The 144179-nt window shown below is 41.2% G+C and overlaps 1 protein-coding gene across 7 annotated transcripts; it reads right to left on the bottom strand.

Moving 5' to 3' along the window:
- Nucleotides 1–25094: 25094 nt before the first annotated feature.
- Nucleotides 25095–134510, bottom strand: col11a1a (collagen, type XI, alpha 1a). 7 transcript variants are annotated; one of them, XM_049565708.1, is made up of 69 exons: nt 134372–134510; nt 133598–133721; nt 132167–132242; nt 112547–112711; nt 111156–111369; nt 108299–108461; nt 97599–97724; nt 95481–95570; nt 94137–94232; nt 91490–91759; nt 90100–90165; nt 89788–89829; nt 89599–89661; nt 87742–87816; nt 87506–87589; nt 86250–86306; nt 84932–84985; nt 84761–84814; nt 83741–83794; nt 83521–83574; nt 82738–82791; nt 82231–82275; nt 81957–82010; nt 81826–81870; nt 80682–80735; nt 79701–79745; nt 78536–78589; nt 76279–76323; nt 75418–75471; nt 75243–75287; nt 73676–73729; nt 73455–73562; nt 73313–73366; nt 70730–70783; nt 69610–69654; nt 69430–69483; nt 68413–68457; nt 65630–65683; nt 64503–64556; nt 59401–59454; nt 58902–59009; nt 56312–56401; nt 54999–55052; nt 52238–52345; nt 51988–52095; nt 51436–51489; nt 51205–51258; nt 50766–50873; nt 46418–46471; nt 46284–46337; nt 46039–46092; nt 45438–45491; nt 43029–43136; nt 42571–42624; nt 42352–42405; nt 41288–41341; nt 38623–38676; nt 36766–36873; nt 36398–36451; nt 35958–36011; nt 35027–35134; nt 32452–32505; nt 32321–32356; nt 32177–32230; nt 31806–32052; nt 31049–31161; nt 30522–30590; nt 26918–27151; nt 25095–26439 (listed from the first exon to the last, which is right to left on the bottom strand). In XM_049565708.1, exons 3-69 carry the CDS (start codon nt 132207–132209, stop codon nt 26293–26295), a joined length of 5343 nt encoding a protein of 1780 aa, XP_049421665.1. In that variant the 5' UTR covers nt 132210–132242; nt 133598–133721; nt 134372–134510; the 3' UTR covers nt 25095–26292. The 7 variants fall into 7 exon arrangements, with proteins under 7 accessions (XP_049421665.1, XP_049421667.1, XP_049421666.1 ...); XM_049565710.1 differs by having other exon boundaries at nt 112547–112708; XM_049565709.1 differs by lacking the exon at nt 134372–134510 and adding an exon at nt 134046–134080.
- Nucleotides 134511–144179: the final 9669 nt, after the last annotated feature.

The following is a 144179-nucleotide window of genomic DNA, read 5'->3' as shown; positions in this document are numbered from 1 at the left end:
GAATAAATGAACACCCATGTTACACTCTTTACTTCTTTCAGGCATCTAAGCACTGCAGGTTTCAGGGTGAAACAAGTACAAGGGACATTGGTGACGAACACTAAAATCAGTATAACACTTTAAGAAATATTGGTCCGAAAAACACTGACTACTGATGATGACTTTCTAGCCCAGTCTCACTCCAAAGTTGTCGAAATCCAGCGCTTGAGCAGTGAGTTGCAGCATCAGAGACCAACAAAAAAAGGCATCCTTTAACGTCAGCATGATACGTGTCCGGATGCCGTTATAGTTTCACGCCGTCCAGCGGCATCAGGAGGAAACGTGGTGGGACAAGGACGAAAGTTAAGGTGGTGAATGTTCAAGTGGGGCGAACAGGAGTGGTGGTGGATGGGTCCAACAAACACGACTTTCACCCGAGAGACCGATGTTTGTGTCTCGTAAAATTCTAAAGCCAAACCCTGTTCTTTTTTCCTAAACCTAACAACGAGTTTTTATTGCCTAAACCCAACCATGTGTTTGTTGTTGAGGGAAAAGACGTCAATTTGCGGTGTTGTATCGACTTGTGCTTTTATTCTGAAAGAGACTGTATGTAATCGTTAAATTTCCTGTGCAAACTGAGGCGTATCTTGAAAGAAGACAATGCGTGTAATAGGCAGAACTTGACACGATGTCCCAGAACGTCAACAACCAACACACCCAGGGTACCTTGGACGTCGTATGTGGACATGGAAAGTCCATGACCAAACACGTTAATATGTGACGAAGTTGGAGTGAGAACGTGTTGGATTTTCACACTGACTGGCTCAACAGTGGTGCTGAATAAGTCACAATAGACTGAGTGATCACAGCAAATGTAAGATACTTGTCTTTTATCAATCGTCACCCTTTTCTGACGTGTCCTCTCCCATCTCTTCATGATACTATTTTGCTCCTCTGTTTTGACATGAAAAACTTTATGCTGCAGAGGTGTGTGAAGAAAAATAATCTTACTACCTTCCTGCATGACTGAGAAGACTTGGGGAAATGTCAGCCTGTCCATGCTGAACAACGGCTGAATCATAGTGCTCCTGCATTATTAGGTTCAGCAAAAGTTCATGTTTTGGAAATTACAAACATTTTTGTATTGAAGCTTCCTCTAGCCTTCATTGATACTCACTGGTGACTCTGAATAACTGACTCACAGGCAGCAGTTAATGGTCCAATATTAGCCTCATATATCAGTCTAACACTAATGGACTGTATATTAGGCATCCAATTCTTACCTCCTGTGCCAACCTAAAGGCAGTGAGGAGTGTTTCTGCTTCATACCCCCAAAAATCCTCATTTACTTGTTTGTACTATCACCAGCAGCACTCCTGCTCTCCCAACAAACACTTTTTAATCAAACGCTGGATGCAACAAGTTGAGGCCTATTCTGTGGGGATTGCTGAAAGTCCTTCTGGGAGACCAGAGGAAATCATTAAGTGAAGGAGAAGTAGGCCGAGATAGAATGAGACAACAACAGCAGAGTAAATTACAACATTTCATCTCCCAAAATGGCTCCTGGCACATATTGATTATCACATGCTGATCAAATTTCAAACACTAAGGTTATTCAAGGCTAGATGTTTCCGTTAAGACTCAAGCTATTTTTCAGGGCTGATACTGATATTTATGAGTTTATTAAAAGCACCTTAATCTTCATATGGAGACTGTGGAGAGTATGGTCAACAAGGTGAACAGGAAACTGTTAACATCGACTTTTTAATTAAATCCCTCATTTCTGTTGATTACTCCAATGATGATTTGATGAATATTTGCTCCGATTCTGTTGTAATTTTGTTCAACAACAAAAAAAAATGTAATGAATTTTAAGTTTTGTGAGACAGCACTGTTTGAGACTTTAATTTACACAGCAGCAACTTTCTTACTTGTTACTTGTTATTCTGAATCGGTACACAATAAGTACCCATCTACCTGTTCTCAGTTTTCATATTCTTGTCAAGGAGGAGAAGCCTCTAAGACAGCAGAAAATAATATTTATGTTATTACCCCACAGACAGTTACATTTTAGTGGGATCAAAATTAAAAAAAAGACACCATCACAACTGGCAAATCAACTGTTAAACAATATTTCTCCCACTGTGTGGAAGCCAGTCCTGGATGTTGCTAGATCAGAGTGTTGGCTAAAGTTAGCGGTTTGTCTTACATTCCCATCTGTATTATAACACTGGGCCTGACAAGCTCTACACTGCCAGCCTGGCGCTGCAGTAAAAGAACATAACTGATACTTATTTTCTGCATTGATCATCATCTGGTGATGTGCTGACTATTTGCGTGAACATAAAGCCTTAAGGCCTTTGCACACTGATTGTCACATGTCTAACAATAAATACGACTCCCCACCTTTAAAATTTCCAGAACAGGTTTGACTTCCTGTGTTTTTCGCATCCATCAAGAGTCTTTAGAGATGTTTGGCCAAGAATCAGTGAGGAAAATGTGGCAGTGGGACACAGCCAGGACAAAACAGAAGGAACAGGGCCCACAGAATCATTTAATGACTCAGACAGCTCACTTTCAACAGGTCAGAGAGTAATTTTCACATGGATGATGATGATGAAGAGGAGGAGGATGTGGAGACAGAGAGGGAGGACAGCTCCGCCCCTTCATGCAGCTGCAGTGCCAAATGAAAGATGGTGAGGGAGTCATGACAGCCAGATAGGTAACTCCAGTGGAGAGAGCTAAAGGAGGAAATGCGTCTCTTCATTTTGTCACGTATTGCAAATTTTCACAACTAAGTGTGTGTAACAATTTCTTCCGGATGACTCATGAAAAAATGCGTCTGAAAAAAACAGACTCAGTGTGCAGAGGCTTTTAGTCTGAGTCTAATGGCACAATCATGTAGCAGCTATGTAGCCATCAAATGCATATGCTGTGTTTTCAACCAACTCGTGAGGCTAACTCTAACTTATTTAGCTATCTAGCTGTAGCTGATAAAACCTGCTAGAGTCAGTTGTCGTTTCAGCTGACAAAATCAACAGTTGTTGGCAAGAAACGTGAAGCCTGAGAAATTAACCATTACTTTATTACTCACTGTAAAAAGTGACGTGTTACACTATTTGTTACAATCTTTTTGCCTCACTCCGCAGCATCACCTGACATGCATTGTCACAAAAGTGCCAGTTAGTATAACGTTAAACCATGTATGTCCACATATCGGCACAAAACAATATTCTAATTCTAAGTAGGAATTCTGTTAGATGATGACAGACTTAAAACAAAACATGTTTCAATGTCACATGAACTGCATTTAACACGCCAAACAAACTTAATTAAGCCCCAAAGACTGGTAGGAGGCCCCAAGGCAGACCCAGAACACACTGGATGGATTACATATCTCATCTGGCCTGGGAAAGCCTTGGGGTCCCGCAGGAGGAGCTGGAAAGCGTTGCTAGGGAGAGGGACATCTGGGGTGCTTTGCTTGGCCTGCTGGCCCCGCACACCGGCCCAAGACAAGTGGATGAAAATGGATGAATGGATGGATTGCCCCCAACACTGGAAAATAATTGCTCATTGTTTCGGAAAAGAAAAAAAAAAAGAATTTGACCTAACCTGATCTCACCTCTTTACATCATATTATGTGGTGGTGGCATGTGATATGTGAAAATTATATGCTGGAGGAGTCGCAGCTTTAAACACGTGATTAAGGTTTGTAAAATGGTTGCAGTTTTGTTCACCAAAACTACTTAGTTAGGTTTTGTAAGAGATGATGGTTTTGCTAAAAATAGTTATAGCGCCCTGTAACATCATTTCAGTCAGGAGGGACTTGCTCTGAAAGAGAAGAATGTTTATTTACCTGTGCACAGAGGTGTGTGAAATGTAAAAAGTCTTTGTCGATTAGATCCCATCATGATGTCATCTATTCCAGGAGGGTGGTTAAGATGTAATAGATTAGGGAATCCCCCTGTGGAGTCTAGATGCTACTGGTGGTGATGAGATGAGATGAAGAGGGAGCTGAGGATCTGGATGTGAAGAGGAGTGGGTGACTGGAGGTGAATGGAGTGGAGGAGGGTGCAAGGATTCTGCCTAAATGACAGCTGACAGGAGCAGAGAGGAGAACAGATTCAAAGTTTGGCAGCAGCAGCATGAATGACTGAAGGAGATCGTTCCAAAGTCTGAACCAGGAGAGGGAACACCCATAGTTAGTTGTCGAGCTAGTTTAGCTAGCATGTTAGTAACGCTACAAGAGGGGCTACAGCTGAAATCGCCATGATTCTTTTCTGCACGATACAGTTTATAGGACTAGACTTAAGACTTTCCTCTTTGATAAAGCTTATAGTTAGGGCTGGCTCAGGCTTGCCCTGTACCAGCCCCTAGTTAGGCTGACTTAGGCCTAGTCTGCCGGAGGACCCCCCTATAATACACCGGGCACCTTCTCTCCTTCTCTCTCGTATTCTATTACTGCATCTTGCTAACTCGGCCATTCTGGATGTCACTAACTCGGCTTCTTCTCCGGAGCCTTTGTGCTCCACTGTCTCTCAGATTAACTCATATCGCAGCGGTGCCTGGACAGCATGACGTGTGTGGTTGTGCTGCTGCCGTGGTCCTGCCAGATGCCTCCTGCTGCTGCTGCCATCATTAGTCATTAGTCATACTTCTACTGTTATTATACACATATGACTATTGTCACACATGTATACTGCCAGATATTAATACATACTTTGAACATATTGTACCACAGTAGCCAGAACTATAACTATATTATTACTTTCAATAATGTTGTTGTAAGCTACTGTCATTACCTGCATCTCTTTCTCTCTCTCTCTCTCTCTCTCTCTGTCTCATTGTGTCATGCAGATTACTGTTAATTTGTTATGCTGATCTGTTCTGTACGACATCTATTGCACGTCTGTCCGTCCTGGAAGAGGGATCCCTCCTCAGTTGCTCTTCCTGAGGTTTCTACCGTCTTTTTTTCCCTGTTAAAGGGGTTTTTTGGGGAGTTTTTCCTTATCCACTGCGAGGGTCATAAGGACAGAGGGATGTCGTATGCTGTAAAGCCCTGTGAGGCAAATTGTGATTTGTGATATTGGGCTTTATAAATAAAATTGATTGATTGATAGTTGGGAGGGGACAGAGAGAGACTTATGAATGGATATTGCATAAGGAAAGTCGTCCTGATTGAACTTACACTGAGCTTCATTAGTATGTCAGGCAACATGACATGAGTGCATCAAGTTTAAATAAGTCAACGCTGACCTGGGGTGTCACACAAAACACAAACTGCGGTCTCCTGGTTCAAAGTCCCGTGTCTGTTGACCGATCCTACATCTTGTCTTCCTTCCTATGCATACTTTCTTGCTCTTTATACTACCTATGGTGTCACAGCATTAACCACTGCCCACTGTGTAACGTCGTTGAAAGGATCCTAACAGACTTTCCACTGGCGTTATTTCCAAGGTGCCGGCATGTAATTTTAACACATTCGTGCCACCACCATGTAATGTGGTGTTAAGAGGTCGTGGTCATTTCACATATTTCTGTAAAACCAGGCTGGATGAACCGGATTATGCACTATGTGAGAATGGAAAGCTTGACAGGCATAGCAACAGTAACTAACGGCAGCGGGGATTAGCAAATGGTCAATTGCATGTCTAATGCTGCAGAGGGAACACTGAATGGAATTCACGGGGAATGTTTTGTTTGAGTAGTCAGGGTCTGGTGGCCCGTCCCTTCCCCTCCCTGATCTCATGCCCTTCATCACAGCTTAATACGGCACTGACTCATCATCTTCCCTGTGTTTATCCTTTGTCCTCTCCCTTTCAGCCCGCCCTGGCTTGCATACAATGCAAACTTGGTTCTGGAGGATGGAGCGTGCAGTACCTGTCATCTCTTCATTATCTCAAGGCTTCGAGCACACACATTCTTTCTGTGTCTGTGTGTCCGTGTGATTAAGGTGAGGGTCACTTCATTCTCTCCAAAGCCCCGAGGAGAGAAATGCTGTAACTCCTCCTTCAACCGAGCCACACAGATGCAAAATGACCCCTGAAACATGCCGTTAAAATGTCAGCGCGGCTGGCTCACGGTCAAATGGTCAATAATAGTCAATTTACCTCTCTACAGCTGAAGCTTTCAGTTTACCGCTGTCCCTGAGTGTTTTAATTTCCAGTCTCAATGGGAAATTGCCTCCCTGGTTTTTCAAATTTAAATGCAGAAAAATGCCCTGCTCCTGTCGACAGTCTTCATTTGCTAGGATTTATTGTCAATAAATACAGTTACAGTCAGAGTTAGGGGGCTCAGCCTCTCGTTGCAGCTGTCTTTAATCAACATGGGCTAAAGTGGCTGTTATATGAAATTCACGGTGTGTGAATACGCATGATGTCTTCACTTTTGAAATTTATATAAAATGTGAGGAGATTCTTTTAACAGCTGAGGGCAGGAACAGAAACCTTTCCTTATTGCAGAATGTTAATGTTCTCTAAAGTCTTTTTTTTTTTCTTGTCACAGAAACACGAGCACTGTTTCTCTGGATAAATGACTTGTTATGTTAGGGAGTGAGGCTGAATGAGGATAATAGCTTAGATTACATCATGTCCATTTGATCAGGCATTGTGAGCATTTCAGATGAGAAAAACAACCTCTTAGTCTCAAAGGAACAGTTACTGTGATGGTGTCACCAACTAACACAGCACAGTAACTTATAACAGCAGACGTCTCAACCACCAGCACACTGTAGATTATTAGGCAGAGGTGTGGACTCAAGTCACATGACTTGGACTCGAGTCAGACTCAAGTCACAAATCTGATGACTTTAGAGTCTACTTGAAAAAATCAAAAGACTCACAACTCAGTTTGGACTTTAACAGCAATGATTCGTGACTTTACTTGGACTTTTGATTTGAAAATCCCCGTCCCCCAAAGTGTACAAGTTGTTTTTTGGGTGTTTTTTTTTTAAAGTGTGCCATGAATCAGTTAATGTCCCTTCATTTCTTGAATCAACTAACATTAACACTATTTGTCCATGTCAAGTCCACACTTAATTCCCCAGACTCACTTTATTTGAACCAATCTCACAGCATCCAGTCGAGTTGCAGGAGAGAACCATGAGGGACTGACATTACATTACTGAGCACCAGTTGAAAAAAATGTTCAGAATATAATTTCATTTACATACAAAAACTATGTGGTTGCACAATGTGCAATGTGCTGGTCGAAAATTACACACAAGAGACACAACAACTTCCAACGAACTTGTTTTAACTTCTAAGTGCAAATATTAAAAAGCATCCTAATTTTTTTCTAAATTTGATATATATTTATAATGTTGTTAAAACTGCATTACATGTGATGAAGAGCACATTATGACTTGTTTAGGACTTGGGACCTGACTTAGGACTTGTCAGTCTTGACTTGCAGCTTGACTCAGGAATTCCTTGTCTTTATTTGGGACTTAACTTAGGACTTGTCAGTTTTGATTTGCGACTTGACTCAAGACTTGCTCGTCTTTACATGAGACTTAACTTGAGACTTGTCAGTCTTGAGTTGGGTCTTGATTCGAGACTTGAATTTCTTGACTTGAGATTTGATTTGGGGCTTGACTTGAGGTTTGCAGTTTAACTCAGGACCCCCTTGGCTTTACTTGGGACTTAACTTGGGACTTGTAAGTTTTGACATGCAACATGACTCAGCACTTGCTTGTCTGAACTTGTGACTTAACTGGAGATTTGTCAGTTTTGACTTAGGTCTTGACTTGGGACTTGACTCAGGACTTGCTCCTCTCAAGCTGGAACTGAACTTGAGTCTTGGGACTTGACTTGGGGCTTATCAGTCTTGATTTGCAACTTGACCCAGAATTCTGCTTGCCTTGACTTCAGTTCTGACTTGGGACTTGACTTTGGGCTTTTCGGTCTTGACTTGTGACTTGACCCAGGGCTTGCTTGTCTTAACCTGGGAATTCACTTGGGACTTGTTAGTCTTGACTTGTGACTTGACTTAAGACTTGCTTTTCTTGACTTGAAACTTGTCAGTCTTGACTTGTGACTTGACCCAGAATTTTTCTTATCTTGACTTGACTTGGGACAGGACTATGGGCTTGTCGGTCTTGACTTGCGACTTGATTCAGGACATGCTTGTCTTAACTTGGGACATAACTTAGAGCTTGTCAGTCTTGACTTGCGTCCTGACTCAGGATTTGTTTATCTTGATTTGGGACTTGACTTCAGACTTCTTAGTCTTGACTTGCGACTTGATTCAGGACTTGCTTGTCTTAACTTGAATTGGGGCTTGACTCAGTGCTGACTTATCTTGATTTAGGACTTGTCTTGGGATGTGAGTGCCACGACTTGAGAGTTACTTGTGATTTGGTGACTCGGTACCCTCTGTGCTATCAGCTCCCACATACATTGAGGCCCAGTGTACAGTGAGGTATTGTGGGACACAGACCACATTGTGCTGCATGGTGAGCTGTTTCAGCTAACGGGATTAGACCACTGATGTGTGACATCATCATTTTCAGCTCAAATAAGGGATTGAGCTCACATAAGCATTCCAGCGCCTGGTCAAATAAAGGTGCACAACAATCACCTCTAACTACGTCTGATGCCAGAACTGACTGTTCCGTGTACATTTATGAATCTAATATGGATCCATAAACGAGAGTCAGATAAATGGGAGCTGGTTGTGAAGCTGCAGAGTAAAGCTGCGATATAATAAGGCAGTACTATGTTATTATTTCAGAATTTGATGCTAAGGTCACCTGTTCTGCAGATAACACATTTTCAATGAATAAAAAAAAGAAAAAACTAGTAATGGGAACCAGATATGCTAATCATTTTCGACAGTGGTGAAAAATAAAGAGGGTCTGGACATAATGTGAGTGCTCCAAAATGACGACAGCACTTTGCCGGCATATAGTTTATTTCCAAATGAAAATGCCAATCTCCCAGGTAGAATATTTTCCCTCTCTGAGTGTGACAGGACTTCAAATGGCCGTGATGTGAATAAGGCTGTAGAGGAGATGTGGGCTAAATATCAAATTCATCAGAGGCAGGTCGATATGTGTGACCTTGTATAGAACATTCTTTCTTACTTGTCTCGGAGGGAACAAATTTCTCATGGCTGTGACAACAGAGGAGCATCATTTAGGAGGAAACAGTAGATGGGATATCTTCTCTTAGATTTCCTTTATTCTTGCAGCTATTCAGTGGTGTTCAGATCTTGAGTAAAAGCTCCAATACTACACTGTGTAATTTCAAAGAACAGTCATACATTGAAACATTACTCAAGTAGTAGTCTGACTCACAGCATGTGGACTGGGCGTACAGGCAGAAACACATTAGAAAGTTGTTTCAGCAGCAGCACAGTTGCCAGAAGGAAATGTTGGCATTGTACATTTCTGCAAATCAGGGATTTGTTACAGGGCATTTGAATGTTTGACACATATTATATCAACATTTCTAAGGGTGCTTTCACATCTGCCCTGCTTGGTTCGGTTCAATCAAACTCAAGTTTGTTTGCCCCCTAAGTGTGGTTCATTTGGGAAGGTGTGAACGCAGCAATCACACTCAGGTGTGCACCAAAACAACCGGATTGAGACCTTCTTGAAGAGGTGGTCTCAGTCAGTCTCAGTTCTGACCAATCAAGAGCAGCTTTCTCACACAAGGCATTTGATCTGGTCCGCTTGTAAATGCTGCCGTGAGAACATGAACCAACTCTTGGCAATTATACAACTTTGGAACAAAATTCGTCCCCGATTCAGACCAAAGCAAGACAACTCTAGGTCTGAAAGCACCCTGAAGTGATGTTATGATTACATGTGTATGAGCTAACTTTTGAGAGGAGGACATGATGGTGGATAGTATGAGATCTAGGCAAAAAAGCTACCAAGCTAAAGACCACTCTTCAAGATAACAACAAAACCGGTTGTGTTTTTAGGGAGACATTGTTGCATGTCTAGCTATGATTTTGGTTTGTTAGCAAGACACTGAGGTCCAATCCGGCCCTCTAGATGACTTTGCACAACTAATATTGATGCACTAAATGCTGAGAGGTTTCAGGAGCAGTTTACACAGTGAGTAGATACTTCGTGTATAATGCTGCCTTAGAGGCTTTTTCAAAGTGACCAGAACACAGCTGTCTGAAATAACAATAAGTAACTTTCTATGGTGACATTTGGTCACCTCCCCACGTGCAAATGTCCCACCAAAGTTCCCTCCTGAAAGTATTTTGCAAGAGCATCCTGGGCTCAGCGCCACCCAAAACATTTGTGATTGGTTTGAAGAAACACACACAACTCAGAGCATTTTTCCCCTTTGTGAGGAATTATGATGGGTTGAGTCAGACGTTTCTCCAGAGCTGGCACAGCGCTACAACAAAGTCTGGAAATAGGTCTGGCCTTGACAGTAGAAGTAGTACTCAAGTAGTAAAACTTAATCTTATCAGCAAAATGTAGTTAAAGTCCTTATGTCAGCTAAGAAATGCTTGCTGATGTTGCGGAAGGGTAAAGATATCCCTAATGTGAATATGTGGCTTGATGATAATGTCAGTACTCTTCAGGTAAAGAGGATCAGATATATTAGAAATAAGCAGGTAAATTTATTTAATGCCATCTGGCAACCTTTATTCAACATGTGGAGAAGATAACAGTGTGATGCTATTTGCAGATTCTTGTTTCCAATTTAATGTAGGATCCTTTGATTTTGTTTTTGGCATCTATGATTTGTGGGTTGGGTGCTTTATCTCTTTCTTTATTTTTTCTATTGTGTTTCTTTTAGAAATTTTAAAAGAGAATGGTGTCTATACCAGTTCTGTAAATGCAGAGGTAGTTCAGTCCAGTGGAGATTGGAAACCTAACACATTCTCACTTCAACCTCGTCATTAGGGATGCTGCGATCCAACTTTTTCACTTTCAATCCGATACCAATACCACAGCTCTAGTACCGTTCTGATACCGATCCGATACCAGCGCATATTTCTATCTCTCTGTTCTGACCAATAGGTTCACTTTTTTTTAGTACTTATTTTGTAATGTGGAATAACAGAAAAGGCTTGATCAAGTGCTATTACTCAAAATGAGAATAACATACTGCCCAAGATGAACAGTCCACAACAGTAGGTTATTATGACAAAACTTGAGCCATTTATTAGATATTTAAATTTTTACATGTTTATACGTTTAAGACACGTTTTGCATTCAGCCATTCCGTCTTTTTCGCTTTTCAGAAGAAAGTACTGCCACACTGCTGACATTTTTTTCAACTATTCACACTGTTTTTCACCCAGTTGTTGTTATCACGTGACCTCCCCCTCCCACTCTCCTCTCTTCTCTTTTTCGTGTGTTACAATGAAGTGCTGGATGGAAAAGCTGGAGCAGATTTGTGGAATGGAGTGCTAGTATCGCACTTTTCCCCTGCAGTGCGATCCGATCCAATCCACGTTTTTTGGCTGGATCGCAGCATATTTTTGATCCGCGATCCAGATCGCAGCATCCCTACTCGTCACATATCAACGTTTGGTCATAGACTCTCCACGTCCAGATACGACGTGCAAGGTACCCTGGGTGTGTTGATTGTTGACACTCTGGGACACTGTGTCAAGTTCCACCTGTTACATGGATTGTCTTCTTTCAAGATACACTTCTGTTTTCATAGGAAATTTGCCATTTACATACAGTCTCCTTCAAAATAAACATACTACATCAGTACAAAAACACAAATTGACTTTTTTTTCCTTCAACACATGTGGTTGGATTCAGGATAAAAGAACAGGGTTTGGCTTTATAATCTTAAGGGACACAAACACCGCTCTCCCAGGTGAAAGTCCATGTTTGTTGGACCCATCCTCCACCTCTCCTGCCTGCCCCACTCGGACTTTCGCCCCTTTACTTTCAGTTTTGTCCTGCTGTGTTTCCCCCTTACAACGCAGGCTGCCCTTTAACTCTATCGGCAACCGGCCATGTTTCATGCCTACGTTAAAGGACAGTTTTTTTCATTGGTGTCTAATTTCCCAAGTCACTGCCCAAGTGCCGCATTTCGACAAAATCACCCTAGAATTTATTATATGCATCTCATCATATGTTTTTTAGGGTTTATTTGAAAAGTATCTGAAAGGTAGTGACTAACTTCAAATGCTGAATAACATCTAAGTTTCCAAAATGTATATTTAAGTACATACCGTGAGTTACTTTCCACCACTGCAGATGATTCATGTTCATGTCTATTTTATTTTTGGTCAGATCAAGTTCATAGAGCAAAACTAAAGTCCCAGAAAATCATCAAAAGAAAATACGACTTAATTTGGCTTCCGCCCACTATCCACTACTGTTATTCAAATATGAACATACTAACTTTTCCACCTTGGTGCAGCATAAAAACATTTTAAATTCAAGCGTTATACCACTCAGGTTTTTTTATGTGCAAACTCAAAGAATGCTCATGAAAACAGGCGAATGAAAACACACTTTCTGTGCATTATATCAGTGCAACACACCACACTCAACTACCAAAGAGCACTTAACTATAGGCACTCAGGGACTTTTAAAAACAAGAATACTTCAGTGACAGTGGAAGTGGCACTCTATGAGAAGAGTAGTAGTAGTAGTAGTGTAGTTGTCAGAAGGTTTTAAAACAGTGACATGAAAATGTGATTAAGTATAAAGCAGGAGAGATTGAATGAGTACTTTCAAGTGAAGCTGGAAAATGGGGATGTGAAATCTAAGACTGTGCTGTTACCAAACCAACCAGAACTGGGTTCCACTGCTCATAAAGTATTTACTGTTTAAACCCTGGCTTATCTTGCCTAACACTGTGAAATAAAAACTGAGGGAGCCACAAAAGAAGAAAAGGAATACTGGATTAATGCATGCTTACACACATTATAAACACATACAGTGGTAATTGCCTATTCAGCTAACACCAGCATTTTCAAGGAATTAATAATTCACAGAATCAATTATGCAGCTACTCACACAGAGACAGGCAAGGTCTGCTTCAAAATCCATCACAACTCTAACTCAATATTTTGTCTTTTATAATACACCCACACCAGGCAGGTGCCAGTTTAACTGAAGCAGTATTATTAAATTATTATCAGGAGAATGGTTTAAGGTGTTGTTTTAGTATGATGCAGCTCTCCTCCATGTAGCCTGATCTGTTTGTCTTAATGCTATTAATTAAATATGAACACAGAGATCTATTCCCGCCTTGTGTTGCCTCATTCCCCTTTTCCTTCATTTTCCTGAGATCCCCTCTTCCTTTTCGTGTAAAGAAATGGCTTCTGAAAAGTCTACCTGTTAAATGTTTTAACAAGTGCTGCCAAGATCTATTGTACGGTGTCTTCCCCACCCTGTGAGATTTGCCTCCCTTGTCCTTGGCTGGTAAACACAATCTTCACGCTTGTCCCTTACCTGCTATTTAAGAGCTCACCGGCTCACTACCTCCCAGGAGATGCACTAGAATTTATTGGTAGGGAGGTCAGAGAGCCTGTTGTCCTGTTCAGGATTCATTGCCATGCACGGATACAATACCTCGTGCTCAGGATGGGAGAGTGCAGAACGGGGCTCATCTGAACTTATTCAAATGAGAGCATGTCTTTGAAGCATTTCATGGGGTGAGCTTTGTTATGGGTCCCCGTGGATCTGCTGTTGACAGTCTCTCAGGTTTTCTAACGAAGGGAGCCTTGGCATGCGCCTTAGGGCTTGTTCACAATCACTTGCTGTGCCTCTCTGATCACTGCCTCCACTTCTTTATCTGCCCTTTTAAATATGGCCTTGAAGTCCACTTGAGGATTTGGAAAGGCAAACACAGAACAAGAACGTATACACTAGGTACCAGTTCAGCGTTACCACAGGGGTGTCATTTTGTCCACTGAATCATTAATAGCAGTCCGAGGTTTTTCTGCAAAGATGTTCTGAGAGTGACTGATGCCTGGAGTCCACTCTGCCTGCAACAATGGATTCAGAAAACTCCTACATGCCTCTCCTCTGACAGTCCCCATCTATCACATGATTAATACTGCAGGGGCTGGAATATTCATATTACTACTTGATGATCTACTGCAGGAAGAGATGATACTAATGACTAACAATCGGGAAACCATTATTGTATAAGGATAATGATGAGTATACTTGTGGCTTTCTTATAGAAATTTGGGGAAATATGCGAACAAACATTAACTTTCACTCAAGGGAGCAGTAGTCGCGTCCCGTAAGATTCTAAATCCAAACCCGGTTCTTTCTTCCTAAACCTATCCACGTGTTTTTGTTGCCTAAACCCAACCATGTGTGTTTGTTAAAGGAAATAAAGTAGTGTGTTCATTTCCTGTGAAAATGGAAGTGTATTTTGAAAGAAGACAATATAACAGGCAGAACTTGACAGTGTCCCAGAACATCACCTTGCACGTCGTATGTGGATGTGGAGAGTCCATGACCAATACATCAATATGTGACGAGGGGTATGTGGGCCGGCAACGTGTGATGCACAGGCTAAATAGCACTGTGGATCGGCGGTGCACTGGCTGTGGATCAATGAACAGACACATAATGGATTAACGTCTTAAACAAGCCAGCACCATTTTATTTCTGACACTAGCAAAAAGATTTTCATCCAACTCACTCTCAGCATCACTGTAGAAAAACACTTCATATAAACACTGACCCACAACTGCGAGTCAGATGCACTAATACTGACAAAAAAGCAAACTATGTGCAAAATAAAATAGAAACAATTGCAAAACCAGTGTAAATGAACGGTTAATAATTAGCAATATAAACCAAATTTGTCAAAGTACTGAAACATACATTTATGAAAACCAAAATATCAAATTTACAATAAAACAAAATTTATGGACATGACATCATGACCCTTGTGCTAACATTACCTGTTCAACTCTGCTGTGCACAATAAACTCTAAACATGACAGTGTCACAACAATATAAACAATAAATATAAAGTGACTCTAAACAAGAGCTAAGTCACCTAAGTGATAATACAATTTTAGCAACATGAAAACACATATACTTATCTCCAATCATTGCTATGAGGCCTACAGGATTACATCTACAACTGTGCTTTACCACTGGAAGCAGGCGAACTAGCATGATGGGTTGTTTATAAGTCTGAGCAGATACACGCAATTAACCACACAGCATAATATTTTATATACGTCACAGTCATCCTACAACACAGAAAAACAGTTTCTTATTTATTCCCCTTTGAGTGAGCATAAACTAGAGAGTTTAGAAGGAGTTTTCACTGTACCTGTGGATCAATGAAGACACACAAGAAGGATTAACGTCATAATATGACCGGCGCCATTTTGTTTCTTGTTCGCGCTAAGTAGAGCCTGGAGAGAAAGTACGGATCAACAGGAACGCGCGAGCGCCATCTACTGATCTGGTGGTGTAAATCCACGATGCGTTCAAGTCAACTCTGTGAGTGTAGTTCTTAACAGCGTTCTCTCAGACCTCCTGTAAGCTGAAACCATTTCTCTCAGTGGAAACAAAGCTTTTATTTACTTTAATTTCACAGATAAGAAACAATAAATTGTGAGGACAATAAAGCCTCCACAAAAATAGCATTTTAAGTCTTGTGTGTGATTTATCCTGGCTTCATATGAGCAGAGGAAATCTCCGCTTGTCGCTAGGCTAATCTATACAATGTCAAATGCCATAGACTTGTGCTAGTAACGTTAGCATGTTATATTTGTTTGGAAAACGTGTTTAGTACAAGACAGTTGTTTTGTCAGTGAACCTTGTGAGTTTGTAATGGAGCCAAATTTTCTAACATTACCTTTGTTAAATGTTGCTGTTGTCCCTGGCTTCATATGAGTAGAAAGAAGTCTGCTAGCTGCTAGGCTAATTTATATAATGTAAAATGCCATAGGCTTGTGCTAAAAACTTTAGCACGTTGCATTTGTGGGGAAAATGTGTCCAGATAAAGATGAGTGTTTGTCTGTGAATGCTGCGAGTTAAAGTGAAGCTGATTTGGGTACTTGTGTTTGAAACTTTCCCTAATAAGCCATGTTTAATGTGTGTATTTTGAATCAACTAAACTTTACAGCACTTGACAGAAACCTCCATCACCCACTTGTGTTTTCGAGGTGTAACTGCGTGGACTGCACGTGACTCCCACATGTGTCAAGTTTGTTTAAAAAAAAAACAAAAAAAAACAAACAAAAAAAACACTTCATTTTTATAATGCAGTGAATTTCTGGCCTTTATTTTGAAGTGCAGTTTCCTGTTGTAGAGTGAGTGACTAAATGACAGCTATTTAGACAGCAAACTAGCTCAACAACATGGCCAAACACAAGTATGACTCTGAATATTTAACTGTGTGGACCTTGAACCAATGACAAAGGAGAAATCCGGACCAGTTAGGAACCACTGGGTTTAAGTATACATGCTCCCCCACCTCAGACACAATTTCTTTCTGGACTGTATGCGCCAAAATTTCCAATATTTCATTTTCAATGGGGCTGAATACCAAGTCTCTTCGCTGAAGACACTTAGATGCCTTGAGCAAATCATATCTCTACTCGACATCCACTCCATCATTAGCCGCACTAACCTCCATCTCAATGGCTATACAGCCGCAGTGGAAGGCCTTCACATCCAAGGAATTTTATGGATCTAAAAAGGAGCTCCAAAACTCTCCTAGGAATTTGCCAGCCTGTTCTCAGCCTGTCTGTACTATCAAATAGCTCCTGCTACCCCAAATCTCGTTGACGTTGTAGGTCAAATCAGAGGTAATTAATTAAATTCACACATATTTTTTTCCCATATATTTTGTGACAGGCACGTTATGCAACCAACTAGAATTTAATTATTTTATTACAACCCATTAAATAGACTATATTCAACTATCTTTGGAGTTGCTTGTTTTAGAAATGATGGATGACTACTTTTTTTAATTAAACTTTTTTTTTGACATAAATTGATATAAAGTTAAACTGTATTTAGCGCTTCACCTCCTTGTGGATAAAGGTTTATTTGTGTTTAGCTGAGGCTTCATAGTGTTTTAAGTTAAAGAATTTCCTCCCGTATAAAACAAAAACTTCAGGTGGCTGATTTACCAAGAGGGAAATTGTTTTAGCACAATTGCATATCCACTTAAATCCTAGAAAATCCGAACTACCTTAGTGTTTGACGGGCTTTGATCCACCGTTTTGCTGATGATGCCCCTGGAATGTGATGAGGCTGTTAGCCTGACTATAACAGTGATTTTGACATCTGCCTCATATTTCTGTTTTCTCTTTTCTGAGAAAGGTGTATAAATAATCTGCTTCTCAGATGCCTGATTAGAGCCTTGATCCTACCGTACATGAATCTGGACTGAGGGCCTCTACAGAGCCGAAACAGCAGAAAACTTGTACAGTCCCAGAGCAGATATGTGGCACTGACATATACAAATGTAATTGTCAATTGTTATGAAAGTAATTTCAGCGCCCTGGCTCCCTACGCTAGTTGATCAGTGCCTTTGTCTCCTCTATAGAGAATACATTAACATCAGGCTGCTGGGGTTGCTAATTAACTGAATCACAAAAATAGCTTAGAGCATCTTGCATCCTATACACACAGTTCGCTGAGAATGGATGTGATGGTAACAGAGGGGTTGGAGTCAAGAAGGAAGATCATTCCCTGGTGCTTCCCAGCCAGTCAGTGTATCGAGCAGATTTCCCAGGGTCCTGTCTGAAGGGCTGCGCAGAGCTGAGAGCCAGGATCGTGCTTTAAAATGATTGCCACTCAATCCCTATCTGTGCTGACCGAGCACTCTGCCTGCATGTTTAATGTACGGCTTTGGGTTGGTGAGTCTTATAGGAATAGTAAAAATGAAGTGCACATGTGGCGATAACCCATCTGTCATGTAGAGAGATGCTACAAATGTGAAGAGGGATCAAGTATATATGAATGAGGTGGATAAATTATTGTTCATAATACTAGGTTTTAGTGTTTTGAGGATGCTGAAAGGGGGTTGGTGGAGTTTGAGGCAACATTAGAGCTCTTAGAGGAGTTAAAGTCGTCCTATGTTGAAGAAAGACATTAAAAGACACTGTTTTATATCAAAAATCCACCTCTTTTTTGTAAGTTCAGTGTAACTCTGGCCAGCATCACCACAATTCAACACTGGCCCTGATTACCACCAGAGAAAGTTGTTTGCATTAAAGCTTGAAAGCCTCCACTCAGCTGTTTCACCTTGTTTGAACCAGAGGAGCTACTGCTGCAGTCGGCCGATCAGAGCTCGCTGTTGTGACTGTTCTGACTCTGACAACTCGCAGTCTTCCAAATATATTCAATTAAAGCCCTTTTAACTAAATTGCATTTATTTGGGGAACGTCATAAAGAACATTATTCTTGTTCTACTTGAAAACAAAATTATGATAATTGAGTAATACAAAACGTTTAATTAATTTTTCAATATACTTTCCTGGTGTGCCTCAGTAAGCCATCAGCGCCCGACATAAAAGCGCTGCGGGCTGTGTGTATTTGCTGCTGACATTTAGGCTTTTTTATAAGCCCCTCTTAATCGCTAATTGCAAATGGCCAAAATTACCTCTTGAAAAGGTGACATTAGGATTCTGAAACGGTAATGACATGATAGAAAAATACAGTTTAGGTCATTCTGTGGTCTGTAGGATATGGTAGAACTCAGACAGTAAACTCAGCACTGCCTTTATAACAAGCCACAGTGGCTACACATATCAATATTCAAAGACAATGTCAAAAGCTGTTTTCCAAGTTCAGTCTCTCGACTAATTTATTCAGCCAAGTTTAATTTAGTAACGACATTAATCAATTAGAAAAATAAATGCAAATAAAACAAAACTTTTCATTCCAGGCTTTTTGAGGCCCCCCTTCCCAATGGGGCCCTCGGTAATCAGTCCTACTTTCCTCCCACTATGATGCCCCTGACAAATATTTCACCTGTTAAAAAAAAGACCTCGAAAGCTGAGGAAAGCCTCTCGCTGCAGAATGTGAATTATTAACCTGTTTTTACCACCAAACGCACCCTCACATGCTCGACAGAGAAAACTAAGCTGCATAGGCAGAGTTCAAGGACCCACACCTGCAAATATTTTAAAGAACTGACATCTGAGTGAATATGTTTATGTTTTGATCTTAAGTATGTGAAGAAGAAATATATTCTTTGTTTTTCTCAGTAGTATCTTTTTAGCATGCCAGCAGCATGACTATCAGGAAGTTGATCCAGTCCACCACTTTGGCCCAGACTAGAATATCTCAACAACTATTAGATTGACTGTCGTGAAATGTCCCTTAATTGTAATAACTTTGGTGATTTAAACTTTTCATTGTCAGGACAGAATTTTTATTTTTCCAATACTTGACCAAATACCTGCAAAACTAATGACACTCCCATCAGCCTCACAGCTGTAGTTTGTGTGTAGCGCTGATAAGCAAATTCCAACTGACATGGTTCACATGGTAAACATTATACCTGATAAGCATCATCATGTTAGCATCGTCATTGTGAGCATATTAGCATGTTGGCATTAGCATATAGCACCACCTATAAATACAGTCCCAAAGAGCTGCTAGCATGGCTTTAGACTTGTGTTTCAATGTATCTAACACAAGAAATTGTAACTTTTTGTAATGCTTTTATCAATTATATCTTGTCACTGTATTTACTGTATGAGGTGCTCTCGGCCCAGTAATGCTAGGCCACAATAATAATATATATTAGGGAGGAGGCAACCCTCTCAATATTCAAATATGTTCAAATTGTCCCCTCCATGGATGACCTGTGTAAGTCGACACTTACCACAGGCCAGCTACTTTGTATGTAACCAACATCTGTGTGTTTTCATTTATTTTGCAACCAGTAAAATAAGTCCGCTTTTGTGACATATGTGTGATGCAGATAAGTTAGCAGCTTAATCTGCATGTTGTGTCACCTTCTAGTGTCATATGAGCACCTGGAGATTTGCAGTGAAGTGTTCAGGTTTCTTTCCTTCCCTTTGTCCTTTTCTGGCTACCCTTCATTATTTAATCCAAATGTTAATTGTGGAAAGATGTTCTTCTTCTTTTGTTGTCACCACAACCCCCTAATGTAGGCTAATTAAAGGTTAATGTGATTAACGGTTCAGAACACCTGTAAATCGGAGTGATACATGCAGAGTTTAAAGTCCCAGTGCTGTTATACTGAATATTAGCACTCATGGAATGCTTCTTCTCCAATCAGATTGCTTGGTCAGAACTATTCATTCATTCATTTTCTGTAACCATGAAAGCCTGATTTATGGTCCTGCGTTAAATCAACGACGTACCTACGTCGTAGGGTATGTGGCTACGCAGGAGGCACCTCCCAAAAAATGTAACTACACGTCGAGGCGACACAGACCCTGCGCAGACCAAGAGGGCTGTGATTGGTTTGCTTGGTAGCAACGCATTTCTGGTTCCGTATTTCCAGATTGCGCCATCCCCGCCATCTTTAAACATCTTCTGTTGCGATGTAGATGTTGCAGTATTAACATACTTTCTTCAACATCCAACAACTCCAATCCCAGCAAGATTTTCTCTCTCTCAGTCACCATTGTTCACTGTGACTGGAAAAGCCGGAAGCTAAACAAAGAATCAACTAGAGACGACGATAACCATTCAGGAAAGTAACGCAGCCCCCTACCTCTCTGGTGGTGAATTGCACCGCAACGAAATGGAGTGATGGAGAAGGGTTCATGACGGCGTCACGGCAATGACGTAGGTACATTGTAGGTACGCCGCAGGACCATAAATCAGGCTTTATCCTGTTAGGGGTTAGAGGGGGGCTGGAGCCTATCCCACCTGACACTGGGCGAGAGGCAGAGTTCACCCTGGACAGGTCACCAGACTATCACAGGGCTGACACATAGAGACAGACAACCAGTGACACTCACATTCACACCTAAGGACAATTTAGAGTCACCAATCAACCTGCATGTCTTTGGACTGTGGGAGGAAGCTGGAGTACCTGGAGGAAACCCACGCTGACACAGGGAGAACATGCAGACTCCACAGAGAAGGGCTCCCCCACCCCGGGGTTCGAACTAGGAACCCTCTTGCGCCACCATGCCGCCCTAGTCGGAACTAACTGTTGTTTATTATCATATTAAATGCAGTAATGTGAGTGTTACATAGGCCATATCATTGTCAACATCAATAGCAGTCCAGGTCATGAACTCATAATATAGTATCTTATAAAAATGTCATAGTGTAATATGTCATAAAAATGTCATAAAAAAGTCATAGTGCGTGCATTTCTCCTGTGCAGTCCTCAATCATATGCTGGCTCCTAAAAATGGCACTCAGTCATCCAAACTTTGACAGCCCCCGATGTAAGATTTTTGGTTCATGTGCTCTATAATGGTGGGTTTAAATGTTAAGTTTCTAAAAATTTCGCCTGGAGAGAATATCCCATACACCCTGGAGGTATCGATTGAATATGGTCACCAAAATGTGAAATCGATGATGCCTTAATGTACGTAAAGCTGTATAAATCTGAGCCTAAGTCACTAAAGCTAGTTTTTATCCCGATGTCAGACACATTTTGACCTGTGTGACATGTGAAATCAACTTTGACCTGAGACACTTTCTGTTAAAAGGCCGCACACCATGTCTCTGTGTCTCGAGGTGATTGTTCCTCCAGTGGGTCCAAATGGAGGATTGCTGCTCTCTTGTCTCAGATGAGTATTTCAGCTGCACTTAAAGCCCAGTGTGACTGCCAGAACCCTGTGTGCTCCCCAAGGTGCTGCGTAATCCTCTCACATCCTCTGATCCAGAGGATAGTGCAATTTGGACAGCAGCAAATGTTTTTTCTCTCATCTATGTTGGGGCAACTGGGAGTGTTGCTGAACACTAAATGGTCCCTGGGAGTGATGGGCCTGTAATTATGTACATACTGAACACACAACTAAAACAGTCAGTGGTTACAGTCAGTATAACAGAGCTCGATTTAGGTCAGTGCATAAATGGAGTATAAACAAAGCTGTAGTCTTAAGTTTTGACTAAACTTTGTCAAACTTGTCACTGTGATCTGGATGGTGGCCATTAAAGGACATAAAACTACATCTTGGCACTCTGTCTGTTCACTCATGTTGGCTTCTTCTTCTTCTATTTATTCTAAACAGTCCAGAATAGTATAAAGAAAGCATCACTTCCTGCGAGCTGTCACTTATTTATATGATAATGTAGGAGATTATTACTATGATCTTCCACAACAACTCAAAGAAGTTTGATTGCTTCATTTAAATAAATTGTACGTCCTGAATATGTAAAAAGACCCATTAAGGATGCAAGAACGCTCCTGAGACAAACACAGTATTTGTTTTAAAGGACTCAAAAGCAAGTTGAAAGTAACATGAGTGTGGAGCTGAATTCTCTTCTGAAGCCACGGGGAGGATTTCTTGATTGTTTTTCTTGTGTGTGCGGTTCCACATGAGTATTCTCTTTGGTCGCTTCTCTACAAAGACCCCCACTCCAAAGAAAGAAAGATAAAAGAAAATACAAAGTCCATTTCTTCTGCCGCTCAGCGCAGACTTGTCAGTTGTTATTATGTGGATTTCTTTTGCACTCTTGGAGGAGAAAATAAAAGGTTTTGCGGTGGTCAATCCTTTGAAGTGACACAGGCCATTGCTAACATTTGTTTCAAGGAGGCTCGGCAGGACTGAATACTAATTAGGCCTCTTTTTTTCTTCTTTATAATTTCAAGGAGAGAATAGGAGTTGCAGGGTTGCTGTGATCTGGCTTTAACAATCTGTTGTAATAGAATCATAGCCTAATTAGAAATACTCTCGACACTCAGGATGAATTCAATATAATTCTTAAGATACAGAGGCTGAGATGAAAACCTGAAGCAGGCGTTTGACGTTGCAGCAAATTGACTTATTCACTTTCTTGCTGGGAGTTGGATGAAAGATTGATACCACCCTCATGTCTTCACACTAAAGCAGGTTAGCTATGATTAGCATTGAGCCTGGTAGGTGACAAAATCCGCCAACCAGCAACTCTTAAGCTCACTACTTTACACTTAACGTCTCGGTTGTTTCACCGGTGAGTTGACAGAGGTTAGCACAGGACTATTTCTTGGCTGGGAGCAGTTGCCAGGCAACCAGTGGACACGCCAGGAAGTTAGCGGTACCGACCACGGCGCCACTGCTACTTACACAGTCATGAAGCAGGGCATCAAGTGCTGGAGGCCACACCAAAACAGCTAATGATCATCAGTTATCATCATCATTCATTCATTTATTTTCCATAACTGCTTAGGGGTCACGCGGGGGGGCTGGAGTCTATCCCAGCTGTCATTGGGCAAGAGGCGGGGTACGCCCTGGACAGGTCGCCAGATTATCACAGTAATGATAATGATAATATGTAATGATATGGTCATGATGAAGCACATCTACAACAGACACCATTACACCATTACAGGCAATATGATATAAATGACTGCTTGAGAAAAGAAAATGAAACGTGTCAGCGTCAAGTTAAGTTAAAAAAGATTATCAGTTCATTTTCTCTGTCATCTGCTCATGCCTTGGAGCTCTCTATCTCTCTCGTCATAGACCGATAATCCGCAAATAGAGAATGTGAAGTTGACATTTTGGCGTGACTCTGTTACCTGTGCCTCCCTTATTGTTCAAGCAAGCATTTGGACTAACACAATAAACAACAGAGATCCCTTGACTACCTCAGAAAGTAGAGCAGGAAGATCAGCGGTTCGATCCCCGGCTCCACCAGTGCATGTCGAGTATCCTTGAGCAAGATACAGAACCCCAAATTGCTCCCAATGGCTGTTCCATCAGTGTGCGAGTGTGATAAAAACTGAGTAGCAGGTGGCACCTTGCATGGTAGCCTTGAATGTGTGTGTGAATGTGACTCGTGTAGAAAGCTAGAAAGGCGCTATGCAAGTACAGGTCCGTTTTACCATTCACCAAGGGTGGATGACAGACCCAAATGCACCACATCCACTCACATACCCTGACTTGTAAACCATCTCTTATTTGACTGTGCGTGTACACTTTGGTAACAGTGATAACGGAGCGCATACCTCATAAGATAGCGCCCGACCATTTGGTCTGATAACATTTTGAAAGTCTGCAAGAGCTGCAGGATTACATCACTTTATCCTGACTCAAATTAGGGGCAGGCTAAACCAGAAGTTGGCCACTCGGGAGAAGTCTCAGTGTGCTTGTTCTGCGGGGCCAGTGATGCGGAACATGCGGCTAATTGTATACCCAGGATGTCAAACATTTTTGGCTTCATGCACAACTGAGCAACTTTCTTAGGAATTAATGGCGCCTTGTCTCTAAAGGTGCATCCAGTTCTCTTTATACATCCATAGAATGAACTCTATCATAATTCCGCACTAAGGAAATCAGGCCTAAAATGAAGTGTGGAGGCTATACGAGGCTAGTTTCATGTAGAGACAGGGATTTAGAAAGCAGGTCTAAGATAAGCAGCCCGTGACAGTCTACATCCTGTGAGCCAGACACGCAGTTTTTCTTTGCAGAATTAAACACAACACTTGAAAATGATAAAGAATACCTGACATAGCTTTGTAACCCAAAGTCAAATTCAGCTTTATATAAAAGGTTTTTGTCACAAAAAATAACTTGCATCCGGCACACATATGCAAAGATGTGCTAAAATCCCTCCCCTCTCTGTTGGAGCCTTTACATCCTTTGTGTATGATAAGCCTCGATGCTTTCCTGTATGACAAACACGTATCCAGTCAAGGTAAATGGCTTTGTATGTGTGTGAGTGTGTGTGCTTCTTAAAGTCAAGTACTGATTACATTTAGATACATAGTGAAATATGGCGTAAGTCCATTGCTAATTCTTCTCAGAAGGACGAGGAAATATAGGAACATGTTTATAAGCAGGTTTTCTTGACTCTTTCTATGACAAAGAAAAGGAGACATTTCAATCATGTTTCCATTTATATACTCAGAATGAAAGGAAATTATTGTAAGATGGTACTTTATTGGTTTCAAGAGAGATGGAATTGCACCAGCCCAGAGTCTTAGTTGAATTAACATATCCTTGATTTAAAGCATTTGACATGTACAGTAGGTACAGTAGATCTACTCCAGAGTCATCTTACACAAACCATTGAGACATTCAGTTCACTGTTGTTTAGAATCCAGGTTTTTAATATTTAAATGAACTATAAAAAGCACATTAAAACATTTTCTCATTTTAGTTACAAAAATGGGTCACCTAAAGGGCTTCTCATTGCATTCACAGAAGGATTTGAACAGTGGATGTCTAACAGTTTACGTATTTCTCTCTTTAAAAAAAAAAAAAAATCCCCACCCAAAATATATAAACTTAATTGCTTAACCAAGGTATATACAGGGCATAACATCCTTGCATCTTACAGGTTATCAAGAAAGTTTGAGGTATACAACCGAAATAAAAAGCCTGTCAGAAAACAAAACAGAAAAAAAAACAACAAATAGAATTAAATAAAGGAAAAATGAATGCCATGATTGCCTCCTACTAGCACAGGATCACAACATTAGTGGGAGATGTTGCCGTGTACGTGTTGGTGTGATACTTCCAGTTGTTTCACCTACGGTCACAAGGGCAAAACAGCAAATAACCTCAAGCTTTGGACTGTCAATATATACAAAGGGAATACAGTCTAATTTAGCAATAGAGAATTGTTTGAATGCTCACTTTATTTGCATCTTGACAAATACACAGTTTGTGTGGAACAAAAAAAATTATAAATTTATTTGATTGAATGATGTCTTTAACTTACACTGTATATCTTTGAACCAACATTGAAATTAAAGAGCCGGAAGCAGAATCTGATACACATGCAAGTTTTGAAAGTGGATTCAGAAATAACAGTATTGTACAAAATAATAATTACAGTTGTTTTTTTTTATAATTATCAAAATACACCTTCTTTCTTAGCACCTCTTTATATTTTTTTGTGTGTTTTGAACAAGCACCATTGTTTTCATACAGCACCTGGAGAATCCAGAGAGGAGGTCTGTGTCCCCTCATGTCGCCTGACCCCCTCTCGTGGTTACCTCCGATTCACCCTCCTCTGCCACGCGTTCAAATGTCCTTCACCTTTGCTCCATAACGTGGTTTAGTCATGTGGTTCGAGCCCTACAAGGGCAACAAGTATTTTCCTGGGTTACACGTACATACATGGAAAGACATGTTTGCTACACCATCTCTTATTCAAAACTTGCATGTGGCATAGAAAAGGGTGGGGGGCTAGAAATGGGGTTTGGTGGTACCCAACACGTCTCAACTTGACTTTCTTTGCTGGCCCCATCAAGTCCTTTTTTTTTCTTTTTTCATTTTTATTTAGCCAAGGAAGCAGACGGGCCCAACTTCAAACCCAAACTTCTGGTTAGGGTCCCCAAAGTCAGTCAACATGACATCGATGATTGGAACCTGATCGATTTTGGGAGTATTAATCTCCATCACAGTCTTTCCGTAGCCCTTCCTCGTCTGCAACAAGAGAGACACACACAGAGAAACAGAGGAACCAATTAGACGAACACATTCCAGAAAAATGCACGCACTCTGTCATGCCAATCATAGCTTTCCACTTTTCCTTGTTTCACTACTAATGTGGATTCACTTCAGAAATAATAGTTCTTTTCAGCGAGTGCCATAATGGTGAGAAACTGATTCCAACCATTCAAAGCTTGATAGTTTCTTAAACCTCTATTTGAAACACTACAGGACTAAATGTGTCAGAAATCATACTTGATTTTTACTTGAAGAAAAGCATTCCTCTTTTTTAGCTCTCTTAACTCAAAAATCTAACATGAAAGACAAATTCCAGAGCAGCAAAAAGAGCATACTGTTATTTTACTTCACATTACTCGTATTAAAACACTGTCATCTGAGTAATGCCTGCAACAGACTGACCTCAACCCCTCCCTGCTCATTGAGACAAACGGTATCAATGCACTGCACTTACCGCACATCCGTCTGAGAGGGCCTTGATGTAAGGGTTGTTGTCAAAGGACATCTCCTCATCGTTGGCGCCCAGGAAGCGCAGCGCCTTGTCGTAGCTGTCGCTGGTGGCGTCGTGCCACGCCACAGACTGGTGGCAGCTGTAGGTGAAGTTTTGCCTGGCCGAGGCCGTCAGTAGTCTGAGGAAGGTCATCTGCACCATGTTTATTGAGTTTCCATCGACGTCAACATAGGAAAGCTGTTTGTGGGCAAAGAGATAGACAGAGAGGGGTCAAAGGTCGGTAGCAAACGTGCCCACAGTTTCACTTAACAGATTTACTCATTTCTTTATTTATAAGGTTAAAAGAAAATAGTGTGTATGGGTCTCTATCTTACACTTTATTTTAATTATTTTATTTAATTATTCATCTTAACTAGAGCCACATAATAATCAACATTGCTCCTGGGAACTAACCAGAGATATTTTATAAATGATAGACGACACATGTGTTAAATGGTCTCATTACTGAAACACAAAGCAAGATGATGATACTTAGACTGCGTGGTGAGTATATCATAGTAAGTAAATTACTGTAAAATAAATTGTGAAACATTTTGGGTGCCCGGGAGAATAGAAATAGGATTCTGTAGATAAAATTAAGTCTGTAATTTACTGATGATGAAGGCAATTAAAGCTTGAAATGTTATTTCTATGACAAGAGGCAGCTGATCTGACAGTTTTCCTTTGTACTGTGTACAGTTTCTTTACATACAAAGATAATTTACTGGCCCAGATAATACTAAAGGATGATTTAGGTGAGGACCAATAATAAAATACCTGAAACAATTAGACAAAGGTTTCCCAATTAATATTCAGCAACCATGGCTGCCTCTGAACTCATCTAAATCACAGAGCAGCTGTTAAAAGGCTAAGGGTTGCAGGGTAACATAAATTTGTGTTGCTTTGTCACTATAACTTCTAACGTTACTGAATGGGGCCGCAGAACTTTAATCTAAATCAGCTGCTGAGGGTCATCAGAGGACATGTTGCATCACATTAAAGCCCTCTGCTCAACAAAGGCATATTTGCTCAAAGAGTCAGGCCAGACTGACGTCCGCTTAGATGGATTCTAGTAAATATCCCCAACCCAGGAGAACACTATATCACAGCATGGAGATTTCTACACTTAGACATCAGTGAGTCTAATGGTATTTTAATTCTGATTCATTATCTAATGACTGGATTAAATCTGGAGTCTCCCTCATCAGAAGTATAGAACACACAAGTATACCACTATGTGTCCACATATACGTGTTCTCTTCCCAAGTCGTCACATACTGGGGCTTTGTCAGTGGCTAAGTATCCCTCTGCATCTGCTGTTGACGTACCAGGATGCTGCTACCAACGCTGGGACGTCAACAGAAGCACATGGTTAGATTTACAAACAACACCATAGTTTGGCTCTACATTCATATGGGAAGCAAACACCAGGCTGCCAAGTGAAAGTCCTGGGTTTGTTGGACCAATCCACCTCACACCCGCCCTGTAGAGACTTTCCAGCTGGTTGTTACTGACAGCATTTCAACCTGACACCGGATTATGAACTGACGCCGCCAGGCCATGTATTTTACTGCCATGACAGGTGTTTGGCCAATCAGTGGCATATCATAACACTGTGAAAGGTTACATCTGGCCATGTTACATACTGATGCCGCCCCAAAAGGTGGCTTTTAGCGTCAGGTGTGTTATACCTTATATGGTTCCTCAGCAGCTCTTACACGTGGGTTAAGGTGCTATACTGCACCGCTGCTACTCAAAGAACAGGTTCTCTACTTGTTCTTACCCCAGTTAATTAAAGCTCAAGTATCAGAATTAAGCTCAAGTATCAGTAGAGTTGTTGTTCTTAACAGTTTCTCTATTAGTTCTTTGGCTTGGTTTAGTTTAGTTTACTGGGGAAAGAAATAAAACTTTATTTTAAAAAAGCCTACAAATAGTGTATTTCCAGACGATAACACATTAAAGCTGTGGCTCTAAACTTTCGCCCCCATGTACACAACAATATTCCAGGATTGTGTTTCTCGGTAAGCATTTAGCACAGGATACTGAATATTTTAAGCCAACCACTCATAACAAATGACTAATAGTTATTCATATTTTAAGTAAAGTGTCACTTAGAACAGTGGTTCCCAACTGGTCCAGGCACAGGGTCCAGATTTCAAGGTCCACACAGTTGAATACATTCAGCATCATACTTGCATTTTGCCATGTTGTTGAGCTAGTTTGCTGTCTCTGTCAAGTAGTCACTTACTCTACAGCAGGAAACGGCACTTCAAAATAAAACCTCTGTGCTGGAAATTTACTGTACATAAAAATAAAGGCTGTTTTTTAACAAACGTCACTTGCAGTCCATTCAGTATGGGCCCGTAACCCACCTTTGGAACCCGACCCACCAGTTGGGAACCACTGATTTGGAAGTATATTGACTCATCCATGGTATTATCTGGCATCATTTAAGGATCCACAGGCTCAAAAATGTAAAAACAATATTGTGCTACAAGGTTAATGATTCTATACAGAACTATTTGACAAAGGCGCTGTATTGCATCTTTAAAAGATGGGTGCTATGCTGCACCAAAAAATGTTCTTGATCCACTTTTGGTTCTGTTAACACCATTTTTGTTTAGAGTGTATTATTTTCTGTGTGGCGATTAAATACCACATGTACAGTACAGTCATACAGGGTACATGGTAGTTTAGCAGCACATGTATGGTTGTCAAAACAACATATTATTAGTATAATAATAGGTTTAGATAAACTGTCAACTCTTTCTCCCTACTTTGTCTTTCTAACAAAGCTTGAATGTAGAGAAACAAGAGGTCGACAGAAAACACATGACCCTGACTGGAACATTAACTTTGTGTGAACCTTGTCTGAACAGGTGCATTCGCAGGAGATGTACTGTACTGTGTAACGTTCTGTCACAGTCATTCTTTTAAAGTCTTTCCACTGTGGAAATACATCAGCATGACACGGTTTGATGGAGCAGGACAAACTTGCTCCTTTCATTTCTGACTACAAGAAATAGTAGCTGATGTTTACCGAGACGACGATTTTTAACTGTTCAAGGGCAGAGTGAGGACTGCTGGAATGCTAAAATGCTGAGGCATTCAGCCTGAATCCGCTGTAATGTTTTATTGATGCTCTTCCCTTTATATAGAACAGCCGGCGAATTGTAATGAATTGTAATGACAATGACTGAAAATGAGGCACTAGTTCAAAAGGATGTGGATTATTTTAACTAAAAGCCAATCTTGTTCATGATAAAAGCATATCCTTTGCACTTCTCTCTGCTCTGGCTTTGCCTAGCATATGAACACACTCAAACCATTAGGCCGTTTGGGATTTCTTTATGGGGAGCAACCTTGGGTCACTGCCTCACAATTTCATGGGTGGTGCTGCTCTTTGAGTCTATTAGCAGCTGCTTGCCATTTTGCAGTGTCTCTCCGCAGGTACATGGGAGAATGCAGGACAAAATAGGAGAGATGGAGCAATCCATTTAGTTTAGCACTGAGTGAAGGAGTTTCTGTTTTGTGCAGGGGATGAAAGGAGAGGAAAAATAAGACTTACTATTTTACCACGTTTAAATTCACTGAACCATGTCCCAGGAACTTCTTTGGGCCACGAGGATATTCTGACCTGTGGAAAACAGAACCAGACAGGCCATATTAATACAAGACATTATCAAGGGCATTATATTGAGTTATGAATCATGCTGTGAAGATGAAAAAAAAAGTTTGTTGTATAAAGCAGAGCCTCGAGGGTAGCATCAGAGTTTATTATCTGGGAGCAGGAGATAAACCTGTATGTTATGTTAATATCTTTGAAATATCGTTTTCACAAACTTCACAGAGGCAGATCATTCTATAGGATTTGCCTTGTGGTGGTTTTTGTGTTGTTTGCACAAAAGTGAATATCAAATCTGTACAAGCTCAGCCCCGAAGCGAATCAAATGGCGTCCTTTGACAACTTCAGTGCAGTGCTGTGCAGTTTGTTGATGTGTTGGTGTTTAACTTGATGGCTTAATATTTGATGAGAAATGATGATTAGAAATAGGCAGTTATGAATCTCGTGGGTACAAACCCAAAGTCACTTACTCCGTTAGACTTCTTATCTGGATAGATGCAGGTTTCGCCCCCGGCGGTGAAGTTACAGTAGACTTTGAAGGAATCCCCGGAGCAGCCTTGGTTCGGATCAATCCAGTATTCGCCTACGGAGAACCAAGCACACTCAGACATCCTGTTCTACTGACGTCCACAGAAAATGGCTTAAAGCTGCTTTTCAAAAATTAAGTGTGGCTTTATTCCTTGATCCTAAGTAAAATTCTGCTTTAAAGTAATTTACTGCTCATTTTCATGGCTTATACGCTGCTGGATAAAAAATATATTAGGATGCCTGGAGCAAGGTATAATTTATGTGCTACAATCTTGACAAAACGTCATAAACAGAAGCAAAATGAGAAAATCTAAACCAATTCATACTGCTGAAAATGACAACCTTTCATCATGCTTATTGCTCCACTTTGCATGTGGATAGCCATTAATGGTACTGAGGGCCCAGACGCTGTAAAATGACTTAATTACACTGCAATCAGCAGGCACGTATTTACCAAAATAGACAGATCAAAATTTACCAAAGGAAGAAAGGGGAAAGTTTTCACAGTGATGAGCCCAATTTTCTCTGGGCACTGTTTTCAACAGAAAAGTTTGTCAGAAAAACAGGTGTCTTGACCGAGAACAAAACTTGAGAGACTCTCTAGTGTCTCAATTACAGAGGGCTATGAAGCTCCTCTCCGCTGCAGCCTGACTTTGTGATTCACACTGATAAGAAGGGTTGTGCTTTGATTCAGCTCACCATCAGGGAACTCTGGGTGGCAGAGCTGCAGATCTTTGCATGTCCTGGCAGGGTTGTTTTGTGTGCCCATGGGGTATTTCATGCGTTCGATGTCCTGTTTGAGGTTGTTGAGTGAGCCGAAGATGTCCTCCATGCCCTCGCCGTAATCCATGATGGCGGCGGCTGCGTCTGACTGCATGTCACTGGAGCGCTTGGTCTTTTTGGGTGACTGGATGGGCAGAGGCTGGATAACTTCACCTGGTGGGCCCTGTTTGTTATGGTGGGGAAAAAACACTGTTTTAGATTCCATACATGAGTGACCTTAGATTTTGTACAATGCTGCAGCACTGTGACAATTTTAAACTAGTGGAAAAAGAGGCAACAGTACTCACAGGAGGACCAGGAGGACCGATTGAACCAGTGTCTCCTTTGGCACCAGCGGGACCCTGACATGAACATGAACAGACACGTTATCCAAGATAAATTTCACATACACACAGTGACAATGTGCTTTTCAAAACACTGAGAGTACTCACACTTGAACCCTTGGATCCTTTGGGACCTTGAGGACCCTAAACAAGATGGGACATAAGCACAGCAATTTGGCAAAGGCATTCTATTGTCAGTGTTGAATCTAAATGAATGACTGAATCAGTAGAAGACTTACAGGCAGACCAGGAGGACCTGGGGGACCGAGAGGACCAGAGGCTCCACTGATACCCTGTGATACAGTGAGATGGAAGCAGAAATCGGATGTATATTAAAGAAAGGGAGGGAAGTATTATTGTGAGGCTTGAATAATGAGTGAAATAAAGACGCTGGAATATAATGGCACAGAAGCAGGGACATGGAATGAATACTTAGTTCATGGGCTAAACAAATGCGTAATGGTAGAAGGCTTTCATATGGACCTCTGAGGTTTTTTTTATTAACTGAAATGATAGGATGTCTTTATTTTAGCCATCAAGCAAAGGCCAGACACTGCTCATCCTGCGAGATGCCATTTCTTTGAACCCAGCAATTCACAATCTTATGGCTCAATTTTGTCAGCAAATAAAGCCAAACAATATGAGGCCTATTTTCAGACCCTAAAATAGAAATGGTAAACTGAGTGAAAACTTTCTTGAAGCTCTTGTGCTCTGACAAAAGGGGACATTACGATTTCATTAGGCTTAATCTCCAGATACTTAATCCAACCCATCAACTTAAATCAGTAAGCCGGGGCAGTCCAAGGGCCACAGAAGGACAGAATAGCACATTCAGTCATTCTGCAATGTTTATTTAAAAATGGATGAAGGCTGTCATCGGCTCTTTATCGAGACGGAGCTTCAACCTTCTCTCAGTGCTGCTTTGTTTTTGTACTGCCTGTTTTAGTGGAGGGCTCAGTGGTTGAGAAAAATATCCTAATTTTAATGTTGAGGTTCAGAAGGAATCTCATTTCGGTGATTTGCACAATGAAGTTATATTATCACAGCAGGCATCAGACACACAGACACTGATCACAATGGAGGCTTGTGGTAAAAAGAAGATCCCTGTTTACAGTGATGCTCATTGGGAAACGGGGAAATGAGGAAAAGTGGTTGGACACCTGCTAATAGACTCTAAAACTAACAATAAATAATGCTCTATTCGGTCAGACCAAGGCTCAAAAACAGTGAAGGGGAGACCACAACTTTAAACAAGATGCCTTAAAGTAATGTTTTTACATCCTCAAGGCTCCAACACATTTTCACAAGTTTCACACTTTTCAGGACTCAAATTTCCAGACTTCAAGGTCGATTTTTTAGGCCATATTTGACATTTGAGTACAAATATCTGGATGTTTATATTATATTATTTATATGATCAGCTCTGATCAGATCGACTGATGAATTATCCATCGTGCAGCTCAAACTACACAAACTGCTGCTGAGGGAAAAAAGAATTCACGAAGAGTTCTGCCTGCGCTGCGTTCAGGGACCCCCAAAAACCTCTAGACACAGACTGACACAAAAGGACACACACACACACACACACACACACACACACACACACACACACACACACAGACAGACCTGGTTGTCAGCCAGTGCCACACATAGATTCTAATTCTGTTGGAAACACTGATATTATATTTGGGACTGTCAAGCCAGCCCTCAGAAAACTTGCATTTAACGCTAGTGGCCGTTCAGTCCACACTCCAAACATCTCCGCCCAAAGAGGAAGTTAAATAACAGGTTCTACCTACACTTCTCTCTTATTCCCTCTGTTGTATGTAACTCTGGACTCTGTCTCATTCCCAGGTCGTCAAATATAGAAGCTTTAGGATGGTGGTTCGGTCCAACTGCGAACCCCAAGTGTCAGTACTTGACAACCAGGAAATGAAACTCAACAATCACCTACAATTACATACAGAACCTTTAACATATTCAATAAACAAATAATATCATATCACTGATTTCCCCATTTTTTGTCTCTCTTATGAAAGAGAACCGAAAATGAGTTTAAAAAAAAAAAGTTTTCAGAGCGTCTGTGCAGCCTTCTTTATTCGCTGGCAGCCATAAAGGCATGGTATTTATACTCCGTTTACTTTTCTAATAGCTGCATCACTACATATCTCATATATGTTTGTGCAAGCTGGATTTGGTTTAGTTATAAGGCATTCGTAGCAGAGCTGTTTTGCAGGCTGTGACGTGCGGGCGCAGAGGCAGCTCTGCGTAGGAGATCGCATAAAGTAGCACATCATACTTCTTGCCTTGCTTTCATGACATTCAGCTTGCTCAGGTCTGCACTCGCTCACACACAGAGTGGTAAACATTTTGGCTGCCTGCTACAGACGTTATGAAAGACACTTTGCTTGTATGATCCATTCATTTTTAGGAATTCAAAATTTTATATTTCAGTAAACAAAACAGGGGCGAAAGTCTGGAGATACGAATAATTTTCCAAACTCTCTTTTCTTTTTTCCATAGTTATCCAGACCTGGAAATGACTAAAATCAAATTCTGTACTTCTACATACTTCATAGTAACCTTGAATATGAATGAGTTATCTGCTCTGTCAAAATCTAAAACCAACATAATGTTTTCTCACTGTGGATACTGGAGTGAGGAAGAGGCACTGCAGTGCAGTGAAGCCTTTCTCAGCAGGTTTTAATCAACAGCAAATGACTGTGGCGAGACCTGTGGCCACAGTGGAAGGGTAAAAGGTGGAGGGCAAATGGCCCGAGGACCGACGTGGGGATGGAGTCATCAATTACTTACACTGTCGCCCTTGCCACCGGGAGAACCTTGGGGCCCGGGCAAACCTCGGTCTCCCTTCTCTCCTTGCTCACCAGGAGGTCCGATCAGACCGATCAAACCTGGATGACCCTGTGGGATGAAAACAAATGTGCACACACAAAGAAGAGTCAGAGATAACAGCAGTGTCCCTTTGTGTGGTCAAACTTTAGAGCTGTTGCATGCATGTCTGACATAGGCAGAACTCTAACAGCTTTCCTCCACAGAACTGAAATGCACTTGGGAGGCTGTGAAGGGTGAAGTTTCATTACAATACAAATCCCCAGGCATTATAATTGAAATGTCTCTCCTGCAACAGACACACACGGAAAAAAACCCTGAACAATTCACAACACAAAGATGATGACTTTGAAATAGGCAGGCTCTAACCAGGCCCGATGATTTGACAGCATTAAAAACGCACAACATGCAACACAGTGCCTCCATTGTGTGCTTTTAAACTGCTCTCTCTCAAGCCATCATGTCAGTGTGTGGGAGGCAATTTAGATAGAGTAATGTGTGCTGTCTGAATATCCTTTGCAGTTATATTTCACCAGCCAATTTGACAGTGGCAGCGAAGAAAGGAGCAAGATTAGACAGATTAGGGTGATACATCACATTCAGCTGCATATTCAATCCTGTTAAGAGTTTTTCTCCCGCACCAGCTATGGCAAAAACTAATTTTGTTTCCTAAATGTTAACATAAGCTCTATTATGAACGCTGATGTGTGATTCAAAAAGATGTGTGATCAACTGCAAGGTCGTGGAGGCTCTATGCAAGCCTTGACTCAACCCTGAACCTAGATCTTTGTCCGCAGGTTCTTTACACTGTTTTCATGTTTATCTTCCAGCCTATTTGGAACGTGGGAGATGAAACCTGTTTGCAGTCAGACACAAGAAAAGGGGCTACACTCACCTTTTCACCTTTAGACCCAGGGTCACCTTTCAGACCAGGAAGACCAGGAGGACCCTGAACAATAATAGCAGAAGTTAAAAATCAGTTTCACAGAGAGAGAGGACAAAACAAAGACACAGCAGTGTGAGGAAAACAAGCTAGACAGAAAATTTAAAGGAGAAATGAGGCAATGGGGATGAAGAAACATGAAAGGGAACAAAAGAAGAGGCATAAAAATCATCAATTATAAGACAGAAACAGATGAAAACCATCCATGTATAACAGATATGACTTACGGGGACAGTCCAGCTTTTTTTGTTTAACCTGACTGATCTTAAAAACGAGGAAACTTCTTGCCAAAGTCTGTCAAAAGTGAAAAATATGCCTTCCAACTACTCAAACTCTAAAACAGATAAATAGGGAGAAAGACGGAGAGAGAGCGAGATATTATGCATACTAACCATGGGACCAGGTGGACCATCTTGTCCTGGGGCGCCGGGCAGTCCTTGTTCACCCTGTGAAAAGCCATTCAATTGCAGTGAGCATTATAGCCTGCTGTATTTTCTCTGGCCTGCCATCGATTTGCTGTGCTCAGCATGATGATTAATAGCCCAAACGGGGGGGAGAAAAAAGTGTGCTGGAATAAACAAGCGAAACTAAAGAATAAGCCAAATGGGTGTATTGATTATTCCATGAAGTCTATCATCATGCCTTAGCGGTACCTTTTTATGTGTGGACACTGTGGGTGTGTGTCTGTGTGTTTGAGAGAGGATCTGAATGTGAAAGCAGCATATGGCAGGGAAAGATCACTGTTGGAGCTCTGACTTACAACGGGGCCGGGGATTCCACGCAGACCCTCTGGACCGGGCTTTCCTGAAGGTCCCTGAGGTCCGACTGGTCCTGTTTTACCTGCAGGACCCTCGGCACCTGCCTCACCCTGTATGTGGATATACAAGCGTTGTGAATGCATGACGTAGGCTGGAAAATATAACACAATTCAGAAATATACTGGACCTGGCTGAGAGTAGCACACAGCTGATGTATTGTTTTAATATTTTCGGATAAAAAAAACTGCTGATATTTATGATATTTATATTTAATCAAATTCAAATAGTTTTCACTCTTTCTTCTATAAAAGAAACTGAGACATTTGTACCTTGGAATTCAGAGTAAAACATCTCGCACAATCTCGCTTGAAAGAGAATTAGATGTGTTTTTTTAATACCCAATTTTCTTGAAATTAAACATGTGAAAGAACAGGATGGATAAACAGATAAGTCAAGGTCAATTAGACAAAGATTCATGTTTATTATTTATTTGTATAAAGATCAAAATATCAAGTCTGCTGTGAATTCTTGAAGAACTGTGATTGATTTATAATTTTGTGTTTGGCTTCATTTTTTAAACTGGATGACAATTTTGTTTCTTAATGTCAACCCAATAAGACAAGCTGTTTTATCTGTTGCATTCATGTGTTGCATTGTGTTTAAGTGTGTGTGACTAGTAATATATAGAATTAAAAAATCTACATGTGCAGCTACCTCTAAAATCTGCAGCACATAAAGCACACTTGATATGTTGTCAGGTTTTCTTCGGAGCCTCTCGGTATCGCAAAGTATTTTTATCACTATTCAGCTGCGGGCTGCTTTTAGCTTTAAATTATGCTGAGACAGTATGCAGAGTGTAGATCGGGTAAACGGGGACAAGTAAACAAGAGTTATCAAATGAGCCAAAGTGCTCCTCACCCTCCAAATGAGATTCAGAACAGGCACAACAATATACGGTGCTACATCCTGCTATGTTTTCATTTCAGGTTCATGAGAAAATGAGTATGGCCTCAAGATCAAAGTGTGCGCGGCTGACTGACTGTTAATCTGAAATACATCAGTATGCACGGAGTCTGGACGGAGCGCATGAAAGTAAGATATCAAGTGTGAGCTGCAAGCTATTCACAGATTACAGTTTACTGCAAAGTGGTCAGAGCTACCTCACTGATTATACAGCTGTCTTTTGAAATTTTCAAGCACACATTTAAGGCAGATTTCCAAGATAAAACATATAAAGTGTTTCATTAAAGGTCATCGTTAAATGCAGATATTTTTAAGGAATCCATTAGCACATAGACAGTTTATAATACTAACATATTATAGTAGTACAGTGCACTGGAAAATTAAGTTTTACACCCAAACTTGTGTAACTAGATCAGCTGAGAACAGAGGTGTGTTTTGTGTTTCATTTGATTCATATTCAGCATGCACTCGCTAGTGTTAATTGATTCTGCCAATGCACAAAGCAACAGATCACGTGTAGATTCAGACACCAATGGAACCAGGAGATTGGTGTAAAACAACTGCAAACTCAGAGAAACTTCATTTGGGCTCTGATTCACACTAAATAGAGAAAAGCCCGATAACTCTGACTACCTGAGGGCTAGACTCCTTTTGTCACTCTTGAAATTAAGCCACAGCACAATGCAAGAAACAAGTGAATCTTAGTTTTACTCAAATAGGCTGCATCCATAAATTTCCATCTAATCTTGGGTGGAAATTAAATTACTTCTGCGTTTTTGTGCTTTTAATTCAAGAAGGGGAACAATGTGGGTATGGTGAGGGGAGAGGGCGGGGGGGGCAGCTGAGGGACTTGCTGAAACGACTCTACTGTGTGAGGGATGAATTGATTTTGTTACCTTAGCGCCCTTCTCTCCTTGCCTGCCCTCTGCACCAGCAGCCCCCGGAGGTCCCTGAGGAGGATGACAGGACACTGCTTTAGCATTTCAACACGACATCAACACACAGTAACTACGACAGGACAGTACAAACAAGTGAATGTTCACCATATTGATCTGTCACAGTATTTCAGAGGCTTACATCACTGCTTCATTTTTAAAATATGTACCATGTTGCTTCCTGTATGCTGTATAAATGCTTTAGTTTTAAACTCAGAATGATCATCACTGGCAGTAGAGATTTTGTCAGGTCATCTCCCCAGCCTCTTGGCATTTCAGTTTACTTTTATTAGATTCCATATTGAACATTTGTCTTGCCTGATAAATACCTGGTTGGTGCTGTCTTTCCAACGGGGCTGATAATCCAATGCCCTTGAATCTGCACTGCTTTAGCTACGTCAAGATCTATTTGAATGACATGGACAAGCCTTTGTCTGCCCTCGAAAACATGCAATCACGCAGCCATGTGTGAATGCACTCAGAAAACACACACGGCCCTCCTCAGACATGCCAAGGGTTGGCAGGTCATCTTTTCTTTCTGGTCAGGAGCTCTCAGGCCCACAACGCTTTTTCTTTCAACTCCACCTCCAGCCGTCCCTCTTCAAACCCGCTCTCCATCCAAATTCCACTCTCATCTGGCCGACTGAAGCCTGAGTGCTATTGACTGAGAGCCTATAATGTGAGCTTGCCTCCTGTCTTGGAGCTTTCATCTTCTCCTGATGTGAAACTCTCACTGGTGGAGAAGAGGCCGGCTCTTGATCAGCACAAAGAGCCATTACAATTGTAGCATGATATACAGTGACTAGAGTCAATGTGTAGGTGCGGCCTCATGGCCAAGGTTGTGCCTTGACCAGATGGGGCACCTTTTTGTTGGCTCTGCAGCATCAGGTGAATGAGACACAGTTTATTACTGTTCTTAACTGCATTAAATTGCTACTGAGAAAGGATAAAACTATGAAAAATTAAGTAGTGACCTGAACTCCCCAAAAAGAATTAAAGCCATACGAGGTTAATAACATTTCCATATTTCTTTCTTCAACAAGCAGAGTTGAATACAGTTCCAGTATTAAGGCATTAGCAAATCAGATGAAACCAAATTTGCTGCTGTGCTAAATTGACTAATTCACAGTCAGAGGCTGTGCTGAGGAGAGATTTAAGGATTGTTGCGATTTTCCAGAGGCAAAACGCTGAGAAGACACAAAAAGGGCCAACAGATCCTAAACAACTCTTGCTGTGGAATTATGTATTCAAAGGAGCAGCCTGGTGGGGAGCAGCAGGGATCATCTTAGGTCCCTCTTTTTTTCCTGAAGCGATTAAAGACCTGTGAGTGATAAAATAGCCCCTTTCCTTACCATAATCCCTTGGCCATTTAGGTGCAGCATATGCTGATACCATGCTAAATACTCAGAATGTAAATTTCGTCGGGCACATTAGAAAAGCAATCAACCCTGGTTTAAAAATGCATGACATGTTTTTCCTCCCATTGGACTGAGCCTTGGAGTCGTTTTTTGAAATGCAGTCAATCACTTGAGAGATTGTGACTTTTCTTTCAAATTGAGGAGAATGCCTGCTCATTTTCATGTGGACTCTGCGCTTCACATCATATTGGAAATATGTTAATGTTCCACCTCAGATGTGCGCATTCAAAAAGCAGCTTACTGGCTTTGATATGTCACTCAGTTACCACAGGATGCATTAAAGGAAACTACTTACTGGATAGAGTGAGAATGGACATCACAAAGACATAAACTTTTAATGTGGTGAAATCTTTGTATTTTATATTAGCTTGGATTTGTTTTCTCAAAGTAGAGACACAGCTCCTCTCGTAAAGGCTGCCAGTGATGATAATCCAATCACACAGCAGCACATTAAAGATTAAAGGTTTTCATTTTACTTCATTCTTTTTTGGTAGACACTCCTAAAACCAACCCTTCTCCTCTCGTAACCTCTTAACAACTTTACCACGTCCATGTTATGCCTTTGTTTTGCTCTAACTGTCAGTCAAGCAGCAATGGATCAATAATGTGTCAGACTCGCTATAGCTCTCTCGCTTTCTTCCCACTGCCACAAGGACGTAAATGAGTTTGGAACCCACGGCTCTCTTTTCCAGCTATTTTTTTGGTAAGCCTTTTCAATTTCTTGCTAAGGGAAAAAAAAGAGATTCATGATTTTCACATCCTGCCATTCATTTCTCAGCAGGCTTTGAGGCAGATTTCTTCACAGACAGCGCAACGCCTTGACCCCTTAAATCTCCCACTTTGTTTTCCCCACTCTACTTTTAATGAAAATGAATCTCTCCTGCTTTACTGCCAAGATTGAGTTGTTCAGGAGGAGCTGTTGCAAAGCAAGGCGGGGTACCGGTCTGTTGGCTAAGGAGCCGGAGTACAATGCCAACAGATACACACTCCCTTCATCTATTTTAAAAAAGGACTGAGACACTCCACGTGGGCTTGTTGAGTCATGGTTTTATCACTGACAAAGGCTTTGGTCAGCAAGAGATTTCATATCAAAACAACTCACTTTTGCAATGATAAAACGCCAACAGTAAGAACCATCAGACCGCTCTGTCATGGGATGCACAAATAAAACACTGTAGTAATTTTCATTTTAATGGTCTTAGACTTACTCTCTTGCCAGGTGGTCCAGGTGGGCCAGCTTCTCCTGATGGACCTGGAGGTCCCTGAAAAAAAACATTTACAGACAATAAAACAACTTGTATTAACAAATGACTCAGTGCTGATATGAATTTTGATGAGAGTGCAGCGTGCTTCAACAAATCTCTCGTTACGTCTGCCAAAAGGACAATAACACAGAGAGCATATTGACATTTAGGGAATATTCAACCCCAGGAAAGTCCAAGCCAAAACTCAGAGTTGGATGCGGCACTGCCTGAAATGATACGTACTGGGCTTCCTGAGACACTCTCCCAATTATCTCTGAGTTAATTGCAAGCAATCAAACCAATTTTTTATCATCTGCATTGGTAAATATTTGGCAGTACAAAAAAGAGACGGCAGAGTTATTGAGCTGTTTTATAGGTTGAGCACACAGTTACATGTAAATACAAATAACAGAAGGACAGATATGTTTCCCTCTCAAACAACACTGAGCCGGTTTATCATATTTTAATAAACCCTCTAAACACTATTTTCCACTGAGTTCATAAACATTCATTCATTCAAAAATCAAATATGTAACATTCATGGAGTAAATAAAATATCTTCGGTGTTTTTCTTTGGCAATGATAAAGGCTCATTTACATTCATAAATGTTAATAAGAGTTGTGATTCGGTGCGCTTTACACAGGGCCAGCACATTGCTGTTTGGCTTTTATTTCTAATCATACTTAATGAGTGAGTCTGCAAAGCAGATAAGTCCATTTACCCCACACCCAAGAGTATGGAGTAAATATCATGAATTAAAATGCGGCAGTGTAAATTATTTACTGACTGGATATAATTACAGCTTTTACTGCAGGCAAACTTGTGGCAGACTACTATAATATAAAACAAACGTAAACGAGACATATTCATACTCATTCATATACAGTGACAAAGTAGCTGATTGCTAAGATAATTACATTATATTATTTGCTTGTAAAGTGTCCCACAAGTGAACCATATAGAGTACGTGATATATATACACATGCAGTCATTTGTTCAGTCCAAATACTGTGAAATGACTACTTACCGGCTGACCGGCCTCACCATCCTCTCCCTTCTCTCCTGATTCTCCATCAGTGCCCTGTAAAAAAGAGATATTCCAGTTAGATAATGTCTCACACTGAAAATATCTATCTATATTCCAACTATCATATTGTTATATTTATGGATTTAAACATATTCACAGGATGATTTACTGTGTATAGGCCTGTATGGAATAAATACTGCTTTAAAACGTTATACTTACAGCAACACCTGGCTCTCCAGGAGGACCAGGGTCTCCAGGGAATCCAACAGGACCCTTGAAGAGGGAGAAATGAGATGCATCAGTGTGGCAAAAGCAACCTGAGGCACTGCTGCGGAGACATAATTTCCCTGGATACAGGTATTAAGGACATGCTTAGTAATTTAGACAGTGATTTAGTCCTGGTGTACCTGGTAACAACCACTGAAGGCAATTTAATGGACTTAATGATGATGTTGCAAATCCACGAGAAAAAGCCTCGCTGCATTCCATTACCACGCAGGGATAAAATATAATCTCCCTCAATAAAAAGGCTTTTTAGTTCTTGAATATGGTCTAGGATAAAATTGCCCGCCTCAAGGCCGGTGGGGGACACATCCAGTACGCAATACATTTGAGCCTGTTAGACTGAGTGCTGGAAAACACTCTTTGCAGATTTTGAGACTACTTGGCGGACTTACAGGGTTGCCCTTTGGACCGTCATCTCCAGGGGGTCCTTTGGCACCGGCAGGTCCAGCAGCTCCAGGGGGGCCAGCCTCTCCTTTCTCTCCTCTCTCGCCTTTAGGTCCCTATAGTGGTGGGGGGTGGGGGAGGGCATTCATTACATCAGAACAGTACCACAGGGAGCAGCATTTCTATTTAACAGTCTACACTGAACTCAGTGGTGGACACAGGCTACAGAGAGAGACTGGATCCAAAGCTGATATCTGTGTGTGTAATGGAAGACAACAACTGCTGTTGTGAAATGAGACTGTAAAGTGTACATGTGTTTCTCAGCACCGTGAGCTCTTAGACATGATGTTACTGTGCCTCTACTGTCCTGGTACAAAGGGACAACTCACTGTAATCTCAGGTGGAATGTGCAGCATTTCAATCACTGAAACCTCCAGCTTCTGCAGCTCTATTCGTGCTGATATAATAGTGCACTCTTCCCGTTTTGTATGATAGAGTCCTTGTGCTTCTTTGTGGCATGAAGGAATTCTCTGAATTGTGATTTGATTGCAGTGAGATTGTCCCGTATGTCTCTATTCACTGCCCTGCATTTAGACAGTCAGCTTTTTCTGTTCCACTAGATGGAACTCTTTAAAAGATGACAAGAGCAGGATGTTCTCACTATTTGTACGTCTTAGTACGAAAAGTATTGCACCAAAATTTGTACGCTGCAGTCACGTGACCAGTGCACTGACACAAGGAAAAAAGGAAGCTGTTCGGAGCAGTCTGGTTAGGAGGAAGGTAAGGGTGGTGGATGGGTCAGAAAATACAGGACTTGTCCCCAGGAGACTGGTGCTTGGAACAGTGTGAACTTTGAGTCGTTTCACGGTACGTCCTCACCATGTTTCTTCTCCTATATCTTGCCAGAGTAACTTTACTTGCCTAAAACTATCCTCCATAACTTCATGTTAGCCCTATGTTATGTTGCAAACAGCTAGCCACATTAAAAAAACATTTTAAACACTGTTTAAGCATTTTATTCAATATTTCTACTTTTACAGTTTGATAATAGTCTTAATAGTGTTTTACCATTAACTGTAAATTTATTGTGTATGTGGCTAAAAGCAGTGTAAGTTTGTTTAATGTACATGATTACTGAGTGCAGTTTTTAATGGATGGGTGGGGATGAAAGTGAGCGTATAGCTAAATTAAAATATCTAACTGCAACATTTGTGTTGGATATTGTACATAGCGCCTTACAAAATAAAATTAAAAAAAAAACAGTATTTATTGAGTTATTACTGTTCCAATGCCTTCAGTACTAAAGGTAACACCTCACTGTAAGAAGAGTATAAGAGTAAAAGAATAACTGAAAGGCATTAGGCGGGGCTGTGCTTATGATGGGGACTTAAGCTGCACACTGACTTTGGAAATATCAATGACACCAGCAGTGTGATAGCGAACTAGCAGGGGACATTATAAATGCTTGCAATCGTGCTCCTCTGCCACTCCCACTGGAGATACGCCATCTTTTCAATCTGCTGTTATACCTCAATAATGATAAATGAGGCAGCGGAGCTAATAGAGCCATCAATGATGGGTGTTTGGTAAAAGTTAAAAAAGCTAATCAAATTGTCATAAATCTCCTTCTGGCAATAACACAGGCAAGCATATGGATATGGTAAATTCACATGCAATCCTTTAAAATCCTTTAAAATTAAAATTGACATTCACTATAACAAACACTATAATAGAATTACAGCAATTTCAATACATGCTACTGGAGAGGACTTACAAAACTTTTAAAGTCCTTCACTTCTGCACTGTTGTAGCTATCAACACAGCTAAAAGCTGCACTCAGCAGTGTGTGCCTGGTGTTTTGATGCCAACCTGCTTCATGGTGGCTGCAATCATTGTTCTTTAGGACAGAAGCACCAGGCGTATCCTCCTGGTAATTATGTCTTAAGAGTCTGGGAAGAGACTCAATTTGGCAGGCCATGTGGACATGGGGTGCAAAGCAGAGGAGCCATGCTGAGATGAACTACCAGCCTCAATGCGAGGAGCAATTACTTTCAGTGTGATGAATACACAGTGTCACTCTGAAGAAAAAAACCTTCTCGTTAGATTGGATTTTGCTATATTTGCCTAAAGCTATCTATTGAGCACCTGTTTTCCTGGCAATAAGCTACAAATATATGTTGCTGATGCTACTGATACTGCTTTCTACCTTGCACAAATACATTTTACCAGCCTCAGTGGTGTGAGCATTAAAGTAATGTAAGAATCTAATATGTTACATGTGTTGATAAGCAAGATGCACTATACACACAAAAGAAAACAAGATGCGCTTACATACACGACTGCATACAGACATGAGACATTCCTGCAACACATATTCAGTTTGTCAAACTGGCAAAACAAAAGCAGAGCTCACTTACCCCAGTTCCAGGCTCTCCTGGTGGTCCTGGGTTTCCAGCCTCACCTTGTTCACCCTGTGGTTAGACAAATGTCAGTGTCTGGACAGATCAACCTTCAGCCTCACACATGGAGAGCCAAAATGCATCATTTGAAAACAGTCACACCTACTCTACCACTACACTTCTTACATATTAACACTTTATGATGTTATCAATATCAATAATAGCCAGGCGTGTAACTTAACCAAGTCTGTAACTGTAGTTGATACAAGGGTGTTAAAAGTTACTGTGTTCCAAGTGCCCCCTTAAAGAGTTGGTAGCCCCTCATTTTTTATTTCCCCGAGCCATTTTAACTGCTATAGTACAGCATTAAGCATTTATAGAGCAGCCGTCTGCCAAATGGCAATAAAATGGACGAATCTAGTTGGAAGCGTTGTAAAATAGACATTAATAGTGTCACAGCACTAACTCGGACAAAAAGTCTGGGCATATGAAATGAATGGACTGCAGGTGGTAACAAAGGGCTGCAGCTGGATGGTCTGGAGTGGGCTTCGAGGGGTGGGCCTGCAGTATTTCAGTCCCAGTGCCCAACATCACTTTAGGCAGAAGTTGTGATTCTTACCTTCTCACCCACAGATCCCATGGGGCCGACACCACCTGGAGGGCCTTGTGGACCCTGCAGCAGGAAATAAAGAAAGAGATGAGTCATCATCCGTCACCTTGGGGGAGGATGCTTGATGATATCTTGACATTGCAATGTTAGAGTGATGAGGTAAGGCCACAATCTTACATGGAACAGATCCTTTTTAATACATGCAGGTTACACCATTTTGCATAAACACAGTGTTATCAATTAGCTGTACGTACATCAGCTCCACTAGGACCCTGAGGACCTCTGGGACCAGGGGGACCTGGAGGACCCTGCAGAAAGGAAACACAGCATTATTAAGGTGTACTAAATGATTAAAAGAGTGCTTACAAGAAGCAGATGTGTCTCTTACCATGGGGCCAACATCACCGTTCTCTCCCTTCTCACCAGGAGGTCCAGGAAGCCCCTGAGGACGACAAAAATGAATAAACAATTATATTATCAGAAAAGGAAATAATCACGTTACAAGCACGAGGTCCCGTTGCATGAATAAGCAATGGTGTTCTTGATGATTTAAATTTGTTTGCGCTGTTAAATGCATTCATGACAGCTGTTCCTGCTTGATATTTAATTTTTAAATTTGATTTGACTGCTGGAAAACATTGTAGTGATGCACTGAAGTATTAAATATGTCTTTGGGCCAGAACATGCATAAATGAATCTCTTGAATCCATGTTTTAAATGCGGTCTAGTCTTATTATCTGTTCAATGAAATATTCAAAGGATATACGCTAAGCAAGGTCAGGAACAAGTCTCCTGCCAGATGAACCATATACCTTAAAAAACAGTGAATCTTCTGCAGACAAACTCAAGAGAGAACTAATAGAATCAGAGGACGTGCAATCACTATAGTCATTTTTTAATACACCAAATATTTCAAGACATGGTAGGGCAAGTATGTCACACATTTAAGAGGCTAACTTGGCTAGAATTTTTGAAATAGCTGAGTTTTATTGTGAAGAACTCAGCGATGTGTCTGATACCTCCTCACTCAGATGTGAGCACAACAGCGTTTTTACCTTACTCAGAAATACTCAGGCGAAGGGGAGATGATTTTATTCTACCATTCTGTCCCCGGCTCTGCTAACATGTAAGACAAGCCTCCTGTTCTGTTTGCTTTCCCTTTTGTAGTCAGTGACGATTTCATCTTCGCACAAAGGTGCAGACATAGATCCAACTCACTCATGCATGTTAAATGAGCAGCGTGGTCAGACCTCAGATGTTCGTTTGATCCCTGACATTTCTACCAGTAATTGCTGTGATTAAATTGCTGTACCCTGCCTCGCCTTCTGTGTGTGTGCATTCCTCTGCATGTGCTTACAACCTGAGCGGACACTTTACTGACTGTATGTGTGCATAGTGCGTTCATGCCCCTGTTTGCAGAGCATCTTCAGCGGGTGCTAAAAGCGTGTGCAGCCGCATGCTGATTCCTGCCGTGCTGAGAAATCTCATCTGTGTAAAGGTCTCCTCCAGTCTGAGATCATTAGCGGCACTTCTAATTATGCAGCAAGGTAAATGTGCTCGATGAGGAAGTGACTATTGGAGCAGGTCAGTCCACACAATTAATGGAATCGCGATGGGAAGTGAATTACTCCCAATTAAAAGTCCATTGAATACAATCCTGCAGAGATAGGATAGTACCTTGAAACGATGTGCAGTGGTCTATGTAATTTCATCAAGACAATGACCCTAATCTCTGCAGTAAACTCTTTACATGTTTAGCTTAAGGAGTCGATTACTAATAAAACAGATAATTACTAACAAATACAAAGGGGAAGGCCTATCTCGTTAGATTATTACAGCGGTGATACAACACATAATTAAGCCTAGTTGTGGCGCAGATTGGTTTATGAGTACATTTTTGTGTCAAGCTCATCTGCCCTTTCTACCCTAAATCAGCTTAAACTATGTCCTTGGATGGGTAGAGTCTACTTCACCACAAACCTGTGGATATCCGGAAATGTTGTTGATCAAAAAGCAAAACATAGCACGGATGATATGCCTTTTTCTAAAGGGGTGATGGAGGACGGATGTTGCCAGCGAATGAAGGTGAGACATGTAATCATCGCAGGTCAAAGCTCGGTCACTGTACAATACACTCCACAGATCCGGTTAAAGCAGAGTGAGGAGCGCAGGTGTGTGAGATTGTGTGTCTGCTTTTGTTTGCACTGTAACATGATGTGGGATGAATGTCACACAGTGTTGTGGCCCCGCACAGTTTAGACGGGTAATTTAGTCATCCTGATTCTAACATATGTCATCTGTAGACACTGCTGCTGCTATTGCAGGCAGAATGAGCGGGTAAATAACAGATTATTATTGCAGCAGTCTTGTTAATAGTAACGAAATATAAGAGATGCATAAGATAAAAGAATAAATATACAGTGAGTGGCTTTAACTACTCGATAAAGTATGTCATAAATAAAAAATAAAAAGATGAATTCCTGATTGTTTTAAATTCAGGTGTTCTAGTCCTCTGTGTTTCTTCTTCCCACCCCTTGTGAATACTAAATCAGCTCTTCCTTCTCCATCTACAGGTGATTATAGCTTAGCACTGCTTCTCAAACTTTTTCCTTTGAAATATTTTTACAGCCAAGTACCTCCTGACCAGCGCAAAACATTTTTGGTGGGGGGAAAAAATGAAAAACAAGCTGTAGCAATAGACTCTCAAGTCCAAAAAACACCGTCACAGCATGTCTTAAATGACGCATTTCATGTGTCATCCATAGCACAAACCACACGCATGCCATGGCACGTCGACAGGACCAAACTGAATATGACCGACAATATAAAGCATATAAAATAAATATGAAGTGACGCCCTGCATTCCGGATCCTACTGTGTGTTATTTCAGGCATTTCATCACCTGAGGAGCCAATCTCTGCAGTCATACATGGTTAAACAGGAAATCTCTTTTTTAATATTATCTTTATGTAGCCAGGGTTATGGCTCATAAAGGACTTGATATTTTTATACCGCAGTGATGAATTTCTCATCATCCAACGTGACAGCTACAAGACCACAGAAGAAGAAATGCTATCACTTAACAAGGGACACAGTCAAGGCACATTGGCAGTACAGTGGAGTCTGAGTCACTGGGGTTGGACGTCCACCTGGACCAATGTGTCCCTCACCACCAGCTTCATGTGGTTTATATAGAAAATAAATGGGGCGGCTGTTTTGATGCACATCATATACCACTGGTACGACCAAATGTATTAAAATTTTGATTAAAGGGATAGTTTGGGGGTCGTCGGTGGCTTGGTGGTAGAGCAGGTGCCCCATGTACAAGGCTGTTGCCGCAGCGGCCCGGGTTCGGCTCCAGCCTGTGGCCCTTTGCTGCGTGTCACTACCTCTCTCTCTCACACTTGTCTGTCCTATCAAATAAAGGCTAAAAAATGCCCCAAAAAATATATATATATAAAAAGGGATAGTTCGTATTTTTTTAAAGTGGGGTTGTATGAGGTACTTATCCATATCAGTGTGTTACCAACAGTAGATGACGGACAACATGCCCCAGTTTAGAGGAGCAAGCAGGAGTACCGCCACAGAAGCTAAGGAATGTACTGCTGTGGACTGGATCAGAAGCAAAATTTTGAGTTTGAGGGTATGCTATATTTAGAATATTTCCTCTGCTTTACCTCGCCATCAGACAGCTCTTTTTGACAGGGAACTAAAGCCAGTATCTATGTTCTCTTTAAAGCCACCAGACTCCTTTGACATAAGCAGTAATTTTTCCACACAGAACACAAGAGGTGCTGCTGTAGCACTGCCTCGATTACATTACTAAAGTCACACAATAACACAAACAAACTGATCGAGGCAGCTTTAGACCAAAAACTACTGTGCTTTAAAGATAAAGGAATAAAGGAATATAATGGCTTCAGTTCCATGTTGGAAAGGCCATCTGACAGAAAGGTAAAGCAGTGAAAATAATCTCAATATAGCATACACTTAAACTGATATTGATTTTTTTTTACCTCATGCAACCCCACTCCAAAAATAAAAAAAAAATCCCTTAATCCCAGATAAGTAAATGCAACATCCATTATCTAATGTCACTGTCTGTATTGTCTTGTTTTATGTGGAAAACTACTGATATGAATGAAACTGCATCAGAAGCAAGTGGCACGACCAAACCTCGATGGCAGAACTTTACCTATGTCGTAGAATAAGTTCGAGGAGCTGAATATGGTACTAAAAGCTTTGAGAAGACGACTGTGTTTTGCAGCATGTGGAGCAGCACAGAGCTGAGCCTGGTGGGACGAGGTTGTGGAGGCAGAACTGGCTTTTATTCTGGCTTCTATTTGTCCTTAATTTTAGTACATATAAATGCTGCTGCCTCGCTGAACATACTGTGTGTCTTTACACATTATGCCTTTTATGCTTATCTGAAAATGTTACAGTAAATTCATGATTTACACAATGTTCATTGACTGAAGGTCTTAATGTACCCATGACACTGACAAAAATACATGTATAATAAATGTGAGTATATAACCATGTGTAATCACAGCTTGCTATGTAAAATAAAGACTTGTAATAGCCAGAGCGTTATCCTGGACAGCTGCTTACATGACACAAACTGGATTACTGTCAAATTACTGCACCATATGGCTCATTGTATATGATTACTGTAAATGACTGTATGTATTTGTAGAATATGTTTGCACATGTGCACGTGTGTGGATGGCACTTACCTGCAGACCGATGGGACCAGGAGGTCCAGGGAAACCTCTTGAACCTTCATCTCCCTTCTGTCCAAACATACCCTGCTGACCTCGGGGACCAGGCTCTCCATCGGCTCCCTGAGAAAACACACACAAACACACTGTTACTGTGGCCCTCTCTCTTAACGCTGAATGTATTAGCATGTGTTTAAGAATATTTCTAATCTTACAACTACTTGTAAGGCATAAATATTCATATAAACATATGCGTATTGTTTAATGATAAAACACAGAAGGGCCACTAATTAGAAAGCTTTTTAACTTTATGATTTTAAACACCTGGTATCTGATACTTAGTCTTCATCGGGAAAAATCCCCCAGCTCATTGAAAACTAAGTGTTTTAGGGGTCAGTTTGTAAAGCTCATAAGTGGTCCATTACGTTGGTCTCATTAAGACAACTGTACTCACAGCAGGACCTGGGGCACCAATGGGACCTTGAAGACCAGCTGGACCAGGAGGACCCTGAACACAAACAAGAAAAGATTTACACAGATGTTAAAGCACTCATGTATCACTAAATGCTCACTGTTATTTGATGACGGTGTTAGTGTGTGGACAATATGTAACACCACAAACTCTGGCTGGATGTAAATGTGTGTGCAAGTAAGGAATGAAAAGATTTTGCTTCCTGTAACGCACCTGTTCTCCCTTGTCGGCCTTGCTTCCTTTCTGACCGGGCTCTCCAACCTCTCCCTGGGAAAGAGAAACGCACACACAAACAAACAGTCAACCGTCTCAGCTGAGCTTCACTTCCTTTCTAAATGTCAACAGCTTATGAAACAATCATTGAAAACCCTCTGCTTTAGACAAACAACTATTATCTGCAGCTATAACCGTATGGATGCACAAATAAGGAGATGTAACTCTTTGTTGCTCTGTAAACCTCTGCAGGAACATATGTCTGATAGTAACCTTATGGGGCATAATGATCGTAGGAGATGAAAGGAGCGACAGTATTTCACTTTTACATCTCCTCTAATTGTGATTGCTGGCGCATTTGGTTATGAAGATGGATAGGCAACAGTCAGGGGAAGAGAGACATATTTTCCATGCAGATGGCCTGGGTGTGAACATGGGGATGAAGATTGATTGGCAATCTGGTTCAGTCCCAAAACATATCCCAGTTTGGGAATGAAAAAGGACCTGTAACTGGGGCAACAGGATGGGATGGGTTTGGTTTGGCTGACTGACCTTGTCACCATCCTCTCCAGGTGGACCCTGAGGTCCAGCAGGTCCAGGCAGACCAACAGGACCCTGGACGCCGTCACGACCAGCAGGACCTTGAGGCCCTTTCTCGCCCTAAAAGAACAAAGACATTTGTTTTTATTATATTTTGAAAAGTAGCAGAGCTGAAGGTCAAAGGAAGAAAAAGACAGAAATAAACTACATGGGCAACAGAAAGATTTTGTGTCAGCCTCTGTAGCAAGGGAAAAATACTTACAGGTGCTCCCTTTTCTCCAGCAGGACCCGGGGGACCCTGAGGGCCAGGTCTACCAGACAGGCCAATTGGACCAGCTGAACCAGCAGGACCTCTTTCACCAGGAGAACCCTGTGGGAGTGAGAAACAGAGATGATGAGAGGAAGATAAAAAGCAGAACCTGTGTTATGTTTGTTGTGGAGAGAAGGAAACATATTTCAGAGCTTTGTTAGCCTCCCCATAAACATAACCTGAGTATGCTGAACAATAACCACTGCCATTAAGACATCTACAAAGCAAGACCCAACTGAGTCCCACTGCTAATGGATCAACACAGGCATACACACCCACACACACAGACCTCTTTCAAGAGCAAAACGGAGAAAACAGCGGGAGCAACACACAGTAACAGGTGGCTTTTAAGTTCTAATAAAGCAGCGCTGCTCCTTGAAAGCAGCCGGCATTATCTGCTGTCGGGGGGCTGACGTCTTGGTGACTCTCTAAGCTTTGAGCAGCTCACTCCTACTGCTGAAAATGCATTTTTGTCTGAAAGAGGCTGCTGCTGTGTATCAGTAGTATTCAGATACAGGAACTCAGCGCTCACCTAAATCCATAAAACATGACGGTGGAAAACACTCAGCATTCTTTATCTCTGCTGCACTGAATTAACTTAATGTGTATTTCTGCAGCTACACATTTGTACATTTATAAACAATAATTACTAATATCAAATATTAATTTTCTTTGCAACATTCTAAATGTATTCAATTACTTAGCCTGATAAATCAATTTTCCTCAGTGATATACTGTGAAAACAGAGTTTTAGTGTCCTAAAATAAATGTTCAGTTAAGATTAAAAATCCAGTTCAGCATGAAAACATCCCTCGAAACTCAACACCCTATGTTTTCTACCCTACAGTGTAAAGTAAATAACATTTATGTCTAACATTTTCTTTTTTAATTTTAATTATAATCTCTGAAAACGACTACAGGTAAACATCATTTGTATTCACCGATGGAATACAAGGAACATGATGTCTCCATAATTAATACAATATTTATGTGCCAATAGGTAACTAACATTTGTGTGCAGGTTTCTTTAATGCGTGAAATGTGTGGCCTTGAGGAGAAAGAAAGCATTAATGTCCCAGGGCTGTAATTACCGTGGCAGAGAGACATTGCAGCTAGATTATTCAAAACATTTTCCATCAACATGTTTATGCTTACATAAATGCTGAAAATTAGACAGTCAAGGATCTCCTGAGCAGATCATTATGTTCATGTAAAGAGAAGTGGCACTAAGTTCACAATGTTTGCCATGAGCATACCATAAACATGTTATGTGGAAACCTGACTTTATACTGTAATCAGTAATACAACATTTGCAACCTTGACAATGAATGTAATATGTCTAGAGACAATGACAAAGGCCTTAAAGATGATTTAACTTTTTTCTTCTTTCTTATTGTTAATTTCCTTAACAGCTTATCCTGTTGGGGGTCACGGAGGGCTAGAGCCTGTCCCAGCTGACACTGGGTGAGAGGCGGGGTACACCTTGGTCACCAGACTATCACAGGGCTGACACACAGAGACAGACAACCATTCACGCTCAAATTCACACCTACGACCAATTTAAACCCATGCTGACATGGGAAGAACATGCAAACTCTGCAAAGAAAACTCTGTCATGGCAGCAGCAGCCAGTCACGTCCTGCTAACCTCACCACTGACTTTTGTGATGACGCACTCGAGTCTCTGTGACAGTCTAAGAAAAATGAACACAGCAGGCGTAAAGTTCCAGGATACAACCTTTGGGACTGATGAGGCGTGTGTAGGAGCAACGCCCAGGATGACTAGACACTGTGACTCACCATATGGGTGCACTCCTGGCTGTGTGTTTTTGTTGTGTGTGTTTGTTTGTTTGGGTCTGTTTCTGTGTGCCAAGAGGCAATGGAGCAAACAGTCTTGATACCCGGCCACTCTGGCGTGTGATCGCTCCTACGACAAATCGCTGTGTGCAGTGGGAGGAAGTGAAAGTTGGTGATGCTCTCATTGGAAAATTAATAAATAAAACCCTGATTACGTGACCATGATGGCTTAATGAGTTTATGTGTATTACACATGTACTTAGCTCACTCAGTGCAACTGAATTAATTTACTGTGGCTGATTTTCATCATTAATGTCTGCCTTTAACGTCACTGTGGCTGCAGTTCAACAGTTCGTATTTCCCCACAGCACTTCTAGTTCCTGCTTTATTTGAGGAGAAACCTGGGCTCTCCTTTATCTACAGCTACAGTTGTGATGTCCTTGAGCAAGGCACATCACCTAGCTGCTGCAGTGGATTAACTCACAGGGCATCACTAGAATGTGTGAGTGTCTATAAATCCATGAATCTGCAGCACTGCCCAGCCGAAAAAGGAGCACACTACTCAGCCAACCTTACCCGGGGCAATAAAAGTTAAAACAAGTAAATAAATAAGTGTAACTTTCTCTCATAAGTTTGCTTATCCTGCCTCCCCGGTGGTGATGTCAAAAGGAAAGCAAAAGTAAGGATGGCCCCGTAGTTAGCCGAGAGAGAACTGAAGCCACTTTTAAAGCTCTTCCTGTCCAAATGATGTAAACTGCCCTCTGGTGCTTGGCATATGCAGGTCACACTGAAGCATAAAATATACTGTACAGGCCTTCTCGCTAATCAATAACACAAATAAAATATAAAATGTCAGAAAGAAATCCAACACTGAGAGGAAACAGGGGTGCTTTGGTGTCAGCTAACAATATACTTACAACAGGACCAGGTGGACCTTGGGGCCCCTCTCCTCCCTTCAGACCTGCTGGACCCTGAGGAAAAGAAAGAGAGACACACATGAGCACACACTTGATATACTTGTTAAACCCTGTGTAACTTTACATTAGCGTACACGTTCCCTCTACAGCCTCCATCATGCGATGCCAATCCAGTCTGGGCTGTCTACCTTCTTTACTGGTTTGTCACTTGAGTAAAACAACACTAGAAATGTGCTTTGAGTGCATTTAACCTCAGAGCATGACTTGGGGAAGCATCATTGCTGCTATTAACATTTTCATCCTGGTAGACCTCCAGCATGAATCCAAGATCAAAAATACAGTGTGTTGGGAAAAGAAATCCAAAATCCATAAAAGATAACTCAGTAATTTCGGCACGTCTAAAATAATATATCATTACCTCCATAATGTGCTCTTGTGGATATTGTGGCTGGAGAGCGGTGGGATTTATTATTGCACATATATGGATCTGTAAATCATACACGACTCTATGTGTGCCTTTGGGTTTACGATTTCCTCCGTCTCATTCTGCACATGCAAGATTGTGAGTTCTGTCTTGTGCATTCAGGGGTGTGTATAATATGTTGTATGCATGTGTGCTTTCTTCCATGTTTGTCAAAGCCCAAAATCTGTGTGTGTGTGTAGCTCCCTAGTGGGCCACAAAAGAGGACATGGCAGTATGGGTAATGAGTCTCCGTTGGCTGTGGCTGGGTGCTGGAGTAAATTACAGTGGCAGAAAACAATCAGCGGTGTTGCTGGCCTGCAGAGTCTGACTGACCTTGAGGATGCAGGCAGCACAACACTTTCTCTCCCCACAGTATATCCATTCCTCGCCACAACAGTCTAATTGCTCACATTCCCCTCTAAATAATTTATTAAGTAAATAATGCATACAGAGACAAACAGATAACTTTGCTGCCCCCCAAAAAATCCTGGCACTGAGATATGAAAAAAACAATTCAAGTCCTTGAGTTACCAGGGAAAGATTTTGCAAATGGATCCCTAACCAACAATTCCCTACCACTATAAAAGAGGCCCATGATGCATTGCGGCGGTTAAAACAGTGGTGTCGGTGGCAGTGGAGCGATGCGGAGGCACGCCTGTTCATTTGTAAGATGTCGTCTTGGATTTCCTCTGCAATGGGATGATTGCTAGGAGTGAATTCCAGGGCTGGTGTCTCTAATGAAGTGAATGGCTCTAGATAGACGCTGGTTCATTTGTTATGTAGCAATGTTCTGTCACTTTCTACTAGCGAACACATGTAAAGGGAAGCTATGATGAATAGGAGCTCTTACCGTGGCGCCAGGTAAACCTCTTTCTCCAGGGAAGCCACGAAGGCCGGGGGGACCGTCTTTACCAGAGGATCCCTGTGGTCCAGGGTCTCCCTATACAAGCAGTCCCATAATACATTGCATCAGTACAACATTATAATGATCGTATCAATAATTTGCTTTATTACATGTGCAACTGTGATTAAAGTGCATGAGAGCACAACAGAGAACATTTTCTTTTCTCCTGGACAATCACAATACCAACCCCACAAAGCCAGGCTACATCTCACAACCACTGTTTTCTCTACACGACTCATGTGGAAAACATTTTTCAAGGACCAACTGTGTCTGACCAGATAGAAGAAAAGATAACAGCCCAAACAAGTGGTGCATTCGTCCAGGCGGTTGTAAGAAGGGTGACTGTGTGAAGGACAGAACTGTCATCTGTTCTGTTGCCTACCTGAGATGATGCCCATCCAAACAAATTGTCGACTGAGCTTTGCCAGACAAGAAGCAAAACTGGATGCTTTGCCAGGCTACCAAAATAAAATGAGCATTTTTGGTACACAGTGGAAGTGTCCACCTGACAATCAGCTCTATTCCTTTTTATACGGGAAAGTGGTGCATGATGAACACGCTTTCAGCCTTTGACTGTAATTGTTGCTCCAAATATCTCATTGTTTAAATTACACAGAATTACTTGAAAGTACAAAATAAATCAGAGTTTCAGTTTAGTTTTAGTTTGAATTGGTGTTGGCATGGGGTCGGTATCATTTTGGAGATGCAAAGCACATGACAGCTAAGTCTTGTATTTGAGAACTGCTCTGCACTCGGAAAGAAGGTTGGAAATCAGGAGTTAAGAAACGGCTGTCCTACTTAAAGAAGCGTCCTCCTCCTCTGAGCCCTGTGGTGAAATCTGTACATGAAGGTATGTTTCGGAATTTATGTATTCATATAAAGTACTGCACACAGTACACAGCTCGCAGCTGAGTGAGAGAAAAACTCTAAGAAAATATATTGAAAAGTGAAAAATGTCATGAAGATAGAGTATGCACTAATGGCTTTGTACATCCCACCACAATAAGAAGTGTGCTTGTTTTGTAGCTGACATCCATCTTAATGGGCCATTAGCTTCAATTAGTTTGAGGTATGTGTGTTTTCTGTGCATTAATTAACACACTCAATACATAAGTCTCAACTTAAATCAAAACCAATGCAGTATTGCTTTCACATTATCAGCCACAACATTAAACACAAAGATTTCAGGCTTTAAAACTCACTCAAAATGGGAGACAAATTAGTGTTGAAAAGGATACATAACCTTGTGTACTGTACTGATCAAAAGCGAAAAAGCTCAAATCAGAGGTTAAAAAAATCAGTAATGGCTCCACATGACACCAAAAACAAAGCAGACACTTAGCTTTTTTGACTGAAATGAGCAGACAGAGTCCTTGCTACAAGGAAGGTCAATAAGATGTGCAAGCAAAATTTGTTCAGCTTCTGCAGCTGTTTGCATGCCCTCTCCCGTCCCTAACCATCACCTCAGACCTTGAGCTAACTTTTAGAGTTAGTGCCAATAATTGCAGGGCAACCTTGTTTACTTCCTGGTTGGTTTTGTACACCACAACTCTAAAACAAGGACATTTGACTCCAGAAAAAGTTACTTCTGGCTTCGCTGGCTTTTCCTTTGTATTGGCAGGCTGACTTTATCTGCAAACAGGGAGGCACAGAAGAGTGGGCTTGAGAGGTATAAGAGGATTTGGGCTCTGCTGCCAAGACCTCCGCAAAGTGTCCCTGGCATACTGATGCACAGGCCTGAACGGAGTGGGGAGGAATGGGGGGCTGTGAGTAAGGAGGGGTTTGGAGTTAGCCGACGGACTTGATTAAACTGTCTGCTGGGTGAAGACAGAAAGAAAATGAAAGCAGAAGACATGGGTGTTTGAGGGAGGGGATGGGGTGCAGGGGATGCTGAGTGGTCCTGGGAGTCAGGGGTTCGGTTTGGAGCAGCCCATACTTCTACAAAATGGCTTCTTGTCTGCTCCTAATGGGCACTCAATTGCCGGCCAGGGAGAGAATGCAGCCCCAAACCTCAGCTGCTGTATCTTCAGCATTCTCGTATAGCACAGAGAGTATGGGTGAGACCTTGGTGCTTGCTGGGGTGTTTCTGGGTGAATCTACTGCTATAGATTTATTTCTGCTTTCTAACAATTTTATTTAAGCCATCCAGCAGTCTATTGAGCTGCATGTCCTCCAGAAATATAACTGCTTGTGAATGCAGCCGGCTCAATCTGCGAAATCAAATATGTAGGATAATTGCAGCTGCATAAGTTCAATTTACAGCCCACCGCCACGCTGTTGATCTCTCTATCAAGCTCCCTAGCTTCCTCTTGTCAGCATAACTAACACAAATCTAATACAGCTCATAAAAAGTCAGAGCCCACTCCTTTGAGCAAATTACACTGTATATCTGTTACCCACCATAGAAGAGAAAGGAAACAGTAAGGCCAATTCTAGCATGATATGCTACCATAGAAAAACAAATACGTATTGATTTGAGAAGTATAATTGTTCGGAATATTTCTCTCCTCTTCAGTACAGTAAACTGGACACATACCTTGGCTCCCTCTTTGCCAGCAGCACCTGGAAGACCCTGCTCTCCGGGTGGGCCCGGGGGTCCAGGGTGTCCTCTCTCACCAACGGGCCCAGTCTCTCCAGTTGGTCCCTACGATGTCATCACACAGGTGGATATTACTTGCAGTCAAAAATAGCAATGATACAATCTTGGCAGTCTATTTCTAAAATGAGAGCTGTTATGAACAGATGTGAAAATATCCACCTTGTAGTTGCCGTGTATTTATTTTTCTAATAAGACACAAATCATTGAAAACAGTGGTCCACAATACCACTGACACACTGCTTGCTTTACATCTACATACATTAAAATTTTAGCATTGCCCTCAATAGCTGATCACAAAAATCTGTCACATAGCTACCTTTTCTGAAACAATAAGTATTTATGGAGGGGAATAACAATGCCCTCCAGATGTCACATTCAAAAGGTTTTTTTTTTTTTTAATAATAAATGTATTCTTTAAATAATATATCTCCCTTACCTGGGGCCCGACAACACCTCCTGGACCAGGTGGACCAGTTTTTCCTTGGAAACCCTGAAAAAAACATAGTAAATCCTTATTTATACGGTTTATAAAACACACAGATTATCTGTTAAAGCCCAAGTAAAGAAACCATAGGGATTCCACTTGAATTTGTTTTCGCTGATAAGCAGGGATTTAGGTTTGGTATTACCTTGATGTACAAACAAAGAGTTTTCAGGTTATATTCCGAATCAAGTACAGATTCTTTTACATTATAATGCTGGCTGGTAAATAAATGTAGGCAGATACAATCTTAGAGTACATTGATCTCGTCATGACGTGGATATTACATGTTTTTAGCTTTAACTGACAGAAGTAGACACAAACAGGAAACAGAGAGAGAGGTGACATGCAACAAACGACCCTGGCTGGAATCAAACCAGGCCATCAGGATGCCCATTCATGTACTCTGTCAGAGACAGTGGCACAATATTTTACCCTCATGGACCATTTGCATTTGGATCCATTACAATTAACATATGCCTAGCAGAACTGACTGGAGCCAAACTTGTTTACTCGTGAATTACAACATGTTTTCCCACTGGTAAGTTGTTCATGATGTATTTGCTGCACATTTCCCTTCTCCCTAGTATAGAAAGTCTTACTTAAGTGCTTTATGTTACACAAAAGTATTTGGGAAACCATTACAATGAACCTTTAATTTTATATTTTTAACAGTAATACTGTGCTAGAAATGCCAGATCCATAATTTCTTTGGTCTTTTGTATCACATCACTACTAGACAAAGTGTCACATCATGACCTCAGAGTTTGGCCGTTTCAATTAAGATTTACAAAGCAGACAGAACAGAGAGACACAAAGCAGACGAAGGGCACAGAGACATGTCTCTGACAATGACACGAAGCAGATAACTCTTTATGGAGTATTCCAGGTCACAGACATACAGGGATATTCAGATGCTAACAATACATCACTCTTATTAAGAATGATGGGTTCTACATGAACACACACAAAAACAGCACTGATTTTTTTAATGTGAGAGATGTTTTTTGTGCTTTACTCACTGGTTTGAGTGGGATGGAGATCAGTTAGATAAGATTATGTAACAAGTGTTCCTACACCAATCAGAGTTTAGCAATATTTGACTAAAATGTGATAATAATCATAGGTTTGTTTGCTTGTGATGCCAAGTCACAACCATATCCAAGACAACTCCAGTGAAAATCTTATTTCTAACCTTCATGTCCGTACAGTGATGTTTGTTGTTGCAAGACATATGATGAACGAAACAAGCAGTCAAAGCCACGGCTGAGCATTTTTGCCCTGAAAACTGAAAGCACCATCTCCACGCACCGGTCAAGTTTCTTACTGTTTACATCCATGTCTGTGAAAACATGGACGTGTCACACATATCTAACAATGAGCACAGTTTGAGGATTAGTGTCACCAGTTCAGTATCTGACGAAATGTCTCCCCGTCTGTTCCTGAGTTATGACACTGAGTCATTGCCAGAAGTGTTTTATGCAGAATATTATGATGCCACAGTGAAGCTGATCTTTGACCTGTCGGGTATAAAATGTCATCACTTTGTCATCTTATCCTGTTAGAAATTTGTGTGGAAGTTTGTCATAATCAGCTTAAGAGTTCTTGAGTTATGGCCAAAAACATGCATTCTGAGATCAGAGTGATCTTGACCTTTGACCAACAAATCCCTGATCAGTTTATTCTTCAGTCCAAGTGGACTTTGCTTCAAATTTAAAGCTATTGCCTTAAGGTGTTGATGTTGAGATATCATGTTCACTTGAATGAGTAAGACAAAGTCACAGTGACCTTGACCTTTGACCTATGACCACCCAAAACGAATCACTTCATCACTGAGTCTAAGCGGAAATTTCCCTTGCTAAGTTCCCTTGAGGCGTTCTTGACATACTGAGTTCACAACAATGGATACGTACGGACAACCTAAAAACATAATGCCTCCGGCCAAAGCTACTGCCAGCGCAGAGGTATAACAGGGATTCAGACGGCCAGGGTTGGTTACGTCACAAACCTAAGAAACTAAATCTGTCTTAAGAACTTAAACTTTGACTTTTGCTTGTTTTGTTTTGAATATCTATTGTTACATTGACATACTTGAATATACCTGATTTAAAACCAAGTTGGCATAGGCTTTGACTTATCGATAATCATCAATCCTTTTTTTTATATGAATATTATATTATATTATGTAATGACCATTCATGGTGCCAAACCACTGTGAATTTCAACCCAAACTCTGCAACTCTAGCCTAATTTAATCTAGAGTCATTGGTGAACTTTCTGTCTTGCAAATAAGAACTGTGGTGGTTGAGTTTCAAACAATTTGCATTAGATAACAGACAGTTCTTCCCATCAAACTGGTCTAGCAAATTAAGTGTACGCTACTTGCACAGCCCCAACCAATAAAGAGCCAAAGCAAACAAGTAGCTGGTTAATAACGTAGAGCTTCCAACGACAGAAGACCCCTTAAAGTTTCTCTGAGAGTTGATGGGCCAAACCAGAGCTAAAAGACCAGTGAATATTGGGCTTATTTTAGTCTGGTGGCAAGACACATGACTCCAATGGGATAATAATACTGCTCTAACTCTGCTGAATGTGTCATTAGGCATCTGCTAGCTAACACATTAGTCAGTGTGTTTGGGAGTTCCCCTCTCCATGGCTGTCAACAACTGCATGCAGCTTTAACTTTACACATTTTGTTAATCTTTATGTAAGAAAAGAACAATCTGCTTTTTCTGATGAAGCTTTTTTAAATTAACCATTGCTCCATTTTGCTGTTGCTCGCACAAAAAAACCCCACACACATCTACACCATGCATTTTGATTGTGTTACACGTTTACATTCACAGTACATGGTTGATCTGCATTGTAGTACTCCCTAAGGATATGCTTGAGCACGTTCAAACAGCAGAACAGGAAAAGCTAAAACAGATAGAAATTCAGCATCACAAGCATCGACTCCAACACTGGAGCACCAGTCAGATGAACTTGTCTTCCGGGAGAAGAACAATCCAATCTGTACTGGCTTGAATCCTCTTCCAAGTACTCAATGTCCCCTAAATATTAACCCAGTGTGAAGCTTAGCAGTCAGATATTAAGTGAATTAATTCAGCAGCAGTGTGAAGATAAAGAATGATCTGCTAAATGCTGGTTTATTTACTGTTAATTTTACTGATAATTTAATGTTTTATGATAGAATGGTGAGTGAACATTGAAACCAGGGAGTGATTAGCATAAAGCAAACATCAAAATCAGAACTGCAAGGGCAGAGTGTGGGGTGCACACTTTTCCATTTTGACTTTGACTTTCCACTGATTTCCATTTGATCTTGGAGCCTCTAAGTCATCAAACTCTCTACATAACCAGTCTTCACCGAGGTATTGCATTTATAACTCATTTGATTTGTAACTTATTATCCTACACCCAAACAAAGTTTTCAAATCCGAGCTCTTAGAGGGCTGATCCTGGCTGACTTATGACTCCAGGCCTATTGATCACTGTGTTGTGATTTATGGTTATGTATTATTCAACGGAAACCCTCAGGCCATGCTGTTACAGCATCGGCCCTGATTCAGAGACACCAACTCAAATCTTTATTTGCACTTCCTCAAATGCAACTTGTGTAGACGGCAACGAGCGCCTATGAGCATCTTTACTGCTGTGATCTATTCTCATATCGGGTGCTTGTGGAGCATGTTCATCAGCGCATAAATCTACAGCCATAAACACCTTAATGAAGACTCTATCGTTGTCGCTTGAATAGCAGCAAAGGCAGGGAGGCACTCATGTGTGGTGTATTACGTTATCTATAGGAAAGAGGCAGGCGGGAAGGGAAGCTTTAATGATAGAGGCGATGATCTGTCAAGCTTTTAGTAGAATTTATTGCCCTCTGAGCCTCGTCAAACCAAGGTGCACACATGCATACAAAGTATGGCGCAATCGAAGTTGAGAGCAGAGGATTGCGACGAGATGTGATCAAGTCAAACTTTGCTTTCTTTTTCTTAATTGTCAGATAAATCTTATGTCCCGTGGGAAATGTCATCTATGCATCAATGCATCTTCGGTACAGACTGAGTACAGCCATTTCTCATCAAGCTCATGACTCCATTTAAAAAAAAAATACATGAACCACCGTTCCATGCTGCTGCAACAAGTTTTATGTCTGCTTGATAAGGTTATACCTCACTTACAGTATTACTGCTTAATCATTTCAGAGCAGGCATTGCTACACAAGGACACCTTATTGCAACTGCACAGTCTAAGTTCAGTATCCTTCTATCGCATATTTGTAAACTTGCCAAGGCAACATCAAGATAGAAGCTGCATTAGAAAAGGATGCCCCCTCAGCTCCCTGGTGTCCATCCCCACAAGATAGGAGTCTGAGCCATCTGGATTCACTCAGACAGAATGCAGTGTGCTTGTGTGTATTTGCCTGTGTGTGTAAATAGAGACCAGACAAGCAGATAGACTCAGACAATGTTCACAGGGGCTTTGTCTTCAGAGTTTTGCTTTAAGAGAGATGTCTGCCCCTTTGGCATCCCACTGAGATGTTGTATCCCTGATTGTAATCCCTGCATACAAGAGCAATAGAGATAAGATGTGGAGGAGGAAGAGTGGGGAAATTCAATTGAAGTGCAGCTCACTGATTGGGAGGATCAAATCTGTCCTGCAATCGAAAGGCAATTTGAAGAATGAGAGCTAAAAAGGTCTCGTTGGCGACTTTAACCTAAATGGCAGTGAGTAATGGAGTGCCAGCCATTAACACAACAAAACTAATTTTGGGAGGATTAAAATAAAATCAGACTGAGCACTGAGAGGAGATTCTCGATTAAACATTTCTGAGAAACTGAAAAAGTTATGAGATGGCACACTCTTGTATTAGCTCTTGCAGTGGAAATATGCCAAATGTGTCCAAGTGTGAGAAATGATGTTATATTGAGTTTCCAGCTCAATGTGAGGTCTTCTATTTCCACACTCAGCAGGAAGTTAGAGGCTGGGCCTAACCAGAGCCACACAGATGACTGAAAGCTCAAACAGGATATTGCATCCTTAGGACTCACCGTCTCTCCACGCTGACCAGGGTGTCCGGGCAGCCCATCCTTTCCAGGTGGTCCCTGTTGGGTAGAAATGAAGACACACAATTACTAGGTATACCAGCACATTCATCACCGTCACAGTCACTCTGAAGTAAATAATGGAGCGACAAAATTGGGTCTATTGCAGGAATAAAAGTTTGTTTTTCCAAGCAATCGGATTTTATTATTGCAGCATTGTGCCAGTGCTTTGCAGGCACAGTATACTGAGCAAACATAATTTTCAGACTGCCATAGTCGTAGTTAGACTACTGGACCACTAATGAAAAAATAACAGGTTCTGTTTTTTGGTTGAAAGAAACAACATCACTAGCTGAGGGCTGAGAGCCAGCTATGAATCTAACCTGAATCGATAGGTGGAAATTACCACTTGTCTCCCGCCTAGACTGGGGAGTGAGAAAATGGGTTCTGCTTCAGTAACAGTTAGACTAATGATCCCTGCAAAGAATTAGGGATATTGCTATGTATTACTGCACCCCATGAACTCCTCAAATTGAATCAATTCTGACTTATAATGTTTGCAAACTAGGTTAATTTGCCACGGAGACAGTAGACAGTATGGAAGTAAGAGTATAGACACTGAACATCAGGAACCAGCTGCAAACCATACAGCCTTAAGGCCAGGCATGACAAATAAACTACACAAAATTGCGAAATGCTTCCCCGCGGATATTTTGCATCAGATCTATTGTGATTCAAATCTGCAACAGTTGCAACACTTGTTCAATAATAGATTCAAACATATTCGCACCAGCTCATTCTTGGCAGAGGACCAACTACTGGGATCCTGTTGACCCAGAGCAGCGTCTGTCAGTCTGTCTGAAGTGAATTGTTGCCTTGCCTCCGTGTTGTTTTATAATCCTAACACCGTGACTGGTTGAAGCTTTTATTCACGGTGCAAAAGCTCAGAAAACTTTACTTTGTTTTCATAGAATTACGTCACTTTAACACCACTTAATAATATCTGTGTACTTTGGGAAAGTAGTCATGACAAAAACAACAGAAAAGTGAATTAATTGCAAGAAAAAAAGGCTAATTTTGTAGTGCATTGAGCCATAAAGTGTATATAGTGCGCAGGAAGGAAAAATACTTACAGGGGGGCCCTTTGGTCCAGGGAAGCCCACTGGTCCCTGAGGTCCTTGAGGCCCCTGCAATACACAAACAAACAGTCAGAATAATGGGAGCTGCAGAAGGAATAAAGTCGCAAGAGGACTTCCTGCATTATACAAAAAGAAAAGAAACAAAACAGCAGTGACAAGTTTTAAAACCTGAGAGGGTATCATGTGGACATATGACTATTTATATTGAAAATTAAAGCTATTTAATATAAAAAATGATCCAAAATTATTGCTGTCAGATGAGTCATTGTTGTGGCCACACTGGAGTGACTAAAAAGCTTTTGGACACTCTTTAACTAGCGATAAATTATTGTTCCAACTAGGCTTCATCTTAGAAAGTAGTGCAATGATTGAGTGGTGATATATGATATATGTTGTGAGTAAATAAACTGCTTGGTAAAATAAGGCCACTTCCTGTCAAATGCTTAACTGTGATACTGCAGAAACAAAGTAATCATCTTTTATGATCCAGACAGTGGGGAGGTCTTCTAAATGACCGTCTGTGTTCCACTGAGGACTTGAGCTAAAGCCATTAGATAACTGAGAACAATCATATTGTATCCTCACATATTGTTTCCCTTCCTGTACAAAGTGAGGGATGTTAATCAGTTACCTAAACTGACTGTAGTGCAAGTTTTGAGATAGCGAATTGGATGTCTATTCACATTTAATCACAATTAATTATTTTATTTTGTGTGTATCCCTAAAAATTGAAGAGAGGAAAGTGGGATCCACGTCAGCACACTACCAGTGAGAGTCAGTGTGTTACAGAACGTAACTGACAGAGACGCTCATACATTTAAGTTGTGTGTTGAAGTTTGTTACAGTGAAAGACACTGATGAAGTGAAATTTTGTTTTTGGACAGCTACATATATTATATAGACAGTGTATAGATGAGGTAACATGAGCGCTGGGGATTTAAGGAGATCAAATTTAATTCACATATAAAATATCTAATGCAAATTGATTTAATCCCACACATTCTAATATGAGCATTAGTCAGAGCCAACTTGATAATTCAAGCTTATCTTTTAATCATATTCATCCATCAGATTTGAGTTTACTTTACCTCACTTGCCCTGTTTTGGGACCGATTAAGATATCCAATTTTAACTGGAATTTTTTGAAACATTTTTTTATTTAAAGAAACTCAGACCATTGAAGCTGATAATCAGCGCAGACAGTTTCCAAGATGTAATTTCAAAACTTTGAATCTCTCATAATCGCACTCCACCTACATGGAATCATTTATTTTAAAAGTCAAGCTGCCAATCAACATCTGCTTCGACAGTGTTACGCAAAACTGCGCTCCGTGGGAAGTCCTGAAGGACTGAGGGCAGGAGTGAATTTTAGCCACATGCAGAGGAGAACATTGAATCATTTGACATGTTCATTTTAACTTAACCCCTGATACCCAAATCCCAAACTGAGAGTCCAGTTGATTAAAGTTGAGGCACACCAACCCAAGCACTACCCTACAGCCTCGCCTTTAGCTTTAGCAGAACTAGTGGACTCATGATTGACGGACCAGTGTGACTTTGGAAATACTGACCGTTCGGCTTGTTTGAGTCAAGAAAATTGCTCCCTCAGAAATAAAGATAACATATCACTTTACGTTACTCATCTTCACAACATGCTGGGAAAGTACAGAACAGTCTCTTGCTCAAAAAAGAGTTTGCTTAAAACTCCTACATTCCTGTTGTTGCCTTCATCTAACAGAGGTGAAGCTCTGTTTTCTGATGCCCTCATTGTGCTTTGCCACAGTTGTAATAAATTTCTCCCCTGTGCTTTTAAGAAAATGTTAATGCAAACTGAGCAGTTGCTGAAGCCGCCTTTCTTGTTTCATGCCTTTTTTTTTGACTTCCCTAGATTCCAATCAATGCTTCACATTTTCTTTGTTACACAGAGAAATCAAGTCAGCACCAAAACACCACTGGAAATCTAACAAACTCTAATAAAAGGAATCAAATTAGGTGGCACTGCTGGAAGGCTTGCATTGTGAAGCAACTGCAGAGATTGTTAACTTTGCCACTGAGTTAGCCACCTAACTCGCTGCTCAGTAAATGACGATTTGGACAGTTTTCTTTTCTTTGTGTTGGCGCATCAGTTTGAAACACTGCAGATGAGAACGTGTTTTATTACAGCTCTGAAAAACAGAGACAAACAGGCAAATGAAAATGCTGCTGTCTGTTAGGTGAAGGTAGAAATGGGATCATGGCATTAAAGGGAAAACCCCAAATGACAGCAGCTGTTTACATGACAGCATGTGTACAGTGTGTCACCTAAGCTGCCTTAAATAGTAAAACTATACATTTCTTTCGGGACTTCAGGAAGTCTTAATAGAACAAAGAAACAGTTTGTGTTGATGACGTGGAAAACACAAAGACACATTAAAGTAAATTAAATCAAACTCTTAAAAGACTCACAGGCTTTGAATAAATCTGAATAACTCTGAATCTATTATTTACACAGTTAACCCTTGCTGATTTTATTGCCTTTCTGAGAAAACAATTTTAATAAGACACATCATTTCATCTCAGTCAGACAAAGTATTCCTCACTAGATCAAGCTAGATTATGCTCACTACTGAGGAGGGTTTGACCAGTTTGATCAAGACTTGAAGGTCAACACTCACTAACTCTTAAACAATTAAAATCAACTCACATTAAGGCCTTTAAGTTTACAATAATACATTTAAGTCTTAATGACATCATCACGTTGGGGGTGGATGACACTGAAGACATTATAATGGACTTACTCTCTCACCAGGCCCGCCAGGTGGCCCATCGTTTCCTGCTGTGCCCTGCAACACGCAACAACAAAGCATCGTCAGTTATATTTCGGGATGTTTACACATTATGCTTATTTGGCATGGGAGAAGTAGAAGGCTGCATGTATAAGAAGAATTGGATACAGCGTTGGAGGCGAGGGCCCATTCATGCCTGTGAAAGTTGCTCAGTGGGGCATGAAGCAAAAATAGTTTAACAGTCTGGGTATAAAATTAACCTGATCTTCCAGATCACAGGGTCCATAGAGCAAGCGCACAAGAGTTTCACCGGCCAAGTGGCTAACTTTCATCGGCCAAGTGGCTAACTTTCATCGGTCTAGTGGCTAACTTTCATCGGCCAAGTGGCTAACTTCCATCGGTCTAGTGGCTAACTTCCATCGGTCTAGTGGCTAACTTTCATCGGTCTAGTGGCTAATTTTCATCGGTCTAGTGGCTAACTTTCATCGGTCTAGTGGCTAACTTCCATTGGTCTAGTGGCTAACTTCCATCGGTCTACTGGCTAACTTCTGTCGGTCTAGCGGCTAACTTCCATCGGTCTACTGGCTAACTTCCGTCGGTCTAGTGGCTAACTTCCATCGGTCTAGTGGTTAACTTCCATCGGTCTAGTGGCTAACTTTCATCGGTCTAGTGGCTAACTTCCGTCAGTGGAGCTACAAACTTCCTGTTTAGCCATTTCCTTGAATGGTAGTAAAATGATTTAATTGAGCAGCTCTTCTAGACTTTTGAAATGTCATCAGACCAAATGAATCAAATTCTGATGGTGAAACAAGTCATTCTGCGGTGGTTGTGATGCTAAAAAAAAGCATCCACGGATTCACAGACATGTTTTTAGGCCACATGCCATCACGACAGACCCGAAAGTAATTCTACAGTTTGGCCACTATGTCAAATTGGACTGAAAGCCTGCCACTGTTTCTGGGTGCCTGGTACAAAGCCTAAAATCAGTGTGAGAGTTGTGCTTTGTTGTGATTATTATAGCTGGTGTACCTTGGGACCAGGCTTTCCTGTTGGACCTCTGGCTCCTCGTGCCCCACGAGGACCCTGCAGAGAGAGAAAAACTCGGAGTCAGACAAAAAGCCTGGTAATATGTCAGTGATATAATGATGTCAAAATCCTAAAACTGTTCATTTGTTTAATTAATCATGCAAATGAGTAAAAAATGCATACCGTTGGACCTCTTTGTCCTCTTGGACCAGGTTTGCCTGCGATGCCCTGTTAGATAACCAAAGGCAAAACATTTTATCACTCATTCATACTTCCTGTGTGTCATTTCTCAACATTAATCCACTTCTGACAGCACTCTAATATCTGTCCTACAGAAAAATCAGCTAAAATCACATCTCCAGCCACAGAACACAGCACAATTTGTTTCCTGTTTTACATTACTAGCCTCAGATTCCAGCTTTTTAAGAGATACATCAAACAAAACTTGTGTTTAATAACATTTCTCTAATGTTTCAGTGCATAGAGACCCATCTTATCTGCATGAGTCTAGGACCACTAATATATTTGTTAGATATTAGGAAACAATGAAACAACAGATCATATCTCTGGAGTTGTGTGTTTATAGCTGCAGTGTGCACTTTTTGAATGACAACAAAGAATTGGCTAAGTAATATCATTTCCACTTGCTGGCCGACTGAAGCAGCACAAACAGTCTGCCAACAAATGCAGCGAAAATAATTCTACAATAGCTGGAAATGGCCTCCTGGCTTTAAGTCGACACTGGACATGACTGGATTTAATGAAAAAAGTATTGAGTGTTTAATTTTGGCAGGTAGTCTTGGCATAAGTGAGATAATGCACTTCAAAGTGCCCATTAAATGATTCTGATGTACTCAACAAAGGAAATAGAAAATTTCCTTCCACCACTTTCTACATTTAAGATCATTTGAAATGGATACCTTTTCTCTTATTACCTCCATGAATCAACAGTTTTATTGAGATGAACCAAGATAAGCCGGGGATGTTTAAAGTATTTCATCGTTAACTGTTAACAAAGTAAAACCCCTACCTCAAACCTGTCTTAGCAATAAGTGTGTGAGCATGTTATATTTTTCAGCCTAGAAATGGGGAGAGGGTCTCAATGAAAGCACGATTGTTTCCACATCTTTTGTTCTCTCCCCAACATTGATTTTGCTGCTGTTATTTTTTCGTGCCAAGTCACCGTACAGATGCCTTTATAATAGGAATCAATTTTCCTTTGTGCTGGGATATGATGGCGTGGTGATTTTCATACACAAACAGGCCCAGTGTGTGTACTCAGTGAGTGTGTGAGTTTTCTTACCCTGGCTCCTTTCTCGCCGTTGGCTCCAGGGAACCCTGGGAAGCCGCTCGAGCCCTGTCAATAGGAGGGGGAGATATCATGGAGGGTAAACGAGAGAGATGCTGGATGGGTCAGGGTATGCATGATAATGAGGGCTCATCCTGTATTTATCTGCACTATTGTTGGAGATCATGTTCAGCTACATACTGTAGTATAACTGTTAACACGTTGCTCCTTATATAAAATTCCAAGACTTTCGCACCAGTTTTGAAATATAAAACAGATCACTTCTACGACCCTAACATGTTTTCATTTCTGATTTATTGATGTTGCTGTTTTTTTAACGTCTCTACAGCTGGGTTTAACACCACTATTTAATACAATGAACATATTTAAATTGTAAAACACACTCTCAATATTCCTGTGAAGTCAAAATTTTACATAAAAGTAACCATGCATTTCCTGCCTCCCCGGGAGAATATATCTAATTCACAAACTGCTATCCCTTCCGTGTTTATCAAGCTGGCACAAGACAGGAAGTTTCTCAAGCGAATTCTCTAAACTTATATGATTATGTGGAAGACACACACACACACACGTACACAAAGAGGAGGGACTTCAAACAAAAGGCTAGACCCCTGTAAACACAAGACAAGGTGACAAGATGTTTTCCTTAGTTAAACTCTGTGAACAGAGGATTAACAGGCTGCTTACCCATCCTGCTGCACCTCACCACACGTTGCATTGGGGACATTCAACAAAAAGTCAATCAATGACAAACTTTGACTTCCTCTGAATGTAAGACTTAATCAAAATGTTGCACTGTCACACTTTCATTTACTATCAATTTATTTCATCATGTTTGGAGTGAGTGAGTCATTTTCACCCTGAGGGAGTCTGAAGCACACATAAAACCTCACAAGTTTGCAAATTCAAGATCAAATGTTCTGCTTTTGCTCATTACTAAAATACTCATTCTGAGTGATGTCACAGTTTTAAAAACCTCCAACTTAAGAGTCAAACTTCAGTATAAAAACACATAAGGTCATCAGCTGTTACACGGATCTGAATAATCAGTTCGTGTTCTCATAAATTCTGATAATTTCATAGAAGAAAACACTGTCGCCTCTTTAAAAGAAACCAAAAAGGGTTTGATGTGTAGCTTTAAACTGTCAGACGCTGGTTTGATTCCTGTGATTTCCAAAGGAGACAAAAATGAGACGCCACCTCAGAAAACTGTCAACCAGTGTCAGCGTCAAACCACAACATGTCAGACTCAGCATAGAATCTGCTGCATTGCTTTACGGCAAAGAGCAGAGGAGGGCAATCTTCTTTCAGCACCATCTCAGCTAAAGCTTAGAGCTTGTTGTTCAGGGCAGGGCGGGTAGATCATTCATCTCAAGAAATACTGACATTAAAAATGGTGTACTGTATTTTCAAAATTCATACTTGCTATTCCTATGGTCTAAGATAGAAAATATTGGTACACATGAACAGCTCTCTCCCAAATCCAAAACTAAAGTCAAAGGGTATAAAGTCTGGAGCTGCTCCATAGAAGTTAATGGTGAAAGACGTGGTGAGAGCACCCAGGGGAATGTTCTGAGTATATGGGTACATTTTCATTTTCAGAACTGAGAACTCTACAATAGAATAAAGCTTATTCAGGTGTAAGAATGAAAACAAACAGGCTGCAGAATCTTAACATGCTAGCGGCAGCAGCTCAGTCCATCGGGGCTCCTATGGACAAAGTGTGGACTAGTAGCTGGAAAGGTGCCACTTTGCCTCCTGGGCACTGCAGAGGTGCCCTCAAGCAAGGCACCAAACCCCCAGCAGCTTGGGGAGCCTGTCTATTGGCAGCCATCTTGCTCTGACATCTCTCCATTGATGCATGTGTACAGGTCGTGTCTGCGCATGTGTTTATTTCAGGCCTCTGTGTGTGTGTGTAATGTGAAAAATATAACAGAGTGGAAAAAATGAATTTCCCCTAGAGGGACTAATAAAGGTATACCTTTTTTAATGAAGTCTTTCTGATGAATTAAAGATCTTAAACATCAAAACAAGTGTAGAGGAGAATGAATATGAGTCAAAAGGTTGTTCTTTAGTGGCCAACAGGTGATCTATAATGGATTAATACCCATTAATAAAGCCATTAGTTACTGCTTATGAACCCTTTGTAAATGTCTTATTAAAGGGTGCAACCAACATTTCTATAGGGCACCTTCAGTCTTAGGTATACCTCACGTCTAGAACAATCACTTTTAAAATATTGGTTTATCAAAACAGGGTGTAAAACATGTATTGCACAAATGATGGGCACTAAAGCCCTCCTGTTATCTCCTTCGACTGTCACACTGCACTGGTTCTGCACTAAAATGCTGTATCTTAAAAAGCTGTGTGTTTTCACTCTGAACAGTTTCTAATAAACCTTTAAATGGTGAATCAATTTTACGAGAAATCATCAGGGTTTCCAGTTTGGACGTTTTGGTCTGTTGTGTTAAGCCAGTGTACTCTGATAACTGCGAAGCCTCCACAGTTCTGATAACAGAGCAGACTGGTGCAGATTAACTTAATAAAACATCCCTCATTGTGGTGAAGCTAAATTACCTTAGGTCCTTGTCTTCCTGGATAACCTGGCAATCCTGGAACGCCCAGTTTACCCTGCGAGACAATAACAGCACAAGTTGTCAGCCCAGCGACAGATTCTTGTATCGGCTTTCACACGTCCTAAGTCACTGAGCCCTGTTACCTTCTCTCCAGCGGCACCAATTGGACCGGACTCTCCAGTGGGGCCAGCTCGACCTTTGGGACCCTCAGGACCATCCTCTCCACGGGGCCCAAGCATACCAAGCTCACCCTGTAACACAAACACATACAGAGAATATCACAGTGATGATTGACTCGACATGAAGAATACAGATCAGACTGGACAGGCAGGAAGCTATATGTTGGACAGTTCATGCTCCTCACCCGGTCTCCTTTGATTCCCATGTCTCCCTTGAAACCTGGGAAACCATCCTCACCCTGCAGTGACACAAAATAAAGTTATTGAATTGGAGCTATTTCATTACTGTATATTGTTATCTAAGGCATTTGTTGAAACACTATTTCCTTCGTTTCACTGGGGAACTTATTAAGTCTCCTGACATTTTATATTTAATGAACATCTGTTAAAAATTCGGCCTGCCCAGCTTCACTCTGTGGATCACAGGATTAATGCTGCTATCTGCTGGCCACATAGTGGAACAGCATATGCAAGGGACTGTTGAGCAGTGCTTTACGAACATGTACACCTGCACCAACTGATATTACGCATTTTAGGCTTTCGGGTATATTGATAAATAAAAAAATATATACTGCTCAGATACAACAATGTTTCAGTAATACCTGAATTGAATTGAATTCTGTGAATTTTGTAAATGAACCACAACTGTATTTGAAGGCTGAAGGAAACTATTTTCTTCAGCTAGACCTTTGTCTCTGCTCACTGACACTTCCTTTTTTTACTCTGTCACCTGTCCATGTTTTCAACCCTATCTGATGCATAATGCAGCACTGAGCATGTCTGTTGCCAGCAACTCGCATCACCAATACCACACATGCACGCACACACACACACGCACACCCGAGGTAAAGCGCATCCTTTATTCATAACAAACCCTTTCTCCTCAAGGTTTGGCTTTTGAATCTTTGCTACTGTATAAATAATTCAATGATTCAAAAAAACAATATGAATACCTGCCATTGTAGTGAGAACAACACCCCTCAGTCAGATAATGGATTTTATAGAGCAGCATAACTCTATTGATCCTAAATAAATGCTATGCATATTAAAAGGCAGCTTATTTTAAATTCTACATGGTGCCACGTACACTCACACACTTCAAAAGTGCTTGAGATGGATTGCAGTGTTCTTTGAGAACGAAAGCCTTGAGCTGACGGCTTTACATTCAACAACTGATTGAGGGTCACTCCAAGAAAGTCTCTGTCTCCACTCAAGATGGCTATCGACTGACCTCCGCATGGTACTTTCAGGCTGCAGCAGCCGTCCACTCCAAAAAAGTCATAACAAAGTTGGGAGGACAGGTAGACAGCCACAGTCGCAGACAGAGTATCTGTGACATGAATATATTTACGGGCTGGTCCCAAACTTCATTGTGCTGTCTTCACCTTTATCACAGAGTGAGGGAAGTTTAGACAAACACTGACATCTACCGCATGTCAATATGGACAGCAAGTTTGGTCTTTGAGAGAAATAAAGCCACTGAATTCAGCACTAGTCTGTTAATTCAACTTGTCCAAGCACTTTTAAAACAGCACTTTCAACACAAGATAGACATCTTAACGGATTACCGTGACTGTCTTTACGAGTCCAAATATTTACATAATCTTTGTTGACAAAACGACAGAAATTGTTCTTGACAGACGTCTTATATTTTGTCACTACATTAACATACACCGTTTTATTCATGGCTGTAACCTGGGTGGTAAATTGACGCATGATAAGGAAACAGTTAAGCATTTAAGAAGTTTATACCTTCTCTCCTTTTGACCCCTTGAGACCACGGACACCATCAGCACCCTGTTGGACAGGACAGAGAAATTAATAAGCAATAAAACAGAATACAATACAATACAGTTATGTACATTATATTGGGACTATTTATACAACTGGCCAATTAAATGCCAACATGATCAAACTGAAAGCGTACCTTGACACCACGAGGGCCGGGATAACCAATAGGACCCTGTGGACCTGAGGGACCCTAGAAAGGAGAAATTAATGTATGGTTATGGTGCGATTCACGGAGGATATGAAAGGTATAGGTGTTCAGAGAAGGGATGTACCACTGCACATCTTCATTACCAATGCAAGTGGTATTTACTCTTAGACTTAGAAGACTATGTATGTTATAACTGTGGCCTTTTAATGGTTCTTAGATTACCAGTTAGTCTCCAGTACATTGACTAATGTAAATACTTTGTCTTAAATAAGTTGTGCTCTCCATTACAAACTAACTGTACCATTAAAAATGACCATTCATCCATGACAGAAGCCTGAAGAGACATATCTTGATCCAAAAGCAGACAAAAAATAATAATAAACTCCATTTTCTGTCACGATAAAAGTAGCTTAAATTACTATCAGTGACACAAAACCCCATTTTTTTCTTCTACAATTCTAATTTATTAATGAAATCATGCAATCTATACTGTTATACTTTGACAGTAAACACACTAGTATCATCCCTGTTGCTGTAAAATTAGTTGGTTAAGTACAACTGAAAGAAACATGGTAATTCTTTTGAATGTGAGTCGTATGAATAAACAATAAAAGTGATGTGATCTGTCGAGGTAGATAAATATGTTATTTCATTATCCTTTTTGGATTGCATGCCTTGGACTCTGAAGTACATTTATAGTAACTGTACATGTCATGTTAACATTAATAAAACACTACCTTCAGTAATTCACCTGCACCCAGACATTTTAATAGTCTTTTCACTGCAGCACACACACATGCAAAGAAATATCTTCGCCATATGACTCAACTCCTTCTCAAATGCACCTACCTGGGCTCCTTTCTCTCCAGCTGGACCCTCCTTACCAGGATGACCCTGTGAAATAAGCAGTCGCAAAGTGGTTAAAAGTGCGTGTTCCGATGCTGTTTCTTAAACTAAACACTCAACACAGTGAATGGCGTTCAGCTAACTGATTTAGCAACAATGACTGATGGTGAAACAACAAACAAGATGTGTAGTAAATGTGAATTGGTGTTACCAACATTATCTACAGGTGGAGAGGACCTTTGTGTTGCATATGAAAGCAAGGAGCTCACTGGCTAATGAGCTTCATATTCAAACTCACACAGAGTAACCTGTATATGCCTTTCAAACCAAAGCTGAGAGCTGTTGCATCTACAGAAACCATGGTCAGAAACTTCAGCATTTATCCACACCAACACATTTTTTCTCAGAGTGACTGACATGTCAGTGTGCACTCTCCCTCTATGGTGGCCACTGGTGGTGTCAGAGTGATGAGGCAGGTAGACATGCCCATACAAACGGCTCAATACACACCTTCACACACACACATATGGGGACCTTTAGCTGCGTACACCTGGCACTTCCAATTTAAGGTGTGAGGTTGAGGCAGAAGGCTGTAAATCACCAGGCTCTGGGGCCTGAGGGCGACTAGGGCTGCCTGCCTCTTGAACTTACGCACCTCTCCTAGTGAGGGCAGAGAGGGAGGAATGACATGAGCTACTACAAGTCTAGAATAACAAAACTCAAAGGCACATTTCTTATATTTCTCTGCCCTGAGAGATTTCTGAGGCACAGTTCTGCAGCTTTTTACAAGGAGGCTCTGTGCAGCAAAAGGGTAAACTCATCAAAACAGCGTACCCATAGTCTATACACATTTCATTGCCTGATATCACACAGTATTGTCAAGACGTCATACTCTGTTTCCATCTTCAGTCTGACACTGTGTCCACTCTAATGGATCTCTGTGGGGGAGGGGGCTTCGATTTTTCCTCACCAACCACTGGAGACCAACGTATCCACCTGAAGCTAACGTCATTTGAAGTCCACACTGATGTGTAGTCATGGCAGCGTACTGGTTTTAAGAGTAGTGGAGCGAAGTATAAACAAACAACAATGTCAGGTGATACTGACAACGCCTGACAACAGCTTGACAATGGCGTTAGTCCCGCCTGTGGCACTGACTGGATCGATTGCTTTCTCAACATAGAAGCTGCTGTTTCATGTCATGATGTCAGACGAATCAGTCAACTCGGTGGAGTGGGCAGATTCAAAGCTCTGGACCAAGGCAACCAATTTACTGAGTAAAGTTTGAAGACACAAATGTTTAGAATCTAAAATGCATTATTATACATCTGGTTACATTTTTAGATGGGGATTTTTACCAACCGTGACCACGTCATGACAGCCGGTAACGTTTTCACTTTCTGTGTGTGTGTGTGTGTGTGTGTGTGTGATAAAATGGAAAAATGCGGTCATCTATCAACACCTATCGAACTACCACAGATGAGGTTTTAAATATTTGGCCAATGTTTATATGTCCTCTGTCAGCCTGTGGCGATAGCGTCACAACCATAAAAGATGCAGCCACAAAACTTCAAAGATGTGTCACTGAGATGAGATTGAGTTTAAAGATGGGTGTGGTCCCAGTAAGGGCGCCTGATGTAAGGGGATAGGAAGTAGGGAAGGGGCCATTGCTCCTTCACTTTATGCCCCTGGCTCACTGAGTCACAGATCGTTGTACCGCAGCTAGAGTGATCCTATCACTAGATGGTCTCTAGTTAGTTATGTCAAGATCTTACATCTAAAGTCCACTGAAAAAATTTTACACAAAGCTCTTCATCCATACGCTGAGGTGTTCAGCCACTTGTCTGCTGAAAATGGTTTGAAACTGCAGGACTAGATATATAATAAACAGCAGATATGACAGGTCATCAGATGTGATTTATAAAGGTCATACAAAGGTCAGCTCTGTGTTGTGTATGGTGGGTCGAACATGGGTTCTTAGTGCTGATGAAAAAACTCATGCTTAGTATGTGACGACCTGTTCATCCACACAAAATTGGTTTTATACCATACTATGTACAGCTGTAGAAACATAAATGTGTATGTACTGTCAACATTTTTACTGCTTTTAGTGCAAAAAGAAGAGTTTCTGAGAGTGATTCAGAAACAACAGTGTCCGAGGTGTGGGTCAATGTATAGGAGTAAAACTGTGTCACATTTCTGTTTGTGTGTGTAAAACTGATATACAGTATGTACGTATATAGGTGATAAGTGCACGCACAGGAGGCCCGTCAGCTCCAGGTAATCCAGGCAACCCCGACCTGCCCTGAGGTCCCTGTGTGGGGAAAAGAAAAAAGACAAGGTCAAAGATCAGAGGTTAAAAACTAGTTTCAAAATCTGCAATGATCAGGGTTACAGAGCAGAGTTCACTCAGAGGATCTGCAGGTCCTTTGTGTCCTGAATTTGATTTAAGAGAGCAGACTGTCCTTGATTAAATATATCAAATTTGTTTTACTCCACATGTCCAGTTTAAGCTCAAAAGCAGGAAACGTAATGTTAAAGAATGCAATATCCAGCTGTGTTTGGTAGAATAGATTCAAGCCTGTTCAAATAATGATGGTTTTCCACCAAAATTCGAGCGTGTACACAGATTTTTTTTAAACACAGGAAAACCTGCTAAAAATAGGTTGTAGACTCCTATCTCTCTCTCAGCAAACAAATATGCCTTTATACATCTTTTTTTTAACTGCTGTGTCATGTTTAACATCAAAAACAGCCCAGAAAAGTTAGTTAAAAGTAAAAAAGCATCATGGAGGCCAGTGAAATTTTCATGGTGCTTACTTCTTTTTATATATATCTTACTTCTTCAGTCTCTCTCTAAAATTAGGTGCCAACTAATATGGAAAAGAGTTTGAGCACTGCTTGGGTGGAGAGTATACCAGCTCAAATTATTTATTGGAGCCCGAGCCGATAGATACCCATGGCTACTACAGAATCATTGACCCAGGTGTGAATGCCAATTGTAACCTTTCCTCTTACATACAAAAGCCAGATGTTAGCAGGTGTCAGTGGGTTTTTTGTGCGGTGGGAAAGGGGCCTGATTGGTTAAGGATTTTTTGGATTTATAAAGAAGACTGACTTGACTGCTAATACTGTTTGACTGTTAAGAATTTTTGGAGACCTGCAGATACCAAATGAAAAGAGGTCAAATTAAGTCTAATTGTAAAGCCACATTATTTCAAGCATGGTTCCGTCCTAAACCTTAAACAGTTCTTAAAAATAGTTTACTGGATATCTTTGGTTAATCAATAATTTCTTGCAATTGACTACGATTTTTTGTGCTGTGACACAAGCTTTTATTTTACGTGGTCGTTACCGTGCTTCAATTATTTGATGTTCTGATGTATGCTTTCCACAGAAAAATGGGTTAAAAACAGGGTACGTACTTTTTCACCAGGTGGTCCGATGGGGCCTTGAGGACCAGGAAGACCCTGTGAGACAGAGACACATAGAAATGAGTTGCCATGGCAACAACAAGCAAGCTCAAACACACACATACACACAAGCTGGATAAACTGAAAGGTTTGTTGGAGTTGTAAATAGTTGAGCTAGCGAAGGATTGTTAAGCCTGTGCCTTTGTGTTTGTGTGTGTGTGTGTGTGTGTGTAATGAGGGGGGTGGTCTGTGGGCGTATGTGGGCTGCATACACTTCAATATTTAAATATTTGTGTATGTGTTTTCATTATGCGTCTCTAGGTAGCTAACTGATGTGCTACTATGTGTGTGTGTGTGTGTGTGTGTGTGTGTGTGTGTGTCGCAGGGGTAATTTGAGGCACTGAAGCTTGCTCCAACAGGTGTGGTAGCTCTGCAGGAATTCCACCAACATGAATAAGGTGCTTTCAAATGGATCAACCTCAAAACATTCCCCTTCCCAAGATAAACCCCTGAAAAATATGTGAGGAAAAATGTGTGTGGGGTGTGCATGTGTGCGCGTGTGTGTACACTTATTATGTCTCCAGGGAGGGATGGGAGGAATAGTGGAGGGGCAGAAGAGAGGAGGGGCAAATTCAAAAAGTCAAAATGAAGATGATCATCTCTTTTGACAGGTCAGCCTCTGATGTGTTGACTCAAATTTAATTTTAAAAAAGAAGTACAAAACCTGGAGAGATACACAACATCACACCATGCTTTGAGAGTGAAACTGTTCAAGTGTGCACTTAATTAATCAAATGCATCTCTACGCTCAGAGGTTGTCAAGAGCGACCCCACGGTAAATCTGTTTCTCTCTACATGTGGAGTTTGTGGTGGACGATACAGACAGCACTGAGGCATAAAACAAGTGTGTCTGTGGCCACTTCACTGTATCAACACATCCTGATGTCTTTGCTTTTGTCATATGTGTCATGGGTGTATGATTGATTCGTTCACCTGTGTTCCTGGAATTCCCTGCTGCCCGGGTGGGCCTGGTTCTCCTTGTGGTCCCTGAAAAAAGATGGAGGCAGTCAAAGGTGAACACTAGTCCCAGAGTAATCCTCTGTCCCACATCCTGCCACTTATTGTCAACCTTCTGCCTATCAAAAGTGTCAAAAACATGATTTATTTTAGCTGGTTCCAGCACCAGGAGGAAGTTTTAATGAGTAGACATACAACAAATGGCAACATGTATGTTAAATATTGTATATGGCCATGTATACATATCGTAAGAAGGGTGGGAAGTAGAGTAGACCAGCCATTACTACATTCAATATCATGAAGCTGTTTGACGGTCAGCTCACTCCACAAGTTATTGATTAAGTAGTAACTCTCTGAAGAACTGTTTTGGTGTACCTACTTTCAATACCCTGCCTTATCTACTCTAATATAAACTATCTGGGGCTGTGAACCCCAGAGCGTAGGTTTGTTTCAACATTTGGAGACATGTGAGATGGGGGGGTTGGGGTCCTCCTTCAGAAAATTTTGATCATCAAACACTCAATTTCCGCCATTCTGGTGATTTTTTATGCATCAATTAGTTCCTTTTGTGCATCAGTTTATGGTTTTGCAAATAAAAGTCCTCTGCTAATCTCATGTTTTTATTCGGGGGGATAAATACACATGTTCCAAATATCTAGGAGGACATGTTTTCTTGCCTCCCCCCTGAAATCTTCACCTATCTGTGACCCTGATGTGTTCTACTGTAAAGAAAAAGCAGCCCTTACTCACACAACATGTCATGTAGCTGCTTTAACTGTATGGATCTGCCAAACAAAGCTGTCAGGCACACGTTTGACCCTAAATCAGCATTTTATTCATGAGCTGTTGTAAATCTCAAACCTTGCCTGTCATTATACCATATTTCTCTTGTACCATCCAGAAAAAGCAGTTATCATTTTAACCTGTGCTGCCCTTTCAGAGACACTCCTTTACTCTCCCTCTCAGGTCCTCTGAAGCAAAGGAGTGACCTTTGACCTCCAGCTGTGGATCCTAAAGGGAGTTTAACAGCCTGGCTGAGACAGTGCTAACTTCTAGAAATAAATCATGTATAGCTCAGACAAGCTTCTGAACCTCTGCAGTAAGTAAGTTGTGTTCATACCATGTTTCCTTTGGGACCTGGAGGCCCGTCAACTCCAGCGACACCCTATGAAGGACACATCAGATGTATACTTTATATTAATTACAGGAAGTGATATCACAGGAAAGAATGGTACAGGTGGTGATACCTACAGGAGATCCAGGGGGTCCTGGAGGACCACGGGGACCCAGCAAACCTCGAGGACCCTATGAGGAATAAATGAGAAGCAGTGACTTATATTATATGCTCTTAATGCTGATGAACAGTTTTCAGTGGGGCAATCACGTCCTCTGGTGGATAATTTTGTCAACAAGAGATCAGATATCAAGTGCAAAACAAACTGTAAGAGGATGATGTTGCAACAGGTTAGAATCCCATATGTTTGGGACGGCCTGATGAAACAAATGAGCAGCAGACAAGCCTTACACTCTCGCCAGCTAATCCTCGGGGCCCGATCTCTCCATCCTCGCCCTACGAGAAGAAAAAGACAAAAATCAGCGTGACTATATTGAAATGATATTTAATGTAAGGTTCAGTGTTTCAGTGCTCTGTGATGTCAACAAATACAACTTGAAGTAAATACTGGCATCTTGTATGAACACATTAAATATCTATGTCCACCTACAACTGTAAGCTCTTGAAAGCCTGTATTAGCCAGGGCTTAATCTCAACCTAACCAAACATTGTTGAATGCAGTAACTGCCTGGGGGTGGAGGTGTGGGAGCAGAGTGGGGGAGTCAGTTTCACGGGGAGGAAAGGTTAAACACAAACCCTCCCCCTCCCCAGTTCATAGTCTCCGCCCAGCTGCTACTGCCTGAGGGCTGAGCTGGTGGAGCACAGCTGATGTAACTGAGGTGGTAATGGTTCACCCTCAGCTGAGTGCAATTTTCTTAAAAGTCATTAAGTGTGTTAGTCAAAGGAGGGAGTACTTACTCTCTGTCCATCCTCTCCAGTGGCACCTGTGGGTCCCATTGGCCCTGGCTCCCCCTGAGATAGAGAAGAAGAGAGGGTTAGTTTATCATTTTATGCACCGATCACGCGTTAATGTTTCAGTCTTGGCTCCAGGAGAGTTCATCAGGCTCATTAGGCTATAACAAAATGACACACTTTGTTTTATATCTTCCTGCCCTCCACAACAAAGTACTCTCTGCTTCCAAGTCTACTTTATAAACTGTGGCTCATTCTACAAACTCAAACACATCAAATATGGCTCCCTGGCCTCAGTGCAACGCTGTCATTACATTCCTCCATATCAGTCTCAATAATGCAGGTGCATTAGTGGAATGAAACAAATTACAACTTCTTATTCAACTATTACCCTCCTGACATCGCAGTTATTCACTCATCACACTGAAATTTAAACAAATTACTGAACATGATCTTTGACCAACGACCAGTGGCTGCAGCCAAATATATCTGATCCAAAACGTTTGCCCGCTAAAACAAACACAGCCCTTCAGGAAATCATCGTAATCTAAGAAGACAAATCCCCAATAACTGTAGGATTTATAATGCCAGTTTGTGAGTTATCAAATGAAAAAGTATGAGAAACACTGTACTTGGCTCGTGTGCATACACAGGAGCGGTTTCTCAGGCAAAACGTGAGTATTCCTTTAAAATCTGGTTCATTGTTGCTCTCAATGGACAAATTTCACAAAGGACTAAAAGGCTGTTTTGAGCAAACTGAAGTGACGACAACGACCATACTGTACTCACCCTGTGCCCCTTCTCACCAGGCAGTCCGGGCAGTCCATCAAACCCTCTGTCACCCTGTGCAGAAACAAAGCAGAAAATGTCACCAGACCACACAACATCACCACACATCAAAGTCATCGTGGGCTGCAGTATGCTCGTAGCAATGCTTAATAAAAATACACAAATTCTCGTTTGCAGTTAGTCACATGAACATGGAAAGTTGTGTGAATGTCTACAGTACCTTGGAGCCTGTCTCTCCGGGCATTCCACGGGCCCCGTCAGCTCCAGCACGGCCCTAAAAACAGCAGCAGACACATTACACACAGATAAAGATGTACATATTGTAGGGCAAAAACATCACTCATTTTTCATTGTCTTTTTTGTCTTGTCCAGGTGGTTTGTTAATTCAGGAAAGTTCTGCCAGTAATAAGAGATATGAAATTAAAAATATTTCTTGAATCAGTCAACTGAGTATGCCTGAGGCAGAAGACAGTGTTGGCACCAAACAGCAGGCAGCAGAGCAAAAAAAATTGCTGATCAAATCTCCGCTTGACAAATATTAAACCACAATACACAAAAAAATCAATTATGCAAATTAGAGGTGGAAATAAGGAGGACAGGGACTTATCTGTAAAGCCTGCTGCCAGTATTTTAAAATGATAACTACTGAAAGGAAAACCAAACAAATGTAAAAATCTGAAATATGTCTTCTTGTGCTGCACAGATTTTCTGTTGCAGTGATGTTTATATTTGTTATTTTCTTATAGGAATGTTTGAAATGAAAAAGGGGATGCAAGAAAAAGTATTCCAACAGAGCAGTAGATAAGTAGGTTACTTAACAGTCACATATGCAATCTTTTTATCACATTTTTGTGACATTAAAATCAGCTAATTGCCCAAAATTAACCCATGAATCAAACTAGTATTACTAATTTGACTGGTTTATGTTTATTAGTAACCAATTAGGTCAAGACGTTTGGCCCTGCACAGTGACTACACCCTGACACTAATTGTGCCCCACATCCATGGCCACTTTTTCCATTTTGGCATTTTCAGACAGATTTGCTGCCTGCCCATTGATCCGAGGATTGGAAGCAGGCCCTTAAGCACATATCAAGCAATTGTTTGTTGGAGTGGAAGTAAGCCTCTCAGCGTTTGAGCGGTGGCCACAAGTCCAAACAACCGCACAACAACAAACACAGAGACATGTGAGCGTGCACACAGCACAGCTAGAGTGGACCGGGTCATTGAGTTCACTCACCCTCTTGCCAGGTTTGCCAGGTTGTCCTGAAGGCCCTTGGATGCCACGGGGACCCTGTGCAGACACATGAGGAGCACTTAGTGACAAAAAACTAACAACCTGGGAGGCAGCCTTCAGTCACCGGTGAGGTTTATTTTATCCGTGTTATCAGGATCATCACTTCACACTTACCTGAGGACCAGGGTCTCCACTTTCACCTTTCAGCCCAGGAGGACCAGGTAGACCCTAAAGCAAGAGAACACAAACCAAGTGTCAAAATGCTTCTCATTCAAACTGTGACACATGCAGTTTGCTACAGGACAGAGGAGTAAACATAGCATAAAGTAAACAGCAGATGGCGATGTTTAGCACATTTTGTGCATTCTTCTTGTGTGTTCACATAAAGAAAAATGAATCCACACATTCCTGTTACTATAGATGCATGAACTACCTGGGAACTCAAGTGAAGACAGTCAGGGAGGATCCTTAGAATTCACTCTACAATGACGCTCTGTGACAATTTGTCTTTAATAGTGGATCACATGCAGCTGGCACAGACAATTCAACGTATTTCTTTGGATGGTAAAGGCTTGATTTTAGCATATTAATTATTACAATCAGCTTTAAAGAGCATGTGATACGACCCTGCTTGATATTAACATGTGAGGCCTCATGTTTAAAGACAGATACTGTACTTAAGTCTAAAAGTGCAAAGCTAAATTGTTGGTCTTGGCAGAGATTTAGGGTACATACTGTAATCTTTCTGCAGACAAGTATGGATTCAAAGCTGGTGATTTGGCAATTACAGACATTTTAGAATCATAGCAAAGCTTGAATGTCTAAAAAGCTGGTTTTTAAACATGTAATCAATCAGGAAGGGACGTATTTTGAGAGGTACATTTGCAGCAGATAAAACTCACACATTCCTTATCTCATATCCTCTGTTCTTTGGGATCTACCTATTGCCGTATCATTTCAGATCACTCTGCCAGGCCTTTAGCCTGAGAAGAGCTGATTTAACAGAGGGTAATTCTTTGTGTCTTTTGTAGAGCCTTCTCCTGCAGATAAATAGTGGATCGTGTATCAACAAGCCCAGGAGAAAGGAGGAGGAGGGGGACCAGCAACAGAATGAAATTTTCTTGGCAGCTGGTAGCACCTAACAGACAGGCAGTGTGGCCACTGAGCCACCAGCCACTGATCCAACAGCAGCTCTGAACAAGCAACCTGGTCTCTGCTCTCGTCCAATACATGAAAACACTAAGATGATTTTTCTTAGATGATGCAGAACTGTCATATTGATGATCAGTATATACCATCACGCTTTGAGCAACTGTAACTTTAAGTGTCATAATACTGATCGGAAGTGATATCATGTGTGCATGACAACTTTAATCATCATACACACATATGATAGGGTGAATAATAAACGAGAAAACAATAAATACAATAAAAGGAAGAAGCAAAATTCTGACAAACAGCTGCAAAAAAAAAAAAAAAAGCAGAGACTCACCACTGGCCCCGATCTTCCTGTCAGACCCATTGGCCCTGCAGGTCCCCTCATAGCCAGCTGCAGGGCAGAAACACGGACAAGAACAAGGTCAAATTCCACTCAGTGAAAAATCAGTTGAAAAAAAAAAATGCACTGTTTATCAGGTTTTGAAGACAATCTACATGTGTTTGTATATTTTTTCACTGATATTGTTTTCATTCAATATCATGCTTGTCTTGTACGTTATTTATCATTTATCTTTGTTGAATTGTTCTTCTTCTATGTCCATCTTTCACACTGATATGAATCGATTTCTTCATTCGTACTTTCATTTTGTCTTAGATTTATAAATATACAAAACCTTAGTGTTACGTGTATGTTGTTTTATGACTGAATACAATCAAATCAATGACACGTGTGACTATTATTTAATGGGACGTTGTTTTTATGTGGTGGTTTCCATCATTTTAGATTGTTCTGAAGCAGCAGTTACATATTTTGATTGCCACTGTCATTTTACAGGAAACAAAAATTCTTTAAATTGTGTGTACTGAAAAATATATCCACTGCATATCTGTAATCACTATATCTAGTTAATTCTAAATATCTGTGCATACCCTGCTCATTCTACTCACACACTGTATAACAAATCCTTCATAGCAAGATAATCATTTCAGAATTTCATTTCATTTCATTTTATTCTAATGTAGATGACACTGTGGGGTCCATTTCCATACTGCACCTACTCTGGATCATTCTCTAATTGCTTTCTTATTGTGTTGTCTTATGGCACAGTAAAGTCAGAGATTTATTTCACACTTAATCTCTCTGTTCACTGTGCTCTCTGACTGCCTAATTAATGTGGGATATGGTGCACAATCCTAAATACCAAGCCCAGATTTTCTCTTTTCGTGTAACCACCCACCTCCTCTCCCACATACACACAAAGACATTTCTACACCTGTTGGTTTAGCCCACCCGCAGGTCAAGAACCCCTAAAGTATTTTTAACAGTCTCTCCCGTCTGTGCATCTGTTCAGAGTGGCCTTTTTATGTTGTTGCTCTCCAGCCTGCTCGGCATGTCTCCTTTTAGCCTTGCAAGTCCAACAAAATGCAGTTGCCCCCCACCTCTCCTCCCCACCAAAATACTGTCTCCTTCATCCTTCCCCTCCTTTCCCCTACAGCTGTGTGTATGCAGCAGGGTGGGGGCGGGGGCAGGGGGTTATCCACAGGCTTTTGGCTTCCTGGTGGTTTTTTAAAAAGTCCTTTTCTACTTACTCTGGCCTGGGATAGGATGGCCTGGGCTTGGGCTTCTTGGGCAGACACCACTGGCCCCTTCTCACCATCCCCGCCGAAACGGAACTGTTGAACACACACACACACACACACACACACACACACACACACAGGTATTAAAACAGCTGCTCATTTTGTTTCTCTGCACTATTTAATACCCTTAAAATCAGTCTAATTATGGAACTGTATGATAAAAGGTGGCTGGTCTGAGCACTTACCGGCAGCATCAGCATGGTACCAGGGGGACCTGGCACACCATCAGCACCAGGCAGACCAGCACGACCAGGAGGACCCTGCAATACAGAAGAGACCCCACCAGATTTATAAAATGATCAGCTTTATGAGATTAACTGTAATGTGTTTAAGAAACAATTGATTTTTATAAGGACAGCATGATGGTGGATTTCCTCTTTCTCTGGTGGCTCCTCAGTGACTTTTAGAAAATACAAACCACATGGTTGCTTGTATGTATGTAATAGATATGTAATCATATCTAAATAGCCAAATTAATATCTTATGTGGTTTAAATGAAAGCAGCCAAACTGCCTACCCTACTCTGCTGGCTTTGAGACATGTCCAACATATGCACTGCTTAGTTCTTCAGGTAAGAGTTACATCTGGGTCGAGATTCGTAAGAATTTATGATGGCGTCAATAGCTGAAAATCACTTCTGAAAGTTGTAAGACGTTACAACAAAGTGTGGACAAAATGACGAAATGCACAAACATACGCTCACATAAAATATCTTGTGATAATGCACTGAAAAATGTATCTGATCTTTGACTCCTAAACTGTGCCATTACATACGCTACTAACGATCGCCGTAATATGGAAGGAAACACAAACAAAGCCACACACTTTCACATGCACACTTTCACACACACACACACACACACACACACACACACACACACACACACACACACCACACACATGAGGAGACACACAGACGGAGCAGTAAACGCTGGAGGTGTGCTGTTTGTTAGTTTGATTAACATGTGCTCCTCCTCCTTCTCCAGCACACATAGACCAGGCCTGTCCATCTGTAAACCACGCTGCTGTCTACGGTCCAAAACCAACATCCTTTTCCATTAATTCTGGTGCGTACGTTTGTGTGTGTGAGTGTGTGTTGCATGTGGGTGGAACAGAGAGAGCCTAAAGAGCAAAGCGTTAAATACGGATACTTCTTACTGAGGGAAACCCAGATAGAATATCATTCATCATCTTCTAATCTTAAAGAGGCTAACAGCCGACATGATAAAACTCACTGACATCTTTCAGGTTTGAACGTTTTTGGGAATTATGTGCGCACAATATATGCTATAATGCAGAGCAGTTGAAATAGTAAAAACTAATGACGGAGGTGGAGCTAAAGCAAGTCAAATTAAGATTTCCTCCACTTACTCTATTTTGGTCCATACTGAGACACCTTGGAGTGCATTCTTCTGCTTACCTTGGAATTCAAAAGCTTGTTTGAAATAAAGCAAGGCCATGGTTTGTGCCATTTAATATAATTTCCACACTGATTTATAACAATGGTTGAACTGAGTGATACTTAAGGAATCCGAATGTACAATTTCATTTGGCAACTGCCAATAAAAATGTGTCTTATGTGGCCATGGAAACAAAGCTTTCTAAAATGGCTCTATACAGAAACATAAGATGATTTAATGTGGTTTGGTTATCAAAAAAATGGTTTGCAGACTGTCTGACAGGTCACTGTATCAATTAAGTGCTAAACATGTTCACAATCAACCATTCATTGTTGCCTATTAGATCATTGCATGCTGAATCTTAAATGTAAGCTGCTAGCATGATCTCAATGGACAGAAAATATTAACTTTAGCAGCACTAGAACAACATGAATTTAAAAACCAACACAGCGAAAGAAAGATTGGAAAACTTTTTCATTAACAACTTAGACAAATATACTTTGACTTAAGAGGCTTTGCATGACATAACCGTGTTAATTATCTATCAATTAGCATTATAAGCATGCTATATTTACACTTGAAACAAATAAGAAAACTGATTAAAAAATGTGGCTGGTTTGGGGGGCATAAATGATAACTCACCCTGTCACCAGGATCTCCAGCAGGGCCTGGGGGTCCTTGTAGGCCAGAGGGACCTGGGAGACCCTACATAAACAAAGCTCAGTCAGCAGACCACCAGCAGGCAAGCTCATCAAATCTGACAACAACAGTTTTTAATTATGCTCTGGTGCAAAAAACACTGACTTAATTCTTTTTTAAGAATATACTCACAGCTGGGCCGGGGGGTCCTGGTGGTCCTTCAATCAGCATGCCCTTTAAGAGCCAAGCACATTGTTTCACATCACAAACACTGACCTGTGCAACAGCAATACTACTGACAGGTTCGGGATAAGTCAGGAAATTAAGGGGGGGGGGGGGGTTCTGTTGAAAGTTTTAGGTGTTTCCAGTGCTTTGTAGAGGGTCTTAAAGGAGGTAAAACTGCAGTTGACTTCATTCACTTGGTTTTACAAAGACAGAAAAATGTTGACAGCTAACCCAGCAAACAGGATAATTAAGCTAAAATGACTTGATTACATCACTTACAGGTTCAATGACAGCCGGCTCGCCCTTCTCTCCCTTCTGGCCGAAGGCTCCTGCAGCACCAGCAACCTGTAGTTACAAAGCAAGCACAGAGGTGACATTCCTCACACAGCAGCTACAGTCCACAAGTGAATGAGTAGCAATGATGGGCGAGGAGGAGGCCGTTCAGCCAGTGAGAAAATTGTGTGTTAGTGTTTCAACAAATTTTACTCAATCAATCAGTACCATATGCTCAGTTGCAACTACTGTAACTATGTCAGAGGCAGAGAGTGAATCAAGACAAACACAAAGTGAGATAAAACTATGGAACCGAAGAGGCAAAAATGTTAGTCGTAACGAGAAAGGATGGACCTCTATGTGCTTGAAAATGGAGCAATGCCGTCATTGCATTGCCATTGTGCAGTGTGGCTAATGGTGACCAAATAAATGTTGCTTAACACCAACAGGTTATTGTAGTCATGCAAACCTCACAAAATAACACAATTCAACATATATATATATACAAAGACAGAACATAAGAGACGTCGTCATACAGTGTACAGCTTCACATTTAAGTGAAGTTAATTAGTTCAGCTGCATTGTGTGTTTATGTGTGTAAGTGGGGTGAGATACAGTAGGAAGGAGCTGCTTCTCTAAGAGTGTAAGGGTGGGTGGTGTTTGTGTAGAGGGGTACTGACAAGGCACACAAGATCATTAAAGTCCTTGCTCTCCCATGGTAACAATACCCACAGGCACACAGACACAATATTGTTTGATGATGTTCTGACAGTGGGCACATTTAAACAGCAGTGGAGAAAAGGACATCGGTTAAATATTCATACTAACTAGATGATAAGCTCCGACTGCTGGTCAGTGAGGACAGGGTTCAAAAGTCTGGGAGGGAAGTGAAAGGAATCCGTAACACCTTGATTACAATTGTGTAAGTATGTGTGCACTGTGCAGACAGCTGCCTATGAGTTGTGGGCTAATTGCTGCACATATAGGGAGGATATGTCACAGGCAGGCTGCTCGTTAAAACAGCAGAGGAGGAGAGGGAGGGATCAGATCTGACTGCTGAGACGAGTGGGTGGGGATGGTTTGTTGGGTATGTATGAGTAGTGTGCAGGTTGGGGTGACATGACGTTGGAAGAAAGAGGGAAAAATGTGAGAGTGTGATACTTTTTTGTGCTTGTGCGCACACTGTACAGTATGTATTTCTACGAAAATACAGATGCACACACCAGTGAGACAGCAGCAAGACTCCACACTCAACATGTCAATGACACATTGCCAAGCAACCAACTAGGAAGGCGTGCACTGGGAGACAGAGTGAGTCCATAACACAAACAGAGTCCCTAACGCGTGCCGTTCATGCACACACCCGTCAGTCACCAGGCCGGGGTGTGGTACTTACGGAAGAAATATCAGTTTCAGCAGCAACCCCGGGCCCCACCTCATCGTCGTAGACTGCCGTGGGTCTGGGCGGGGCCGTGCCATACTCATCATACGCCCCGTAATCATACAACCTGTTGTCAACCTCGCCCAAGTCATACTCCTTTAGGTCATATTCCTTAAAGTCATACGCCTCTGCACCAGTGTTGTCCACCGTGCTTGGGACAATGGGTTCCAGGCCAATGGGAGTGGCATCGGTGACATATGCACCGACAACATCCTCCTCCACAGCCTTCCAGGTGTTACCCAAGCGAGGAAGGGGGAAGCAATGGTGAGCAACCAAGGAGATAAAGATGTTAGTTAAGCAGTTGAGACAAATAGTCTACTTTTAGATGTTATTAAAGCAAACTCAAAAATAATTTGGCATGATATGCAGAAAACAACATTTTTAATATCGACGGTAACACCTTATTTATTCCAACAAAAAATAACTTGTAACTGCTCTAACAGTGTTGGGTCAGTGTAATTTGAATATGTCCAAAAGCAAAGGCTAAACTACACACTGGAGCACTGAATCATGTTACTAAATAAGAGTTAAATGAATACTCCACCTGCAAAATCACCATCTGTACATCAATTACTCACCACTTATTACCTTGAATTTGTGAAGAAAATTATGATTTTCTCACATGCCTCTACAGTGAACGGAAAATCCAAAAAAGGCGAACATTCTTCATGAATTGAAGCAAACACACAAAACTATATCAAAACATCAGTTTACAAACTCTCACACAATTCATGCAGTATAATTTAAGTCTCATTTATCCATTTGTATGCTTAGTACTTTTTAAACGTGCATTTTCGCTAAAATTTTACAATGCACATATGTGCTCAAGACAGGGCTTTCCTAACGATAATGCATGCGTTTTGAAAGTACTGCGTATACCGCTGGATACATAAGACTTGGAGTATACTGCATGTAAACAGATGTTTTGATATAGTTTTGCTGCTGTTACACATGGTCCCCAGTGACTTAAATTCATGCAGAAGGTTTGCTTTTTTGGATTCTTCTTGTGTGAAAAACTAATTTTTCTCCACAAACTTGAGGTGAGTAATTGATAGACAAATTCTCATTTTGCAGGTGAAGTGCTCCTTTAAACTCTCCACAAACAAATACTGCTTGCTCTGTTAAATCACATATTCATGAGGTAGTCTGCTAAACATACATGTTATAATACCAAGGAATAAATAAAGTGTTACCGTACTGACTGAATACACTCATTATCAACTCTGACGATCAAAACTTTAACCATCAAGTCAAGACAGACTTAATGTTATCTCAGCCTTCACTTCTCTCTCATCATACAACTATACATTATCCTTTGATACAGAAAGTAAAGAAAGGCTGAAATAACATTTGAAATGACACTAGCAGCAATTTGCATGGACATCTAGACAATCAGATTGTAGTGGTTGTGCAGACATACAGAGTGCATCAAGATACACAGCTAACATTTCAATTTGTTCGTCTGTCAAATCTGTTTTGACAGGATATGTTTTGAGCCGCTTGTGAGTTTACTTGGTGTACTCTGTATTTGGCACAGGTACAACAACCACAATCACCTGGCACATTTTTTTTTTTCGTCCAAACTGATCAGTGTGGATTTAGCTTTGGAGAGCGACACAGTGGATGCAGTTACACAGTCACTATTGGCAGTGCTTCATCTTACCAAATTGTATATTTAAAATTGCCTGTAGAATCACATCCACTTTGTCAAACACTGAAGTAGACAATGCACATTCATAGCTGGCTGTGAGGAGATTTTAGCCTTGTTGATCATAGTTCTTTCAGAGGCAATTAGCAGAACTAGTGATCAAAACCAAGCTTCAGATGTGATGGACAGGGCATATATTCTTAGGCAGATAATCTCCACTGTCATTTACTGGCTGAGAGAGGCTCTGCCATCATCGGCGTCTTTTAATCCTGGATAAGGCTGCAAATCTTGTCAACTCTCCGCTGTTTATGTGGGTAGTAAAATTAAACAAGCTAGAGTGACTGAGGCAGCAATTCTGAGGAAACAGAATTTTCTCTAAATATCTGAAAACATATTGTTGGCTCTCGATAAAGGCACACATGTTGCTTCACTAACAGTCTGAGTGGTTTCTATTAGAAAGAGCGACACATGTTTCCACAGCAGATACTCTTTTTTAATCATACTAGTAAGATACAGTACAGTAAGTTTGGCATTTGCTTGTTTGTTTCTAGTATCCAGACAGCCTCAGACTTTAAAGTCATGATTACTTCCATATGTCAGCCATTTTTAAACAGCTAGGTTAACTTGCAGGGTCTGAACGGGTCTAATGTTTTCAATTGCTGAGAGCTAATGAAATCTGCAGCCTTAGTCATCAACAATGTCAACCGAATTATTTTTTAAGGAGTGGAACAAGTGGGTCACAGCTTTTAAACATTAAAAAATGTCCCCCTGTCCATCAGTTCTGCCACACATGTAAATACTAATGAGTCAAAAGACACATCGATTCATGAGAATGGTTGTGTCTTTGTCATTTCATACCAGATACTTCCTTGGGTAAAATCATCCTGGCTCACATTTCCCATAACACCTAACACTGGTTTTAAGAAGCAGATGAGAATGAAGATGAAAAATTACCTCATCAGGTCCGCTCGTGGCAAAGGGGGACTGAGTATGAGTACCATCTACAGTTCCGTAGTCAAAGTCTGTATTGTAATCTCCTACATTGTTTGGCTGAGTCATGTTGAAAAAAGGAAAGAAATATAAAGCAAGGGTTAACACAAAGGCTCAAACCAGAGGTTATTAGCTAGGGGTCCTCTCAAGCTACAGACTCTGCTACTTCTACACAAAGGAGGTTAGGGAGCTCTGAGTCTGCCATCATAGATTTTCCCTTCAAGGCAGGAAGATCTTGATGGGATCTGGTCTCGTCTTTACATGAACGTTTACCCTAAAATTGCCTCTGGGTCGTGCTGGCGCTGTGGCCTGGTAGCCAGGCATCTGTCGCTTCTTCTTAGCGGCAGACTTTTTAGCTGGTGATTTTTTGGCAGCAAAGAAGTTTACGGGCTTTGCCTTAGATTTACTGAGGGACTTTCTGGTCCTCTTCTTTTTCATGGAGACACTACGTTTCGTTCTCTGGAAGAGGGGACGGCGACAAAGAACACCAAGACAAACATGGAACATTCAAAAGTGGAAATGATTTAAAGGTACAATCCGTTGCTGTTGCACAGTCTTTTCAAACCCAACTGTCGGACCCCATGTGCTCCACTTTCCAGAAGCAGCCCATGTGCAGTAGTTAGTCTACATGGTGTCTATTAAAATGAAGACCATGTACATCAACTACAAGAGCTGCAACCAGAATGCAGACCATGGTAATGTTAATTTTAAGTGACAGTCAGACAGAAAGGATGCTCCACAACACTTGAGGACTGGGCCTTTCATGTGACATACAGGAGAATTTTCGGGCACATATAAGTATCTGGGACAGATGCAGAAACAAAACACATAGGATTTGCCTTTCAGCAACTCTTTAGAGCTATTACAGTCATGAAAGAGCCAAAGCGATTATATGGCTTCTGTTGCAGTTTCCAAATGGAAAGTAAAACATCGCTGATACAGTATACATGTACACAATAGTTTTAAAGACATGCTGGAATGCAAAAACACACAAAGCAGGTGGCATTTTCCGAGTGAGAGAAGGCAGGAGCCTCATAAAACAGACACAAAGAGGACTGACACGCTGAGTATGTTAACATGCACACAGAAAGTTCTACCTCTGCTGCCTTACTGTAAGATCATAATCATAAAATAGTAGGCAAAACCAGTTCCAACTATCATCAAAAAGCCGATTACTCCCAGTTACTGGAGTACTGGTGTGCACGTAAACATACAGACAAAACACAGACAGCACAAGACGGACTGAGGGATGGGTTGGATGACTGACAAGAAGAGACATTACATTTTTCTTTTCCTTTTTTCATTTACCTGTGGTTCAGAATACTCATCGGTGGGAATGATGTCTGTGGCTCCTTCAGAGTAATCATAGAACTGAGAGTAATCTAAATCAGTAGTGTACTAGAGAGTTTGGGAGACAGAGAGGGAGAGAGGAGAGAGTGGAATGAAGAGAGGTCTTAGCGTTAGCATTAGCGCTCTTTCAGCAACAAGATGATACATGTGGTACATATCATCCTTGGCATGCCACATGTTTACTCAGTTAAAGTGTAATGCCATCATGTATTATCAAGATTGTTTATAACACATTAACATACTACAATTTGTGTCTACTAATAAAGAAAAGAAAAAAATCATCATAACATTTAAATAATCAAAGCCAAGTTCTACTAAATTAGATAATGGTCTTGATATGGTGAACAAACGAGTAAACAAATGTTTAGCATTTGCGCTAGCCATGTGGGTCTTAGCCTACAAACATGTAAGCAGATGGGATGTTAAAAAGTTCATAAAACACAGGAAAACAACAGGGAAACCTCAAAGACAAAAATACCAGCTGCATTTCAGGGATATCGTAATGGAACGTTCTTGCTAAAGCATGTAAATTGTACACCTCAGGACTTTCAAGCTAAGCTAAATTAAAGGGGGGTGATTTAAAGAAAGTGCACCTAATCTTAGTTTTGTTCTCTACACAATATAATAATACTCAGGTGAAATGCAGGGAAAACCCAAACTTCTAGTCATAAAGGTTTATCACTTCATGCTGCAACATGACACCATGCTCATCTGATTAATAATGATGGGCTATGGTATTTGACGGCATGTGTATTTCCAATTATCAAATTAATGAAAGATAGATGGATCTCTGGGGATAAGCTGGCACTGACTCAGGTTCAGGCTCTGTTTTGCTATTTGAAAGCCGGTCAGTGTCCATGATTGTTTCACTCTGCCCCTTATAATCATATTAATGATTAACAGACAAACATAAAAGAGGGGTTAACTTGTTGCACTTAAGACTGATGCAGTTTTAAGTGTGTGAATGGCAGATACAGCTACAGAATAATAAAGAGACACACATATTCAGCTGTGTCGTTGGCTGCTGTTTTCAACTCTTACTCAAAGGAGTAAGAATTTGGGTTAATAAGCTTTTATAAATTGCAGAGAGGATCATAGGTAGCCCTGTCAGCTGCTTTAATTATATCTTCAAAATTAACATTTTACACCGCGTGTTGTATGTGCTCAGCATTACTATAATCACTAAATCAAATTGTCATGTTGGTACTTTAAACTGTAAATACACACTAAATGTTACAGGTCCGAAAACAGCTGTTGCACTGCTTGCCATGGATTGAAATGTTTATGGAAGATGCACATCATGCCTTCAATCAGGGACATCACAGCAGGCATTTTACCTTTGACAGCTGATGGACGACACCTGCTATGACATCACTGGACGGGATGTGCACCGTGCATGGTTACAACTATTGATTTAGGGTGTATTTACCCTTTAAGGGCACACCCCAATGGTGCAATGTACAGTGTGTGTAGTGATATGTGAAAAAAGTCAAATGCTGTCTTAGGATTAAAAATAAATTCATATTCACTACCAATGTAGTCAGCATGACTGATCAGTTCTCTACTGATAAAGTCTGCACTTACAATACCTGATCTATTATATGGCAGTTCTCCTCATTCATATTGTATTTCAGCAAATATATTTCCCAAAGCCTAAAATCTGCTAAGCTACACTTAAGTGGATCTGCTAAATGCATTGGCAAAAGTGGACTCAGACACACAGGCACCTGTTATATACCTGGAGAAAAATTCCAAAGATCTGATAAAGCACCTATCACCTATTCTAATATTAATAAGTTACATCAATTAACTACGAACTAACACGAAAGCTCTTTAGAACAAGTAGGCTTCAAAACGTCTGCCTCCATATCGAGGCTAAACACGAGGACACACAGTTTCATCATTTAAAACCTGACAGGTGCAGTTTCTTTGCATTTGAAAGTAATCAACAGGTTGTGGGGATGAACAATGAGTAATGCACAGTTTAAAGTGAAGCTCCTCCTGTTAAAACAGAAATTAATCAGGGCCCTCGAATGGTTCCTAGTTGAACCTCCCCACCCTCCCTGGCTGGCTGACCTCTTCCTCTGGCTCCTGGGCCTGCAGGGAATCACTGTGGGGAGTGTCACAGTCTGGGCTGTAATGTTCACAGTAGTCATAAGCTGCTTTGGGATCGGCCACGATCAGAAGTTGCTGGATGTCACCCTGCAGAAAACAGAAAAAGAAACTTGTGTCAGAGACAAACTGTCACGCACATGTAAACTTCCATGACCGTTTAAAGGGGCTCGATGTGACTACTGAGTTGTCTGGACACAATCCTCAACATGGAGCAGCTAACGATGCGTACTCCATAAACGATGCTAATCAACAGCAAAATGCAGTTGCAAAATGCTATGCTTCTGCAACAACGCCGTACATATATAAGCCGTATGAGACCAGGGCAGACTGGCCGCGATGAGATAGCCAGTAGGATACACACATGCACTAACACGCACGCACAGCCAGACTAGTTTACCCCACAACAAACCACAGTGAAACAGAGGTGGTGTGACTTCATTCTCTGCTCAAGACGCCATTACTGCACATACAAAACCTTAAAAAATATATACGGTTGTTATTAGAAATCACTATTGTGGATTAGATCTATTTACAAATGTTGATGAAACCAGATCACTAGTTACAGACAAGAAAAGGCTGCCCATACACAGCCACACACACACACACACACACACACACACACACACACACGAAAAGTCTTGTCTCATCTAGCTCACACACACACATACACACACACACACACACACACACATATACTAGGCAAAGTAGCAGAAATGTAAATCTTAAATTGCAGATGTGAGCCCCTTGGTCCCACGCACGTACAGAGTCTGGCAGAGTAAATCCCCCCCTCGTATGATTAAACAGCTTGACACACACCCCACAGAGTCCACCCTCACACGGTGCAGGGAGGAAACGAAGTTCAGGCGCTGGGGAAGTTATTATTATCAGCAGCAGGGTTTACCTCAGGACATCAAATAAACATGTATCATCAAGACACAAGAAACACCTGGCATGGCTATGTGTAATACAGTAAAAGAATTTGTCAGTGAGGTTCACTCTCAGGCATTTACTGGTTTATTTATGGTTACTGTACTTTTTTATATTTAAGGTTCAGTTCAACAATGAAATCTTCTGCCACAATACATAACTTTTCCCTAACAAATGCTTTCAAACCTTGCCAAATATGTTGGCAATGTACCAAAACAAATATCTGTTTTCTTTTCTTTTACACTCAAATAACAGCATTGTTACTGGATCAGTCAAGCTCTGAATCAAACCCAACTGTCAACAGCTCTTAATTTGAAGTCTCAGCTCACAAGACCACATAGTTACTGATTGTGTCTGGTGCAATTAGCGTCAAAGAGCGCTGGGCTAAAATTAAGCCATTTCTGAAAATGTCACTTCGACAAATAAAAGAGAGAACGTACTGAGCAAAAACAAACAATACACGATGGCTTTGTCTGAAAACTACTAAAATAGCCAAACACAGGAAAGAGTAAAACCTTGAAAATCTCAGACAGGGTTTGTGAAAGTTACTCAGACCACAATGTTCTCTCGACGGTTGGGACGGGACACCACAATGCTTGACACCGTTCCAGCTCTGTCTCGCCTTGTTATCAGTCCTACAGCCAAAGCACACAGCTCTCTGCAAGACAGTGAACATATTGGCGAAAGCATCTGGATTTGTCTTTGCAGTCTGTAATTGCTTGAACCAAGTTCCTGGAGGCTGGTTTTTTGAGCCTTTATACACATCGCAAAGACGGCTGAGGGGGGTTCTTGGGAGGTAGAAGAAGGGGCATGTCTCTGGTTAGGACGTTTGGCAGGCGAGCACACAGAGATGCCTGAGCCCAGAGGTAAAATCCCAATGCACTTGTGTGAGCAGGGACACTATATGTTGAAGAACAGAACAGACGATTGGCAGAGAAATGAAGCAGGCTGCAACTTGTCAAGAGAATGTGCGAGTGTGTAAGGTGTGTGTGTATCCTCCTCGTGTTAAAACTACATCTATGGATCCTTAACATGTACCTTAGTATAAACAACCATATGCTAAGGCTTGTCCCATGGGAAAACAAGCAGCGCTCTTTGAAACTTTCTCTGTGTCACCATCAATCAACGTCTCGTTGCACAGCTTCAGTTTGACAGTGCAGAGATTCCTCCGTGTGAGCCTCTGAGTGGGTGGAATGCCACTTTGATTTCTCTCACTGGTTGAACGCATCTCTGACCATTAAAACATATACTGTCAGTCAATCACAAGTAAGACACACTGCATCAAACTTGAAACCATAACAAATACCTATTCTGCCTTGCTTAATCAGCCATAGCATTCAATGGCTGTTCGCCCGTTCCTCAGATTGCCAAATATCTGATCTTTTCTCACTGTAATGCGTCATTCCAGCCTTCTGATTTAATGGGCCAATGACAGTTCTTCTGCTCATACCAGGTTATTATACTGCAGGTATGACACTTTCAATGGCTACAGTAATATGATAATGCATTGTAAGCAGGACATCGTCTCACTTCTACAGTCTGAAACATCAGCTGAGATGTGTTTTCTGATAAAATGTACAATATTTCTACACTTTGGAAAAGTCTACAATGTGTTGTTGTCATGTTAAGACTAAAAGAAGGTGCAGCCAAGTGAAATTTCTCAGTTTTAATTCTGTGTCCCCGTGTTAACTGATCGTTTTGTTATAAGTCAAATTTCTATCAATAAATCAGTATCAGAGTATTTTAAAATCAAATGCTGATCATATAAATCTACACTTCACTATTTGTGGTTTGTGGTAGCTAACAGTACAATATGGAAAGAGAAAGGAAGATATTTGTGTTTGGATATCAGTGAGCAAAACCTTTGTTTTCATTTCAAAAACAACGTGGTGAAGGCCTGATTGATTCATCTCTCCCTCGTCCTACTCCTGGACTAATGGTGAGGAAGAGGTGTGTAAACAACAGTCTGCTGTAGCTCCATATCGTGCAAAACTCTAAGCCTCCTAATTTTTATTGGACCAATCAAATGTGAAGGATTTAAATTAAATCCCTCTACTAACTGTACACTGCTCAAGTATTGCATTTCACTGGGAAATACATCACAGCACAGAAGGTAAAGACACCCAGACTCCTACTGAGACTTTACTTTTTTAAAGCAACTGATTGACAGTCTGGGAAATGTGTCCTTTGGTTTCATACTGAGAGTTGAATGAAAAAATCAATACCACTCTCATGTCTGTGGTAAGTATGAAGCTACAACCAGCAGCTGGTGAGCTTAGCTTAGCATAAAGACAGGAAACTGGAGGAGACAGCTTGCATGGCGCTGTCAAAAGGTGACAAAAGTCATCCACCAGCACCTCAAAAGATCACTATATCTGGCTTGATTAATCTGTACAATGAATGGCTCCAGCATCATATTCAGAGTGGTCTTGATCTTCTAATAAATACCACCCTTTATGTGCTAACTTATTCCTTTAAGCTTTGGTGACTAAAACAAAAATATCATTTCAGGCTTTTTCAGAGTGATTTTAAACCTTAGTGTCCTAGTTGTGAGAAGACATGCACACCATTCCTGAAGGATATCACTTATCTTCTGTGTTAGCCACTGAAAACATTTTCTATACTGATCGTTAAAAGACAAAAGCGACCTGCCAAGTGAGCATGGGACAGCAGTACACCTAGGTGCCAAGTCTGGAAAGGCCTCGGCTGAGTGTGTGTCTGTGCGTATGTGTGTTTGGTAAGGCTCGACAGAGAAAGAGAGATCAAGCCTTGCCCTGAGTCAAGTTGACATGTATTACCTCATGTGTCACCCTAAGACCAACAGTGAATGCTTGAACCCTGCCTAGAGTCAGCTCTAATTAGTCCATGTCTGAGAGCCACCCGTCTGCACACAAATAGGCGGTGGAGACATGGTGTTCGACCTGCAGTCCAGATCAGCACAAGTGGGAGACTTCTGGCTGTGTCATGGGAGGACATGGGCAACATGACATTTGATAACACATTAACATGGAAACAAGAAAAGACAAAATGACTAGGTGTTAATGACGCATTGAAACAAGTCTAGGGTTTACAAGATACAAGAGGACTGATGTTAAAAAACACCTAAATTAATCAGATACTTGCCAAAAGTAACATATAGTTTTTACAGTAATAATTCTTTCATGGTAGAAATCCTGCAGAAAGGTTTCTTCCTTTAATGGTGCATTAATCTGTCTTCCCAGTTGAAAATAAAAGCCGAGTCACCAAACAAACAAGAGCAAACTTACAAAGCCAAGACAAGACAAGTAAGAAACTGATGTCAACGCAGGAAGGGAACACCAAGAGGGATCCAGAGACAGACAGGCAGGGATTTAGAGAGAGCAGCTGGGATGGTAAAGGATGTTTTGTGCTGGGAAACACCTGGGGAGAGTTATGCTGAGGCTCTGGGCCTGTCTTCCATTGTGGACTGCTGAGATAAAAGCCCCTGGCAACTTGGAGCGAAGCCAGAGCTCCAAAATATGCCCCTCCTGGCTACAGCATAGCACAGTACGGCACAGAAACAGGCCCACGAGGCTGTGTGTTAATGACTGTGGTGTCAGAGGTCAACGAGAAAACAGAGAGGCTGAAAGAGAGAAGCAGGGTCAAGATCAACAGCTGAGGCTCATGAATCCTTGTGGAAATCCATTTACTACTTCGTACCTGTTGTATCCTCTGCTTTGTTGTGCATTCTTGGCAGTATTCACCTCAAGTGGGGTTTATGGAGTATTTAAATGAGTCATTAACATTTGAAAAACAAGTACATGATGATTTTTACTGTCAGAGGATGATATATAGCAATAATGCAACAACAAAAAAAACACTATAGTAGTAGTAGTAGTACCATGTGTACATAATGGCACTATAATAAACTATGTGATTTTTACTGAGATATCTGAAGCTCTCCGTTTTGACCACTCAAAGAGCTGCTTTGACTGTATGTGTTGTTAACTACATCCCTGGTAAATCTGAAATGTATGAACTGAATTCTTTCATTCTGCATTTCATTAAAGAGACGATTCACCCTAAAATTAAAAGTACACATTTTTCCTCTTACCCATAGTGCTATTTATCAGTCTAGACTGTTTTGGTGTGAGCTGCTGAGTGTGGGAGGTATCGGCCTTCGAGCTGTCTGCCGTCTCTTGGATATAATAGAGGAGCTAGACGGCACTCAGCTTGCACACCAAAAAATAAATACATTTGAAATACTCAACAGCAATGTCTCTCTCCAGAAATCATGACCCTGTTACTCGAGATAATCCACAGACTGTGTTGTAGGAGCTATTTTCTTTGCACCAAACTACACCCACTGACCGTATCACCGCACAAAAGGAGGCATGCATCTACTCTTAGCAACACAGAACTAGCTAACGTTACAGCTCAGTCTAGGAGGACACCATTAATGTTTACATCTCGTGCTGTCACAAGCATGAGTCCCTCGTCCATGAGTAGATGCATGTTTCCTTTCAGCAGTGATATAGTTGGCGGTTGTAGTTTGGTGGATTTTCTTGAGTAACCAGGTCACGATTTCTGGAAAGAGACATTGCTGTTGCGCTTCAAGCACCACAAGCTGAGTGCCATCTAGTTCCATTATATTTCTGAGACGTCTTTACGGCTGGTACCTCCAACACTCTGCAACTCACACCAAAACAATCTAGAGCAATAAATAGCACTACAGGTGAGAGGAAAAATATGTATTTTTAATTTTTGAGTGAACTGTCCCTTTAACACTAAAATACTGCTATTAGTAGAACCATCCTAACTTTCAGTTTGGCATACTAGGATCAGATAGCATTTATCTATCCACCTTGACCTCATCGTGGCCACAAGGCTCCATGCGATATAAATACACATGGAAGGGGTCAAAGGTCACAGCAGCACACAGTAACAGTGTTCTCACAGAGGAGCTGCATGACGACAACATCTGTGTTTTGAATGGTCAGTGTGCAGCACTGTTTAATTTTGTAGTCAGAACTCTTTTGTCTTTTCTCTGCTCAAATCCAACCACATGTTGTAATTACAGGGTGAGCGCAGGCCATCGTTGGTCAAATCAAAACACAAGTAGTCGTCACCATTGGTCCTTTGACATACCTTTGCCTAGGGCAGCATCCCTTTAGTCGAGCCATAGCTTACTGTAATTAGACAGCTCCATACAGCAATTAGTCACTTCCCTTAAGTCTATACAGTACAGTTTCTCTAAGATATGTGGAGAACTATGAGACCTAGAAAACGCAACAGGAGGTTTCCACACGAGACAGGATCGATTCTCCAAAATATAACATTAAAAGATTGAGGCAGAAAATAAAAGTGAAGAAAAAGTGTAAGTTATTAAAATCCACTGGCAATTATAACAACAAATTTGGAAACTTATTGAATCTGAAATGAGCAAAACACAGTTAGGGGGCCCTCCTCAGAGATGCTTCTTTGATACTGGCTATCCAAACTCGCTAAAAAAATATCCAACACAAACCAAGATGTTATTTTTACACAAGATGCATCTTCTGGCAATATTGGCATCAAGACACAGACCTCCTGTAGTCCTTAAAATAATACACACTGCGCACTGATGTGTGTTTGCTGCCCAAAAATAGAGTATAGGCAAGTATGTATGTGAGTGTGCTTGATTCAGACAGGTAATGTCAGCGAAGCATGAATAGACGGTCTCATGGATTTGGCACTGTAGGGAGGCGTCATGGTGGGGAGGGAGGGAGGTGGTGAGCAGGGGAGAATATGCAGTGGGGTGGGGGTGGGGGGAGAAAGGCTTGACGGGGCAATGAAAGACTTCCATTCATCTAAACCAGATCCCTTTGCGACGGTGGTCGCCCTCAACCTGGGGCAGGTATGGCATGAATAGATGTTTATGAAAAATGTGGGTCAGGGTTTGAATAAGTGAGCAAATGTTTCATTATTGGGGAAATTATTGAAATAATCTACGCCTGTAAATCAAAAACTACCACTGTAGTATGAAGGGGAGTAATAACTTAACTTTGGAGGAAACTGTATAGACATAGACGATGCTTTGTAATCAAATTAGAGGTGTAAGACGCAACATTTCCTGGGCATACCTTTCAGCAAAACTGATTTTAACATGTAATTTATTTTCTCATTATAACCACCGGCTTCGATGCAGAAGGCCACGGTATTTCCTGCCCTTGTATATCCCAGCATGCATCAGGCCCTGTGAGGATCTTTGAGGAGAGCAGGGACAGAGAACAGACAGGAGACCTGTTCCAAAAACCACACAGTGAAGACCCTGTTAACTGACTTATGGCTCCTATTTTCAGCCCCTCACTGGCCAACCTCTGACTGGACACTCTGTTTCGTACAAATGCTGGTTTCAGTGCCCTCTCATAAATCTAATCAAAGCTGACAAGAGATATGAAAGTAAATCTGCTTAGAGAACTTTGCACCTAAAAAAACATCTCTGGCCCTTTCTTTGTTGAGTAATATGACACTGTAATCCCAGTCAGTCTCCAATTAGAAATATACATATATACATACTGGAAACTATTTAATAATTTTCCTAATGAAGGTCAATTAAACATAAACGAACTAAAACATTAAATGACCATACTATTACCATATTATTTTAACATCAATCTATATATGATCAATCTGATATCTTTTCAAAAGACTATAAAATACAAAATCAATGCTTAACTCTTCATCAGTGAACACCTGCATGATCCAAATGACCTCAGTGAAGCATGAGGTCAGACAGCGCAAATAATACAAGACAAAAATCTAAAGTACAATACAAGACACACACAAAATGGCTTTAAATTCGCAGGTCCCTGTGCCCCCCTGGCGATGACAAGGTATGCCAAATATATGGCTTTAAAACAAGAGTAGCAGCATCAATCTGTCAAACTTGGCCTCAGAATAATGACTAGCTATTCCTGCAGTCCCTAAACAAACCAGCACTCCCTCACAAGCAAACACAGTCCCCACACAGCCTGTCAGTGACGTTTATTTCCCACCAGAGGAGACCGTGAGTGTTGTGACAATTCAGCCATTGTCTGTCGTTATTTACATCCGCCTGACCTTGTGTCAGCGTCCACCTCTGAATGAACTGTGCCTTAAAGCCTAACGTTCAAATCACTGACTGTGGAGGTGGAAGCACACCCCAAATAGCACATGAACTATGCTTAACAGTAGCAGCTAAAGGTCAACTGCCAAGTGCGTAATAAAAAAATCTATTACTTTTTAAGTTTTAAAATTTTCTTACAAATAGGGATGAGAAAGGCTAGAATACATTACATTTATCATTTGGAGCATGAACAGCTGGAGTTAAACTTCACCCGCAAAACGACCATTTGTATAGCAAAGAAAACTTTGTATTTTCGTACACCTTCACAGTGAATGAAGAATCCAAAAACAGCAAAAGTTCTTTATGAATTGAGGTAAACGTGGTCCTCATAACTGCGGTGAAACTAAAACAAAACATCTGTTCACCAACTCTCACATAACTCTTGCAGTATAATCCAAGTCTCATTTATCCAGTCGTTGCTCGTGACTTCTCAAAAGCATGTATTTTCACTACAACTATAATATTTGTAGCACTTCCACATACCAGCAGCACGCCTAGACACATGTGTGTGTTTGACTTGTGCTTGAAAAGTGTTCAAATGCACAGGTGCATCAATTTTAAGTGTTTTGAATAGTAGCATTTTAGTGAAAATGCATGTGTTTGGAAAGAACTGTGCACACGACTGGATAAATGATACGTAAATTGTACTGCATGAGTTTTGTGAGAGTTTGGAAACGGACGTTTTGATTTAGTTTCAATTCATGAAGAGTGTTCCTTTTTTGGATTCTCCGTCTACCGCGCTAATGCAAGACAAAACAAGTTTTCTTCATAACTTTAAGGGAACACACAGTGAGTAACTGATGTACAAACGCTCATTTTGGGGGTGGAGTATTTCTTCATAAATTCATTCAATGTTCACCACAAGCTCTGCGGAAGGGCTCCCGTCTAACTGGTTCCAGTTTTATCCATGTCTCTTCTACCAGGGTTGCTAACTCTCCCTGAGTACCAGTTAAGTGGCCATGGGGGAAATGGATTTTGTATTTAAGTAGACACATCCTTGGCACCTCAAGCCTTACAACTGACTTACTGTAAAAGCAGCAGTCTTTGATCTCTAGAGCCAAGTAACACGTGCTTACATGAAAGAATCGTAATACCATCATGTCTGCCATCAATCTAATCAAGTTAGAAACCCATTCATCGGTGGGCCACTTCACCGCTTCACCTCGAGTCAAAACAAATCATCCGATTAAAAGTCAATAACAGTTCAACAAGGCCAGTTATTTTTTGGTAAACCTATTACACGTGAAACTCCCATGGCACTAAGTGTCTCTAATTACAAGGTAAAGAGAAGCTTTAACAAAGGATCTGAGAAGTCTGAGAAGTTGACAGAGAGCCCATGTGTGCTTTGCAGAAAAACAAACAAACAAGCAATAATGATGTACAAAGGTGGCCAAGCTCAAGCGGTTGGACGTGGCTATGGTCCAAATCTCCCCAAATGTCACAAAACGCAGTCACCAGGTAAGTGGATGGCGACTTACAACCCAGTAAAAGCCACTGTATCACCATCTATTTAAAATGAGTGTCTGTTGAGACAATACTTAAAGGAACAGTTCATCCCAAAATTAAAAATACATATTTTTCCTCTTACCTGTAATGTTATTTATCAGTCTAGACTTTTTTGGTGTGAGTTGTTGAGTGTTGGGGATATCGGCCATAGAGATGTCTGCCTTCTCTTGAATATAACAGACCTAGATGGCACTCAGCTTGTGGTGTTCAAAGCACCAAAAATACATTTGAAAAACTCAACAGCGACGTCTCTTTCTAGAAATCATGACCTAGATACTCAAGATAATCCACAGACCTTGTTGTGAGTAGTTTCATTTAGGAACTATTTTCTGTCTACCAAACTACACCCACCAACCGTATCACAGCGCAGTGGGAAGCATGCATCTGCTGCTAGCTCACCTAGCACCTCTGAGCTAGCTAACATCACAGCTCAGCCAAAGAGGACGCCATTAATGTTAGCATCTCGTGCTGTCACATGCCCCTCATCCTTGAGTAGATGCACCCTTACATCTGCGAGGTGATACGACTGGCAGGTGTAGTTTGGCTGAAAGAAAATAGTTCCTACATGAAACTGCTCACAACAATGTCTGTGGATTATCTTGAGTAACCGGGTCATGATTTCTAGAAAGAGACATTGCTGTTGAGATGTATCAAATGTATTTCTTTGGCACTTTGAGCACCACAAGCCGAGTGCCATCTAGTTCCATTATATTGGAGAGAGGGCAGAAATCTCTACAGCCAATATCTCCAATTCTCGACAACTCACACCAAAACAATCTAGATTGATAAATAGCACTATGGGTAAGAGGAAAAATATGTATTTTTAATTTAGGGGTGAACTGTTCCTTTAAAAATTTAACAACACAGCAAGAACAAGTAGTTCTAACAACATTCAACAATGTAACTGACCAGATCTGACCTGGTTTCTGTCATCTCCATGACATCAAAGTGGTTCAGTGGGACATGAACTAAAACCTCTCCTTAGGAAATCTGGACTTTTTTAGTTTCAGATGGTTGTTTAATCATTTCCGCACAATTTACCAGTAATTAACCTCGCAATGGCAGCTTTAACAGCTCATTCACAATATGTTCACCCAGTCCACCACCACACTAAAAGATTTACCTGGAAAACCTCCTCATCAAGGATCCTAGTGCCGAACACAGTGATGCCATTAGTGCTGATGGAACCATGGTCACTCCTGAGGAGAGGCTTGGTGATCTTCTTCTTACAGTCTACGATGATGGTGACCGTCTGCTTCTCCACACTGATGGCCACACGATGCCACCTGGCCAAGGACACAGCAAGGAGAGGTGAGAAATAAAAGAAGCCAAATTAAACCAGTATAAGAGTCACTGTTAATGTTAAGTCATTCTGGAAAACGTGTGGCACATATAGAGCACCGTAAGGCATTGTAAGTAAATATTGTGAGTGTCAGTGGACAGTGAAGTCTTTGTAGGGCAAGTGTGAAGTCAGTAACATGAAATTCAACTGACAGTTCAACAATTTTGTGATGTTTGATTACATATGTGTAACCCTAGCCCTAATAGGATTATAACCTGTCTTTAATACATCCTAAAATACCTCCGGGAGAGAGAAACTGAATGCTTTGGTGTGTGATGTGATTCATCACAGAAGCTAAGGCTCTAAAAAAACATGAACCTCAGAGTTATGTTTGATATGTTTTGATCAACATCACCCATTAATGCAAAGGGGTTAACCGGGGTCACACGTGAGTCTGACACCTCCCTCGCCTCTGGACCATTTGCCACTGCACTTAAGGGCTATTGCATACCAGGCAGCAGTGGACCACATTCTTGCCCCCACACTCTGGCCCTGTTTAACACGGGATTACACTCATTAAACTCCAAACTTAATCCTCCTTCTGGGTTACTCGGCATGACAGACATGGTGAACATTGTGGAAAGTGTGTGTCAGAATTCAGGAAGGCCTGCCTTGCCAGAGCAGGAGACAAACAGTCAAAACATTGTTCTGAGGTGGAAGATGAGACCTGGCACCACTGTGGCTCAAGATGGCAATATGTAAAGCATTCACCACAGGTACAGAGATATATATATATCTGCTATCATATCAATACGTCTGTATGGTAAATCTTGTTATCTAAATGTCCAATCCCTTTGAACACAGCTAGATCATACGGACACATTCCAAGCCAGGCAACAGAGCTCAGAGGAAAATAAACGTGCAATACTCTCTGGGCTTAGCAGTACAGCAGGAAGGATTACTTGTCACCTTATATGGCTAAAAAGCAAATGTTGACTTCTATAGGTTAAAACAGTTTCTCAGACTTCTGAAGTGCGTTATGATCAAAAGAAGAAGAGTTACATTGTGTTTGAAATAGCAAATGTTAATGCAATCTTTGAGAGGCATGTTTAAAGAGCTTAAATCAGATCCAACTGGGGGTGTACAGTGTAACAGCTCACTAGAAATCCTCCCATTCACGTCCCCTTCTGTTTAAAAAAGGGATAATGCTCTTTTTCGCCTCATCAATATCATCATTGTGCCTCTCTTTTCAAGCTTTGCATATGCGTCTTAGTAACAATGAATGCATCTGCAGGGATTGCAGACTGTAAGCAGCCTGAGCTGCAGTCAGTTAAGATTTAGACAAGGCCTGGAACTGGAAAGCATCCAGACCAAGAAGTGTTAAAAATCCTCCACAGAGAACACTGCTCCTTAGACAGTGGGTCACAAAAACTACACACTGGACAAAACAGCTCTATAAGACTAACACAAAGCAGGCTGGGAGTGTTATCCCCTTCTCTTTGTTGCAGCCTTCACATGGATCGTGCACTTTAGTTATTGCTGACATGAGACTTCTGAAGAATTTACAAAGCTTCTTTTTATCATGACAACTGTGTACACACTAGATCTCATTTAAGGCCAATTTGGGTCACAACAATATTGTGGCCGGGTTATGACTTCCCTCAAAAGCTAAAAAAAACAAACTATCCTCACACAGCATGTCAGCAAGTAAAAAAATGTTTAATAAATCTGGAAGACACTGTAAAATACAATCTCAAATGCAGCCTATCTGTTTATTTATCCCCCCCTGCCCCTGCACAAGGGCTCATGTCAGTTAAGCTGAAGCTCTGAGTCAGAGTTCTGGGATTTCTGAACCTGGGAGCAGATAATCAGGTTTATGCTAAAAGGTTAGGAGCGCTGTTTCTGGTTGGGTGAGGTAATCCAAGGGGGTAAAAAGGAAGTTTAGTACTGCCCCTTTCCCCCCTTCCTTTCCCCCCTCTCTAAAATAACAGAGGCAGTGAGTTCATGGATGAGGTCAGGTTGCCCATAGCAGTCCCTGCTGTGCCCCAATAATCCAGTGTCTCCCTGTCTCTGACCTGTCTCTGTGCCCATGGACCCCCGATGAGATGGATAATCCGGTCATGAGCACCTGTGGTGCAAAAATGGGAAGATCTGGGTTGTTTTCTTGCTTTTATCAAGAAGAAGAAGTCAGTGGAAATCAGAAAAACGTTTGAGTGGTTGAATGTTTAGGTGATTTGGAAATGTAACTTGTTTTAAGATGATCAAAATGCATCTGACAAGAATGCATATTTGTGTATATGAGAACATTACTCAAAGTACAGAACAAACCATCTACTTTTCCATAAACAACCAATGTATATGATTCAATGAGAGATCTGCCAATGTGCGAACATGTCTCGCAGCTAATTGGTCATCGTGTATCAGCTGCAAGAACTGGCAGTAACAGAAAAGCTGTATGACTTTGTAGTTAGTCATTTGGTGCTATAAATGGCATATCCTGGATGGTCTGAACATGTTTTAGGCCCCCACTTGGTAGCACCATTTAGCATTTTTAAGCCTGACCCTAAGTCACCCACAACAACTTGCTGCCCTCCCTGCGTGCTCAAACACTCATTCCTTCTGAATCACCTCCAAGCATGGGTCTGAGGGTGTGTTTGAGTGTGTTATTAAGCAGGTGGATATTTGGGATTTGACATACTTTCCGTCAGCAAGGTTGAGAGTACGGAACAGAGGGTAGTCCTCCGGCGCTGGCTTGCCAGTCTGATCCTCATACAGGAAGACGGGTGAACGTCCCACTTCCACACCCAGCTGCTGGACTCCCTGCTGGTTGTAAATGGACAGCAAGAAGGACTGGAGGCCTGATTTGGGGCGTACTGTGGTCAGGATGGAGAAGTCCTCAGGAAAATCACCTCCTGTGGAGAGGTGGAAAAGACAGGTGAATGAATCACAGCGGCAGACACTTAAATACTAATATGACTGACTAGTTACAAACTATACCAAATATTATAAAGTATTTTGGTTACTAAGCATTCATTTCAATGCGACAAGGCCTCAGCTTTAGTTTTCTCATCAAAAGTGATACTCAGCTACTTTTCACAACTTGTTTTCTCACACTGTGTCACTGATGTATGTAACGCATAAACTGTATATAAAGATGAGTGACACATCTCCACTTTCTCCCACTGTACTAAAATGAAGCCAAAATAGTGGACATATCCAGAATATGGGTGCTGCCATCTTGTGTTGGTGACATCATTTGGAGCCAGATTCTGCACAGTATATGGGGTGAAGCCAAAGTATTGAGTTCCCACCTATACATGCGCCCAACTCAATCGCTAGTGAATCACAGCTGTCAATCATGACATCACACCCCCTTTCTATAGCATCAAATAACAATTTAAAACCAAACTTATCAGAATAGCAAACACTTGAACATACACCAGCATGATAAGAGCTACCTACAATCACAGCAACCATCTTTAAGAAAAAATTATTTGACTAATATCAGATTTTTTAGTTTGGCTCATGCCCACCCGCTAACAAGGAGGAGGCGGGGTTTATGACCTGTACTGCAGCCAGCCACCAGGGGGCAATTGAGATGTTTTGGCTTCACTTTTTGGGAGCTGTCATGTCGTCGTCCATCTTTATATGCAGTCAATGGATATGACACAATGATGTGACCTACAGCCGCTTCTTGAAAGCTTTCACATGTGTTCATTTTAACCTTGGTGAGTGTAAAATATAAATTTTTAAGATTTTTTAATTCTGTTCTCTGTGCGAGACACATCCTGTAACAGTGTTTTGCACCTCCAAGAATACAACAGCATTAAACATCATCTTAACTATGAGTAAAGCTTCAGAAATGAGCTACATCCCGAAATCTTGCAAATATTCTGTTCTTTGCATGTATGTCTGGACTTCTATCTAAAAGGTTCTGGAGAGACCGAAAAACAAAAGTTTTGCTCAGCCTATTTAACAATGGAGACACAATCAAGTAAAGAATCCACTGTCATAAAACAACTTTAAAACAAAGTAGTCAGTTTACACACGTTAGCTGAAAGAGGTTAAAGGTTGAGAAGTGTATCTTACCAGGGAACAACTGCGTGGTGGGGGCACTGATCTGGACCTGCTTGGCAACTCTGTAAGCTGAGTCCGGCTTTGATGCTCTTCGGTTTGTGCAAAGTCCTGATGTTTTCGTCACTCCTTCGGGGTAATTTTGAAATTCTAATACTTTTAGCACATCCACTGGCTCTGCTGATCAAGGGAGCAGATAAGACAGCAGTTAGGACATAGCATTGGTTTCTGTAGGCTACATTTGGTTCAACACATGGATGATGGATGCTAGCATGATGAAGAACAGAGTATCAAAGTTTTCAAAATTATACATGTATGTGTCTTGGTTCAGTTCTGGTAGATAAAACAGGGCAGTGAAAGAGCCACTGCATCATTCAGGTAGACAGGGAGGATCGACCCAACTTACTACAACTACAAATTCCGGTCCAGTGTTACTATCTGTTTCCCTCTCTCATCAGAAGGACAGTATCATTGACACAATATACCATTTCTGTGATTAACTTGAGCTTTAAATAGCATTAAATAACATTCACACAATGATATACCCTCCAGTGAACAACACGTCCAAATAGTTAATTTAGAAAATGCTGCCTTCCTGTGGCTCTCCAGCCTCATCTGACAGGAAGTGTCTCCATCAAGGCCAACCAAAGAGCATAATGAACAATGTGCCAACAGAGATCTAGTTCTATAACACCTGGATAGGTTTACCTTGATAAGGGTCACCAGAGGCTCTCTGGGTTTCCATTCTCATCAATCTGATGCACTTTATATAAAGGAGCCTGTGTGGTGATGGTGACCACAGAGACCCATGGGAACGTATTATAATTATGCCTCTTTATCAAAAACACCCTCTCAGTATAAAACATTAGCTTTGTGAGCATGATAGGGGAGAGACCAAAGTGCTGCAGTATACTGACCCTCTGTTACGTGGGAAATTTGCTCCTGGCAGATGTTTTACGCGGCATCCATTAAAAATGAAATTAATGCAGAATGAGACCATGAACATTATTTACATGCCTCAATTTGACAAAGCAAATGTTATTACACTGCTGTCGTCCACATTTTCAGAGAGTTCAATGGACAAAATAGTAAGTGGGCACTATAAATAAAGCCCAGACAAAAGCTTCAAATCCATATATTAAAATAAAAACAGGCACTCACTTCACTACACAGAGTATAGCAATGTGTGAATACAATGGCAGACTGTTAAATGGAATAACACTAATCTGGTTTTGTGGGGTAAATAAGCATGCCAAGGTGTCTGAAAGCATCAGCAAGCCCTTTCTGACACCTCTAAAGCCACTGTTTTTGTTGGCATGTAAAGGTCAAATCACTCAAAGTTTCTTTAACTTCTTGATACAAGGAGATCAAAAAACAAAGTCCGATGACGCTCTCAACACTCTTCGGTCAACATTCCATCTGTGGCGAGGAAAAGCAAATTAAGAGCCTGTTTCGTTCTCTTCAAGAAAGCGTGTGGTTTGGGGACAGGTCCTTGTTTCGACATGAATTCCTCTGAATGTGAAGATGCTGCAAAGCACTGCTTGTATGAATGACTTGGGCGAGATCACCAGATAGTTATAGCTGATTACACTGCTATTTGAGAACACTATTCAGACGTGGTAGACAAAGAAAAAACTCACACTCAAGGATTTTATTTCTATGGAAGACTAGCAACAGAATACACTGCATGAATATGGTAAGTACTGTATGTCACTCTATCATATTGAAAGTATTTTCACATATAAGGCCTGGTCTACATCTGGTCTCCTTATCTTCCAGGACCCTATACAACACAATGAAACAGATGCTTCATTCTACAGTATAAAACTCTGAAGTGTGAGCAGTTCAAGAAAGCAAACACTCAAAATTTAAAAAGTGCAAAAACTCAATCTGCAAAATTCACATCAGTTCTACAAACATCATTCAGTTTTACTCTCAAAAGCAACCTGAACGTGAGGGATAGAAAATATATGCCCCCCCACCACCACCACCACCACCACCACAAGGGAAATTTTAGTGGGATGATGAAGCTCAGTAAGAACAAGTAAGTGTCCTCAGTGTCCACCTCACTCCCCAGGACATAGAGGAAACAAAAATAAGCAAAATTACATAAAAACATCTGAGAAAATGTGAGAGTTAAGAGCAAAATCAGCAAACTGTTGCTCCGTAGGAATGCCATCGCTGAGGACAACTTGGCCTTTTTGTGTAGCTTGTGAGGATGAACCAGCTACTTACTTTGGAAAGTGAACTAAGGACCCCATTGTGAGTTCCTGTGGAGCTGCTTTCAGTTCAAACTCCAGGACTCATATGTTCCAGATGTGGCAATTTGGCCAAGCTACGACCCTCACACAGAGGTGCTGGGAAAATGTCAATACTGGCCAATCCATTAAGGCGGCCAAATGAGTGTGCACAGGTTTTAAAAGAGTGCATCTGATGAGCTGGTGTGAATTTGCCCTCAGGGCTGAGTAAACAGGTCATATAGCAACCAGTGGAACTCAGGGCGCATGGAGGGATGGATCTTCCTTAGTCTGAAGAAGAGAGAAAATTCTAGCCAACCCTAAGTTCAGGCAAGCCAGCCTCTGTTGCTCAGTTATTGGATCATCTGAACATCATTATGCAAATTGCAGCGGCATGCAGGGAAGGGAGGAGCGGTACAACACATTACCATAAGACACTGATCGGCTAATTTGATATCATGTCCATCATGTTCACAGGTGTACAACGATGTAAACACTGTGTTCCAAGAGATAACACACCACCTGTCTCAGGACAGAGGCCAAAAAAGTCTGTCTCAGCTCACCTGTTATAACACAGCACTACATGCAAGACTCGAGCATTTATAGTGATGTCCTGCTGTGTCATTTTCAGCCCTTACATCATTACAGAAAGGTGAAATTGGCTGATAAACAGAGGGGGACCTTTTCACCTGCAGCTCCCTTAGACTCTAATAATATCTTCAGCCAGAATGTCTCTCTCTATATGTCCTCCCCCCTCTCCCTCTCCCACTCTCCCTCTCTCCTTCCTTTAACTTCCACCATGCTGCCGGCTAAAACAAGACAGCTTTATGCTGGTGTCATACCAGAGAAACTTCACTGAGACCTACCCAGTTTTTCAAAGCATTTTTCCCTCCACTCTTCCCCCTTGCTTTTCCTCTCATTACCTCCTTTTACCGTACACCTCCATATGAATCGCAGAGCATGTTATCACGGTGTTTTCTAAATCCAAACAGGTCCTGTTATAGAAAAAAACCCGCTGTGAACATCCCCACTTCACAATTTATGTCTGAGTTTACAGTTATATCACAATGTCAAGCTGTGGCTTTGTGTGGAGGACAAAAAGCTCGTCTCCAAATGATCCAGCAAAGACTATAAATATGTGACAGCCACACGGGACAAAGGTCCAGCAAGGAGCTGATTAGCTGATGTTCCCGGTTGAGCACATTAGGGAGAGGACTCTGAAAATGCTAGCTTTGTCTGCTGGAATGCACATGCCTGCGCCCCGGGGGCTGAGAAAACGTGTCTGTACACTGCTAGATGAAGAGGGCACCCTGCAGAAACAGCTTTGACTGACTGAGACCCTGGAACACAGAGCCTGCAGCAGAATACTTAATAGTCAAAAAAAAGAAGAAGCTGATGTGTTTGGAAAGGTGAGATTTTCGATCTGAAGTAAAACTCCAGTCCGGTATCGTCTCAATCTCTACCAGGAAACAACTTACTATAAAACGAGGAGAGTCGGTGAATAAATAAAAAGCGACATTAAGTTATTTGTGCAGTATAAAGTAAAAAAGCACTGACAGTAAAATTTTAGTGATTTCTTGCTTTAACTTCACTGAAATGAGGTTCAAAGGTTGAGACATCTGACCACCCATGTGCTGATGAAACCCTGTCAGAGCAACATGCTATTTAAGCTCATCTTAACAACAAGGCTGCGTTCACACTCTGGAAAACTGTCATTACGTAGATTTAAATGTACCCCAAATCTCTACCTGCATCTGTATGCGATAACAAATCCTTATAGAGCTGTCTATAGGCCAAGGTGTGAGGCCTATGTAATCCTGAACCCTGTGACTTGCGGCCATTATGGCTGCAGGGTAGGCCCATATGCAGGCCTGCTCTTTGAAGGCTCTGAAATCATAGGGAAGTGCAACAAGGACCATCATCAAATAACTGCTCAGTACTTAGAGGGGAAGCATTCCCACCGCTCACACAACACAGCCTTGTCCTGCAGCCGACAAAACATCTAAGTGCAAAGTTGAGGGGAAGAGCTGGGCACTGGAGGGTGGGGGCGTGGGGGGGTTGCACAAGCCAGCGTTTGGGCTTCAGTGTGGACCAGGGCAGTGTGGAGATAGGGTGAACCTGCCTGACCATTCAGCCCCCTACAGACCCAGAGGGGCTTTACACCCTGCACTGACAAGTCTGACATCCACCTCACTGCTGCATATGTATCATCACACTGTGCTGTACCACGACAGGACACCCTTCACCATCCAGTTAACCATCTATCCTGCACATCCTCCTCTTCATATGGAGAGATAACATCCACTGATAGTGAAGAGTATCAACATAAAAATAGAATTACACAACTCCATACCATCACACAACTTATCCCATCAGCCTGACATGAAATATAAGATTACATGTCAATATGAGGCATCTATGGTTTCAACTCAGCTGTAAGACGCATTTTATCAAAGCCCAGGGTCTGCCCAGTGTCATCTGGATGAAATCCACCCTGCTAACCGGGTCCACATCCACCTAGCGGACCACAGTTCAAACAAAGACCTTTCTTTCAGCCCAAGTGAATCTTAAAATGCAGGGAACGCTGCTCTGTTTTCCTGATCTCCATAAGCACATACCAGCGGCTTAGGATGAATTTAATTGGGCGAGGTGTTTCATCTTCTGAGCGGACGCTTTCCATTCATGCGTAAAAGTAGCCCGCGGTAAAAACTGTGTGATAATGAATATAGTGTTTTGGCAGACAAAATATGTGCACCTCAAGCAAATTACCTCCTGAGAGCATGCAGTGTGTAAATTGCCTCTCAGGGTTTTGCTGTCCACTTCACCTCAGTAGTGAGCAGGGTGCAGTTTTACTGTACCTCCGCGTTTTGTTTGGTGGCTTCCACACAGCGCTCAATCATACAGGTAAATGTTGTAACCTCGCTTTAATGAAACTACTCTGGTTGTGGAAAGGTGAAAAACACAAATGCACGATCGTCTGCGAAGCAAACGTGTCGCCGCTGTGTCCAGGTAATCCCCCAATCTCCATCATCAGTTACCGAGTTTTCCCAGCCGGTGCCGCTCCGTCCCCTTTCGGCCAGATAAAGTTCATTAGAGACGTTTGATCCTAATAATCTTACCTGCTCTGACATTAGTAGCCTGTAGAACCAATGATAAAGTGATGAATGCGGTTACAGTGGAATCCATAAGCCACCTTTTCGTTTTCCACCTTGTGGACCACCTTTGCATCTCCATGGTCGTGCGCCCACAATTGGATCAAACTTTAGAGCGACTTCAGGTGATTTTTAATGACGTCCCTTCCACAATCCCAAATAATGATGGAAACTGTCCTACAAAAAAGCCATAAGTGACAAGTTTCAGCCTCTTCTCTCAGCCACACCGAGGCCCCCGATCCTCCTTTCCAGTGCCCAGCCTTCACAGTGAAGGTAGTCGGGCTTTAACCAAAACGCGCAGAGTGCAGTCGGTACACTTGGTGCGTCCGCGGACAGGAGGGCTGGGCAAGCTCCACAAACCGGAGCCAAGATTACTGGGAAATGACAAGGGAGCCAGCCCCCGATTAGCAAATCACGGGGCTGGAAATTCTCCTTCGGGTCCACCCATTAGCTTTGTAATGCGCCCCCAAGTCTCTCCCGAGTGGTCTGAGGAGAGAGACCTGAAGTTAGACCGTGACAAAGTTGGTAACGACCTGGAAATGATGAAATGGCAGAATTGTGCATGTAGTGTTTCTATAATACTGATAAACCACCTCAGCTCGTGCAGATAACTGTTGGTATGTGCAGCAGAAATATAGTTTTTAGTGAGTAAAATGAGGAACTGTTGAAGCACAGCCCAGTTTTGACACTAAAACATACCCTTTAATCAATTTATGAAAACTTTTGAACCATGACAGATTCAAATTAGTACCCATACACCATAAATAAAGAACATCACAACCACATATAAATATACATAAACAAATATGCCATGGTCACATAATATAATCAGCTTCATCAGTTTGGTATCTGTGTGTGTGAGGATATCGCTGTGAATCTGATGTGCAGACACTAGATCAGCTGTAATCTATGTGGCTGGAAATGAGTATCAATTGTACTCCAAACACTAATGCTAATGTTAGTTAGATATAAATTGCAAAGGAATACCCTAAGAAAGAACAGAGAAAGGAGCATTTTTGATCGTGCAGGGTGTCGTGAGTGACAACTTAAAGCAAACACCTGAATGAATCAAACACATAATGCAGAAGCTTCCATCCAGGGCACGAAGGATCACTGAATCTCTTGAATAAGAACTTAAAGCCAATATGGCCTTCACTTTCACCTGGGGCCAGATGTATAAAGGATATGGAGGCACAAAAACCGTGCATACATCATTTCCCACATATGAACTGGTTTTTATAAAAGAAGAATGTGCTGTGAGAATGTGCACACCTCATGTATAGTCTACTTCAGCCCAAGCATACACATTTTTCAAGAGATAGCTGCAGGTGAAATGATAATGTGAACATGAAATATAAGGTGAGGTGTTTGCCAATTTCACTGATTGCGTTAGTTTTTTTGCAGGCTACACAGTGCTCTGTAAAATGTCAAACAAAGGCACATAAATAAACTTAAATTTAAATATCTATGAATGATGAATATCTTCTCTTTTTTACATGCAAATTAGTAATCTGTCAATTATGATTTAAGTGGAGCTTCAATCTGAAAGCACTTTGTAAAGTCTGTTTCAATATGAGTACTACAAATGATTAATTTATCATCTTTCTGACTTTTAATGCAGCGATGATGGTTTGCAGGTGGCCTACAGCCCTTTGACGCTCTAGTGTAAGTGACGTAGGTAGTAACAAAATCTGCCCACAAGTGGCCAGCTGCAGATGCATAGTAGACACAGGTGTATGGGCACTATAAATAGCAACAGCTGTGCATTATAGTTGTGCATGATGACAGTAATCTCATGTTGCCGGATTGTACAGGTGAGTGGCGGCGCAATCACAATTTTCAATATTCAATGATGTCTACATTCATTTATAGCGAACTGTGTGAGTGGAAGTGAGGCTTGTGCATGTGCACCCAGTTCCATCAAACAATCAGGCACATGTGTGGCTTTATAAAGCTGACAAATAATAGTATATATGTGCATTTCCGTCTCTGTGCACACCCCAGATCACAACCGAGATGAACAACTCTGGCAGATTTTGAACAACACAAGACAGTGGTTTCCACCACCATCATCAAAACACCAAGTGAAGAAATGTATTTTGGAAGATGGGTTTTCAACCCTCTAGTTTCAGAGACTTGTTGAATTTGTGTCATGGTGCATTCAAATGGTTCCAGTGACTCGTAAGTGTCTGGAAACTTTACTTAGGTTGTTTTTTCCTTTTATTTGTCAGCTATTTATGCAAACCATTAACTTGGACAATATCAACAATGTTAAAAATTGTGGATCATTTCTGAGTACAGTTTTAATTTGTGACTACATGCATGAAAAAGTGTGAAATAATTCATGTGCCTCATGAACTATCAGGGATATACAAAGTTGTATCTCATGTAAGGGTTAAAGGTTCAGTGCGTAGGATTTAGGAGGGTATATTGGCAGAAATGGAATACAAAATAATACGTTCTGTAACTATAGGATAACTTCAGTGTATAATCACCTAAATATAAGAACTGTTTTGTTTTCGTTACCGTAAAATAAGCCATTTATATCTACATAAGGAGCGGATCCCCTTACACAGTCAGCAATGTTCCACTGCCATGTTTCCATAGTAGCCCAGTATGAACAAACCTAACACTAGTTCTCTATAGTGCCATTCACGTTTTAACATTTTTCCTTCGGCCAAATAGCGTCATAAAAATACAGATTTTTTATGTGAAACTACTTTCATTCTGTGTTTTTACCGGTTTAAATTACAGCCTCGCAGTTAGTATGCCACTGCAAACCAGTAAAGTTGCACTGTTTACAACCATGTCTGTGAAAACACGAATTTCTACACATTCTACCCCTAGATCTATACAATCAGCACAGTGTCAAGGAGGGCACCCTAGATTAGAGTCATCAATTCAGTACCATCAAATTCTTATCATTTCATCCTTAACTTAAGTGAATGTTTGTGCCAACTTTGAAGAAACTACCCCAAGGTGTTCTCAAAATATTGCGTTCACAAGATTGAGATGGACGCACATGAATGGTGACCTTGGCATTGGACCACCAAAATCTAATCTAATCCATCGTTGAGTCCAGGACAGTTGTGCCAAATTTGAAGAAATTCCTTCAAAGCATTTTTATGATATTGCATTTACAAGAATGGGACAGACATATGGATGGACAACCTGAAAACATAATGCCTTCAGTCACAGCAAACACCAGCAGGGAGACATAAAAACGGTGTGTGCACACATTAGCACGTGCCGGGCTAGCAGCCTGTCTGTAACGAGTAGATCAGCATCGGAGAAACTCTGATTTGTAACATATATTTAGCATTTTAACCTGTTTAAATAACGTGGTCTGTTTGTTTTAGAGAGGAAGAGAGCTCTGCGGATAATCTGGCCCCCAGTAAAGACCTTCTGAACAATGAACACTGAAGAAATCCTAACTGGGAGTTCACACATAGGAGAAGTTTCAGCTGGTTGCAATGTGCAGTCTTCACCACTAGATGCCACTGAGTCCTACACACTGTTCCTTTAATGCAAGAGCAACATGTTAATCAATAAAACTAACTGCAACAAGTGTTAACAATTCATTTTATTTACTAATTTTATTATTCCTGCACTGAGAACAAGAGTAATCATCTGCCAACCATGTAAGATAACTTAACTTGGTCCCGGTGGTTTCCCCTGTTTTAAGAGTTTGTGCAAATGACTATTAATAACCAGAAACGAGACACAATAAGGCAAGTTGACCAAAAAGCATTTTAGGTCAGTCCTAAAAAGTGATTGAAGGGGGATGAAGGATTTCAGGGTTCCTCATCTAATGGCCTTTGAGAAACAGGGGTCAGTGCAGAAGACAGTCAGCTCCTTGTATCTCTTGGCTCACTCCAGTGAAGGCATGGATCCTGACCAGGCTCTGTCTGTCAGCCAGCTCGTCCTTCCCAGTCAGCCAGACTCAGCCTGTTTCCTGCCAAACAGTATCAGATGCTCCTCCTGGATGGCCGGTGGCAAAAAGCAGCCGAGCCATTTCTCTGGGATGAATCGGTGTCTGGGCAGAGGAGGTTTCATGCTACATCTCGTCTTCTCATGGTTCAGGGAGCAGGGGCAGTCGTTCCCAAAGTGGGCTCCGGTGTGTTTCATTAGTTCTTGTGGAGGTCCAAATAGGCCTAAATATCTCTTTACATTTTGTTTCACACAATATTATTTCAATTAATGAAAAAACAGCCCTTGCTTTTGACAGTCAGGTGAGCACTTCAAAAGAAGTGAAGAAGTTAGTAAGTGGCGTGGCAGTCAGCAGTGGGTGATGCAACTGAAAGATGCTGCGGTGACAGCAGCAGATGGTAGCCGTAGGGATGGTGAAGTGTGCAAATGATTTCAAGTTTGCTTATTTGATTTCCTGTCAGATGGGAGGAATCTGAACAAGGAGCCAGTCACATTTCCCATTCATTCAAGAAATGCTGCCAGTGCAGTTGCCACCAGATAAACCACAATTCCTCTGTTAGAGATGCACTGAGACCAGACAACAACAATAGACAGCATTAGGAAGCTTTCAAGTGTAATCTATTGGGTGAAACAACAGTTATTCTGCAGCGTTAGCTGAGTAGATAAAGCAGCTGCAGTACTCTTAGCAGTGCAGCAGTTATAGCTTCACAACAACAGTTGCTGCCTCATTAGCAGCATGCAAAATAATAGGGTTATATGGATTAATGATATAAATAATCTTGATAACAGATTGCTGTATGAATTTAATGTACAATTCAAAGTGTCACAGAAATGTACTGAGCATTTTGACTCATTAAACTAATTAATTTTTATTTTACAAGATAGATTTTAACAGTTCCAGAACTTCAGCTTCGTGGCAATCAAGTTTGAACTGTTAAGTTGTGGCCATTGATCATTTATTTTTCTAAAAATCTCAAATCTGTGTCTAAAACATATAGTCTGCCTCACATATTCTCCCACGACTACTGCCAGCATGTGCATGTAATTGTTATCAGCTGCGACTATAATGACAATCAGCCTTTGTCCAAAATTGTTACTGTCTCCACTAATGAGATGGCCCTAAAACCAACAGATAACCAAGCCAACTAACTGCTACCAGACAAGTGATGAATAATCTCTCTGGCAATGCAGTCTACTCCCTTACTGCTATAGCTGTTACAATTAGTGACACTGTAAAGTAGCTTGTGGTGTAAATCCTACAGTAAGAAAGAAGTTGCTGTGTGTCAGGATTTGAACTGCACCAGAGTTTGAGTGTAGTGCTGTTGCCACTTTTGGGACAGGGTTGCATATCCTTCCTGTTGCATTTCGTTTTAAATTAGTGTTACACATGCTTACAAACTGTTGCAAAGGCAACTGCACTACCTTTTGTTTATGGGAGCATTGTGCTGTCTAGATTTAGTTGAGATTAGTGGGGACACTTAACGTGACAGCTACTGCCAAATGGTCACCTCCCTTTGAATGTTTCCTGGGCATGACTGATGGGAAGACAAGATTAAGGTATACACAGTGTACTGGAGGGCCATCTGAAATGAGATGGAGCAAAGAAAGGGACTGCTCTGTTTGTTCATTTGATACCATTCAATTTATCCTCATACAACCACTGATTTCTTACTAAAAGTTATGCACATACAATGGTTTGTATGGTACTTTATAAATTAGCAGCACTAGTGGTTAGGTTAAATTTTGGAACACAATGGCTATGTACAATCCATGTAAGATTTAGAAAAGACACAGTGGCCCTCATTTATGAAATGAACAGACAACAGAAGTAAGGCATACGGTTATTTCTACACAAAGTTCCGAATCTATCAACATGGAGCTACAATCAAATCTAACATCAGGTCTCAACTCGTGTACTCATGTCCGGGTTTGAGTCATCATGGACACAAGATGGAGAATAGTTATTAGATGCCTGTCAGAATATGTTCTGAGTATTTGCTGCCACATACTGATCACTTAAAAATGTATAGCCTATGAGAAATATTAGATTTTCGACCACAGGGAGAATAGCAGTAGTGCCCAGCTCTAATTTTTTTGAAATCTGACAAGCCAGTGCAGGTCTAATCATTTATCATCAAAACATTATTAAAAAGAAATAATTAAACGCCGCCACAGTACCATTAGTTAAATGCTATTGGCATCAGCAATTACATTTTTACCATTGTCCTGCTCAGACACAGGTGGTGTGTTTGTGTCTCTCCCTATGAGTACTATAAAATATCAGTATTATATAATATATAGGATAATGTCATCAACATAGATAGATAGATAGATAGATAGATAGATAGAGGTTGGTACATATCATGGATGTATAAATTAAATATTCCAACTTCAGCTGGAATTCAACTGTTCACTGCAATGCTGCTGATCTTCAGCAGTGATTTCTTTCCAGACTGCATTTTGCAGACTTCCTTTGATGCCACTTTTTAAGCTGCAAAATAGGTCCACCTCACGAAATTGGATCTGGGAAGTCAGCGATTCCATTTCTAGCTCAGAGAAGTTTCTCTTCTTGGCTGTATTTTACTTGTTCATGTTGTAAACTCTCAGGGCGAGGCCTCTAAACCAAGAATATATCAGGGCGTGATTTGTAAATGACAGTTGTTTTCAGTGGCCACATTTATCAACGCCCTATCATTCCCACACTGTGATTGGCGAGATAAGAACGTTTCATGAATCATGCACATACCCGTAAGATGATTTCTTTACTGATCTGCGCTGGTTTGTACTTTTGTTTGATAGATGAAGACCAGTGTAACAGACAAGTCCTCCAAATTAAACAACAATATCCTGTGTTGATCCATGCCCTCCAAAACAGCATGTACTACGTGTCAGCATTTTCTGTCTGATGCCACAATCGACGGAACAATATACACTGCAGTGATTAAGGTTTGGTTAGGTTTAGGCAAAAACCAAACTTGTTTAGAGTTAGGGAAAAACCATGGTTTGGGGTTAAAATAAGTAGTTGGTTAAGGTTAGAAAAACACTGTGGTTTGGGTTACAGTTACTCCTTTGTTAAGGTAAAGGGATGTTCATCATGATAACAATAATCATGTCGTTTTGTTGACCAACCTATCCACCCCAACCTCTTCCCTCTGTGGATTTTGTGACTCCACAATAACATCACACAACTTCCTCCTTTGCTCCAGATGAGAAAGAGTCATAAGTACTACAGCCACCAGCCTTTTATGCAACAATCATTTCCTGAATACAAAGACACCTCATGAAAAAATCACCGGCTTCAGACTGCATGTAGCCTTCTTTGTGAATGAAAAACCTTTGCACTCAGTTACCAGTTCAATGTGACATGTTGTCTATATACATATAGCCAGGTCAGGAATGAAACCAGGTGAGTAAAAGTCAAGTACATTGGAATACTGTGTTCAAAAAACTAATCAGTGAAGATGGACCTAATACGAGGCTGAATAATTGAATGGATCAGATTAGATATTATTTGTTTAACAAGTGGACAAGTACAATTGTAATGTTGTGTTGTTGGTGTACAACAGGTTAAATCGATATCGTTAGCATTTCGTAATACATACTCAAAACCAGTGAAATGACAACTTAGCAAGCTGCTGGTGCTGTTTGGAAATTCACTAAAGGGAAAAAATGCAAATCATGGGTGGGGTTCCTACAGCAAACAGATGCTGACTAATCTGACTCATAGGATGCAGACTGTGTATGTCTTTCACTGACCACCTGTTTCAGACCAAACTTTCAGCCTGGTTTTAGACCAAAGATTCACAATGGGACAAAACCATTTTAGAACATTGCAGGAGAAAGTTGCAGCGGTGCGAACTGGCCCGTCTCAGCTTGACTTAAGCTGACTGATGTTGTCGCCAGCTGCCAGTGGTTGGTTTTAAAACGGAAGGCACCTGTTTTAACAGCCAATCAGCTTGTAGCAAAGTCAGCTGGTCAAGTCAGTTACAAACTGTCAGCTGGTCAAAATGGCAGAGTTTGGATGTAGGAAAGAGAGGATCAGCTCATCAACTGAGAACAGTTGAATCTGTATGACACAAGACCTAAATCTGACTAAAATAAAAAAAGCATTGATTGATTAATCAGCGCTGTTTCTTTAAATTATTGTGGCTTATGTTTTCACTGCTTCATCACAAGTAGAAACTCACCTGTAGCAACTGTCTCACTATCACTGTCCTGATTCAATTTGACATCCAGACACAAAGAAAGCTCATAAAGACAGAGGTTAGAATAGAAGTACACAGAGTCGTTGCTATGGGGGCTGTCTCGTCTAGTTGCATTGGTGTAAACTGGTAGGTATCAGAACATCCCAAACTGGCACAATGCAAGTCGTTTTAAGTTTCAACTTGTCTTGTCTCAAATCTTTGGTCTGAACTGGTTTTGCAAGGGCAATGTCGCTGTATGGGCTCAGCAACACCTGAGATGATTGTGATTGGTTTAAAGAAATGCAAAAAAACCCAGAGCATTTTTTTAATTCCTTAGTGAAGAATTTTGATGAGCTCAGCCAGACCTTTCTCCAGCACTAGCACAGTGCTAAACAAAGTGTGGTAATAGCTCTGGTTATGCTAGACTAGTTGTTGACAGAGTATTTTGGGTAGCCATTCAGCAAAGCCCAAGTACAACACATGACCTAGGGAGGCCTGTGACATTTTGGAAGAAAACAGGACCTTTGAGAGACATGAATTCAAAATCTGATCTTTATTTTAAATACATCCTGTTAGATATGTTTAAGTACTGCATAAATGTTAAAATGAGAATAGTTATTTTACTTGCACACGAGTTTTAACTGGCATGGTATCGAAACACAAGCACTTTTCACAGGCACACTCAAGCCAACCACCCGCCACTGTCTGTCACTGTTTACACACTGCACAGAGGAGAGTATAAAGAGCTCTTTCTCCACACTCACTCTGGTCCTCTGTCTCGCACGAGCAAGAAAAAGTTCCCCTCACTTCACTAACATTATTTTTGGCTACCACAGTATTTCATGTATTTCATGAGGATAAATACACTTCATAATCTTGTATCAATTAGTAAGTTTAGTCATCATGGGACTGAATTACTTTTATTAGACGCCTCTCCAGATTTGGGGTAATTTGAGGTAATCTGTGGAAAGCCAGTGCTTCATTTGTTTGAAGGCTCCTACAGTATGCCATGGGGTTTGGTGTTTTGGGATATATTTTTGCCATTGAAATGACCATTTGTTGTCATACACAGCGCCCTGACAGTGACAACCATGTATTTTCAGTGTGGTTTACCATGTAGCACACCAAAATTAACATGTGGCTAAATGCTGCCTCCATTTTGAGACGGCACAGACAGGCCCAAGATATACAGTTATATGGAGGTGGTGTCAGTGTAGGTTCTTGTCGTTCATTGTATTTAAATAAACATACAGAAATATGACATGAGCAGACCTATGCATCAGCTGCAGACTTTGAGCAGAGTAGAAGGATCTAACTCGCTTGCAAAGTCACACTGTCATTCTTAATACACAGCCACTTCCATTTGCACATCACGTCATACAACAGTTATTTATTGTACTGCAATTTGTGAATATAGAACATGTACTGGTTTCCAACTGGTGGGTCGCGGTCCAAAAATGGGTCACAGGTCCATTCTGAATGGACCTCAAGTGACTCAGAAACATGAAGTTTGTAAAAAGCACGCTTTATTTTTAAGTACAGTGAATTTTGGGCACAGAGCTTTTACTTTGAAGTGCTGTTTCCTGCTGTAAAGTGAGTGACTAACGGATAGGTACTTAACAAAGACAGCTAACTAGCTTGACTACATGGCCAAGCACAAGTACGACACTAGATGTCTCATACTGTGCGGACCTTGAATTAAGAGCCCAGTCTCACTCTGGAGTCGTCAAAATCTGGCACTTGGGCAGTGACCGTCAGAAACCAACCAAAAAAGGCGTCTTTTGACGTCGGCATGATCCGTGGCTGGTCGTTGTTCTAGTTTAACAGCACCAGGCGGCGTCAGGGAGAAACACGGTGGGACAAGGATGCAAAAGTCCGAGTGGGGCGGGTGGGCGTGGTGGCGGATGGGTCTAACAAACACCAACTTTTACCCAGGAGCGGTGAAAGTTGGTGTTTGTTAGACCCAACTTTCACCCAGTGTTTGCATCCTGTAAGATCCTAAAACCAAACCCTGTTCTTTTTTCCTGAAACCTACATGTGTGTTTGTTACCTAAACCTAACTGCATGCTGTTGTTACCTTAACCCAATCATGTGTGTTTGTTGCTGAAGAAAATAAAACGTCAATTTGGATGTTAGGCATGTGCTCATATGGCGGTTACTGCTGATATCTGGATAGCAGCCTCGTAAAAGTGTAGTGTAGCGCCAACCCCTGAATACCCCTCCTGGTTAACACTGTTAGCTCTATCAGTATCGTTGCCATTATTAGCACTGTTCACACCGTTAGCATTGTTACCTGCCAGCTGCCGGCTCAGCCACCTCCAAGTTGAGAGCCGTGTGCAAACAGTCTCTGAATCATAAATTTGCTTTGAAAATCTTATAGAGCTCCTTAATCATCTGAACAGGTGCAGATTTTTGACAGAGTCATCCCTCAAATGTAAATCAGTATATCATTTATTATGTTTGTGATTTATCTGTATAACTGTGATGGCTGTTCTATCTGAGCACATTTCTGTTGTTTACACTGATCAAATCCCCACAGGTCTGTCTAAACCACACGGAGGAAAAAAAAAAACCTTTATCATGAACTGAAGTCAGCCTAGCCTGGGCTACAGGTGTTCGTAATGGGAAGCAGCCTGATTCTACAGTACATCAGAGAAAGGAAGCAGCAATCTTGCAGCCAGACATGCAACAAGCCCTTTATATGTCTCCGAAAGTCAGGAATGTCATTTTGTCTGAGCACACTGTAGCTGAGAGGCATTTAAAGTGATGGCTTTAGCTGATAAAAGTATAATTTCAGGGGCTGCTGTGCTGTTCCTATGTGAGACGACTTGATAATGACTGTTTATTTATGCTGTATGAGGCACCGTATGCCACATGTTGGAATAATAATAGCTGGCAGCCAGATCTAAGGTGAGCTTGTCTTAGAAAACAGGAGGAAAAGTCTATCTAAATTTTTGGTTGTGCATTTAATACTTTTTTGCCCCTTTTTACCTCGTTTACTCCTCTCCACTTTGTGCTCATAAACCTCACAGTAAAAAAAAATTTACATGGCAATTTTCAGCCATACCATAAAAAAATTTGTGAAGCTGATAGGGCTTTTGAAAGTTCACAAAGTTACTGTGAAGCACATCACAATAACTCTATATGATGGCTTCATTGGCAGTTTGACTGCTACACCAATTTCCATCCCTTAATAGAACAATTTATCACCTACAGCACAGCTCCGCTCTCAGCCAATCAGAGAGCGCTAAAGGTAAAGCTGTATGTTCGCACCACCTGGTCGGGGCGGATCTCCAGTGAGCCCTCGGGAGGAAAATGTAGAGTCAGGAGAGTTGCATGACCTTGGTATGTGAGGCAGGTGTGAGGCTGCAGCTGTGGAAAAAAAAAGCAGCAGGCATATTCTGCAGCAAATATACTCTATACCCTCTGTTGACCCATCCTAATTACAGTTGGTAAGGTGAAAGTTAGAGGTCTATGCTATGAATCTGATTTGGTAAAGTTGTGCACAGAGGAGAAGTTTGGTAAAGCTCCTGGCGAAATGAGCTGAGGTGGCCAGATGGTGGGCTGTCGACTGCTACTGAGGTGAAGAAAGTCGGGAATCTCCCTGGCTGAATGGGAAGATAGAGGGGCCACTGTGAAGTGAGGGTGGGTGGCCTCAAATAGCACTAGGTCTTTGTGTGCGTGTGTGTGTGTGCGCGCATGTGTATTGGTAGTGTAGCACATTGGTAAAGCAAGAAGCCTCTTGATGGGTAAGTGACAGAGCCATCTATCATGACTCCTGTACAGGCAGTTTTACAGTTAAAGCAAAAACTGGGCTTAAGCATTTCACATTTGACAAGAAACAGCAGTGAACTCTGTTAATCTGTAGGTAACAGAGCAAGACTTTGATATCAGAGGCATTCTGGTTTCTGTTTGTAGTCTATTTGTAGTCCGAGTAGCATTGACCAATCAAGTTTGAGCTGCAGGTAAACAGTACATGTAAAGAGGCGGAGCACATTGGCCAAAATGCAATGTCAGAACCCACTGAGTACGGTTTGACAATGATTTAGCTTTATATTATCCTTCATTCATTAATTTCCATAGCCGCCTATCCTTTTGGGGGTCAAGGGGGGGCTGGAGCCTATCCCAACTGACGTGGGGCGAGAGGCAGGGTACACCCTGGACAGGCTGCCAGACTATCACAGGGCTGACACATGGAGTCGGACAACCATTCGCGCTCACATTCACACCTACGGACAATTTAGAGTCAGTTATGTCTCAAGTACCGGGAGAAAACCCCTGCTGACAGGGGAAGAGCATGCAAACTCGGCACAGAAGGGCTCCCCCACCCCAGGGTTTTCATATATAAAGTGTTCCTCTCACTTGAAACCTCTAAACTTCACACTGGAGTAACCACCCTATTACAATAAACGCAAGGCCAGGTGACAAATACAGCATGTAACCTGTAAATTGTCATATTTTTACACACTGAATCCTGCTATAATGCAGTTATAAGACACCCATAATGTGCCTCAGCTACACACGTGTTACCAATATAGAGCAGAGGTTTGCTCTTTTTAGCCGGTACTGACTAAAATCTTCTTTCTCACATTTCCTGGTTTGCTCTGTGGGCAGTGGAAGTCGAGCCCGATTCACAGAGCTCCTTTTCATATGTCCCTGTGTCTCCCTCCCACCCTGTAACTGAGTTGTTGAGAACTGCCCTGTAACAGCATGCAGTGTGCGCCCACAGGGGCGGCACTGAAATGCTGTGGCCTCTAAATGGAAGCCAATAGGGCAGGGTTCACAGGCTGGCTGAGTGAAGCATTGTAGGTGGTAAACTGTATGTCACTATTCATATTACAAAATGACAGGGTGTGTGTGCTACTGTAGGCATTTGATGTGGTGGAGTTTGGATGAATGTTTGATGCAAGTCTGTCTGTCATTGTAACGGAGCACATGACTAGTATCAAGGGGTTTTTATAATCTCATTACAGTCCTTGTTTCTGTGCCCTGACACGACCGTTCCAGTCATTTTTGCTGTTTCACTCCATATACTTTATCCTATTTGCTGATCTATGGAACTGAGTCAGTCTCACCACTCAGTTTCCTATGGCTCTAAAGCTGCTCCAAAACTTCTTTGACAGATTTTGTCCAAACTAAAAAGAGCACAGAAGCACTAGTTTAAACAACTGTATTTTTAAACGTAGCCGAACATATAATGCTGGGTTGCACTCAGATGCTTCTATTTGCAAAAGTGTGGACGTGCAAAGTAGAGCCATTATGTCCCTGTATAACAGCATGCTTGCCCAGCATATATTTTATACACACACATATATATAACTTGCATTTTTTGGTATTGCAATAAGCAAAAAAATGCACAGTGTTAGAAAACTTAGAAGAATAAGGTAGCAGTATGTACTGAACTAAAGATACGACTACACACTGCAAGTAGTTATCACTTGCATAAGATAGTAGATCCATTAAGGGGGCGCTATGCCAAATCCAGTGCATATGAGTCGTCTAGACACGGTTCTCAACATGAGGGTTGCTGAGCCGACAGCTAGCAGCTAACAGGGCTAATTCTGCTAATTCTGCTGACAGAGCTAAACAGTGTTAACTGAGGGGAACTGGAAGGTAGACGCTATCCTTCTGCGACAATGCCGTCCCATATAAGCGCAGTGCAAAGTGGCAACAATGAGCTAGCCGGTGGGATACACACATACACTAACATGCACAGGAAGCTGGAAGAGAAAGAGGTAGTGGGCATCATTTTCTGCTCAGGACACCATTACCCCACTATATCTGTACATAGCAAACAGAGATTTGCTGCTATATTAATGCTCTAAATGTCACATACAGAACCATATACTCTCAACCTTGATGGCCCTATTATTTGTTATGGGCTAAGATGTGCCACAAAACGCGCTCAAAGGCAGAACCTAAAATAAAAGAATGACTTACTTTGAGTTACTTTACTTGTTTTTTAAGGAAAAGAAATGTAATATTCAATTACAAAGGTTGTTGTTTCGCAGCTGACTCCAGAGTCTGGGATGTCCCAGAAACATGTGAATGCACCAAACATTTCCATGCAGTGATGAGAGATTTTGACAAAAAGTAAAAGTGACGCAGTGTTCACTGTGATGCATCACCTACTGTATGTCAGACGGGTCACATGTTTCAGCAAGTTGGTGCTCATACCACGCAGTCATGACTTGCAACCAGTGGCAGCCTGGAAGAGAGGAAAAATCATAGGTTCAACTATATTGTTTTTAACATCTGCAACATACTTTGGGAAAAAGGTTAGTAGTGTAAAGTGTTCTGGCTGCAGAAAAGCTTTGACAAATGAACAGTAAAGGACTTTCCTATACTGCATGAAGGCATGGACAGTGTGGAGGAATCACTTGTTCAACAGACAACTGTATGAAAGCAATTCAAAGTGATTTCCACATCTACCTTGTTAACTGTAAAACCAAAACAGTTTACTCACATAACCAACTCTTGCTACTGTCCCTCTCTACATGCTGTATTCCTACATCATGTTTTGACAGTATGATCTGTGTTTAAGAGTTAATCATATTCAAGGAAACTGTTGATCTGAGACATGCCCATCCATAACTCACACCAGAAAACTCAACATATGCACAGGATACATGGAACATACTGTGTCTGTCCCTTTCCTGAGTAAGAGCATTTTAGCACAATGTATGTATGTATCAAAAATGTAAAACCTGTCATATGTATATGCAAACCACTAAGACTAAAAGTCTACATTCATACAAGTCGCTCTGTGAGCCTGTAGCCTACTTAAGCACAGTTGTGCTTTGGGCTAAATGCTAACGTCAGCATGCACTGTACATGTTTGTCATCTTACTAATGTTAAATGTTACTGCTAATATTTGCTACTATCACTAAACTTAAAGTACAAGTGAGGCTGATGGGAATGTCATTAATTTAGCAGGTATTTGATCAGAAGACAAAGTGTTGCACAAATTAAAATGTTAGCGCTAGATGAGAAGTTCAGGGACCACCAAAGTTAGTACTTGTAAAGTTTATCCTGAAGGAGACATGAATGTGTGTACCTAATTTTATGGCAATCCCCGTGATAGTTGTTGATATTTCACTCAAAACCCCAAATGTCAAGCTCATGTTGCTGATAGAAGAAAAGTTAGGCCATCACCAATATTGTTAGGATTAAACTACAGAACGCTATGGATATCTGTACCAAATATTATGGTATTCCATCCAACAGTTTTTGAGATATTTTAGTTTAAACCAAAGTGGCTAAAAATTCTGATTTACTTCAGCTGTCAGCAATATATGTAGATGATAATCCGTTCAATTTAATGAGACTTTCAATTATCGTCTCAGCTTTGAGCACCTTGGCTTACAAACCAAAAGATAATGTGATTTAAATCCCTGACTGTGTAATCAGCACAGTTTTTGGACAGCAAATTCATTAACTCGCTGTCAGGGGACTGATTGAAAAAGCGTACTGTGAGCAGCTGCCCCGTTTGACCTTTGACCACTAAGGGGGTTTAGTGAAGAGGTCACAACATAGCTCATAATGAGTCATGTAGCGCTCACCTCCAGCTACATCTGCCTGTTCTGTACTGCTTGTGCCTTCCTTTACTCCGTCAGGCTCAAGCAAGTTATCCAACACAGCCCCCCAAGGCGAGCTTTCAGTACAGACCCTTGGTGTTCAGGTATGCTGTGGAAAAGCATGTTGGAAGAATGAAGAGGGAGGAGGGGTTCAGTGCAAACATTGGGTGATTAGACAAAATACTTAAGCAGCATTTTGTAGTACTTTACCCATTATTAGCAGACAAAATTAAGCTAGTTTGTTTCCTCATAACACATTAGCTTTGGTATGTGTTGCTGGTACATGGAAAACAAAACTGACTTGAAGCAGCTTTAATATATTGTAAGGTGTAAGGAAATAAATCTGATTTTACGGTATATTTTGCTACTTTTTTAGCATAACGACTGAATCAAATGACTCCCTGAAACACAATGCTACTAGCTAGCTACTCACCACAAAAATAGACAGCGCTTTGTCATATTTTTTTCTTATTATTATCTCAACTCTTTTAGCTAGTGTGATTCATTTGTCTATGTGTGGACATAATAGTCCAACTGAAGCAACCCACTGTGATAAATGTGTAAAATACGCTAGCTTGCCATCACAGTACACAACCAAACACTAGCCATGAAAGCTAGCTTTGCTAACTACAGTAAGCTAGCTGTTAGCGGTTAGCTAATTTTACACTAGCGAGTTTAGCCAAACAGAGAACATTACATATTATTGCATTGCTGTAAAATGATCATTTGAAAACAGAGGCAGCTAACAAAAGAACTCACTCAGTATTTAACTTTTCTCTGGTACTGTGGTTTCTTCTGGTTTATCTTTGAAGTAATGTCACACACACAGCTGCACTCCATTGCTGCTTGATTGTGTTTTGATCTTTGCAGGTGATTGGCCAGCTGGCCTGACTTTCAGTACTGCTGGGATAAATATAAAATGATTGAATCAGCCAACAACCAGTAATTCATGCTGTCTTGAATGTTTGCACTCTATTCTGACAGTGTTCAATCATCACAAAAGCACTTTCAGTGATAACAATTAGGCAAGTTAAAGGAACAGTTCACCCCTAAATCAAAACTCCATATTTAACCTTTTACCCATAGTGCTATTTATCAATTTAATTTATTTTGCTGCGTGTTGAAGAGTGTTGGAGATATTGGTCGAAGAGATGTCTGCCTTCTACTGAATATAATGGAACTAGATGGCACTCGGTTTGTGGTGCTCAAAGCGCCAAAAAATACATTAGCAAAACTGGAGAGCAATTTTCAGAAATCATGACCTAGTTACCCAAGATAAGTCTCAGTTAAGAGACAGTCTTAACAGTGAGTAGTTTTATGCATCAAACTACACCCACCAACAGTAACACCATGCAGAAGCAAGCACGCATCTACTAGCCTACTAGCTCACCTAGCAGGCGCTGTTTGTGTGTACGCCTATTGTCCGTGGGAGAGATGAAAAGCAGCCCTGTGCTAAAATGATCAACTTCTTCTCCATATTCATCAAAGACTGATGAAGGGAAAGATATCAGTCGGCTGTGATTGGTTTTCCTTGTCACATGACATGTGGTGCAAGCTGCTGTGTTAGGCTGACCAAACGTCCTCTTTTGCCCGGACATGTCCACTTTTCACGTCACGTCCGGGGCGTCCGGGGGGTTTTGTTTTGTTTTTTTGATGATAATGTCCGGTTTTCCGTGTGTGTGTGTGTGTGTGTGTGTGTGTGTGTGTGTGTGTGTTTGTGTCACACATTTGTTATGGTTACAGGCTATTTAACAGGCCAAGCGTGCACCGTGGGTGCTCCGCTGAGAGGGAGACCTCCGTGTTTGAGATGGGAGCGGGAGGCGGGAGGTCCGAGGCTTCCAGCGAGGGGAGAGGGAGAAATATAACAAAATAAGATAAAATAGGAAAAACCTGTCTCCCTCTTTTATTTTATTTTCAGCGTTTGATCAAGGCGGAGGCGGGCGGCGGGAGGTCCGAGACTTCAGCGAGGGGAGAGGTAGAAACAAACAGCTAATGTGTGTGTGTGTGTGTTTTATGTTCAGGTGTTGTCACATAAACAACAGTGCCCAAGCAATAAACAGGACAGACAATAGGATTTTACACTACATTTTCACTGAAAGCTGACCGAATCCGACCCGAGGCCGAATACAATTTATACATTTTTGACCAAACCCGGCCCGACCCATCTGGTAGGTCTACCGTCGGGATCCGTCGGGCTCGGATCGGGTAGCCCCACTCTAGTGTGTGTATATGTCCCCTATCTATAGGGGGCCTATCTGAATTTTTGTCTTTGAGAGATATTATTTTGTGATATAACTGAATTTTCTATCCATACATATAAATTTTAAATATATTAAAATTATAAGGCATCTTTGAGTAAACTGCGAGTATCATTTAAGTAGGCTATCTCGTGGCAGGGCCAAGTGTCCTCTTTTTTGGAAATCAAAATATGGTCACCCTATGCTGTGTTCCAAAAGTAGAACTCAGTTTATCTCTGGGTTCAGCCATTGTTCCCCTAAAAATTGGCCCCCAGTCACGTATTGCAGCAAAAATAAAACCCCAGTGTCCAAAGGTGCATTTTCTTAATAGACCATGATTGCAAAGGAGACATCTGTAAAAGTGTTGACAGGACACCTCAAACTTCAAACAAGGTGAATTAATCTTAATCTTCCTATAATAAATTTTTGATCCATTTAGGTTTTACATTTATAAAGCTTTCATTGAACCGAGGAAAATGATTCAAAAATCCATGATGTTATCTCAATGTAAAGTCTGTATGCCGAGCAGGAACTCACAGGTAGGGCTAGCAGAAGAAACACCACTGCTCATATTCAGTGGGACGTAGAATTAAACCCAGAAGCTAGAAAGTTTTTTAGGCATAAATGCCATCATGGGGTCTAGTATCTAGTTTTTATTATACATCTGCAGTTAAAGTTCAGCCCAGGAGGATGCCATTAATGTTTACATCTCACGCTGTCACAAGCACTAGCCTCTCGTCTGTGACTAGATGCACACTTCCTTTTGCACAGTGATACAGTTGGCAGGTGTAGTTCAGTAGAAAGGAAATAGTTCCTACATGAAACTGCTCACAACAAGGTCTGTGGATTATCTTTAGTAACTAGGTCATAATTTCTGTAAAGAGATATTGCTGTTGAGTTTTTCAGTGATGTACAAAAAGTACAGTATTTTTCTTCTATAAGTAGTGGGTTTTTTTGTTAACTTTTTGTACCTATGTTAAGTACAGTAATTAGTTATGCCACTAGCCACCTTACAGTATCATCAATGACTAACAAGCTCACAAATGTTATTAAATTAATAACACATATTAGTGGCTGAATGGTTTCGCCACTCTGGCTTTTAAGATACCGTGCCACCCCCGGGAGACAGGCCTTCTATAATTAAGGAATTGCAGCCAGCCGTGAGAGGTGGTGGAGACTAGCAGTCGAGACATGGCAAGTAGTGGGAATCTTAATGTCAGATTCTTACATCCTCCCCACATTAAAATGATAGGACTGTGCTTAAATGGCCCTTTGACTTTTACCTCGGTGCACAACGGATCTCTCCATATTACTTTAACACTTTGTGGAGTGTGTGTCACTATTAGCTGCAGGTGGCTGCAGTAAAAAGGCATATGAAAAGAAGAGCTAAGGTCTGAGACTATTTGAGGTTTAACATTTTGGCTAAAAACCTAGAGTGAGAAATGATCGCATTAAAAGGAGAGATGATCATTGGAGCACCACTGACAGTGAAATCTACACACAATGTGTATTAGCAGTGGTTCTGTGCAGGGCTGCGGCTGGAATCACTTAGAGTTGTGAATGGTCTCCGTATGTGCAGGCTTTTGTTACCAATGCCAATGCACTCTCTGCGGGTATATTATGTGGTCTGCTCAGATGATGTCAAAACGATGTGGCCTTTTTCTTTAACTTTATTTTATTACAGAGACCTTTCTTGTATGATAGAGGAAAAACATGAAAGCAATCAGTTTCCCAAAGAGATCCAATTGCAGAAATGATTTGAAGGGATGGGAATTGTTGTGTAAAGCCATAATTTTGGCTGTTTTTAGGTGTCGACAGCTTTAAAGTGAGGGGAGATATTTTGTGGTTTTGTCAGAATGCACTGGAAATAAAATAAGATTATACCTAATTGTTGTCTTACATGGAAATTTCTCACCCAGGGCCCAACAGCTGCAGCTTCATCACCAATTACCAGAACTGTTACATGCATACAGCGACTGCTGTCAAGCCATCTTTTGGTGAAAGCAACTTCAAACGATCTACGATGTTCCCCAGAAAACATAATTTCTTCTAAAGAAGTAGTGGAAGACTCCTGCTGTGTTCCAGCTGTGTGCCTCCAGTCACCATGTGGTCCAGTCGAGCTCAGGGAAGTGCCTGTGCATTAGGGAGATAATTAACTGTTTGGAGAGGGCAGTCTAGCTGAACCGGTGGATTGGGGTGACGTGGAGAGACGAAACATCAAACAGGATGGCAGAGTAGAACACAGGGTACGAGACTCTTTAGAAAAATTGTGATTATGGGATCTTTGAGCTGAAATAGAACAGCTGTGTCCCAGCATATATTTTGGTTTCTGTGAAGAAAGTAGAGATCTTATTTGCTAAATTTAAAAGTTAAATGATGAAGGATGCGTACTGGCCTCTTTTTTCACTGACAGGAGGCAAAAATACGCTGGGTACCAGCTGACTGTATAACCACGGAACATGCAATCATGTGTTGTGTAGGCTACCTATGTCTTTTCCGAGAATGGTTATAAAATTAAATTAATTGTCAGTCAGGCTGCCAGTCTGTCCACCACTTTCATCCAGACAAGAATATTTCAACTACGATTTATCGTCTCCTGCATAATCCTAATGACTTTGGTGATCCTGTCTTTTTATCTAGCACCATCAGTGGGTCAAAGTCTTTATGTAATCTGTGAAATATTTCAACATATACATAATTGACTGTCACAAAAATTGGCACTGACATTCATGGTTCCCAGTAGATGAATCCTACTGGGTTTGATCCCTTGACTTTTCTTTAACGGTGCTCTGAGGTTGACATTTGTGGTTTTACCTCTCTTATGAAATGCGATCAAAGCCCAGGAGCGCTGCTCAACCTTGCTCCTATTTTTTCCCACTGGCTACTCATGATATTGCAGCAAAAGATTCCCAAGCAGCCCAGCAAGCATTTCCCCATCAATCACCATTATAAAAGAGATGTCTATGAAACTGACAAGGCACCTCAAACTGCAAACAAGGCAAATTATGACTCCCTACATTGTGAATTTTCAATCATTGGAGGTTTTATACTTATAAAACTAACCTCAAGCCATGAAAGTTGATTTAAAAATCAATGATGTGAAAAGTCTATGGGCTGGGCGGGAACTCGTGGGTGGGGCCAACAAGAGAAACACCACTATTCAGTGGACCACATATCTTGGAAGTAAACCCAGGAACTAGAAACATGTTTGGCATATGTCATTGGACTAAATAGGTGCCAGTTTGGGGTCAAGTATCTAGATCTACTAATGCATCCATAATTGCAATAAACTCACATTTCTATTTCCCTAATGATGCCAATAATAATGTATCTTGCAAGTGGTATATTTGGCCACTTGGTGGCAGTGATTAATATGATGAATTTGTTAGAAAAAGTTGCGCATTTACACTAGGGCCCCAGGAACAGGCTTTGAAGCCAACTTTACACAGTGGAAAAGTGGAATTACAATGACTGCGTCACAACCCCCACAGAATGACTCTTGTCACTGTCAGGATTTGATCTATTTGGTCTGATAATATTTGGAAAGTTTAGAGGAGCCACAGAATTAAATCATTTTATTCCCTTTCAAGTTAGCAAATGGGCTTAGCTTAGTGGAAAGAGCAGGCGCCCCAGAAGTTAGCTACTCGGCCACGCCTGGCTGTGCTAGGCTGTCGTAAGTCTCTACCGAGCTTTCTCTATGGACCCCACAGTGCTTAAGATCCGGGTAATTTCATACCACAAAAACAGAGCTTTTTTGGCTTTTTGCGCCACTGAACAACTTTCATGAACACATCCAGCAGTCACAGAGCAACATCAGCATTTCATCAGTCATTTTTGTATCCGCCAGGTGAATGTAAGCCTATAATTTATTCTCTTTTAGCTCTGTTTTTGGTCTCTACCACCCCCTGAAGGAAATATGTGGCTCTCTAGCAGCTAAATGCTCTACTATGTTCACCAGATAGTCACTAACTGTGCCTGTCTGCTGTTTGGTACTGAGCAAGTGCACAGTAGAGTTTTTTTGTGGACAACAGCACTTAACACACTAGTCTCAGATGGTGGACATGGTGGACATTGATGTTATATCAGCTCAGCATCAGCACTGTAAGCATTTTAGCATGCTGACATTCGCATTTAGCTCAGGAAAAAAATAGGCTTGGCTACGGCCTCACAGAGCAGGCTGTAAATATACATGACACTTATTTCTCTTCTCATTTACTACTATACAGCTGAGTAAATCACAGTGACAATAACACCATGGTGGTCTCCTCAAACCTCAGAGGACACTGAGAATATGTCAGGCTAATGGTGTCAAAGCAAGCTCTTTAGAGCACATGTGATTCAAGTTACTTGTGGCATTCAAAATGTGGGATAATAATTCGCTGAGTGGTAGTTTGTGCTGTTTTTGATCATTGAAATCATCTTTCTCATTGAACAGTTTGTTTTTATTTCATGTGTGGGATTGCAAATGAAATGAAATGGATAAACTGCAGAGCCTCTTCACTGCAATGATCTCTGAGTGGCACTCCTTCAAACGTCTTCATGCATTTGGTGTGAGTTTACTTTTGGACCCGGACTCTCGCTAATATCGCTCATCCTGTAACTTTGACCCTGAGCCATTACTCTGCAAATCCTCAGATGGTATCTCTCTGTGGTCACTGGTTTTCAGTGTTCAGGGTCTGCAGGCAACATTCCTCACATTCTGCCTTAACCCTGGATTCCTGACCTCCCTTCACCCTCTGCAGTCTCCTTCCAGAGTGGGTGACACCGTGTTTGATCCCCTCACACTTCTTACCTTTTTCCACCAAGCCTTCTGCGACGTGACAGCAAGACAGCAGAAATGTAAACACGTGAGAGCAAGTTGCATTAACTGAGGGCCCTCGTCATTAATCATGCAGAGCAGTGTGCACTGGACGGACGTACATTATCTTTGTTCAAAGTCTGTTTACACGGATCCTAAAATGGAGGAATTTGGTGTTCAGTTTCACCTGTAGAATTACAGAAGATTGCAGTTTCGCAGTCAGTTTCAGACAGTGACTAGAAACCGGATAGATTTGAGTGCAGAATGAAGCTTGTCTGCTGTGAGTGCAGCTGCCATTTGCATAATTTTGGGATGTCTGATGTCAGGTCAACATAATTCCAAAAGCTGTTTTAATATAAGTCTACTACATCATGTTGTTGTGTATATTTTGTGCATGTTTGGATTGATGCTGAACCCACATATCATGTAGACCTAACGGCTGAACTTGGCCATTTCTTCTTCATCACCATCCATCAAATGCTCGCCAGGAAGAGCTGATTAAACAGAGACTACCCAAAATTCATGTTATTTCTGTCTTTGCCTGGGCTCAGCCTGAGACACACGATGTGCCATGATTATCAACCTCTGTGCTGTCCAGAATATGCAGCTTTAGGTGTCCACACCACACCTCCATTTTCTAAGCATTGTTTAAGTTTACGGGCAAAACAGGAATTATCTTTGTTCCTTCCAAGGAGCAGTGTTGGGAAGGTTATGTCTGAAATGTAAAAGGTACAAATTACAAGTTATAATGTTAAAAAAATAATAAGTAATGGACTGCACTTGTATTGTGCTTTTCTGGTCTTCTGACTACTCTAACAACTATTGCATAATTATGACAATGATATTATCTGCTAACATGGCACATCTGTGGGCCACATGAGTCTTCAGTACTCAGATGGCTTCATACCGTACATCTGTCAACAGGATGGTTGTGTCATCCAATCTGACATTAATGCAATACATTTATACAAGCCTTTAATCGTCTTATGTAAACAGCATGTCGTGTCTGTTGTGGCTGGTTGAAATATAAGTCACATGCCGTCAACTTAGGGCATTGACAGTTGTGATTCAGTTTGAATGTTGGACATTTTTACCTTGACTTTGAGGACAAGGTTGTCTTCTTGTAATCAGAGTTAATTTAGTAGAAGCAGGCAATGGCACTACCAGTGTCTCGTTACATATTAGTTTAATGGTATTAGCATTTGGTATGCTGCTGTTAATTGGCTCGCCTATAGCTTGTCCAGGTTAATGGGGTTAATTGGGGGACAACTAAGCAAGATAATTTAAACACCATATTGACAATGTGCTATGAATATGTTTTAAGGAATAGAAGGGATGGAAGTTGTAGGGATGGCAGCGCCGGTCTGTTGGTCCATCACTTTGTTCAAGATTGAAATATCTCAATGACCATTCGATGGATTGTAATGAAAAGACATGTTATGAATCCTTATAACTTTTGTGATCCCTTGATTTCCTCTAGTGTTGACATGTATTGTTTGGAATTTGATATCTTGACAACTCTTGAACAGATTGCTGTGGAATTTGCTACAGATATTTAAGGTACCAGATGGATAAATTCTAATGACTGACACCATGACCTTTTATCTAGCACCATCATCAGGTCAAAATTTGCATTTGTCCAAAACTTTGGCTTATGACCAACTACCTGCATAATTAATTACTTTCCCATCAGCCTCAGGTGTACATTGTGTCACACTAAACACATCTGATAAATATTACCTGCTAAACATCAGCATGTTAGCATTTAGCTCCAAGCACCGCTGTGCCTCAGTCCTGCCTTACAGAGCTGCTAGCATGGCTGTAGAATCTTACATCCATATATACAACTAATTCTCTAATGGCCGTCCATGCTGGTGCCAGATAAGATGGTTACTTCAAGACCAGTCTAACTCACTGGATGCAGACCGTAGCTATAAGCCTACAATTAGGGTACTGATTTCGGCCAGCATTCTCCCTTTACTCCGCTATTTGCATGTTACTGTTTCCAAATCCCCTTCCCTACAGGAAACAACATCAACTTCCAAGTTTACAACTGACACACTGAAAATGACAAGCTCTAACACAGATCTGGATCATGCAATAAGGCATGTCAACTTTGTTCTTGCAGTGAATTGTTGTTAAGATCTACAAATAAAACAACTTGTGACTGCACTCGGAAAAGCTCAGATTCTGTCTCAAAGGAATCTCATGACTGACGTTTATCCGTTTTCTGACACTTTGCCATCTTTATCTCTGGCAGCAGCATGCTTCGGTGACAGTGAGTTAACGACTGATCTGTTCCACTTCACACCAGCTTCTGTGATATTGTTGTAATGATGTTCTAAGCCACGTACTAGCAAAATCATCTGTGGTTTTAGCGGGTCCAGTTAGTTCCTCAAGCGCTTAGACTTCACCTCTAGGGCACTGAATATCAAAATATGCTCGCCTCCCCAGTTGCAAGTGTTCCACCAAAACAAGTTCACCCCCAACACTATTTCACAAGGGCACCATCACTGTATCCTGGGTTTAGTGTCGCCCATGATGACTGTGATTGGTTCAAAGTAACAAAAACAAGGCAGAGCATTTTTCCCCCTATAGCAGCGAGATAATGATGATAATGACGAGGTGATTCCAAACCTTTCTGTACCGCTGACACAGCGCTGTGGAGATAGGTCTGACTGTGCGAGACGAGACTACTTGAAGACTCATGATGCAACTGTCAGGCTTCCATCGATGTGTAGGTGTGGCTTTGTGCTGGGTCTGGAAGGTAGTCTATTAGAGATTGTGACCTTTAAACACAATAATAAAAGCAAGTCAAAGTAGTAAGTGACAGTGAAAGTAAAAATTCAAATAAGAATCAGTCTTGCTCATCTTTCAGGAGGGTCTCAGACTTTGTGGAGGTCCCTGCTTACTTTGAGCACACATATAAACGGCCCAGTCAAACAATTAGCTTGGATTGTATGCTTCTGTAATCATGAATGCCTGGACTGAAGGATCACTGGCTCTGAGGGGAGGTAACTGAGGACTGGAAACCAGTCACTATGTTCTGGCATTCCTCACCAATCTGAGAAATGGGCTTTGTCAAACACACACACATGCGCAGTGTTAAACAGACTGACAGGAAGAGGAATTTGGGGCATTTGGGGAGTTGTGCTAATTTCTATTCTTGCCAAGGATCAGATGAGAGGATTGACACCTTCCTCACATCTGTGCATTCAGTGTAAATCTGGAGCCAACAGCTGGTTAGCTTAGCTTAGCATCAGGACTGGACTCACCGGCCTGGCTCTGTCCAAAGATAACTAAATCATCCCACCAGCACCTCTACAGCTTACTGTTATATATTGGCCATGAAAAGAACAAAAACCAAAGTGTTAGCACAACAGTTTTAGCTACATGGGGGTTATATGAGGGGCTTTTTTGGCTGGGTTTCAGAGGCAGCCATTAAGAAAACACAACTTTCTTCAGATGCTAAATCTAAAAGATTCCAGTAGGTCCGGACCTGTTTTCTTGTGAAATAAACCAAGTCTTGAAC

This window comes from Epinephelus fuscoguttatus, linkage group LG21 (genome assembly GCF_011397635.1).
Source record: "Epinephelus fuscoguttatus linkage group LG21, E.fuscoguttatus.final_Chr_v1".
In the NCBI taxonomy this organism is placed as follows: domain Eukaryota; kingdom Metazoa; phylum Chordata; class Actinopteri; order Perciformes; family Serranidae; genus Epinephelus; species Epinephelus fuscoguttatus.
Note: the sequence above shows the minus strand (reverse complement) of the source record. Positions and strands in the feature narration are given on the sequence as shown.

Coding starts and splice junctions, on each gene's coding strand:
- col11a1a (XM_049565706.1), bottom strand. CDS start 118,002: ATGGAGATGCAAAGGTGGTCCACAAGGTGGAAAACGAAAAGGTGGCTT. Junction 87,590..87,741: donor GTACCATGCTGATGCTGCCG/GTAAGTGCTCAG, acceptor TGTGTTCAACAG/TTCCGTTTCGGCGGGGATGG. Junction 36,874..38,622: donor AAGGAGAGAAGGGCGCTAAG/GTAACAAAATCA, acceptor ATCCACATACAG/GGTGAGGCAGGTGCCGAGGG.